Source organism: Excalfactoria chinensis, chromosome 1 (assembly GCF_039878825.1).
Source record: "Excalfactoria chinensis isolate bCotChi1 chromosome 1, bCotChi1.hap2, whole genome shotgun sequence".
In the NCBI taxonomy this organism is placed as follows: Eukaryota; Metazoa; Chordata; class Aves; order Galliformes; family Phasianidae; genus Excalfactoria; species Excalfactoria chinensis.
In genome coordinates this window covers 93,418,188-93,562,366 of record NC_092825.1, presented here as the reverse complement: position 1 = coordinate 93,562,366, position 144,179 = coordinate 93,418,188, and the positions used below count along the sequence as shown (strand labels likewise).

Below are 144,179 nucleotides of genomic sequence, written 5' to 3'. Positions count from 1 at the left end.
AAAACAAAATTAAGTTAGTGAAACAGGACCTTCCCCTCATGAACCCATGTTGGTTATGACCAGTGACCTCACTGTCCTGAGGTGTTTTTCAATAATTCCCAGCATAATTTTCTCCCTAATTTTTGCAGGTGCTGAAGTGAGACTGACAGGCCTCTAATTACCAGGATCTTTTTTCTTGACCTTCTTGAAAATTGGATCATTTACCACTTGACTGGGACCTCTCCAGAGTCCCAAGAGCCTTGAAAAATAGTTGAGAGAATTCTTGTGATGATGTCAGCCAGTTGAGTAGCCTTAGTACATAGGGCCTCATAAACTTATCTGCATCCAAACAGTGGATGTGAGCACAGTGAGGTGGTGGGTAGCACATTTCTTCAGTGGTTAGAGCAACAGTAGGTCACCCTCACTGGTGTAGATTTTTTACAAGCGTGGCATCCAGGCTCTTGTTTATCACTTGTGAAAATGCATAACTAATGATGATGAGTGTACTGAATAGTAGTGTTTTATAGCTGAGAATGTGCTGTATCAAATAACACTGTTTTGCCCTTTGCATCCATTGTAGTTTCCATAGAAATAAACAGGAGGCGTTACTTTTGGGGCAATCTATGTATTTGATTAAACTATTGATACATACAAAAGGAGTGTATAAGTCTAAAGAAGAAGAGCAATTTTAACTCAGTAAGCAGGAGCGGACCTGAAAGCTGTAGGGTATTTCCTTCCCTCCTCCTGAGATGCACCAGTACTCTGGCTTTGATTTTGAATTCTCAGCGTACTGGCACACTTGCGCATGAGAGTGAACTCTTCCCTATCTGTTTCAAGGGATGAAACACACACACTGTCCATGGCACAGTATCTCTCATGCATGTGCTGGGGACCCCAGAGTTCAGATCCAGGTGAGTAGTACTTTGCAATAGGAGTGGATTTATGAAAACAACAAGTAGTGCTGTGGATCCATTACCTCATGGCATGTGCTCTGAGGGCTTCTGTTTCACGCTAGCTCCATCAAACTGATCTCCCGCATGTGCATGTGGGCAGCTGGGTGATCTGTTAATCTGAATTAAAGCACTAGATTTTGGTACACTATGCTTACAGTAGCAAGTTGTTGCTGCAGCACAGCCTCCCCCAGAATGGTCCCCCAGCAATGTTGTCTGTTTTGTAACATGTTGTGGAATGGTGGGAAAGCAAGGCTTAGCAGGGCACCAGGGGGGAAAAGACAGCTGAGGAGCACAGCCAGAGCTAGCAAAGGTTGGTAGTGACCCACATCTGCCCAGGCAGACTCACCTCTGCAGCTACCAAGTCTGTGTTTTCCTACTGCTAAGTCTTCTGTGCTGATGACAACACTGAGTTGCTTCTGTATACACTTTTTTCCACTTTGAAGTTGCTTGAGGCCCTCTTTGTGCTGAGTTTAGCTTTTAGGTTGGATTATGGCAATGGATTTCACAATGTTAATTTCAATGAGATTTATTTTTTATTTTATTTTATTTTATTTTATTTTATTTTATTTTATTTTATTTTGTTTGTTTAAGTATTTATTTGTGGGTTTTTTGGTTTTTTGGTTTTTTTTTGCCTGCTTTTTCGTTCTCGTTCTGTTATTGCAAGTGTAAGATCTTCACAGGCTGCAGTTTGGGCATGTTAATAAAACTCTTTCATACTGTACAGCTTTCAGGTAGAAATCATAAAAATCATAAATGGGTTATGGCAGCAACCAGGCGAGGATGTGATATGCAGTCTTGTGCTTGTCTTACAAGTGTTGCTGTCTGATCTGTGCTGGTGTGCAGTGTTTTCTCCTCTCTGCTTAGCTGCTGTGGCACAGGTTACTTGGATGTACCATAAATAGACACGCAGGCAGGGCTTTTACTTAATCTGATAATCAGAATGGGCCTCTAGTTCACTAAGTTCAAGTTATAGGCACATGTTAGTGGAAACAGCTACTTTGGGTTGCTGCAAATAAAGACAGAAGAGCAAATTGCATTTTGTTAGCATTTGCAAACATACCAGGGTTTTTTGCTGAGAGCAAGAGGAGGAAGACAAGATTAAACCAGTCCTAGGGCAGGGCATGGAATGGAACCAGCCTTGCACTTGAAGGTTGAGACCCAATTTTTGTGTCTGCAGGGATGGGGTAGCCCACAGCATGCAGCCAGGAGTACTCTTCTGTTTTCAGCATCAAGTAGAAGTGCTCCTTCTCCACCTATATGGGAAGAAAACACAAAACATGCAAAAAGAACTCCTCTGACCCCAAAGCCAATCTGGTGCACAAACTGCACCATGGCATGCCCTATGGTGCCACGTGGGCAGTAGAGGAGCCTGAAAACTGTCCCATGCAATCCCTCAGCTGTGTTCATGGCCAGACTGATGTCAGCAGAGGTGAAGCAGAAGGTGATGTAATTCTAATAGCATCTGAAGTAGCTTTACTCTGACTGGAATGCGCAGTTCTTACTGTGAGTGGAGAAAACTGCATGTACTTAAGTTGAGAAATTTCTGCATGAAATTGAAGCCTGAATTCCTATCACCTGTACTGGGTATGAACAGAAAAATAAAGTTGATTTTTTTTTTTTTTTTTTTTTTTTTTTGAGGGTTTTGACAAATTTGAGAGGCCACCAAACCTTTGTCTCCTTGAGCTTGAACGGGAACAAACAATTCCTTCAATGGCAGCTGGAGTCCCAGATAGTTCTGTGGAAGTGTACTGTGCAATGCTGCTTGAATTCTTTATATGTGATTTAAAAGTTGCCTCTTCTTTCTTGAAGAAAATAATATAGACTATTGCAGAGAGATGTCTAATGGCAAAGGAGAGTTAGTGGTCTGAAACTGAGTGTTTGGCGTGGTGAACTTTGGAAAAATAATTTGCTAGCAAATAGATATTTTGACTAAGATAATTTTCTTACTGCATTTATACTCCTTGTCAAGTTTCTCTAAGGGGTGATTAATCTGTCAGTTCACAGGTGGTTTTAGAAACCTGAGTGACTGTGACTGCAGGGAGGTATATTTTGCAGTAGTTAGACTGCAAGAGGGAGGAAGAAGGAAAGGAAGCACTGGATAGGAAAGAAACAAGAGAAGATGGAGCCCATGAAAATGGTCTGAAAACAGCTAAAAGAAAAGAAAGAGAAGACTTTTACAATGGGAAACTTTACTTGGATGGAGATATGTAGGGTAGACTGGCAAGGGGAAAAGAAGCAAAAGTAATAGGTAAAGCAAGTGGAAGAAAAAAGTGGGAAGATGGAATAAAAGAGTTTATAAAGATAGTTGGAATTGTTAATCTATTAGATGAGCTATTAAAATATCATTTATTCTTAACTCCTACATTTGAATCTACATTCTTAAAGTAATTGGTAAGGGAGTTAATATTCATTTTTTGGATGTGATTCAGTTGGATTTGACTGCTGTATATCTGTCAAAATACTCCAATATAGATCTTCTGCTGTTGTGTTGGCCCTTTATTGAGTCTGCACCCTGCAGGAGAGCAGCAACTGGTCATAAGGAAAAGAAGCTATTTGGAAATCAAAGTGTTCACAAAATAGAAACATTTTAGAGTTCACTGTCGAAGAAAATGCTGATTTCAAAATGGAGATAGAATAGGATAGGATATAAGCACACTGTGTTTCAGTGTGCTTATATTTTAGGTACGATATGCATGAAGCATATGTAAAATGTAATTAAAATTATTCTTGCTAGCAGGCTGATGATAAGTCATCTCCATTAAAGGAGAAGAATTAGGAGGGGAAAACCCCATCACCGTTATTCAGATGTATGCTCTTTCTTCAGCTGAAGAGAAATCACTGGGTAGGGCTATGAAACTCACTTGCTTGCTATAATTACTTCATTAGTATTGTTTCCACTTCTGTTTGATTTATTTGTTACATAGCAGTATTTGCTAAATAGTTTCTGTAACCAATTACTTGTTGTAGGAATGTGATACTCAAAACTAAAGCTACAAGTAAAATGACCCAGATTAGTTACAGGCTATGTTATGATCCTTGATTGGATTACTAGAAAATAGATTCTGATAAGAAAAGAAAATCTCCCAACTCTGTTTCTTCTACTAAATGGTCCTGTTACTGATGAAGACCTCCATGCACTGAAAGCGCATGTGCAGTGAGAGAAGTGTTCCTAAAGCAACTGCATACTGAAATGTGAAATGGCTCTTTGTTTGCACGGTCTGTTTGTGTCCCGATTCAGGAATGTGCCTTCATCAGCCTTCTCACTTTCTAATGCACTTGTGGGCGTGAAGTACTTGCAGCAGGGTAGGATTATGCACTGAAGTTGAGTGCACATCTATTGCTAGGACATTTTCCTTCTTTGTATATATTAATAGCAAAATAGTAACAAAGACTGAGACTAAAGACTCAGGTCAGCATCAGCTGATGTAGCTATGGCTCCTTCAAACCCTTGCAGTGTGCAATCTCAATGAAGTTTGAGAAGTTGTCTTATATCCCTTGTAGTTATATATACAAGTAGTTATATATACAGGCCTTGAGCCCCACTCCCACACAGCTAAATGAGATGGCTCTGGTAGGTAGCGGCTCTCCAAAAAGTGTTTTCCCAAACACTTGTCTTTTTTGGCAATTGGGTTTTTTTTAAAAAGTGTAATAGGTGTGTGAGCGTATGATAAAATTGCCAAAGCATTTTGCTTTGCTTCTTCTACTGGTTTTGTTGTACATGCTCACTAATGGCTCCTTTTTCTTGAAGGACTGTTAAGAAATTTTATCTTTGGCCAGTGCCTGACTTTGTCTTTTTTTTTTTTTTTTTTTTTCCCCACGCTAGAATACAATGAGAAATCTCTTTTGAAGGGTTGAGTAGCCAGGTCACATTTCTGTGACCTTTTCTTCTGTTAGTGTTGACTCAAAATGTGGATCTGACATGAAAATGAAAATAGCTTGTCAAGATTTACAGTGGCGTGCAAGGTCTTGGAAATGGGTAAATGTGAGTCAGAAAGAGAGGTTCACATTGACTTAAGGGATTTTTCTTTCTCATTGTATGTGATAAAAAGGTGCTGCGGAGCAAGGTATTTTTCTAAAGACACAAACTGTGCTTCCTCTGACAATTCTTTCACTAGATGATGGGAAATACTCTCAGCAAAGAGGAGCTAGCCCTAAACGGACAGTGGGTCAAATCTGTAAGCTTCCTGCTTTGATTGAATACTCAAGGAGCTGTCTGGGGCACTCTTGCCAGGCTAGGAGCAAGCGGGCACTTCTAGTGGGGTTTGTTCCTTATCTGCTGGGGAGTCAGCAGGGGAGGCAACCCAGGTCAATATGACATGACACTGAAACATCATGGGCAGCTGTAAGCAGTATGCGATAAACATTAAATCACTCAACCAAAAGGGAGAATTAGCTGTTTCCTTCTCTCTCATGGGCATGATTAGGTCCTTTTGGTGCCATCCAGATGAATACTGCAGCTGTACTGCATGCAGGGAAACATGCTGTTTTGTGCACCTATATGAAAGGGGCAGTTGATGGATAAGGGTTGGTATAGGTGTCATATGTAGACAAAGCTGATGTGTTTGGTTGCTGTTTGACAGCTTTCCTGAGTGTGTCCTGGATGTGGCGGCTCTGAAGTTGTTTTTTTAATTATATACACTTCTTTTTTCTTTACATAATCTATAAATCTATACACTCAAAAATTCACCTGTTTTTCCTTATGTATCCATATCCTCATGATCTTTGCTGGATTTGCTGCAATATTAGTTGAGGTTTTTACATGGTTTTCTGACCCCAGTATGGATAATGTGTTGTTGAAATCACCTTTCCTAATAATGCTGTTACTTCTGTCGCATAAAATGCAGGATATACTCTCTGATGCCCTGAGTGTCAGACTCTTTCAAAGAAAGTTGTCCTCTATATTCAGCAACATATTTGACTCAGCTTATTGCTACATGCCAGAATTTTCTACACCTAATCAATGACTAAAGCCCTTATCTCCTTCCTTTTTTTTAATCCCTGCTGCTCGTCACATATGCATCATATCTATTAAGCTACCGCCCTCGCCTTGATGTAGGGGCCTTGAAATCTGCACATGACAAACTCATTAACACATTAAAACACATTAAAAACTACTTCAGCTACCCTCCAAGGTCCAGTCAAGCAAGGGACATCCTTGTAGGAATAGCCGTGAGTGCGCAGATCACACTACTGGACATAATGGCCCAATGTTCTGAGCACAGAAGCTGATGAAATTATTGCTGGAATGGAAAATACAAGACTCAGAGGAGCTGAGTGTGGGACGTGTGTCTGCACGTCCTCCATTGGGTATGGTTTACAAACTTGTACTCTTTCTTACCTCGTTTGTTAAACTTCTGTATTTTAAGCACTCCGGATTTGTTTGTATCTTTGCCCTGGGATTAGGTATGAAAAATGGGAAAACTCTTGATGCAATTAGGTTTACTGAAAGATCTGTGTCCATGTTCAACAGCATCTTTATTGACAGAGCGCACAGTAGCTGCAAGTAGAATAGGCCAGAAAATATAGGAACATTTAAATAGAAGTCAAAAGGATATAGACTGGGAGTGCAAGAGGCACTAGTAGTGTGTAGATAGTAGCGCTGAACTTAAATGATGATGTTTTTCTAGATGAGGTCATCATCTAATACGCCCTCCCCATTACGCCAGTGAGTGAGTGTATGGCCATGTGTGAATTCTGATGAAATATTTGTCAGTCAGGGGATGTTTCTTATGTTTACTCCTACAAGTACGGAGGCTAAATCACTTGTGTCAGGATGATATGAGTAAACTGAAGGTCACTTTCAGCATGCTTTAGCATGCCTGGGAGGCACTGCTGATAAGGAAAAAGACAAAAAGGACAAAAGTAAAATTAACTTTTAATTTCCCACCAAAACTATGACAGTCAGAAACAAGGAGATGAGTGAAATCTCTTGCAACATTCAGCACAGAACTGTATATTAAACATCTTATCTGATTCAGCCCATCACTGAGGCAGAGTATGTAATGCTGTTTGTACAAGTATAAAAATGTATGGATCTTAACATGTAACTCAGAAAAACTTTAGTGACACCTCCTTAGATGAATACATAAATCAGATCTATTCATTTCCTTTTGAGAATGCTTTGGTGGCTGCTTACAAAGAAGAGTTATGTACGGGAGTTGGACTCGATGATCTCTAAGGTCCCTTCCAACTCACACGATACTATGATACTATGATATGATATGATGATTCATGCTGATAGAAGGTATTACTTAGCAGAATTTAGCAGCAATTTTCTCATTCTCACATAATAGGCTCTTTTACATGTTATATCTATTTCAGTTATGTAGTTTTGCTGCTCTGTATGACTCCCAGGTGTATATCTGGAAAGCTTGGTTTTATCTGTTTTAAGTGAGAGCACTGACCCAAACCCCCACCTGCCAACGTGCTGGTATTAGATAGGCTGCCTGAACCAGCCTCCAAAATGGATGGACCACTTCTAACCAGGGTGGCTAAAGCCAACTGCATCCCAGAGCCCTCCCATCCTCCCTTATTACTGGAGGAGGACCAAGTGACAAGTGCTTCTGGCCATCCATAGTGGGTAGGTGCATAGCATACCTATCTGCACCCACCATGAATGCAATGGATGTAATGGTACGAGGGGCAGGGGGGAGGGTGGTAGGGGTGTTTGTTTGGGTTGTTTTTGTTTGGATTTTTGTTTGTTTGTTTGTTTGAGAAATGATTAATGTGTCCCCTGAAAATAACTGGAAATAATGGTATTTATATGTATGGGATGAATCCACCCTCTTCCTTTTATAAATACATTTGCTAAATATGGATATGAACAAAGGCTCTCAAACTTCAGTAATACGTGTTACCACTAATGACATTGATCTGAGGCTTAAAAAAAAACACAAGACTGTATTTTTCTGCTGTGAGTTATGGAAAGCTTATTCACTTACTTTGAGGTTTACCAAAGAACATGTTTGTGTTCAGAATCTATCCCTCTAGAAAATTAAGTCTTCTGTTTATCCACTGAATAACATAGATGGAAAATGAATTTAATTCTCCCCTGGCAGTCTTTTGGTTTAGTTTGCCTTGGTCTGGTCCTGAGTCCACTTTGCCTTTGAGAGCCTCTGGCTTCTTGGATTGTAGTTTTTTTGTAGAGAAGCATGCACAGATACAATAGTGTGGTGGTGGTCTCCATAATGTAGGTGAGGAATGGCAAGAGACTCACTGAACTGATATGGCAAACTTTGTTAACACTTATTTGAACAGCCTGTGAGCCCTATAGTCACCCTGTTTTATGATCTTGAATTATGAGCTGTTTGAAAATACATAGTATTTTCTGCTTAAATAGTTTTATGTCTGTTTATTCCTTAATTGAAACAGTGCGTACATACCTGCAAGTACCTTTCATGTGAAAGCCATTATTAAATACTGGTAATGCAAAGGTGTCTTAAAAATGTATTTTATTGTGTTACAGGGTGCTTGTTGAGAATCTCTCCATTAAACAATTAAGTCTCTATGGCTTTTGGCAGTAACCAGTATAGGTTCTGTTTTGTCAGCAACAAATGGCGTGCTGCCTGCCAATTACGGGAAGATCTTGCCTTGAGATGCAGGGGTCAGCCTATGTCTGACAGCACTCTGAGCTTCACACACACGCTTTAAAACTTGGTCTCCTGAGGGGTGCCTCTTTGTGCAGAAGGTGCTCGGGACACCCAAGCCTTTGCTTGGGTATGAATGGGAGTACTCGGAACAATCAAGTACCTGCTTCGTCCTAAGATCATGGATCTTATGTAAAAGGATAAAGACAAGTGCTCATATAAACCCAACTGCTGAATTTACTCCCTCTTAAAGGATCATAGAGAAATTTACGTTGGATAGGATACCAAGAGATCTGCAGCACAACCTTCAGCTCAAAGTAGGGCCAGCTGTGAGATCAGACCAAGCTACTCAAGGCTTCATCCAGAAAGCTTTTGAAAGTCTTCAGAGACAGAGACCTCACAGCTTCACTGTGTGACCTTATCCCCTGACAACCTGTCCTTGTGGGCTAAAGTGCTCCTTACATCCAAGCTTAATTTCTCTTGTTTCAATTTACAGCCACTGTGTCCCATTACTGCTGAGAGAGTGTGGCTCCAACCCCTTATTACTGCTCTGCTGGTATGGATGGACAAGCAGGTAGCCATCAGGCCTCTCACAGCCATCCCTCTCCTGCGCTGAGCAAGTCCCAGCCCATCAGCCTCCCCTCAGGGCACTGTCCTGGCTAGGAAATACCACTCTGTTATGCTGCAGCTAAAGCCACCTCTTCTACCTTCCCTGCTACAGCACATGTTTAGTACAGTTGCTTACCCTCAACACTGTGTGCCCACAATTGTTGCGATGGGAGGAGGTCAGAAGGAAAGTATAAAAAAAAAAAAAGGACTACTGTAGTAGAACACCTGTGCCAGCAGAGACGGCTCCTGCAGCTGAGTGGTGTGGAGAACTGGGTGTCCTAGCTTGGGAGCAGAAAGTGCACAGCCTGGCTCTGAAGCCCGAAGTAAGAAATCATTGTTCAAAGCAAACAAGAACTGTGTGCACGCAGTATAGGAATACAAGTGCGAGATGTAAAGCACCCTCTGCATCATTGTGCTGGGATAGCACAGGAAAGTGCTCTCAGCATATATTAAAGAGCCAATGAAAGGTATAGTGAGTCTCAGCACCACTTGTTCATCCCTTGAACTCTGCTAGAACGCTCTCTAGGTAGGACAGTAACTTCAATGTACCATCATTTCAGCTCTGGTAGAAATACAGAAACTTCCTTAGGGGCTAATCATTGGCAGGTATGGCTAATATAAGTTCTGGAAAGCAAAAACTCCTGGTTTCAGTTGAAAAGTACTTGAGTTCTTTAGTAGTTGCAAAAATTAGATGCTCCCAGAGCGTTTTGATCTCATATTATTGATTTTGTTGTCATCATTGCTGTTTAGTGGAGCAAACAGTCTTCTCCCTCCCTGTCTATTCTCTTTGTGTACAGAGTACTGGATATGCTGTTACCTTCACACCTAAACTGCTGTAATGCCGTTATCTCCCGTTCTACCATGGAATACAGTGTTAGAAAATGTTTGTATTCCATGTCCATGGCACTCTTTTCCCCCCTTCTCCTTCATCCATTTTTCCCCCTTTCACTCTTTTCCCTTCACTGCTCTCTCTCTCTTTATTTATTTTTCTTTTTCCCTGGAAAAAAAAAAAAAAAAGGGCAGGATTGAGTGAGGTAATTTGGGGGGAAAAAAATATCCTTCTATGGAAGTTTCCTGAAAGGAGCACTGGGGGCTTTGTTTGGTATTTAGGTTCTGAAAACACATGGAAATTATTTGAACTTTAGCTTTTTCCTGGCCCTAAAACCTAGAGGAGTCAGTTTTACACTTTTATCTGTCAACCATGGAAAGATGAGACCAGACAGCCAATTAGCAATGATGCGTATCTGTTGACTAGACATCATGGGACAAAACTATAGGTTGTCTGAAATAGCACAATTCAGTCTGAAATTGCATAATTCCACTGCCTGCCTTCAGTCTTTGTCTGCACTAGATAGGGATACTGCCTCATTAGTGTATACAATGGACATGTGGGGATAATTACAAGTAGCTTTTGTTTGGGAAAAGAAGACAACTACAGAAACAGAAGCCAAGGCTCTCGCTGTCCACAGGCAACAGTCCCATAGGAACTGCAAGAGGCCTTCCCAGAACTATCAAGGAATCCTACTGCTGATCACGCCGTAGCTGAGTGCTCTCCCCTCATGTCTCAGCATTCTCTCCTGTGTACATTCTGAAAATCATCTTTCTCAGAAAAACACCTTAGAAATATGGAAGGATGGAGACTTCATGTAGAAATAATCGTTTGAAAATTCAGCTGCTCTCCATTTTTATTATGAGTTAGTTGTTAACTCTATACACACAGATAAAGACTAAAAAGACATTTATCTGGTTTTTGCCACCATCGGCTTTTCAACACAAGGGTTGGGCTACTTTAGCTATAAATTCACCCTAAAATTGCTTCAGAAAATCAGAGATCTTAAATAAAAATGCTGGAATTAGAGAAATGCTGGAATCGTAGCAGATGTTTGGGAGCTGCTGCTTTCCAGCATTCCTCTGAGGACCAGTGAGTCCAAATAACAATGGGAATTGCTTGAATAGAGGACCGCCATTATGCATTTAATTTACATCTTAATGTGTTGTTGTTTTTCCTGCTCAAGTAAACAGCTTCTCAGGGTGCACCTGTATAATGAATTTCCACGGGAATAGCCTTTTGTGATTTTCTTTCTTGCTATGTAAACATTAGAGGATCTTCCAGAGATCAGGCTTAGATTAAAACAGATGTGGAGAACGGGGAGGACTGTAGTGGGACTTTAAGCAGGAGTTAGGAGCTTAGGGACCAGACCTCTCCTTTTCTTGGTCTTAAAAAATACACAGATATTTTGTGTGACATGTGAAGGGTTCGGCTGGTGCATGTATACTCATCTGTTGGCTGGGCAATGACAGCTCAGTAGTGTCACACAGTGATGTGTGTGTGTGAGTGAGCAAGCAAGCCTTGTGTGTATACCCAGCACCACATATCTATCACAGTTCCACCAGGGCTGTATATGAGTCTTCCAGCAGTATACAGACATTCAGACAGCCTTCAGCACCGGGCAGAAAATTGTCTACAGCTCTGGATCCATCAGTGAAATATATGCCAACTGTACTACACCATGCCTATAAGCCTCTGCTCAACTGCTCTGCACTAAACTTGTGAAGTCCTAGGAAAAATCAAGTGAATATGCCTTGTATATGCCAGTGGTGATGACCTTTCCAGCTAACACTGGCTACAGGTCTAACTGACCTTGGCAGCACAAGAGGGTCCTTTTTTGACATGGCTGAACTGTTCTTGAACAATTTATCCAGCGTGCTTGGTACAAACAGTCTTTTCTTCAGTACCAAGCATGCATGTCTTATCTTTCCACCTATTCTTTCTTTTTTTTTTTTTTTTAAGAATCTTAGCCATTGTGAAGCAGGCAAGGAAAAACGTGTTCTCTGTTTATATTGTTTGTTCTCCTCAGTCTCTGCTATTCGATCGTGGACAATAACATTTCATGAATGCTTGTTTTTACTTATTTGTTGCTCAGATGATTTTAAAGGAGACTCTTCTTCTCCGGCACTTAGTCTCAGGGCCTGATCCTGTGATAGAGATGCTGATGGGCCATTTGCAATTGACTGAACCGGGTTTAAACAACATCTAATGTTGTCTTGTGAGTACAAGAAAAAAATGCTTGCTGTTCTATTAAAACGGCAGTGCAGTACATGAAAGAAGACAGGATTGAAGGAGAATGCCTAATAAGAGACCTCCCTTCCTCTGTTTTATCTTCTGAGAAAATCCTTTGATGAATACTAGGGAGAGAAGAGATTTTCAAGTGCCCAGAATGAAGAATCCAGGCAGGTCTGCATCCTCTTTGTGTAGGGGTCTGTAGTGTCCATGGGGTTTGTTTGTTTGTTATTGTTTCCTCCAATAGAAGAGGCAAATAATCACAGGAGTTTCAGGTTCAAGGTGAAGATCAGTGAAGTATCAGTGATAGTCTCTAAAACAGGTATACTCACCTGAATCAGTTGAGACCAGTGCAGACAGTGACAAATGCCAGTATGTTTACTTGTAAGCTTTTCTTTTTATTTAAAAAAAAAAAAAAAAAAAAAAAAAAAGGAAATATTGTGAAGGTACTGCACACAAAGAATATCTCTGGGGAAGAAATATATGGTTATGAATGTTAAGGGAGAGAATCAACTCATACATGCTCCAAGCTGCTCTCTGTTGCCTTGGCTATTCTCTTGTTTGGGGTTCTTTCCTATCACTTCACTGTTTCACAGATGGTTGGGGGTGACTCAGAGGCATATATCCTTTTCTTTCTCTCCCTCTCATTTGTTTTGTTTTGTTTTGTTTTGTTTTGTTTTGTTTTGTTTCAGCAGCCATCAGACATTACATTACAAGAGCTTTTAGACCTGTAGTGCTTCCTTTTATTTTCTGTCCTTGCTGCTATTTTGAAGTTTTATGTATATTCTCGGTAAGAGAAATAGAAGGTGCATGTATTGTAGACAATAATTTAACCATGCCATTTTAGGCCACATCTAACAACGTGTAAAACAATATATAATGCTAGTTTCAATAAGGATTTCCGTGGAAGACATCTATTTCTAGTGCAGAACATGAATCTCAGAAGAAATTTACCTGTACAGTCCTATTAGGATGTCCTTGTTTAAAAATCTGGAAAGTAAAGCATAATGCAAATGGAATCAGTTATGTTATGAATAATGTAGGCTATCCATTATTCTTTGTTAAAAGTTGAACGTGCTTCCCAAACCTATCTAGATACATGCCTGTTATGTGATCCCCATTGCAATGACTGCTATGGAAGACAACATTGTGTAGCAAAAAGAGAGACTAGGGGGGATTATGCTTGGCTGGAGCACAGAGCAAAAAAGTGTCTGAATTATACCAAAGTGCTTCTGTGTCTTCACATTGATCACCCCCTTCACAAAATACGGCTGCCCAGTGCAGGTGGAGAGGCACAAGGCTTTTGTGTGCCCGTGCTCTGCTTCCCACAGCTGGACTTATAAATGCATGGCCCTGAGGAGATCTGAACTTGTGTCTCTGAGGACAGAGCTGGTTCACAGTTACTACAAGCCTATGCCTCTCCATTGTTTCGTTATAAAACAGTCCCTTTGGCTGAGGTCCTGCAAAGATTTATACACATTCTTGATTCTGTACACTGGGAATAACAAGCAATGTGCAGTTGTAAGACACTGCAGACTTTGCTTGTGAAAATTAGTGCAAAGATAAAATAGATTTAAATGTGTAGCTAATTATGCAGCCTTCTTATGCAGAGGCTGTGTGAAGGGAAGGGGAGCAGAAACTTTTTCTGCTGCTAAAGCAGAGTTTGAAAATTCTTCTGCAGTAAGACGTCATTTTGAAACTGGTGTCAGGATCTGGTTTTGAATAAATTTCACTGCAAAATAGATTTGATTATAAAGGTTTCTAGATCTTAGCTTCTCAGTGGTTAGATGTTGAAACCTCAAGCAAACAGACAAAACAACAGCAACAAGACCCCAACACATTATTCCTTTGTGAATTACTGAGTTCTTCCTTTCCCACTCGGCCTGGTCCAGTTCCACTACCTCCCTGTAAGTCTTATGTTGTAGAATCAGACCTTCTGGATCTCTAGAGAAAGTAATCTTTTAAGCAATCTAGGAGCCAGGGAAGGGATTAGAGAAAGCATGCTTCGGCATGGCTAGCACTTCCTTTTGCAGTATGTGCTCTACTGCATAGGGTACCCACTGAGACCTTGCTGAGATTGTCCTTAGAGGGGAGGAGAAAGATCTCAGTGAGGTGCTTGAAGTTGCATGTGACTGGGAGGCTGCACGGGAATTAAGAGGTGTACCTGAGTATACCTGGGTTATGCTTCAGAATGGACCTAAACATTCTTGCTTTCTAGTTTCTGGGAAGGGGATTTCCATTGTGCATGTATAAGTAGTAAAACTAGGTCGAGAATGAAAAAGCAAATGTCCCACGTTCCTTTTTGGTTGCATCCTTGCTTTTCTCAGCATCACTTCATTCACACACAGTATGTCCTTTAAGCCCTTTTTTCAGAGGGGCAGGTGGAGGTGAAGATATGAGAAGGGAGTTTCCCAGGCTGCTAAAAGAGGCTGCTAACCTCAGTCTTGAGCACTGAAGAGCTTCTGCTGTTAGGCTGTAATCTTTTGTTTCAATGATACAAACTCTCCGTTACTTAATTGGGCAAAGCTCCCATTGAGTTATGCATGGTTAACAACTCTGGAATCTGTCTCTGTGCAGTTGTGATGAGCATTTCAGCTCAGCCCAGCCAACACTGATCACCCCAGCTGTTGATTCTCAGAATTTCCCAGCTACTGTCATTGCGCGCTATTTGGGGAGGGAAATTTCTCTTTGAGCAGCTGCAAAATGTACTACACATACTGAAAGGCAGAGCCATCAGCTGGCAAGCGGGAATGAGCATTAGACAGAAGGCAGAGCACAAACCTCTCTCTCTTTTCCAGCCCATCTGCAGCAGCATCATTGTCAAGAAAGTTTGTGTTTGGGATTCCTTCCCCCAACCTCTTCCCCTTCCCCGCCCTCCCCCCCCCCCCCCCCTTTTTTTTTTAATGAGTTTGAGTTGTTTTTGCAGTTGCCTTTGGGTATTTGTACCACGCAAAAGGTACTGGTATTTGGAATGAGAAAGACCTTCTGTAGATCTGTCTTGATGGTGACAGAAGGTTTGGTTGTGTTTGGGTTTGTTTTTTCTTCATTCCTAATGGAGCCAACAGACCTGATTTCAAACAGTGTTTAGCATCTTGCGACGTTAGAGGTGGAGATAGGTGGCAGTGCATCATGGGCTTCTGTTGTGAAGTATGCTCCCCTCTAAGCTACAGCAGGGTTAGAAGAGCACTGAGCTGTGCATATGCAATGGAAAGGGGCTGTCTAAAACTATGTTCTCCAGGGAGGCTGGAGGTTTCACCTGATGCCCACTGTGCATGGCTTTCTAATTGTTGCATTCATTTGCAAATCTGTATGTCAGACATGTGCAGCACACTGTACTGCTGCTACACCGTTACCATATGCAAGAGTCATTTGGTGCAGACAACAGGCGTTGGTCAGTATGGTCTTTTTAAAACAAACACTGATCTGCTTATCTAATGAGCACTAGCCATTTTTTATTACACTGAACTCAAAGAACAGTATCCTTTCAGAAATCAAAATAGTTGAGCTATAAGACAGGAAAAATTAGATGCTGCTCAGACTCTTATTAAAAAACCTTATATGTCCTAGCTAGCCTTTGAAATAAAAGAAACAAACAAACAAAACAACAACAAAAGGCCTGCAGGCATCTTGTTAAACTAGGGAGAGGCAATTAATGAACTAGGTGTGAAGATGAACTGTGATGTTTATGAGAGACAGATTATGAAAAGGGTGTTCAAATTACAGAATCCATAATACCTGGCAGAGAGTTTAGGGGTTTTAATTTCATACTCTTGGTTCATTTCTTAAAGAATACATGCGCATAATGAGGAGGAGAAGCTTCTCCTTGTGTAGCACTCTCTCAGTATCTTCTTTTTTTGTGTAAATATGAATTGCTTCTGCAGGAAAATGTACACACTCAGTAATTGGATTTTATCACAGAATTATTAAAGTTATGGCAGATGTAATGCTTACACATTTTGCTTGGTCATTACATCCTCATTGTATACCTCCTTAATGGTCATTCCATATAATAGGGCTTGGGGTTCAGAGGAGCCAATACTCCATCTGCTCTTCTGTGTTGTTGGTGACATGCTACTATCCCGTTCTCTATCTGTGCCTGAGGATTGCCTTTTGAGAACCATCAGCCTCATGCTGATTGAAATTACTCTGGGTTAAACATCATTCAGGGAAGGAACATGGATCCTGCCACCCTTTCTATGGACCACAGTGTATTTATGTTCTTAAAAGACAGAAGTATCCATTGCTGGTGCATCTGCTTTCTGGTCCTCAAAGGTGTAATGAAAGGGCATGACAAACATGTATGAATGGTATGTATAAAAGGCTGACAATATTTTGGGGCCAGAAGGAGATGTAAATAAATGGGTTTCTACAGGGCAGATACATACTTGATTTGCTGGGTGCAGGGGGGATACGGCTAAGGAAGTAATGCCCCCTGGGGATTTTGTTTGTTTGTTTGTTTGTTTGTTTGTTGAAAGAAACGTAAAGTTGTTATTTTGGCTTAGTTATCTGAATTTCAAGAGTTGTGCACCATCTGAAGAGTAACTTATTAGAAAAACAAGGAATACTTTTCCTTTGCTTGAAATCAGTCTCCCCAAATATCCAGCTGTTGTGTAAGTAGAGCCAAAAAGAGCAGATGTGGGAAGAAAAGAAACTGGAGAATGAATCATAAAATAGATTATCCCATACTTGGAAACATGCTTCTCACATCTGCTTTTATCTGCTCGATATGCAGCCATCACCAATTTAGATTATACTTCCTGATACTCTGGGTGGATAGAGGTAAGTTCAGGCACACTTTGGGATGGTCTGATCTCATCTGTGATACCTTTATTTTTATATATATACAGATGCTTTTATTTTTATGCGCATACACCTCTGAAGCTGGTCCCCCCTGTGATGCCCTGAAATGTTAAATCAGGCAAAGCAGGATTACTTTAGCACACAAACTGCTACCTCACCTCAGAGACTGCGTGGCTCTGCTCTGTCTGTTCTGTAAGGTACAGTGCCACTTTTACTGGGTAGTAAAGAAGAAAGGGAGGGACAAGCAAATTACAGCAGTGCAGCCACTGGTGCTTTGTAGCTTTTATGGGGCTGCTGTGCCTGGCTGCAAAGGGACTCTTTGCTGCATTTCATTTTACAGCATCCACTTTGCGTCCCACTTTACTGCAGAATTTTAAGGAGTGTTATTCTGTTATCAGTGTTGTTCATGAATTGCAGTTTTAATTGATGTAGACCTCATGTGGGGAGAAGAGCTTCTGATGTCTGTGTACATCACTGTTATAATTTTTGGTGCTTTTCTGTAGTAAATCTACTTACACTTCTGACAGTGCAGTTGGAAAAACTGAACAAACTGACTATATTGTAGATTCACACCGGTCTTTCAAAAAGCAAATACATATACATTTCCAAGGGAACACTCCAGTAATTGTTAACTTTTACTGGTAGCCGAAATGGCTCTGAGCTTTAATTATATTAATGCTTTATTATGTATGGAGTCTAGTCTTTGATATCCAGGACATTCCTGGCAGCTAATGGTAGCTCAAAAAATTCGGGATCTGTCCCTGTATAATTAACTTCTCTACTTCCCAAAAATGAAAAGAAATAATTGGTTTTACCTTATTTACCCTCTTGGAACACTTAAAACAAACAAACATGCAAAAAAACAACCCCCCTTAAAACCCTCCTACAGCTCAGTAGGAGGCATAATACAGATTTGCTTCATGTAGTAACCCCTTTGATTTCTTTTTCTTTCATGTGTGGAACTGTCGTTTATAATTCTGGTATTTATTTGCACGTCTCTGAGAGCAGTGTTTACTCCCAGGAATTGTTTTGTGATGGCTGATTGCCCCAAATCAAGGATGGCTGGATAACCTTGCCTTTAGCTAAAATAGCTTGGTGTGTTTTTTTCCGCAGACAAAACACACTTATTGATAGAATATAAAAATTAAATGTATTTCTCCCTGCATAGGAAATAAAATGAGATCTGACCTTCAATAACAATTTGTAACATAGCATTCCCTAGCTTGTTCAGAAATCTGATTCTTTGGTTGAAACGGAAACTAAAAATTCATTTGCTTCTAGTTTTTCCCTACTTACAGCATTCTTAGGGACCTAGCAGAGTAACATTAACTTGGAGGACAAAGACCTGATAAAAAACTTGGCTTCCAGTTTACTCACCCAAAACTGCAGATTTCCCCAGGCATGTTGATAAAAGTGACAGCTGCCAGAGATGTGGCCACTTGTCATACATTACTTACTGTCATATACATTACTTAATCATCCTCTGGGATATCCTACACTTATACCAAAGACTGTTATAAGCCAAACGCTTGGATAGGAACCTCCATAAAGCCTCTGGAGACCATAAAAAACGGGGAGATTTTGCTGTTGGATCCTTCTCTAATTTCGTCATGCACATGTGAGTTCCTTGCAGATGTGTTAAATTACCACGTCAGCCTGGTTACTTCCATATTCTACAACTGTTCTTTTATATAAAAAGTGAATGCTGATGTATCACAAAAAACATCCTTCTGTTCAGCTGAGTTTTTGTGCTGTTTGGGAATCTAACAAGTGTGGGAAAAATGTAGTGCTATAAACTGTAACAGCTGATATCCTATGAGTTTGTGCTGAATATGTGCATTTTCTTGAGTCTTAGAAATTAACACTGTATATTTATGTCTTGTCTTTCTTCTGCTCTATCATCAATAAATGTACAGAAGTTGGTCAGGCACAATATTGTTGTAACTGCTATCATTCTGTGAAAACTTCACTGAGATTGCCCTGGAAATGTGAAAGTTATTTAGCAGTGTGGACAAATGGAACTAAGCAGGTGCTTCAATGCCTTTGTATAAACCAGCTTCCATAGGAAGTTGGACCAACTTGCAAAGTCAGCTTCCTTCAACTACTTCAGCTATATATGCCAGACTAGGTACCCCGTGCCTCCATTTGTCAATGGGGGGAAGAAGCAAGATCACTCTTTTTATGTCCAGATTTTATTGGATGTAACTCCGAGTCACTGCTCTGTGTCCAGGAGATCACTGAATTAATTTCAGTCTTGGATAGCAGATTGATTTGGTTGAGATTTGTTTTCTTCCCTGTTATTTTAAGAACCCAGAAGAATTCAAGAAATATTTTTTTGATAGTATTAGCTATGATATGTCAGGAAACAAAAAATAAATATAGTGTATTGACAGGCTTCCCATCCTTCTTTTCCACCCGCCAGTAAAACTCAGGGCATTTGAGTTGCTGTGTATCAATTTTTAATATATATATACTTTTTTTTCAAAGTGTTGAACTTTCATTGTGGTCAGTATCACTGTAGAAAATATCACTGATAGAATTAGAAATGCAGTGTTTCCTTTTGAAACCTTAAAATATGTATGCTGTTGGAATTCGGAGAACTTGAAAACATTCCACAGGCAAGAATATGGGCACAATTCTGCCATTCTGGGCAGAACTCTTTGGATCTGTATTTTTCTAATGACCAGTGGGAAAGTATGTATTTTATATATATGTATATTATATACAATATAATATCTATCTATCTATCTATCTATCTATCTATCTATCTATCTATCTATCTATATCTTGATGGTTCCAGTCTCTCTGTGAAACATCTCAGGGGATGAGAGCTGTGCACACTGAGTGGTTGTCCCATTTCTCTTCCTGGAAGGTTGTATCTGGGGGTCCCAAGAATTTGGGCTATTGGAATTAATGACACTGACAGTCATTAATCTCATTATCTTTTATATTGACAGTAACTATATACATGTAACTTAAATCTTTAGAGTACTTATGACCAGGGCTAAAGGAGCTGGGGATTTCTTTTTGGTTTCTTTTCTTTTTGGTACTATCCTGCTGTATGCATTAGCTGAATTTCATCCCACTCGGATTACTCCTTCTTTAAAACTGGAAAGCTGGTCTGAGAATCTTCTGGTCTGAATTTTCATCTCTTGTATTCAAACTTCTTTCCAGGTAGCAGTTCCTAGTTGTCCTGACCCCTGGTGCACCTGGAATGTGCTTGTCTCTGCTCTGCAGGCACAGGGAACAGCTGACAACTGCTCCCAGACTCCCATGGTGCTCCCTGAAACCTGCCATGATGAATAGCCCAAGTTTCTGCTTGTGGTGACCTTAGGCAACTCTGGGTTCTTTTGGATTTTAGAGCTGCTTAGGGAGCCTCTGGGTCCTCTCTGTGATGCTCTGCTTTAGGCAGTAGCTGATCCATCACCATGTTGCCATTAGTTCAGACCTGTGGAACTGCATCTACATGACAGACTCAGGCAGGTCAGTCTTGCTTGGGTGTAGGGATCCAAGTTGTTTGACCAGTGCAGACACAGCTGGAACTTTGTACTGCAGCAGTGTGCTGGTAATTGTTTATTTACAGTGGAAAGCAGAGGGCAGGGGACTTTCCTTGCTGAAAGTAATTATCTGGAGAACAGGTGTTGATGCTGTGACTGAACTGTCCAGGTGCATTGTCTGCACAACAAATGGGTGCTTGTTTCTGGGGGCTGGTTAGCTCCACTATCCCACCTCTCCTCATGTGCAAGAGCACACCCAGCCATTGCTGGGCTGGGAGCTTTAATCAGCATCAGTTAACTCAGGAGCATGAGGTACCATTCCAGTTTCCATCTAGTTGTTTTGGTTATCCCCAGTGCTTGAATGCTGGAGATGAGAAATACATGGAGCTTTGCAAAGCATCTCCTGGAATATCTTTCTCACCAGACCTAAGCCTTTCAGATGTTTTCCACTGCATTCCTGTCTACTGATCATTCCTGTGAAAGCTTCATCCCTCAATCAGTTAAAACCTTTTCCTGGCTTCATGTGTGCCTAACCTCAAATATGTCCTAGTCTAGTACAGGCTAAAGTATGTGTGTATCAACTTACAGCTGCACGTGTACCCTTTCCTGGGAAGCTGAGGAAAGTTCTCTAGAATGGGGATCTCGATGAGGAAAAATAATAAATTAAAGAACAATAGGAAACTTCACTGAGGAGGATAACTAACTGTCCTAGTTAATGACCTCTCTGAGAAGCTTATCAAGCAAATACTAAATAGTCTTTGAACTTGCCCTTAACACGGGAATTGATATAGGACTCATCAGTGCTGCAGAATTACAGTATACTTCAGGGAATTGTTTATCACTGTGATCCTCAAAAATAGTATGACTGGAATGGTTAGAGGCAAATACCAGCCATTTTGTCCTGGCATGGGCTGGGTTTTCAAACACTTCTGAGGAGATGAAAGCTATATTCTATTTTGTTTTATGGATGTTACCCTTCCTGCTATCTGTATCTTCCCGCTTATCTTTAAGCATCTTGGAGAGAATATTTGCATTTAGATTTTTGTAAAGATCATTTTCTGTGTTTCCTTCTCTCTTTTCTCTTTTTTGTTTTTTCTTTTGGCTGCATAGCTAAGGTATACCCAAAATGATGTACTTCATGGCCTGGTTGAGGCCTTGAGGCCTCTTTGGCTCCAGGTTTTTTTCATGTACTTTACTGAATTCCATAGGCTAAGCTCTTAACTTTGGTCTCAGTCTTCTTAGAAACTGACCTCAACTGCATATTCCACATGTAACTGAATAGTAATGAAAAGAATATTTCACTCTTATAACTTGTCTTTGCTTTCAGAGGATCTCAGAAGTTAATTCACTGATTGCTGAATCCTTCCGCATCTGGAGTGACACTGCTGCTAAACGATATGCGGAGGCGAAATACTGCTATGCCTGAAGTTCACACTTACATGTGTGAGACACATCATCGCTTCATGCATCATGGCTAGACCATTCCAGCATAAAAATAGAAGGAAAAAGAGAAACTAATTGCAAGAGGCAGCATCAGGAGAGGTGGCGTCCTCCTTTCTGAAAATGGAGAATTTTAAGTTCTCCCTCCTTCTGTGTGATTACTCATTTGGAGAACAGGTGTTTGCTACGAGCTGGGCAGCCTTCCAGCTGTGTGACATTACTGACATGCCCTAATCATCACCCAGATCTGCCTACGCTTTCTGCCTACATGCTTGAAATGCTCGTTTTGTCAGTTTTTGCATCAACAGGAGGCTGGGGTCTGTGTGAAAATGAGATGAGTGCACTACTATATCAAACAAGGCTTGCCATTTTCTTCATTCAGAAGGCTTTCAGTTGAGTTAGCAATGCCAACAAGGGGCTCCCTAGACTCAGGGATCAAGTTGCAACGTGAAGGTATTTTTTTATTGAGCAGTCCTGGGTTAAATCATCTTCGGCAGCTAAAATAAGACTCATATCTTTTTTCAAAAAGGTGGGTTTCTGAGTGCCTGAGTTCTGGTGAGTGACTCAGGGGGAGATTCCACAGATAATCTTAACATTTCTGTGTGGTCTTGTGAAATGATATCTGTAACCCCTTCCCCCTCCAAGGGGTCAGTACATCATCACGTCTTAGTCCAAGGGTTTTTGGAAGGGTTACAAAAATAACTGCATTACGCTCACTGAAACGTGACTGACTCACTTGGAAATAAAACCTATGCTAAGAAACCATAAGAAACAGATGAGCTATGGCTGCCCCAGATTTTTGGATGTTCTTTTTGGTCTCCCTTTGCACTTCAAAAGCATTATGTAATTGTCAGAATGAATCAATGAGTTACGCGTATACGGAGAAAGCTAGAACAGAAAGGTTAGGAGCTTGGGAGCAAAACTAAAAGATGAATAGAATTTTTTTCTTCTCTTTTTTTTTTTTATTATTTTTTTTTTCTGTTAGTCCTGCAGTAGATGTACTTGACAGTGTTATGCCTTGTTCTCTTCCCTCTTGTTTCCAGAGAAGGGGGAGTCTCCTGGTCCCCAGCACAACACCAGGAGCTAGGGCAGGCTCTCCTTGGAGCAAGGGTACTGGGGTCACAGTTCAGTTGAGACTCAAGGGCCTTGGGTCTGTGGCACGAGAGCAGCAACATACAGTAATGCAGGGAAAAACAGTGATGAATATTAAACTCTGGCAATTGGTTGTGCTTTCAGTGTTCCTTTGAAAAATAAGGATTGAAAGAGTACCTAAAGACTGGCATATTTAGGTTTTGGTTTCCTTTTAAGTATCATTTTTATGTATTTTGGTGGCACAGGAGCTGCTTCTGAGAGCTCAAATATTGCTTGGACAATCGGTGCTCACAGAAAAAGGGCTTCATATTTCCTTAAGGAACAAGACTACCTGCCTAGCTGGGAAACTGATTAATTGTTGCTTGTCTGTAGTTGTAGAGTTATGGCCTGCTGGCTTTTCATGTTAGCTCCTCTGCCTTGCCACTCCTACAAGGCCATGAATGTGAGAGGAGGATACTTGAGTTTATCAGTATGAGGCTGATACAGAGTGAAATGCATGTATACAAATGTACTTCTCCTTTTTAAACTGGTCTGCATCCACAAATAAACATATTACAGTAAAGCATGGGGGTAGATCTCTTTATTTGGTTTTTATAGACAACAGTAGTCATGAAAAGCAGATCACTTTCCAAAAGGACTGCTTTGCCAAATGTGAAATTTCTATATACACGCCAGTGCGAATCCAAAGCTGATATCCTCACAGGGATGGAACAAAATATTTGTCGTCTAATGGAGATGTTTATACTCTGTTCCCACAGTAGCTGCTCAATATGTGACTCTGCTGATATGCATTCAAGTTCTCTTTAGCTAAGGTATATGCTGTATGAGAATATGACACAGGATGAGGAAAACTTTTTTTAAACATTGTCTTCACATTAGATGATCTCATTATAAAAGGAAAAGAAAGAACCTTATGGCATTATATTAGTTATGTGAAAAGACCCTTCAGAACACTATCTGGTTCTACTCCTCTTTATATGCAGGTCCTGTATTTGCTGTTTTCTTTTTCTTACTCAGAAAAATCCCCTTCTCTTTATTTCTTATCTAGGCTATGCCCCACATAGGCTAGGCTGTGGTCCTGGCTGTGCTTTATGGTGACATCCAGATGATGATCCCACTGCAGAGTTCAAACTTCCTCAGCTCATAGATATTCTTGGGGACTGATGAAGGCTGTGGGAGCAGGGTGGAGAACCGTCCTCCTCCCCTTGCAGCCACTGGCACTGAAGGAAAGCCTCAGTTTTGTTCTTGTGCAGCAAAGCAGGACTGATGGAAACACATGCAGACTTTGTAATGAGACTGCAAATCCTTCAGGCAGATCTGGGAACCAGAGGAGAAACAGGGCCAAAAGGAGAGTGAAGGGATGTAGGAAGCTCTTCCTTCCACAATCTTTTTCTTCCTGGGCATTCACAGGATCTTTGTGCCTGGTGAGCAGAAACTGAAGTAGATGTGGACATCTCATTCTCATTCTTTGGCTGGAGATGAGCAAGATTTATTTCCAGCCTGATTTGAGGGCAGGTTTACCCAGAAATGGTAGTGAGCTGAAATAAACTTCACGCTCCCTCCAAGCTACCATACATTAACTCTGCAAATATATCCACAAGGCCAGGAGGGCAGGTGTGGGCCTGCAGCCTTTCCCAGTCATGTGAAAGTCATATGTGCTCTAAAACCACATTCCACTTTATAAAAATTCTTTTTTTTTTTTTTTAATTTTTTTTTTTTTTCCTTTATTTTCCTTGCAGTAGGTGAGGATAGGACTGTAAAGAGACATATTAACACCAGACACAGGATCCTCACAAAGTGTCCCCCACTCTGAACTTAGGTCCTGCTCTTTATTTTCCTATCAATATTTTCTTCTGCATGTCCTTCTTAGCCTGCTCTCCTTACAGCCCAGCTGGTACTATTCATAATTGGCAGGCCATTCGGGGCTTAGGCAAAAATAGATAGAAATTAAAACATGACTGACTGACCACTCTCTCCCCTGCCTTGCACCTTCTGTAGATCATTCCATGTGTGGAAAATGAGTAGGAAATTATATCATTTGGAGCTGGTAAGGATTTATGTATGCTTTGCAGGGATGTAAATGAGCAGAGAGTATGTGGCTGGAACTCTAGAAACAGAACCAATGGTTTCTGTTAGGATTTGTGCGATGGTTTAAAGCTTTCTGCTTTTTGTATGTTTTGTTCATTTAAATTATTTATAATGTTAATAATGCATCAATCTTCTATCACAGTAGGACACTATCATGAAAGTTAAAAATTAGGTATGTTATTACTCCACCTGCTAACAAAAGGAGACTGATTATTCTAGATAGTGATATCCGGAAAGTATACTAATAATTTTAGGTAGTGACTCACTCAGAGAGTGAACTGGAACTGAAAAAGCAGAGGGGGTGTCAGGCTATTATGATCTCTGTGACAGCAGTTGTGGAAACCTTAACAGTCATTTAAAAATGAAGAAGGCTCTAAAACCATAAAATAAACAGCTTACAACAGTCCCTACCTGTAACAAGACTGATTAATAAAATGCTCGTGAAATGCTGATTATTAAGATGAAAGTGTGATAATTAATCTGTTTAATTATCATCCAGCTTTCAGAACTGACCTTACAGCCATTACCTCTATTTAGAAAGGATGATGGTCAAAGAGAAGGCTGCCATAGAGACCCACCCACCCATCCTTACTGCACAGATGAATACTGTGAGGGATAAACCCCAGATCCAGTACTGTACCTGAGGGAGAGTCTAATAGGGTCCTACTGAATACACAGATGACATGCTTCAGGTTAACTTGATATAACTTGTCTCTCCTCTGAAAAATGGAAAGTTCTGAGAAATGTTCAGCATGATTTTTTTTTAAATCTGTTTTATGTATTGTGAGGTGTTCAGATGTCTGTACCTAGCTAAAGGAGCAAGCCATTCCTTTTCTAGCAGGAGGCTGACAAAGGAGTCCATGTTAAATACTCTAGATTGCCATCCTGTACAGGGTCAAAGCTCCCCTAAGTCTACACTTTGGTAGCACTTCTGCACCAATGGCTTTTCTTAGAACTGACATCCAATTTCTCTTAAAATGTCTTTAGGTCCAGCTGACCCAGGAGAAAGAAGTCTTAAGAATTCGTCCTTCATCCAACTATTGCAAAAACAAAGTGAAGAACTCAACCCCTGCAAGTAAATTACTGGGTTTGGTATAAATGTCTGCAGACATTACACTCAAAAAGCAACTGAAAGAGGTGTGGCCAGACTTGTTCTGATTCTCCCCTCCCTTCTCCTAAGAATTATGGCTTAGAAAAGGATTTGTGGGATGGGCTTTGAATGGCTGTTATCAGAGCTTTCTGTCTTCACGCACACACTTTCTCATGCATGCTTACTGACATATTTGTTAGACTCGCTGCGTAATTGCTGTTCTGTACTGCATGGAGACCTTGATCTGCCACTGAAGCAACTACAGTTCCTGTGTTGAAAGTAGAAGCTTCTTTTTGAAGACTGACATAAAAGATCCTATTTTGCAGAAGGTAATGGATTTCAAAGCCATAAGGAAAGCTGTCAGTAGGATCAGGCTGAATATGGCCCTAAGGCACGCACATATCTTTTTCTTTCCTTTTAACTAATTATTACCGACTAAAGCTTCTCAAAACTTGGAATGTTAGGAATATCCTCGAAGTGGATTTGCTGGCAGGGGCTGGTGTAAAGGATCAAAGATGGGTAATAGATTCATTACTGCATGGACCAGCATCAAAGAACTGAGAGACATGTTGTGATGCAGAAATCGGCAACGATGTTTTGATTTGTTGTATAATCTACTTTGAATGCCTGTCAGAGGTCTGCTGTGACTGGTTTTGTTGAGCAGTGCTTACTGCATAGTTGACTGTTTTATCATGAAGTTGAAGGTATATGTTTTATGTTTGGCTTATTTTGAACTGAAAGCCCATTTTAACATGGAGTTAGCTTCATAGTCTTTGTTGCAAAGGAGGATGGAAGTTTGAGGATGTGTGCACTTTCAATAGCAAATGAGGGTTCAGTGTGTTTGACAGTAATTCTTTTTACTTGTTTGGAGAGTGTACTGAGTATGATAGATTATTGGACTGAAACAAAGGATAAAGAAGGAATTAGTGTCTGGTGGGGCTCTGTTGTTAAGTTGATGACTGACTTGTTTTGGGACTTGGCTTCCTTTCAGTGTTTCTGATGATGGGGAAACAGTTTTAAATAGTTTCTCTCTAGGTTTGTGCTTAGCGTTCAAGCACGCAGCAATGTTTTGAAAGGCAGCTGTAATCCAAGCACTTAATAGGATAAACTAGAATGGAGCTGGTACAACCTGAAGAACTCTCACAAAGGAGAGAGGGAGGTGTGTGAGAAAATGGATGAACAAGAGAAAATGCAACAAAATGATTCCTATGTGTTCCTCGTCACCGTGTTCTTCTGCCTTTTCTACCTTTTAAGTTGGTTGCCCTTGGTCCTGGTAAACTTACTGGCTTGGTTCCTGCTTTTCCTGCATGCTAGAATGCCTGCAAAAACTATGTTAAGGGCGTGAGAGATGGGGAAAATATCTTCATATTTTTTGGTAGGGGGTGAATACCTGAAGTGACTCCAAGTAAAACACCTTGTAGACTCATCAGTTCACTGCCACACCTGAACTAATTAGCCTCATTCAGATTGTTTTATTTACTGTGAGGAAGTCACCAGAAATTTTAATCTCTGTGTGGGAAAATGTTTAAATTATTCAAGCAACGCTTTTCTTGGAGTTATTGTCATCTATTCTGTACGTAATGTCAAGAGCAGACTGATAATTGTAATTTTTGTTAACTGTTTGTACACTCACTTTTTATACATTAAACAATTTATGGTGTTTTACCACAGTCTTATAAATAGGAAAGAGCGGCCTAAAGGCAGAAGAGAGATGCTGATTACAGAATGATAGAAATACAGATTTAAAGCAGCCACAGTAGGGCAGAAAATTCAAACATGAAAAAGTGCATCCCTTTTATTACAACCTGAGTCTTAATTACATAAGCTAAGTCTTTTATTACATCCCAGGTTTAATTGCAGAAAACAGGGGGTGGGAAACCTAAGACTTCACAGCCATATTTGTCAGAAGCTCTGGAATGAGGTTCCTGTTGGGGGAGAAAGTAGGAAGCAAGCTCTCATGAAGAACATGTAAGAGAGACCAGGATATTCTGCCTTGACTGAGAAGAGAAGAGGATCTCCTACCAGACAGGACCAGGCAGCAGCACATCAGTGAGAGCAGGCCAGAGCTGACTGTTAAGTATGATCTGATGGGGTGCTTTTCTGATTTCTCATTTTGTTTATTTCTTTACTTTCATCAAAGACTAAGTACGATTTGGTTTTCTATAATTCTGCCTGATAAATGTAGCCTTCAAATAATCTGGCTGAATTATATGTAAGAGGATGAAGCCTGCTAGACTATGACTGGCCTTTTTATATTTTTATAATGGAATTTTTATTTTTGGGGGTGGATTGGTAGCACTGGATGGCAAGTTTACAGAAGGAATGTTTTTTTTGTAGGTGTCAGCAGTGCAAAGGGAGAATAGTCATGAATATGCATTGTAACAGTGTCCGAGGCAAAAATCTCTTCTGTTTTTGGTTGGATTTTTCTACCAGTTTGTGGGCCCTGGGAACTCTTACCTTTTTTGGCTTCAGAGCCCCTTATTCCATCCCTGACCAATCCTGGCTTGTATGCCTACAAGCAGTGCTCATCTGCCGGTGGGAATTCATGGTCGAGTAGTCTTAGGCCTTGAGAAAGAACATGAGGTCTTAGTAATTAAAAAACCCAGTTTTTCAAAGCTTTAATCATGTAGGATTTTGAATTTACAGGGCATGGGATAACAAAAGGGCGCAGAGTACAGCTCCTCTCTTCTGAATATTCTTAAATAACATCAGTATTTCTCTTTTATGTATGGGATCTCTCTCCTGTACAAGGCTTTCTCCACAAACTGGCTCTTGCAGGCAGCACCTTTTTGCTATGATTTCTCCTCACTCTCCCCACACTGGCCACTGAGGGACACATCATCCTGCTAGAGTATAAGGCTTATGATCAGCCATGCTAGTTTCATGTGCTGAATCCTGGCCTTCACTTGTGTTGTCCAAGCTTATTTTCTTTGCCTCTAAATCCACTGGATTGCACAGCTAGCATGAACTGAATCTGTTCTTGTGTGTTCACTAGGTCTGAATAATGAACGCATCCCTTTTCCCTCTCAACATAGTATGAATTTAAAAAAAAAAAAAAAAAAGAGGGCTTAAATTCACATTAACTGAGAGTAGATTCCTTAGAATTTCAAGGATAAGGTTGTTGTGTCTGTTGTAGGTTTTGTGCTTGTGTGTGAGTTCTGGATTTTTTCCTCTAACAGTCTTCATTTTATATTTTGAATTCTTGCTTCAAACATAGCAATTGTGTAGAATTTCTGAATAATGTCATTAAGCATTTTGTTTGATTAGCAATATTTTCTAATTACATTCTTTAAAATCCTTGGCTGTTTTGTTGGAAGTTCAAGTATCTATATCTCACAAAAAGGACTGAGCTGTAGAGGTGATTAGACTTACCTCTTCATACTCCTTTTAAAAAGCATCAGGGCCCATGTTCAGGGAAGAACAGGAGAAAGTCAGGAGGTAGACTTCATTCCTAGGCCTAGCTGATTGGGCCACTCTGCTGTTGTGCCTATGAAATGGATTTGGAAAACTTCAAAGAACTGCAGAATGGCTGGCTTGGGAAGGAACCTTTGGAGGCCATCTAGTTCAGCCTCCTTGTTCATTGTTCAAGCAGGGACACCTAATGCAGGCTTCTCAGAGCTATGCCCAGGCAGCTCTTGAATATCATCAAGGAGGAGACTCCACAATATCCACCTCACCTGCACTGTAAAGCACTTCCTGATGATGTTCAGAGGAAACCTCCTGTTCCAGTTTGTGCCTGTTGCCTCTTGTCCTGGCACTGGGTGCCACTGAAAAGAATTCTCTTTGCACCCTCTCATCAGACTTCATTCCATATGCCAAAGCTTCCTTTGGATGCTTTCCATCTGCTGCTTCCAATGCAATTTTTATAGAGGTTATTTGTGGTCTCCTTTTGTAGCACCTTGTATAAGGAAGTCCAGAAGGTCACAGGGAGAGACCAATGAGTGACTCAGAAAAACAGTGTATGTGGAAATGGAAGAAAATCTCAACCTTGTGGTTTGCCATGGACTCAATTCCCAGCTGCCAGGAGTATTAGATGACTGTCCATGTTACTCCATTCCCAGCTGAGCTAATGAGGCCAAAAGCTTGCTTGCTTTATTCCCAACTGTCAGTTAAGAAAACAGTTTGTCTCTTCCATCTACTAGTCATCACTGCCATCTACTCCAATTCAGAGGATAGCTGGATTCTCTACCTGTACAGCACCAAAGTTCAGTTATTGGTGTATTATGGATAAGGAAAACGAGAGATCCTTCTGTGTACATATTACACAGTTTCCACTTCTTCATTACAAAATGTATTTGCAGCTGCAGCATGGTGAAACCTAGGTGCTTCTCTCATATTTGAAGGCTTCTGCTTTTTTTTTTTTTTTTTTTTTTTAATGGAATGTATCATTTTACCCTCAGTACAATAGTCTGCTGGAAATAGTAAAAAGCCATCTGGTATTCACCTTGTGAAAAAGGTATGGAGTGAACTTCTGTGTCCTCCCAGACTGGGACACAAAGCAAGACTGGCTGACACATTTGAGAAACAAGGCAGTGTTTCCATGTCTCTGTCTCCTTTGCATAATCTGTAATATCTGAATTAAGTTTCTTGACATATTAACACTTTGAAGCTGAGCCTAATATGCTGTGTTGTATAATACATTATGCATGACTTGGGCATCAGTTGTGCTGGATCTTCAGCAGCTACAGACTTGAGAATGTCTCTTTCAGTGACAAAAGTCTTAAATAACACTGAAATCAAATTCTGTTGGCATCATTTTATTTTGTATTCCTTGTCCCATTACAACTGCTTTTACTTACAGACTCATGTTCAAGCCATCTAACTTCCTCTTCTCTCCTCCATGTACTTGTCATAAAGTACCCGTTCCACATCTTTCATATTACAAATATTCCCATGGTGCTGCATGGTAATTTTAGTTTGTAACATCAGAAGTGTTAGGATTATGTTAGCTTTGCTGAGCCTGAGCACTATGATATGAAAAAGAACAATGATGAGCATTAACACTTACAATAACAATGTACTACGAAGAAGAGCGAGAAGCAAAAAGAGGCAAACAAACCATGCCATGTGTTATTTTTTTTCTTCTCCTATATTCATATTTCATGCTTCTAAACACAGCTAAGATATAACTTTTTTAATGTATCTGATGTAGCCTTGTAAACTATACATTAGTCTGATGTTGGATACGGTATGTATATAGGCAAACATTCAGTCAGAGTTTCATTGTTCTTAATATAACTCATCTTAAGCCCGATTACTTTGTTTTAAAATTAGAATCTCAGAACATATTAATTATGGAGGCATCCCCAGACAACATGGTTGTCTATGGGGGATTTCTGCCCTTAACTCTGATTAGTGTTAATAGGAGCCATCCATGTAAACTCCTAAAGGACCAGAAAGATAAATCATTTTCTGCTAGTTATATTTTTATTTTGGGGTGTAGAACAATACAGTGTGTGATCTGGAAGTGATTTGGTAGAGGACTCGATAATGCTAGTCTGAAACCTTTCCTGGCTGAGGCAGATTCTGGCTCCAATAAAACACTGTATATTTTTAAGGTTACATGTAAAGTGACTTGTTGCTGTTAGTTTGTTTTTATTTTTTTACCTCAATTATGACATTAGGGCATATCTTTTTTTTCTGGAAGTACTGGGAAAGGGACTGCTGGCATTACACAAATAACATCTACATGACCTGGTGTTTGCGCTAATTAACCACTTGTTAGGATTCTCCCGCCTCAGATTTACTCAGGAAGACCATCTACCTTGCAATGAGCAACAGGAACAATTATCAGAGAGAGAGGTTGCTTATGCTAGAAGTTAGATAAACTTGAAAGTTACTGGACTTCTGTTGACTGAGGCTTCTGGGATGGAGTGTAGCTAAGCATGCAATAATTAAAATAGTTTCTTAGTGATGTAGAATTTATGGCATCTTTTGATAATTCATCTCAGTAGCTAATTATACTTAAAACACTGCTTTTTATCTCCAGATTGAACTTGCAAATATTGGATTCTGTTGCATGTCTGCCCACTAATTTATAGTCTTCTGAAATATCTTCTTGTCTAGTCCCTTAAAGATTATAATCTTCTCTTTGAAGCAAAATACATTTTGTTCAATGTCTTGTTGAAAGGAGACTTCTCTTTTTCCAGAGCTAAATCATTCTTGTTGCTCTTCTCTGCACTCCTTCCAAGTTTGTTTATTTATTTATTTTAATTAAAGGTATTGTAGTTTCCTAAAGGCCTATCTGCTTTGTTCACAGAGATGTTATGTTTTGCTTGACTTCAATCAGATTCATGTCTGTGACTGTCCCCAGCCATGTAAATGGCACACATCTTTGTTCTTGCCCTCACAAAGGTCCAGTGTCCTTGATGAAGGGATGCAGAAAGCAGGCAAGCATTAGCCACAATCTACCAAAGGGCTTTATTGTTTAATATCATTCAGAAACTGTACCCAGAAGTAAAGTAGGATCTGTTCCAAATGTTCATGTCTATTCATAGCAGCAGCTAAACCTCATGATCATCATGGTAGACCCATGTGATGGGAGGGCAGCATTGCAGGGGTGAGGCGAGAAGGAGTGTACGATGTAAATGAGGGCACCTTAAGAGACAAGTCTGAAACAGCAAAAAAGAGAGGAGACTAGTCTGAAACAGCAAAACAATAAGGCATAACATTCTTGTAGTTATGCCAACTGCTCTTCAGCTGCAGAAAGGCTAGTGGTACTGCTATCAAGAACAGTACCAACACAAGACAAGTAATTCTGTCAAATTTTGTCAGTCCACTCTGCAAAGTATGCAGATCAAACTCTAGGATTAGATGAGTGATGATGCTTTCAAATTGCTGAACTTAAGTTTGTGGATAAACAAGGGGATCTAAATAGGCAGTCATGGGCTTTGCACAAGGAAGCTCAGAAACTGCACAATCCCAGTTCCAGTTTCATGAAAGAAAACAGTTCAAATTCTCATGACTCAATTCATTCTTTTCCCTCCTGTCTTTCTACAGTAATTGAAAGTTTCTTTTTTTGTATCATTCTGTTAACAAAAAGGAAGGAAAGCTGGGTGGGGTGGGGAATATGAAAGGAAAAAAAGGGGAAGAAAAGCCAACCACAGAGGAATGGAAAATAATTCACATCGAAAAGGTGGTGCTGATGAAAAATAGGAATAGTGTTACTGTGATCCCTCCGTCTGTGAATAAATTCTTTCAAACAGGCTGTAACAAATGCTTCTTTGCAGGAAAAGGCAGTGTAATTCTAGTATTTGTTTTACTTGAGTTGTATTTGAAAAGTTCTTCAGAAAACCTTTATTTTCTTCATCTTCTTTCCACACCATATTATTGTGACAGAAAAGATACAGCATTGCATTGGCTGTATCTTCTAATATATTTCTCTTTCTAGGTAAGGTGCATATGTACATCTTCTGCTTTTACTTGAGGCACAAAGTATAGTACTTTGCCCCTCTACTGAGGTCTTCGCTTCTGTTTCTGTTCCTGATCAAAGTTTTATGTCAGTGCAGGCTAACAAATGAGTGGCACACAAGTGGAAGGCACACGTGGCCTTGGATAACTTCTGTATGGATGTGCCGTGCTGTTTGTATGTTAGCATACTTATGGTACCACACACACGGGCCATGCATGGATACCGCTCCAAAGTAAAAGCATTACCAAAAAATTTTACAACTTCAAATCTGCTGCAGCAGACCTTTGAGATCCCATAACGCCTTCTTAAAGTAAGGCTAGTCTCTGTGAGAGGGTAGACACTTTCCTACTACAATTTTATTTTTATCTTATTTGTTAAATAAAATAAAATGTTGCTATAGGCTGAATGTCTTTGGTATCATCTCAAGAAGTGATTTCTGTAAAGGCAGGCCCCAGAATATTGCCTGCATTCTGTAATTGCCTCTGCTTATTACAACTGAGTCATTCAGAAGAGCGTGCACAACGAATGTCCACGGTATTCAGAAGGTGCACAAAGTCTAACGTTTGTTGTTTGTGCTTTTTAATAGTTAATGTAGATCTATCAAACTGGGTGGTGGGCTTTTGGCAGCGAGAGTGGGAGGAACCCCACGCCGCGCTTTAAAGCTTCACTAACAAAGAACTTTACTCAAGGAGGAGATGTTAATAAGTAATGAAACAAAGGCTCTGTTATAGAGATTAAATGTGCATGTGTCCAAGTACAAAGTTCATGTGGCAAAGTGCAGCTGTTGCTCCGCTCATGGCCCTTCACAGCCTCCGGACCTTGGGTTCAGAGTCTGCCTGCCTTCCTGTCACAGGGCTGGCTGGGGCACGGCCCGGACGAAGTTCGAAGTTCAGTGTCTGGAGGCCTGCTGGCTCTGTCTGCTCACTGTCTGGCACCGCCGAGATGAGCAACGGTTGTTTTAAGATTAAAAGCACAGTCAACAAAAACTTCCCATTCTTGTTCGGATGTGTCGGATTTCATTAAAGAAGGAACATTTTGGGAAGGAGTGGCTGGACTGTTTAAAAAATAATGTGCTGTACAATAAACTGACCTAAACAAAACCCACCAAAGGAATGTTAGTAGAAGGAGGCATACAGGAAGAAGTGCCTGTTTTCATTCTTCTTCCTCCCAAGATTTCTTTACGTGAGGTACAATGAAGCAAAACATCTAATTCTCTGTAGGTAAGGAGACAAAACGGAACCCTTTTTAAAGAGTTTTTTTTGTTTAAATTTAAAAAGGGAATCTGTTGATTCACGGGTTTCCTTCACATCATGGTAACTGTGTTGCATTCTGGGGGTGAAGAGAGCATGGTAACCAGACTTACTCTGCTTTCAAATCCTCCCATGCCCCCCCTTTTATTTTTCTCCTCCTCCAAAGCCTTTAGGTGGGGCTAACCCAACTTTCTCATTCAGAAGGACTAGATAGGCTCACTTAAAAAACACACCTGTGCAGTTTTCTTCACGGATCATAGAATGCCTTGGGTTGAAAGGGAGTTCAGCCCCAACCCCTGCCATGGGCAGGGCTGCCCCCCACCAGCTGAGGCTGTCCAGGGCCCCATCCAACCTGGCCTTGAGCACCTCCAGGGATGGGGCATCACAGCTTCTATGGGCAGCTGTGCCAGTGCCTCACTGCTCTCTAAGTAAAGGATTTTCTCCTAATATCTAATCTGAGCCTCCCCTCCTTGGGCTTAAAACCATTCCCCCTTGTCCTATCACTATTGATTTATCTGAAAAATTGATTTCTCCACTGTTAATAATCTCCTTTTTTAAATACTGGAAGGCTGCAATGAGGTCTCCCCGGAGCCTTCTCTTCTTCAGGCTGAGCAAGACCAACTTCCTCAGTCTGACTCCATAGGAGACGTTTTTGATGAGCTGTGATCGTATCAAAGTCTCTTCTACTCAAGCACATTCTGAGTGAGAGTGGAAACCTCAGCGCCGACACCTGAGAGCAAAGGTTGATACAAATACTCCTGAAGGAATTTATATTTCATGCAATGCTGTAGCTGTTTTGCAGATGGAGAAAAGTCTTCTATCTGCTGCCATATCCTCTCTCAAGGAAAAGATGGGAAACCATGGGTGGTAAACCGTGTCACTGGTGCTCAGTGCCCATGGCATGCTGCAGGCCTGAGCAGACTGCTGCTGTCTCACTGCCCCGAAAGGAACATGGATATTCAGAAAGCTTTCTCTGACAACAGAGGTTAGCCCAGTCTGCATCATAGCTTCTGTTTCTCTGGGTTCAGTAGATGTAACCGTTGAGAGTCACAATTAAAACCAGGACACAAAGAAAGACCTGAGTAGCCAGAAACATTAGTTCTGCACTAAAAAACTTATGTTTAGATATTAAAAAGTTTTTACTTTCCTGCAAATGTTCAGGAGTCTATCAAATGCCACAGGACAGAGGAGTCAGGTCTAACCTTCCTCTTTTGAGCAATTAATTGAGGTTAATCAGAGGCAAAACATTTTCTGATAATTAGGAGCCCGTGATGCTACAGATAACACTCCAGACTGAGTGCTGCAAGGTTTCAGATGGGCATATGAGCTTAATGGTGATATTACCTCCATTCCTGGACCTTCCTCCAACATTTGGTAGTATTTTTGGCAAGAAAGGATATGTAGAAGGAGAAACAACAGGAAATGTACCTCTGCTGTTCTGTTCCTATCCTGGGATAAGGAAACTTAGCGTTTGTTTGTTTTTTTTTCCTATTACTTTGTTGTCTCCATACAAACTGAGATCTGAGACTCATAGTAAGTAGGGACTCTTGTGGTGCATATCCGTAATTAGTTTTGTCTGCACTGATACATATCCTTGACATAGCAGCACCTGTGAGTAATGATTTCTGTGGCTGCTACTGCCAAATTTTCACCCTATTCCATTTGTCACATCTTTGGCATCTCTTTGCTAGACTTATTATACCTGGCCTTGAAGACTGTTTACTAAGAAACTCTGACTAGTGTCGCTACTCTCCCCAGCACTATAAACTACTGCAAACATGAAAGGCGAGGAGGAGATGGTGAAATTAACAGGTGTAAAGCACGTATATTGCTCACGGCACTATTAGAAGTCCCTTAGATGACACAGTTCTGCTAGATGGTAACTGCAAATTTAATCCTTGGCGGCTTGCCTCTTCCTAAAAGATGGCCTTATCAGGCTATTACCTACTGTGGAGTGAGTTTCAGTTTTTTTTCTTGGCATTGGCCTCATTTTATTAAAAATATATTTATAAGAGAAGGTATAGGGGGAGGATGAGAGGAGTTTGTATAGCCCTCCAGTTAGTAAGGCTGCATTGACTAGGGCAGTAGGCTGAAGTTTAGGTAACGTAAGTCCAAATTGGGCTAAGTAAAACTTCAATGGGGTTTGCAAGGTAGCAACTATGCTGTTTGTTGGCTCTTCTGAAGTAGATGGGTGAATGTTTGTGCTTTCTCCTCTCACCACACCACCTCCCAGTTTTCATGACAGTGCTCATGTCAGTTGGTCTGAAAGAAAGGCTTGAGTTAGAGATAAAATAATGAAGAGGAAAATGATTTGCTGCTTGTTTGTTTTAGTTTGGTTGGTTTTTATTTTGGCCTACTTCTATCTGCTTGTGTTTAAAATTATTTATTTACCTTCTCAGCATATAGGTAGTTTGAGAATCATTCCATCTATTGCAGGTCTGAACCAGGAACCAGACCCTGGAGTAGGACTTTGCCGGTACTGGTTGGCTGCAGATCTACTGGAAACTTAGCACTGACAGAGAGCTAGTAGGTAAGTAGAAATCAGAATTTACTCAAGGGACTGAGGCACTTAGCAGATAGGATTACTTTTGCCACTTGCACATCTCCAAAGAAAAATACTCCATGTAAATGGTGTGTACATGCAAATATGATTTTTTTTTTCTATTTTGAAACTTAGTTGCAGTAAGAACACGTGCCTGTCAACTGCTTTATTTACAGTTTACACACTCTCTTGCCCCTTTCCCAGCCCTTCAAGTAAGACTGTCAGAAAAGCCCACCTTCAATTTAGCTTCCCTCTTCTCATTTAAATTCAGATGTCTTAACAAAATAAAGAGGAATTTCCTTTGGCATGAATACTGGTAGAAAACAAACAAGATTAGTGCAAAATAGGATTGGCGCAACTGCCCTTGGGGTGCCATGTTCTATTTGCTTCAAATTTGTTGTTGCTCCTGTTCTTGCTCTCCTCTTCAGAAATATTCCTTTCTGCATGTCTTCTGCTATCAATCTTGTCTGCACTCTACACTGGCGTGGTGGAGAATGAGGGCTTGTCTGCAGCTGAAGTTTTACTGCTTTATTTTGCTGGCATAGTGAAGGCAAACCCTTCTCCCCCTCCCCCCCCCTCTTCACTCCTTTCCCAGTGGAGGTTGTGTTAAGTAAGGGCAGCAAGGGGCTACTTGTACACATACTTACGATGCTTTGTAAAGCAAACTGATGTCTATTGTACCATATTTATGCAGTACGACTGTTTATGCATTAAGACTTTCAGTGATGTTAACTACTTAATTTAATATAAATACATGTATATAGAGGATTTTTTAGAAAGCTATTGTCAAGAGAAATACTTGAGTATTTCACTGCTTAATACATTGGTGACAGTGAAGCTAAGAATGGAGAGCACATTTTTACAAAATCAGAAGAGCAAATTAAAATTAAGACGCTCTTATAAGTGTACATAAATTAACTGTGTAAGAACTTTAACAAACTTCTTCAAGAAATTGTTCAATAGCCCTTCCATTCAGGCTGCATTTTTCACTGTTCAGAACCTCATGTTCTTGTGCTTCAGCCCAATTGCACAGCCTATTCTATGTAAAACAATGACTGAAATATTTCCTTAGAAAAAAATCCAAAACAAAATAATCAAATTTGTCTACAACCTGTTAACTAAGGCGTGATATTGGCAAGAGTTGCAAATCTCTTCATTTCTTGTCAATATTTCTTTTCCCTTATTCTTCCTTTCTTTCTCAGTGTTGCACTCTGGGATCGATCCTTTGCTCCCCGGAGTGCTCTCTGCTCAACTGTCAGCATAGTGTTGACCTGTGAAGAATATTCCAACTTTTTAGACATAACTGAAAATTTATGTGCTAAGTTCAACTCGATATATTACATGACATATCCACAGCAGTGCAGACGCCATCATGGAGACAGAGAGACTAAGTGTCTGTCTTGCCAAATATCTCAGCAGTCCTAGGACAGAATAAGCTTCCTAATGCACGGACTATATGACAACGAGATATGCTGACTATTTGATGTATGTGTGTACAGAGTTCCTATTAAAACCCCTGCCTCAGAATGAAAGTTTGATACAGCTGGATATGTACTGTGTTTCTGACATCCGTTAGAGATGGAAGGGAGAGCACTGTGTGCTGGGTGACTTATAACACAACTTGAACTAACTAGCTAGCTAGCCTTTGTGCATTTACACAGATTATAATGTTTTTTATATATTTATTGCATTTCAAAACTTTGTAATGTTTCTTATGCTGAATGAAGAAAATACTCTTTGGAAATGAACTATAGCCGATTCGATCTGGCTGAGAGTCTTACAGGTGAGCATTACAGAAGCACTGCAGCGTATTCAGAATCATTGCTTTGGCTAAAATAGCATTTGCTGAAACACACACATAATAATCTCTAAGAATATATGATGGATTTAAAAATGTGTCTGATTTTTTATTCATATTCATTTTGTAGAACTAATTTAAATAGTAATTAAATTGTTTTGGTTTACCTGGTTTCAGTTATTGGGTGAAGAAGTGGAGTGAGGAGAAAATAATGTCTTAACTTTAGTGTTAAGATGTATCTTTTTACTTAAAATCTAAACAAAGCAGATAATGCCTTGAATTAAATATAAGCCAATTGATTTGTCATGGATTTCATCTGAGCTTTAGGTCAATGAGACTTTGATTTCTTTTTCAAAATAGCAGATCAATTTATGTGAAGGATACGCTGTAGGTTTGAATTTTAGTTTCAGTTCTCTATATTGAATATACTTTCTGTGTGGATGATGGTAGTTTGGAGTAGCAGTGATGTAGGGCTTGCTTACCTTGGCTGGCTGTCACCAGCTGTGGCACAGCTCTTTACTGGCCAGGGGCACACCCGTAGAATAGAGCAAAAAAAAACTGGAACAGCAGCAACTCAAATTAGCCTGTCATAATCTCTCTTGTAGTAAAATTATGCAGGCAAAAATGCTTTAATTCCTGTGTTTCTTCATTTCTGTTTCTTTGTGTGGAATTCAGCAAGTGTTTCTAGGTACGGTAGATTTGACTTGTTGTAGGCTTGACTCTTCATGTAGTAAAAGTAGTTTTCACATGAAGAAGATAAAAACAATGCAGCTTAAGCATCTTGTCTCTAATTGTCATTAGATTTTGCTTTTCTGTATTTACATACCACTTTTTCTCCCTAATTTGCTATTGACTTTAGTGGCAAGGAGCTAACGGAAAGAAAGTGGCTCTGAAAAAGCTATCCAGTGTTTCTCATGCATCAGTTCAGCTTCTGAGCTGGAAAGCCATTCCAATAATCCAGATTTTAGCCAAGGCAACAGGGCAAAACTCCTTCCATTGGGAAGTAGGGAGAAAAAAGGAAGTCATGGGACTTTTAATGATCCAGCAGAGATGATAGGACCTTGGCATATGAAAAACCCTCATGTAGTAAATCAAAGCAGGCTGTCCTGAGTGTAGTAATATTTTTATGCTAATAAATTAGTGTCATATGTGATTTGTCAATAAGATGTAGAATACACTATCAAGGAAGTCAGACAATATTTTTCTTTCATGTAGAAAAATAGGATGAGGTCATAGCAAAATCCTTAACATTTTTTGAAGATAGTTGCTGTTTGTCTGATTCGCAGCATTCTTTCATTCATTTAATTTCTTATCTTTCTTATATAAATAAAGCAGAAGTAACATTTTAGAATAGTTTAACGACAACTTTTTCGGCAAGGAGCTGTGCTGCTGCAGAGGGGAACACATCATTTCAGAGGCATGGAGCCCTTCTGAAGCAGTGGCTCCAAAATTCAAGAGAAGGCTCATGACTCATTCTACCCTTTCTTCTCAGAGAGATATGCTTCCCAGCTGCCACTTTTGATTTCTCATGTAGGAGTGCTTGAATTTTGGGTGGGATGGAATTTAAACTTGGGCCTAGGATGTTGTACTATAAGGCTCAGGACAGCCGTGGATCACTCTGCTACTTGGTTGGTTGGTTGGGGCCATGACAGCGACCTCCTCCCATAGTCCCTCCTATGTGTACAGGCCATAGTCCTTCATTCTGATATGTATGCCATCCCTCACAAAAGCTATTGTACAGTAACTTGTACTCCCGCACACCAGCCCCTCCAACTCCAAGTCGTTCTTCATTTGACTGTTTCATCTGTAGCCATACTTCAGCCCCTTAAATCTAGAAAATGCTGCATACTGCCCAGGAGCAGATGAAACATGTGCCGTTTCCCCTCAACCTGATGCAGTCCAACATGACAGAGACTTGTTTCTTTTCCCAACTTCTTTTGTTTCCCAATCCACTTTGTTCCACAAAGAACGTGCAGCTTCTCCAGAGACGACAGCACTCTTGAGGCACAGAGGCATTCAGGGCCTGGATTTTTTCTTGTCCTTGTGTGAACTGTGCGAGGATGGAGAGCTGCCCACATGCATGTGCTAGCAGTCCAGTAGTGTAAAGGTCTCTGACTCAGCAGGATGAAGGCACTAGCCCAAGGTAAAGAAAACTTTTCACTGGGGAAATTCAAAGGGGCAGGATTTATTCTTTATCTGTTAATCTGTACTGTTCATGTTGGGTCCTATAGTGTACAACTTTCCTATGCTGCTGCTCCACACATACAGAATCACAGATGGAGGTCCAGTCTGACAATTTGGCATCACTATCTGCAGTGACAGCCTTAGGAAGGTCAAAGGCTTATAAAAACTCAGAAGATCCATACTAGTGCAACATTATTTTAATTCATTCCTGCTTTTAAGAGATTCCAAAGATGCATATGAGTAATTAATTTAACAGTGGTATGCATATATAACGCTCCTAAAACTTGCTGGCTCAGCAGCAGCAGAAAACAGTAGCCTTCTATTATTATCTGTCCAACAGGTATAATATAGAGAGAAGTGTTTCTGTGCCTCTCGACACCCAGTCAGTTTGGGTGGGTAGAAAGCTGGTCTGTTTGCTTTATTTTTCCTGGAAAGAAGTTCTGCAGTTGCAAGTGTCTTGTTATGGGAAGATACTCTTCTGTTGACACTTGTTTAACTGTCCATTTGGATTTTCTTATAGATATTGGTAAGGTACATAAATATTAACCTGTTTTTTTTTTTTTTTTTTAATCCTGAAAGGTTTTTAAACTTCTCCACCTCACTCTCAGGCCAATTGTACCCCCTCTCCAAATCATAAGGGCCAAACTGGTTTAACCTAAAATCTGTTATAAGAAATTGTGATGCAGATAGAAGGACTTTTATATGGACTCAGCATCTGCAAGAGAAAGTCCACTGCAGCAGGCTGTCAGATTTGTGAGAACCAAGGGAAAATGTTCTCACTAGCTCACTGTGCCTGCTGGCTAATGCAAACTGTGCATCCATCAGCACTGGGCTGGTAGACGGCCGACCCATTTGCAGCATGATTAATGCAGATACATACTGCATGTACCATTCACACAGACACATCAGCTGCCTCGTCATCACATTATCCTCTGTATTTGAACTTGGATAAAACCTTCTTCTGTAGCTGTACATCAGGTCCCCAGCAGTTGTGATGTTTTCAAGGAATTAGCCAGTGTATGACCACCAGTGACTCAGAAATAGGTCTCTGAGGCAGAGCCTGACCACATCCTTTCACACATTGTACTGTACATTTTCAGAACCATCTCTGCATTGTGCCCTGTGATTGTACTTCTCATAGGTTTCTAATTTCTGTCCGTGATTCCTGGCCGATGCTTATTCCTGTCTCTGGCTGCTGACCCTTGGTTTGACTTTCTGGTTCCTGGTTTTTGGCCATGAATGTTCGGCTCCTTTCCCAGTTCTGGACACGAGCCCTAACCTTTGGGCTGAATAGCCCATGCTCTAGTCTGTAATCCTAGAAGGCCACCAGGTCATCTGTAGTAGACTGTACTCTATTCTATAACAAATTAAATGTAAAATACTCGATCTGTTAACTTTTTAGGCCATCTTTTTTTTTTTTTTTTTTGCAGTTATGGCTACTTATTTTTAACCTGGTCCTCCGTTGGTATTTTACTAGATTGGTAAATATGACTTCTTTTTTTTCTGATGTTAATAGCCATTCTTCCTTCAGGGAGAATATAATCATATATCTGTCAATAGAGTGAGTGAACAGAACCATCAGCAAGTATACAAATGCCAGATTGGTGGCTACAAATCTGATAAGATCCAAAAAAAAAGGCAGTAGTGTCAGCGTATTGTGAACTTCTGTTTTGTTTTGTACATGAAATATTATAAACCTTATTGATAATACACTTAGTCCTCTTCTGGAAGTTCATAATGTCATTTCATCATACACAACATAAGAGTTTGAGCATAAACTCAAATGCATAACGTTTGTTATAGCCTTGTCCAAGACCAAAGAGGGAGAACTGAAGTCTGTAATGTATGTCAGCGTTCAGGTGGGAGAAGGGTCAAGTAGCTCTGACAAGAGAATTAATGGATCATGAATGCCAAGCTGGGTTCTAATGTGAACTTACGCTTACGGCTTGGCCAGCTAGAAGGTAGCATGGATTAGGCAGCAGAATGGATCCAAGTGAAAACACAACTGCTTTTGTAGATGCTAAATATGTTGTACACATCTTGGGAGGACTGCATAACATAGGCATACATATATATACACAGTATCAACAGAAAACAACAATTACAAGGTCTGTGTGGCTCATCAGGGATAGAAAATTCCATGTTGATGCAGAGTTTTGCTCTGAAAAGTATTGGTAGGTATCTAAACTCAAAGTAATACCTGATCCATCTGCCCTGCTACTGTTTCAATGTATGTGACAGCTGCCAATCTCAGAAAAATATTTGCTGTTATGCTTTAGCCGAAAAACAAGTTACAATCCCATGTTCATCACTGGCTCTAGCATTTTTCTAGTGTAGAAATATGGTGTTTCCTTAATTTTAGAGCTTAAATCAAGATCTTTGGATTTAGAGATGTTCAGATAAATTTTTTTATTCAACTACACAAATGTTCTTGCTTAATGTATCTTCTGTTCTTTGACAAGAAGAAATATACCTTATGAGGGTAATTGTCATGGATGTATACATGTATGTATTTACTGAAGCAGGCTAGCTTAAGTAAGGGATAGTGGGATGTTTGTGGAATTCAGCTAACAGTGACTCACTGGGACTCTGGTTAGTGTAAGAGAAGAGAATGTTGGGAAAAAGCAAGTGCAGTCTATTGCTTTGGTGTGTTTATTCCAAATCCGTTATGTTCATTAGCATGATTTTATATGCTTTGTTACTCTGTCAGTACAGAGTAAGGAATCTGGTGAAATAAAACAAGTTCTTCAATCTGTTGTTCAGTTAAAATTTGTCACTGTAAAAGCTAGAGCAGAACATTAGGGCATAGCTCTTATTTAAACTGAGAATTTTTTACTCGGTGTAAAGCTCCTTAATGGAACTGCCTGTGAACTGGTGTGACATTCACTGTGTGTAATGACATCAGTTTTATTGTTTTTTTCTAATGAATTAAAAATGGAAAGTACTTCCAGTACTTCTTGGTAAGTACCAAGAAGTCGGGTCCCTCGGTATTGCAGAGGTCCTTCCTTCATTAGAGGCAGGTAATTTCCCTTACTCATACCGGCTGCCATTTAAAATCCCACCAACTACTTAAATAGCAAGATATTAATGAGGGATGCTACTGGAATGTCAACTCTTAATTTGATAGTGTTTGATTCATCTGTTTCAAAATCGCAGAGAGTGAAGCTTCCATTATCTTACATCAGAGAGGATTTTTATAGGCAAGAAGATCTAATTCTTGCCTGGTTTCCCTTGATAGCCAATTGCCTTCCTTAAATCTTCACCATTTACTTCTAGGTTAGTTCCCTGGCTTCTCTTTAAATACTTTCTCTGATTCCTTGATATTCATACACTGCAGTTAGTTATATATAGACTCTTCTCATACTACCCCCATCCACTTAGCTGGTGAGTAGCCAAGTAATACATATTTAGCACTTTTAATTTTACCTCATAAATCAATCATTTTAGCTCCAAAATCAGCTACTTCTTTTTCTCTTAAAAGCATCATTCAACACAAAGAGTCCATTATGTATGCCTGTGAATAGTATATTAATTGTGCGGTTTCAATTATAAACAATGTGACATAATTAACTTCATAATATTGCTCACTTTGAAAATTGTACAACTACGATTTCTATAATGGTAGCTACAAGATGACAGCATTAATCTTAGCACTGTTGCTCTGAATAGTCGCCAGTAAAGCAAAGGCTTCTTGACTCTGCAATTACAATAGAGAGAAGGTGTATTCCTTTTGCAGATTTATTGCTTTAAGTAATTTTTCAACACTTTTCACCTTGTTTTCGATTGCTGTGCACCGGCTGTATAAGGAAAGGTTACTTTGGGGAGTAGCTTCATTAATATAAAGAGATACTACTATTTTTTTTTCTTTTTCTTAAAAATAATAATAATATATATTATATTCTCTATCAGTTTTTCTTTAAATTACCTCCCTACTGATTTTGCTCTTTTGCAAATGCTGTTCCTTTTCTTCTGGGAGGAAGATAGAGCTGGTGTGAATAGCAGGGTGTATAAGGAAAGAGAATTCAAGTCAGAACCAAAAGGGAAAATGTGAATACGTTGATTATTATGTGTTTCAAATTAGAAGACTGAGCAGACAGAGGTCCAGATTCCATACGTACACACTGTGCCAGAGCTCTGCTAGAGAAACTGGTAGGGAAAGAGCCAAAAAAAGGTATTGCTCTAATTTCCAATCTGCAAAAGTGAGGTGCAGACAGACAAAGCTCTTTTCCCGGTATTACAGAAGTCTGCAGGAGAAGCATGAGTTTAAGCTCCTGCCTCCCAGCTGAAGCCGATCTACAAGACTGTATTTATTCTATAATCTGTTTTTATGCTCTTATCTATTTAATCTCCCTCTCGCACCAGTTTTTATAAGTATGTCTCCACAGAGAACCTCCAGCACAAGAAATATTTCTGCAGATGAACCCTGATGTTTTATAGTAACGCTGTATAATCACTGCGTGGGAGGTACTCGGAGTTAAAATAGTGCAAAATGTCGTTAGGGGTAAATCGCTTCAGTGCAGGGAAGTCAGGTTAGCTATCTGCTTATTGCTGCCTTTTCATCCTTCGCTGTCAGCAGCAGTGGCTCTTTCAGCATTACATAATGTTACATATGTTGAGCCAGATTGCGGGCTTCTGCCGGGGGAGCAGCAAGCACTGCCCCCTCAGTGGGAGTCAGAGGAAAGCCCTCAGGAGTCCCGCTTGGGATTTTCCAATGTTGCTCTATGGGCACGAGGAACTTTGGCCTGCGCCCTGTGCCTAGATGCACACTTGCACCACCTCCTCCCGTAGTGTGCCTCTGCTCTCCATTTTTCCCTTTATTCCTTTCTGAATAGAGGGGATCAGTTTTGTCTGCTGGCTGGCAGGAGGGGATGCATGAACAGCACCGTGCCCTGCAGACATCCCTAACATTTGCTGCGGAAAAATGCACCGTGGGGGATGTTATTCCATGGCTTACAGCTGCAGTAAGGAAATACACTAAAATTAAAGGCCAGGCGTGGGATTGATGGATTTAGTCCTGTGCGACTCACTCACTCTGTCAGTGCAGCGTACCAGTTACTTCACGGGTTATTTGTTTAAGCTGAAGATTCCACTTCTGCTTAATTGCGCTGTATGTGCACCTCAAAAATGGCTGCAGTTCCAAATTTATAAAACAGAATTATACAGAATATAGGCCTATCAATTTTACAGTCTAGTTTCTGATTAGATTTTACAGCACCTCTGACGAACTGCATAGATTTTCCCCATTAAAAATGATGACAATTCAGTTCTGTCATTTTAAGTGGAATTAAATCCAGCATTGCCAAGTATGATAATATCCTAAAAAAAAAAAAAAAAAAAAAAAAAACAACAAAAAACCAACCCACTTACAAAAAGAAAACCTTGCAAGACGTTATTTGTGTAAAGGAAAACTTTGCTCCTCAAGGTAGTGCAACTGTTACCTGTCACTGCAGTCAAGAAACTGTGGACTGCAGAAACAGTCCATTTAAGCTATGCAAGTGAAATAATCTTTTCTAGCACAGCTGCGTGATGTGTCTATTGGCAATCAAAAAGCCTATGATAACTAGTTCAGAAAGTAGTTACATTAAATATTAAGCTCTTTACGATGTTTATGCGTCGTTTTAGAAGACACTAAAGTGTTTTATTTTAGATGGAAAAAAAATGCAAACACTGAAACATCCCATTCTTCACTTTTTTTTTTTTGTTTATTTGTTTGTTTGTTTGTATTGTTTTTAGATGTGAACTTAAAAATGGAACATGGAAATGCCCCAGTATGAAACTAACATTTCCATTTTCCTTACTGTGAATTTTAAACTTGAGGGGAAGGGTCTTATTGCGATTTAAAGCAAAGTCAAAATGTGAAAATAGACATAAAATGACATTCCTGCTGGAGGCATGGCTTTATTTGCATTTGAAGATGCAAATGTAATATGTATTATAAATGTATATAATAAATATATTTGCATTTGAAGATGCAAGGTATGTATTCTTTTTCGTTCCTATTTGCTATAGTAATCCTGTTGAATTCTCTTGAAAAGAATGGCATGTTTCCCACTGACTTTCTTAGTGACAGGACTGGGCCTTGATGCAGTACCTCTTGTCATAGCAGCAAAACTTGTTGCCAATAGACTGTCTCAAGGGAGGAGATTTCCAGTAACTGCTCCCTGAGAACTATTCTAAAAATGCATCTTTTTCTGTCCAGCCACCAGGATAATGATATACTCCATCCCTAAAGAGAGGGGCACTGACTGAACTGCATTGATGGCACCAGAGGTCCCTTCTGGCTTGTTCACTAAACAGAACTGGCAACTGACTCTGAAGATAAAAGTTCTTGACGTTTTTCCAAGCTGGTGGAATGGAGCTGAGTGACACTTAGAAATAAATAAAGGAGGGAATAGAATGATCTTGAATGACAGAGGAGCTTTTATGCGAGGCTTTCATGGAGGAGACGCTGGATGTAGCGTGCCAGACTTGAGTCTAAGGGATTTGCTGGATATTGTGCATTTTTGCTACCAGTGGTAAGAAATATGAATGAAAACAAGAGGAAAAAATTCCACATGACTTCTTTATATCCACATAAATCATTAAATAGATAACTTTTTTTTTTCCCTTTAAATGACTGCCTGCGCACTGCCAGTCTCTTTGGAAATCTGTTAGAAGAACGTTCTCTCTCCTGATAGGAAAACGTACTTCATGCAAAACATTTGTCATTTGTCTGTTATTATAATTCATGATCTTATCCTTCATTCTCTTACTTCTTTAAGCAAACAGTAATAGTACTTTTAACCTGAGACTTCAAAGGTAAAAATATTGTGAAGGGGTCCACATTCTTTTCCTTCTCGTCTCTGATCTCAGCCAAAGCCTTTGAACATCAAAGCTGCTCAAAGTTTGGGGCAAGTTCTTAAGGATTAGGTTACTAGAAAGAAATTCATTGAATTTTTATGTTCGTATTCAATGTGGATCAGAACAAATATTAATATTCAAGAACAGTTTAATTTAATCACTTACAACAATTAAAACAAGTTGCTGCTTCATCTTTTTGCTCAGTACAAGGAAGCCCACTCATTCCATTGTATTGCTGTGAAAAATCCTCGACTTCTACCATTCAGAAATTGCTTGAAATTTTTTCTAACCTAGGAACTGAAAAGCAATTAGAAGTTTAAAATAAAAACCCCAAACAAAGAATGTTGCCATTTTAATTACAGCATCACGCTGTAATATGAGGCTAGCACTTTAAAAAAAAAAAAGAAAGGATCTTGTACTCTCAGTCTATTACCACTAAGCAATTCTCGTCTTCGCATTAATTTTTGTAGGTTGTCATCTAAATTAAATACTTCTCAGCTCTGTCAGTTTATCTCTATACATATTCTCATTACAGAAGTCACTAGAGCCAAAGTATTTTAATCTTCAGTATAATCCCTGTAGGACCATATTCTTAGCTACAACTTTAGGGGCTCTACAGTTGGTCTTTTTAGAAGGAGCGCTCCTCTGTGCAGTGAATGTTTCCCTTTTAAGGACTTTATATACACACGTAACTTTTGCAGCCTGTTCTGAATAAAAGAGAAAACAATCTTCATTTTCAGTTTCTAGGCAGTGATAAGTTCTTCTTTTCCCTAATACTCATCTCCTAGTTTCTGTGTTCTCAGGAAATGTTCTGACAACACTGTTTGGGTAGGTTTATTTTTGTGGTCATTTAAAGGCAAGTCCTGGGGACAGAACTCTTCAATGATTTCATTAAAAAAAAAAAAAAAAAAAAAAAAAAAGCATAGGAAAATATGGGTTGTAAAACTAAATCACATTAGTTCTGAAACTAAATCCCTCTTCAGATCAGAGCAGATATATTTGAGTGCACAAACTTCAGTGCTTACAAAAATCAGCAGTCAAGTATTCAGCAGATATGTATGCCATCAGTGGGTTAGCAACTCTGCCATGCAACCACTTCTACCTTAGGTTTTGGTATGTTTTCTTATGGAGTGTTTTCACTAACTGCAGTAACACCATTCCAGAAGTAAAGCTCTGAATAAGGCTGACTGATCAAATAGGTTGCTAGGACTACTGTTGTTTTTCTGGGGTGGCTTCTGTGGTTGGTTGCTTTGGTTTGATTTTGATTTATTTGTGAATAGTCCAGACTCCTACAAATAACTGAGAAACAAACAAACAAACAAACAAAAACCCCCAAAACCATCAGAATTAAATGCCTCCTTAGCAGTTGACAAGCTGACAGCCAAAACACCTTAACAATCAAGAACTCATCAGAATACAACACAAATCTGATGTGGCTATAGCATATTCAGACTACGCTATAAACTGCCTCTGTTGGTCCTGTTGCTCTGATCACCCTGCTGGAAGGCTCTGCTGGATCACTCATTTGGGCTTCCTTCAAAAGAAACTCAGAGCCTGCAAAAAAATAATACATAAAACTGGGTTTCCTTTCAATATGTGGAATATAGCCAGGGGGCACAAACGTCTGGATCTGGGAGCTGAAAAGGTTTCCTGAATCTGCAAGTTTAGATATGCCAGCTCTTTCTGAAAAAATATGCAGATAGTAGAGGCTTAGGATGCCCTCTTGTAAGAGGTAATGAGCAGAAGCCCACCACCTAGCATTCATGTAATGGCTCCAAGAACATGAGTAGATGCTACATGTCTTTACATCTAATTTCTTCTGGAGCCAGTGACAAAGCTTCTGTTAACTTACCTTGGTAGGATCAGCATCATGATGAGTATCTCTTGATAATATATCAAAGTTCATGGAAAACTTGGTAGGGCAACAGCAGATTCAGCTTAAATAGATTTTGTGGTGTACTAGAAGCTACTGTGAGAGAGCAGCAGAGATGAAGCATGCATTAATTTGTACATAACACTGCACTGGGAAGAGAACTTGCCTTGCAAGATGATATTTGATAATTGGTCTCATTGACAGATCAATAAGCTAGGCATTAAAATAATCTAGTCTAGGGAACATAAAAGCATGAATGAGTAGTAAGCAAAGCACATTTATTTTGACTAATAATAGGAATCCTTAATCTTTTGACTGCAGTTCTAAAAGAATTGCTTGCAATCGAAACCTACATAAGGTTTTTAACCAGTGAAGCTGGGTTGAATTTTAAAGAAGGGTTAGAAGTTCAAGTGAATTTAGGTGGATGGCAAGAGTCAGCCATGAACAGCTCTGTTTTCTTTGATTGTGACTGAAGAAAACTGATGCCCATAGAAGCTTCTGTAGCCTCTAGCTTGTCAATATGGTAATAGTGTAGTCTGAAATTGCTGGTTGGTTGACAAATAGATCTGTGTCTTGTCGGCATAGAAATGAAAACCAGCATCAAGCCAATGAATAATCCTGCATACAGGCAGCTTTGGAATGCTGAATATGAACAGGGCCAAAATGGAGCCCTACAGAGTAGAAGAAAAAAATGCTGTAGAAGGACACAAATTACCCTTGAAAATATAATGCAGGTAACTGTTGGATAAATATGATTTAAGCCAATTTAGAACTGTGCCAAAAAGGAAGATAAAGTCCCTCAGGCATTCAAGAAGAACATTAAGATCTAGCAAAATGAGAATAGCTGTAGAATGAGAACCTGTCTTTAGGAGAAGGTTACGTCTCATTGCTGTGTTGCTGAAAATTTTAAATACAGAAAATAAAGAATTTTATTCTGTACTCACTGAAGCCAATGACAAATCTTTTACTTGTGCTGGTGATGCTCTGTTATGGTGATGTGAAATGAGACAGTAATTCATTGAAGATCTTTATGTTTTGTGTTGTGCGTGGACATAACTCTTTCTACACTATGGTAAACAAATGTGTGTCACTTAACCTCTGAAGAGATAGCAACAAAGTAGACTGCAGTAATTGTGTGAAACATACTGCAAAATTGATTATTATTATTTTTTTTAATTTGGGAAAACATTCCATAGGTTCTTTTTTAATTTCTGGTTTACAGATTTTTTTACTGGCAGCATCCTAGCAGAACTGGAAAATGTTAATGAACACGTTCACTGGTATTTCAACTTACAGTAGAAAGACAGAGGAAAGAACAAAGGGAATCTTTCAACACAACCTTTAACAGAGTAGCTGTACAATAAAAACAAAGGTTGAATGACCTCCTTTTGTTCGTGATACAGACCAGGCGAAACTTACCCTTCAATTTAACTTAAAAATAATGAGAATTTTTTTATTCATGTGAAGGTGGGATCTAGGAAAAATCTGGAGAGTTGTGGAAAACAATTGCATGTTTTCTTTTCATTATTTACACTGCATTTTACTCATAAATCCAAGTCCTGGATATGACTGGAATCATGGTAGTCTCCGCCACAGGGAAAGAGACTTTCTGTAGGGACTATTAAGGGTTATTTCATAGTATTATTATTTTTTTTTCTGGATTTTCCTTTCTTCAGTATAAAACAAACAAATAAATTCCATTTACAATCGAAGGAATAACTCTGGAAATCATATGAAGTATTTGTGTCAGAACAAGCAAAAAAGCACTAAGAATTCACCTTATTTTTTTGCATCACTTACTAAAATAATTTATTAGCTTTCTTAAAGCATCCGTATGAGCAGTCAGATAGCATGAGCAGCATATTACAAAGAGCTGGAACACAAAATGACTTTGGAGAGCTGAAGAAATGTCTATGGATTTAATTAATTTATCCTATATCAACCTAGCAAATTTAACTGTTAAGTAGTTGTTAAATAATTGTGAAGCATTTGTGTTTTCAAGAGCTGAAATCTGCCCTAGGCAATCCACACACATACCCTTCTTTTCTTCTGAATACACTTTTGAACTAACATTCTTCTTCATTTCTGCTAGGTAGATGATACTGCTGACCAGTAAAACATTTAAAAGGTACTAGAGATAAAGAATACAACATATTTTTTGTGGTGCCTATAGGGCGTCATCCATATATTCAGTCTTCTACTAGGAAAATAAGCAATAGTGCTGAAGAATGGTGGATTGAGAGTTTAGGTGTCACTGACAGAGAAAATATTTTAGTGAGGGGAGTAATTTTAAATAGCATTTCCCGCAAAAACATTAATCTACTTGTGTTTTGTATGAGATGAAAGTATTCTGCTTATACAAAAATAATAAGAAAAATGAGGCACAGCATCAGACGAGACACAAATCAACTTGAAAACACTTGAAATATGTATTCTTCTTGCTGCTTGATCACTTGTTTCTTCAGAGATATATCTAGCAGGCTGGGCTGGAAGGAAGGAGCAGGAATTCTTAGGAGCACAGATTCCTCTTTCCTCTGTAATATGAGCTTCCATGTTCCTGCTCTTTGAAGCACTGAATCAAGAACAGAATTAAGTCTTCTTACACAAACTGTACAGTGGATTATAATTACAATAATACCAAAGGACTACAAGTGTTGCTTCCCAGTCCAAATACACATGAAACGACACAAATTTTTCACAAAATATAATTATCTCCATTTAACATTTTACATTTAAAAAGTTGTTTTGGTCATTGTACTGCAACAAAGGTGCAATCACTTCAAAAGCAGAATTATTCACATATGCTACCTGCTATTTATATACAGAAGTATCCTGTGATTTTACCCCTTCATTATCAAAGCAAGAGTAATCTTAAGAAGCCAAATATTTAAAATACATAGGAAAGTAGGAAAAGAAATTTCTCACATCTCTAGTGCTATTTGGTTTACAGTGAGCTGAATCACCCCTATCCCTCTGCTAGCTTTACATCACATGTGAAATATTAGTAAGATGATCAGCAGCATCAAAACTGGATTTGTGTATCTAACATCTAGTGAAACTAATGTCTCTTAGTGAAACCTTCATATTTGTATGTAAATAAAACACTGCAAAATTTGATCAGCTATGAAAGCAGTGCTGTAATTTGATAAACTAATTTCACATAATAAATAAAAGTGAGAAACTTACTTGTGCTTATATGGCCCAGTGAATGGAATTTGTTAAGTTTCTGGATACACAGTTTAATGGATTTTCCCATTAGGCACTGGCAGATAAAAAGAACCAGTAATCAATTATCGCTAAATCTGTGATATTAGGTAGCTGTGAGGCAATTTTCTTTACACACTTTAATCCTTAGAATTAGGACAATATTTTAGAGTTACCTTTTAGGTACCTAATTCCGAATTACAGAAACTATTTTATTTTTTTCAGAATCCTAGAGTCTTAATCATTACTTTTCTGAAGGCTTTTAGGAGCGATGTGAGAAAATGTCGGGTAGTTGTTCACATCTTTTCTCTTACCATCATATTTTTGTGCATTTCTGAAAAGCGTTAAGTAAAGGTCTTTTTGTTTTTTGTTTTTTTTTTTTTGAAAATTTCATTTCATTATAAAATAAGTGTATGATAAAGGCCTTCTGTACACTTGGGTTCCAGTAATCCTTCCTTCGTTTACCCCTCCAACTCTCAGATTTAAAATAAATAAGTAAATAAAAATAACCAGCAACTTAGAACAGAAAAAGCTCTACAGAAAAATATATGGTAGTACTTTGGCATTTAGAGTTCTGCCGGTGTACTGTTTCATCAGCAAAAGTTTCATTCTTTTAATTCATTCTAAAGTAAGAAGTATGTGATTGAACAGTCTGAAGCAACATCCCATGTGCCATTTCAGAAATGTCCACCACATCCATACAGGGTGGTCAGCTGGGCGAGGCAGGCACAACTGCAGAGGCAGCTCTCTAAAACTACCTGAAAGGAGGTTGTAGAATGGTGGGGGTCAGCTTCTTCTCCCAGATAACACTGATAGGTTGAGAGAGGTAATGGCTTTAAGTTGCTCTAGTGCAGGTTCAGGTTGGATGTTAGGAAAAATTTCTTCCCTGATTGGTGAGGCACTGGAACAGGCTGCCCAGGGAGGTGGTGGCATCACTGTCCCTGGAAGTGTTCAAGAAGCATGTAGATGTAACACTGAGTGACATGGTTTAGAGGGCATGATGGTTTTGGGTTGACAGTTGGACTGGGTGATCTTCTCCAACCTTAAAGATTCTAAGGTGTGCAAGATGGTGCTGAGTGCCTGAGCTCAGGCTGCTGTACCCCACCTGTCTTTCCCTTGTCTACAAAGTAAAATGAAAGCAGTTACCTAACCATTAGAACAGAGGGAAAGTATCTTCTCTGTCGTAACCAAAATCAGATAAAATAAATCTGGATTTTCTTGTTAAATAAAATGAATTATATCTTGTTTTTCTTATAAATAGAGAAAAAGAAACAGAAGTGAAAACTTTGATTTATTTGCTTAAGCATGTGTTCCAAGTTAGTGGTTAGGTCAAACCACAGCTTCAGTTTATTAAAACAAATTCTAGTCTATACTGTTGTGTTTTCATTAAAGGTCCTCTTGTTCCTAAGCTAGTATATGAGCGAGTGAGTATATTTGATATAAAAACTCAAGAAACACAGTTAAGTTTACTGACTCAGTTCTACTTGAGTCAGAGCACATAAGATCACATATATCAAAGAAAATTAGAATTGCAAAGTGCAATTAAAATCTTAATCTGTTGTAATAAATAAATAAATAAATAAAATTGCTCAGTACCTGTGTTACCATTAAGGGCAAACACAAGCCACTTTAACTTCTCCTTTTTTGCTGCTTCCTAATGGTCACTTGTAGAATGTTATTCCCTTGCAGTATCAGTGTGGTGCTGACTGCCAGTTCTCCAAGTGTATAGTTTGCATGTACTCTTAGTTTTATCTTAGAACATATTGTTTCAACAACATGGCTTGTGTCATCATGAGAACTGCAGCAAAGGGTTATCCAGATTTTATGATAGCTGGCCAGAAAAATGGTGCTGTGAAACAACGCTGTACTGACAGTAGCTTCTAAACACTGAGTTTAAAAGAGGGCGAGATCCTAAAGTTCTTATTCAATTTGTTCTTGTTGACATTAGGAACATCTTGGTCAAAGAAAAGAGAGAAAAGCAGGAAAATATACACTCTGAAAGGAATAAACACGCTTAGAGTGGTTCCAGCTACAAGCATTTTCTTCTCAAATATTACCCGTGCAATGTCAATGACCCACAAGTAGTAACAGTATTTTCACACTGGCTCTTAGATCTGCTTTCCCGGTACTTCCTGGTGTCATCTTGGAAGCGGTAACTGGAAGCTACTTGTTCTCAGGACATACCTTCACACTATTAGTAACGACACTGACTCATCAGAGTAGCATTCTCAAAAGTGCAGTTTTCATTGTGCGTGTGGGATGAAATTGCAGAAAATTCACAAGTACAGGATGTGTTCTTCTGGGTAAAAGCACATGCCTTTAGGTCTGGTAAAATATGAACAATCGGTGTATGGCAGTCATATCAACTTAGTATATACCACTTTGACACTTCCAGGAAAGGTGTTACAGAGGCTGAAAGCAGTGTTTGTTTCCTGTCAGAAAATATCAGACCCAAAGTGTTAGTTCCTGTTTATGGCCCCAAAATGCACACACGCACCAGAAATGCATATGGGGAAGTAAGCCTAGCCCTAGTTCATGCCTCCAAACAGATACAAGACACTAGAGGCATGGCCGAAACTTACCAGATGCTGCAAGCATATGATTCCGCAATGAGAGCTTATATGGTACAGCTGTCCTTAAACGTTTTGGTAATTGAAAAGACTCTAGCATCTGGTCCCTTGCTTATTACTCTTAGATCAAATGGCCACAATCTGAAGTCTACTTTTAATAAGTGCAGGAAAAAAAGAACTTGAGATGCTAAGAATAACTAAGTCAAATGGTCTGCTTTGAAATGCTTGTAAACATATGACTAAACTCTGTGATGTAAAACAAAAACAAAAACAAAAAAAAACAGAAACAGAAAACAACTCCGGTAGGAAATTAAATAAATGTACGTAAGCATACTAATATCTTTGTCGTGTTAAATGTGGATAGATAAAGTATTGTTTTGTGGTACGTACTTTTGATTTATGTGAAGAGTACATTACTTTTCCCAGCTCGACCCCCAGTGATTGCAGACTTGTGGATGCTATAAACAAAACGAGGCACACCCTATGGTACACCCCACAGAAATCATCACTGTATCGCAGGTTTTCCTCAGATAACAACAGCAGTGTTCCAGTTGATTTCAGTTTGTCCTAGACAGTACCACAGAAAAAAGGGAGACTTTTTCCACTTTCCCACTTCTCATTTATGTATGAACGCTATTCACACAGAGGAGGAAGTTACAATTGCTATTTAATTAGGGAAACCTCCTTTGAGTTCAATTACTGAATAAATAAGAATCATAGCCATTCTTTTATTTTGTGTGCCTATGCAAGCTCTGGAATATTAGGTGATTTAATCCTCTGTGAAGGGACCTTCTGGGTCCGTGGGTAATCTGACATACTACATGAATTGAATTAGGCTGAGTCAAGGATGGAATCTCATTATTGTCTGTGTAAGGCTGACGAACTATTTCAGAGTAAGACTTGGTCTGTAAATGAATTTCTGTAAAGCTAGCTAGCTTTCCAACCGTGTCCCAAGCCTTTCATATCGTGATTGGATGCCATAAAGCAAGGCTTTAATTATTTTGATTGAAAAAGGTACTTTCAGAGCTGTTAGTTCTTTGAGAGGCTGAGAAAAGGAAAATCAAAACAAGAACACCGGTAGCTCACCCAAGCTCTTCAAAGCACTTTCTGTAATTTAAAAATAGGTTAGCATTACCATAAAAATGTTTGGGAATCATGTAGTGGCGTTTTCATTTTTCTTTTTGCAAATAACATGTTTCTTGTTGCTGCATGGCACGGACCTACGTGCTTTATTTTATCAAAACAAAGCTTCATTACTGGAACTGTAGCTTTGCTCAGCATTTTAAATGCACTGTTGTAACCGTCAAAGCGATAGAATAAAAAGTTGGGGGTAATCAACTATTTATTTGACAGTCACGTGGATTATTTTTGGTACTGCACAAGTGCAATAGCTACAATTCGCTTTGGTTTTGATAGAACTCAGAGATCAGAAACATGCATTTCAGTCTTGAGATGTCCAGTTAGCAATCGGAAAGAGTGAACACATTTGTATGTGTGCATGATTGTAGACATTTATATATGTAAGCAGTCCGCTGATATTACCAAATGCGAATTTATGCTTCACAAAGGGTGGTAAGAGCTCTACAGAAACTGCTCGCAATTTTGGGAAATGAGTTCTAATGGAATATGTATTTCTTCCAACGCCGATCCAAAAGCAGTATGTGTTCTCCTGTCATAACTGCCCTTCTGTTTACAGAGAACCTTCTAGCACAGAATTCCACTCAAAGATAATGATCCTTTTTCTGATGTCTCTAACAGAGTCAAGTTTTTGGCCCCGCCCCAGCTAGTAGGTAGGCAGATGCATCAGTAGATGCACATCTTTGATGCTTGGAGAGTGAGCGGGTGCTTAAGTTTGGTAGAAGACTGCACAGGCAGAACCAACACAAACACAATGGTACTTTCAAAGCTCTGAGAGACTGATTCCACTGCATGCGGCCGTATTGCCTTTTCTTGTACAGAGTATTTATTTCCTAACCCGTTTGAATCCTTATAAGTCAGGTAAATAAGAGCAAGGGGCACAACTGAGTGCGACAGGAATATTAACTGTTGGTGGTAACCTGCTAAATTCATGCGTTACAATGTTTAATACAACCACGGTTCATTGAAATGTATAGAAACTTAATTCCTCAGCTACCTTTATTTCATCTACTCAAAAGTATCTTCAATATTTCACATGGACATTTTTTTCTGTTGCTTGTTCAAGATGCTTCCTTTTGTAGGTCTCTCGTCTGTGCAACGTTCCCTAAGGTTAAGAATGAAAGAGGTCTCTACTACAGACATTCTTGATTGAAACAGCAGCTAAATTGCTGCAGTAATGAGAAAATTTCCTTTCCCCAAGATAATTCAGCCGCTTAACAGTGAAACATTTTTTGAGATAAAGATTTTTAGAGGAATAAAAAATGAAAGATCATTTCTTTACAAACAGAATTTCTTAATGAGGCTCCCGTGGAAAGGAACAGCAGAACTAGTTGTTTTACTGGCAGCATGGTCGGGTGATATGGTGAGACATTCTCCCAGAGAAAAAGAGGCCGTTGTGTATTAAATGTGACACACAGTAGCTTTAGCAAACGCTGCTGCTTTTCTGAAAAAAAAAGAAAAAAAAAAGTGGTTAAAAACACATGATGATGAAGTTAACCTAAATCTTTCATTGGCTTAAAAAAATAGGTCAAGTAATACATTACTAGCTCTGCTGTAAGCGCATACACAATCCGTGCATTCCAAAGGAAAGGGGGTTTTCTCCACATTCCTACATGCACTTCAGCCACGGTATCTGTGAGCTCAAGCATTTGGCTTTTCACAAACAGGACTCCCGTTTGCTTTCCTTAAGCAGAAACTCATACATTCTTTTGTGATATCAGCCTGCTACTAAACCATGCTTGGGTACGCCACTTATTATACATGAGTTTCAGAACCAAAATATTGGCATACGTTAGTACAGATATCATCGCGCAGCGTAGAACTGATTTGTAAACAAATGTTTCTCCTTCTTGCGATCCTTAACTTCTAGGAGAAGTGTCACGAAGTGTTCTGCACACTGTTTGAGAAATGCTTTACACAGCGTCACGGCTCTCTTTAAACACAGGCTCTGCTCTGTCCATGGATGATGTGGCTGAGGTCACGCACTTTCTGTAGTTTTCCTAAGCAGACAGTCTGGTGTGTATCTACTGACTCTTCGACTCTTCTTTGATGGGAAAGGAGTCTACAGAAAACCTTGACCACTAACAGACTCATAAGGCACTTTCTCATAGCACAGGTTGCCTTCAGTCCTGCGTGGATGCCCCGAGCCAAGATGGAGGACTGTCTCTCTTTGGAGGCCCTGTCCCATGTTGTTCTCCCGTCGCTTACTGGGGCGTGGGTCACCTCCATGTTTTCACAGGCTGCCGCACCCCTCATTCTCAACACCTGGCAACAGAGGAGAGGCTGCTTCCATCTGCCTGAAGCCCCTGGCAGCAGAGAAGTGCAGGCCGTGGACTGAGGTGCGCGCTTGGAGCTGCGAGGGCCAAGCCGGGGGTCAGCGGGGCCGGGGGCAGGAGAGGAAAAAAAGTTTTTCATTAGAAGGTCTGAAACAGAAGCTCTAAAGCGGTAACCACAGGAAACCTCCCCACGCTTAATGAGCGGGGGGGGGGGGAAGAGAAAGAAAAAAAAGCTGTTATTTCGAAGCTGTTTTTATTAAATATAGGTCCTGCGGTGAGTTCGCTCCCGGGGCTTCGCGAGCTGCCCCGCAGCGGGAGGGCGGCTGACGGCCACCTGCCCGCCCCAGCGTCCGGGAGCGAGAAGGGTTAAGGAACTTGGCGGAGGAGATGAATGGCGAAGGGGGAGGAGGGAGGAGGAGGGGCCGGGCTGCGCCGCGCCGGGCGAGGTGGAAGGCGGGGAGGATCGCGGCTGCGGGTTAGGCTTTGAAAGTCAGCCTCACAGGCATTGCAGCAGAGCCCCGAATCGCGGAGGGGAGCGGCGCAGAGCTCGGCTCGCTGTGTACGTGTTGCGGGGAGAGGGCGCGGGGAGGCTCGGTGCGTCTTCTAGTCGGGGACGGGGGGGCTCCGAGCTCGGAGCCGCCGCACTCCGCGCTGCCGGAGCCCCGCTCGCCGCGGTGAGGCGAGGCCGGCGGGTGAGCGCGGCGGGCGGGGACGGGCCGCGCGGGGCGGCGCGGCGCTGCGCTGCCGGGCGGCGGCGGGGAACAATGCCGGGGTGAGCCGGGCGCGGGGTGGTCGCGGCGGGGAGCGCTTCCGGTGGGGCGGGCTGGAAGTTACCCGGCCGCGGGGCTCGGCGAGCCGGAGGGGCGGAAAAGTTAGCGGCGTTTAGCGCGGGGCCGGCCGCAGCGCCGCTCTCCGCTCCTTCTCCCCTCGGCGTGGATTATTTCGGGAGTCGCGGCTGGCTGCGCAGCGCCCGCGGGGTCGGGAGGCGCCGCCCGGGGCAGCGCCGGGACGCGGCCTCGCTGCCCGGCCGCCCGATGGCCGCCGCCTCCCGGCACCGTGGTGAGGCCGCGCTGCCCCCGCTGCCCCGGTACGGCCGCTGCGCGCTCCACCTCCACCTGCGGGCGCGCAGCTCCCTGCCCGCCGCCCCGGGGCTGCGTGCTCAGCGCCGGCGCTCTCGCGGCCCCGCGGGGACGTCGCCGTTCCCCTTTCCAGACCAAAGGTTACCGTGCGGGCGTGCGTTGTTGTCCCCGAAGCCCTTTAAAGGTGATTTCTCCCTGCGGAACGCGCTGTTGGAGACTGCTCTGTGTAAGTGTCAGCGGGTAATTAACTTGGAACGGAGCGAAAGCTAGGGAAACGTGGTGTCGGAGCGTGGACGGAATATGAGAAAGCTTCCTCAGTGCACACAGCCTTGTGTCTGTGCCGCATGTCTGTTTATTATAGGCTCTCAATTTAAGAAGAGTTAAGCTAAAATGCTTGACACGTGTTGAAGATGTTGGAAGGGAAAATAATAATAATAATAAAGCAGCGCGATTCCCGTCTTTGGCGGTGCGGTGATGTTGGAGAAGGTGACGTGGAAGTTGTTCTCTTCTGCCTCATCTGTCTGCAATCCAGGAGCTGGGCTGCCCTGGGTTTCCTTCGGAGGGAGCTGGGCGCAGCGCTGGGTGCTCGCTGCCGCTGAGCGGAATTTAACTGAGTCATGGCACGGTGCGTGTTCAGAGGTGCTGTACCGCTCGGTTTAACGGAGAGGGCAGATGTGGTCTGCGAGACGCAGGGAGGCTCCTTGGAGAGCTGAGGCGTTCCGAGGGGAGCAGCAGACCCACACCGACCTGAGGAACGCTGCCAGAGGCCCTGTGATACGGGCTTACCCGGCTAGGAGCGCTTGTGGCTTAGAGCTGATCCGATGGCATCTGAGTAATTGCTGCTCCGCGGGTAGCAGGAGCAGGCTTCTCGGAGAGCAGGAGTTCTCAGTCAGAGCTGCGTTCGAGCAGGTCTCTGGCTCGTGCTGTTGGGACAGCTGTCTTCCCGAGCTTGTGGCTGAGGAGGTCTGCCCTGTTGCGTTATCAGCACTTGTATGGCCTGAGATAGCCTCCAGAATAAGGCAGCGGGGGCTTTTTTGTGTGTGTGCTTTAAATCTGTAGATAAATGGGTGTATGTTTTTGTCAGCAGGAAGGAAGAAGTAACAAGTAGGTACTTGTTAGCCTTAGCTGCGTGTTTTAGGCAGGGCTGGAAGCTGACCTCCTGTTGGACTGCCCTGAAGCTCTGAGCTATCTAACCAGGGAGATCCTGGCGGTGGCTTTTTTGTTTACCATGTGCGTGCACGGAGTAAAGGAGCTGTCAAATGCCAAACTGTGCTGCATTATTATTATTTACTTAAATAACTTAAGTGTGTGTCCCCTCCTTCCCCCTTCCAAGTGGTTATGGGATAAAAAAAAAAATCAAATGAGACATGCCTTCCTATTTGCTCCACGTTTCTGCTTCTAAAGCCACAGGTATGCTAAACACAGCTGGAGAGCAGAAATAACCAATGTTTATTATAGTCATAGAAAATACGTTGATAAAGAGTTGAAAGTGAACTGATGTTTTTTAATTGTAAACAGGTGACTGATAAGCGTTGGTGATATCACCTTTGATGGTCGATAGTCTGCTGTGCGTAGGATGAGTTCTGTAACATGAAAGACATTGAAGACTTTATATTTTTTAAGACTAATTCACTAAAGGTTGTGGAGCTCAGATGTGGGTTAGCCTACTGGTAGGTATTTGCTTGTAGCTGTTACTTAACGTTGGATTGTTTTTTAAGTCATTGATAAAAGCTTGTTTGCTTGTGTTAAAGCTTATAGCTTGTTTTTTTTTCCCCTCCTTTTTCTTTTTCCCTGTATTTGAACATTGGCAAAAGGTTTCTGCAGTGCCAGCTGTATTATTGTTAGCCAGGAGAGCACTGTTAATTTTACTGGTGACAGTGCAGGACACACTAAAAGATAAACTATGCCTTGCATTGTGTGGAGCACATGTATAAACTTGCCCAGGGCAAAGCTGGGGAGTTGCATTTCCCGCAGTCAGCTGTCTTACTCAACCCTTGTGCTCCACACCTCATTGCAGGGCTATCATGGAGAGGGCTCTAAGACTGTAATGTCTCGTTAATTTTAGAATAGCTCTTACGGACTGGCCTGAACCTTAGAATCAATTGGTCTGTGCTTTCATTTCTGGATGTGAACATATAAGGAATGCAGAGAGTTACTGAGGAGAACACTGAGTGTGGGAACCCCAACCCTCAGAGCAGGGTTTGGACACATGGGAGTGGTGGCCAGTTGGCCACACATGGGGACCTGAGGGACTCTTCCCAGCCACTTGGTGACAGGCTGAGTGCTTGACCAGGTTACAGGTGATAGGTGGGATAAATATCGTATGGATGTAAAAACAGGATAAATACTCCTTGGGGAAGAGAAGTGTGAATTTTGAAGTATAGATCATTACTGCTCAGCAGGGGTTTAATGACAGGCAAGTGGAAAGAAAGATAATGTAGGTAGGGAATGAAGTCTAAACAGGAGGGAAATTTGCAGGAGAATATGCAGAAATGGATTTAAAAAAATAAATAAATAAACTTGTCAATCTTTCTGAACCATCTTAAACCAGAGATAAAAGGGTAATGTTAATAGCATTTGTGGTTTGCTCTCATCCTGCTAACAGGCCAGCTGATAAGAGCACTAACCACCTATGTTGGTTTGCCCACAGCACGTGTGAGGGAAGTATTTTAAGTGTGATGCGTCTTTTGGGCATTATGGCGTTAGGGCTTTAATAGTTAGATTAGAAAATGATGTGCTGATGATGGTGAGCAGTGTTTTAAGTGGACATCTGTGATCACACAAACTTTCTTGAGTTCTTTAGCGGGATGATATGCCTGAAGGGAAATTGGAAGATTTCTTTTTTGCTAGAGATATATGCGTACATTTCAGTGTTTCTGGATTGTTTGTTTCAAATACACTTAGGAATGTGACTAGACCTATATACCATTTGGAAGACTTAATTTTTATAATTTGTTTGGCTATCTGTTGCAGGTCCCTTGACTTGATGGTTAAAAGCAAATGGGAGCTGAGTCTCCTGCATATCTGCACATGGAATGGGAAGCAGCAGTTGTTAGCCATCTTATTTTGAGTCAGATTCTCTCCTGATGTGCTCTTGTACTGAAATTGTTACTGGAACTCACTACTCCTTACTTACCTGCCTGGAGAGGAGTTCTGTTTTCACACAGTTCATTTCTAAATATCATTGTCTTTAGTAGAGAACAACCTAGCTTATGGGCAAAATCACATTAAAAGTAACATATTATCTGTTAGTTATGGTTTGGTAAGAGGTTGAGTATACCATGCAGAAAACCAGTGTTGAGAGAGTACTTTGGATGGCATGTTCTTTCTGTTCGTGAGAAGGTAACACAGTAGATCAAATAGATGCTAGACGTGAAATGTATTTGAGCCTTGACTGCACCTGTTGTTCAGAAACAAAGAAGAGAATATATAATTGGCCCCAGAAGAACATTTAATGAATTTCTGTCTTGTGTGGCACAAGAAGTATGTAACAATGCAGGAAAACAGTATTTCTGTCCTTTGGGCCTATCCCAGGTGGTTGTCCTGTACTGATTATTAATGTAATTGCATATCACACTTTCCACAACTTACGGTGTTCTTGGTTGTTACTCTATGCCCTATTATAAAGTATGCAGTCCAAGTCATCCAATAGTTAAATTTTTGGGAATGATATTCTAGCAAAGCGTTTCTCAAATGTCATTGAAGGAATGACATTTTCCCCCAGAAATAACAAATTCTTTTGCTTTTTTTTTTTTTCTCTGAACACTTACCAACTTTGTAGTAAGGTGGAACAGTACAAAAAGATTGCTTAATGCTGTCCTAAAGGATATTCTGTGTATACATTGAACCTTGATGGCAATACTGTGATGCTCTTGTTTCTGTTTTGTTTCTAATTTATTTATTTACTTATTTATTTGTCTTGTTCTTCATTAGGTATAAATCATTTTTCTCCTAGAAAAAAAGAGTACTTACATGAAACCACTTGTCAGTGGCGAAAAGCAATTTTTCCCCCCCTACATCTGTGGTATAGAACAAATACTGAAGTGGCCTATTCTTCTGAAGGGGATTTGAGAATATGGGAAAAATACATATATTACTTCTTTCTACTCTAGGGAAGTTCTGCTCATACTTCTGTTTGTTTTGAATGCATTGATAGCTTAATACTTTTTTTTTTTTTCCTAATTTGATCAGTATTTTGTAGCTTGCTACTGCGCTCTGGTGCAAGTTGGCTTATTTTGTGATGTATTTAGGAAAAGAATCTGAAATAGTCTCTGTTTGTAGTATTTCAGGGTATTTACTTTTCAGCGTAATGGATCCACTGCTTTTGTTAGATCTTGACGTTGGTTGTAGCCCAGCATGCTTCTGTTACCTTTCACTGACCTGGTATCTTTGAATAGGTCTTCTTTTTTGGATGATGACCTTTCTATCAACACCTGTATCTTTTTTCCCAGGTAGCACATCACAGTGGCCAGTTAGATGTTGTCTCTAAGCTGGCTTTAGCCCAAGTGGCTTTGTAGAACAGGGCAGTGCTGTGAGCTGCTTGTGAAACTCTTATCTCCCTCTCTATCCCACAGCCCTGGTAGCCACTTGCGGGAGTCCTCCATGCTGGAGAAGTTTGACATTTAAAAGTTTTGTGTATTTTTGTCTGTGGACTTTGTGAGAACAGAGGCTAATGGTGAGGAAAAGAGAGCTCTTCCCTGTGCCTAAGGAGCGAAGGAGAAAGCTTGAAACTGGGAAGAGTTCTGTTTTTGTTTTGTTTGTATTTGATTATAGTGAAATTTGACTCATTACGCTTGTTGAATATGCTTCGCAGGGTGGTAAATTGGTGACAGAGAATTTAATGTGAGCATTGTTCTTGTGACAAGCCTCATTTAAGGTTAAGTAGTACAAATAGCAATGACCTGGCCTACCCATAAGTTTTTTATCTTTTAGCACAAGTTACAGGCAGTGGAGAAATACTGAGAAAAACATTTAAGGTGGTACCTGTGGTGGTTAACAGGTTCGAAGGTGAATATTCTGTAGTATTTCATTCCTAAATGTTAAAAGAAAGTTATGCATTTTTACTTGCTTTAGTTTTTTCTAACAAATTTTGGGAGGCTGCATTCCACTGTTGTACTGTGTTTTCACCTTCTTCTGTTAAAGGATTCTTAAAATGTTGGATTGAGACATGCACAGGTGTGAGTATGAAGTTGTTGCTGCTATGTAGAAAGAAGGACATTCATGTTGCAGCTTTTTCTTTTGAGTGAAGTGAATTAAAACAGAAGTGTGTCTTTTGAATCAAAACTGAGCAGACTTGCTTCTTGCAGAAATAACCTCCAGCTACCTAGAAGGTACAAGTCCAGGGAAGGCAGGTTATATTTGATTTGCTAATGCTTCTGTCTGGAAGACTTCGATTGCTGATGTTGGGAACTGTGTTTTCCTTTTGAGATAGAAATATCTAAAATGAAGCATCACCTTCCTATTACACTACTAATAAGGCCAGTACAGATTAGAAGAAAAGAAATCGGTATGTGGGATTTTCCTAAGGTAACTTTTGCTTTTCCTTTCAGATAAAGCATGGAATTGCTGAGGGAGAAACTTAGTGCATCCTTGGACTCCTGAAGGAAGAGCCTTCCTTATGGGACCATTTTCAAGGTAAATAATTTGCTTCAATTATTATTTTTTTTTCTTTGTTTGGTTTAAGTTTCCTCTTTCTCTTGTCAGTTTATCATGCAACTTTCTACCTTGTATGGGTCTTCTAGGGTTGCAGTACTAGATGGTAGATTTTTCAAGTTAATCCTTCTGTTTTAATAACAGATTTTCTTTCTTTATTTATTTTAAATATGTGTGCCATTGAAAGAGAAATAATCAGTTTTAGTAGCATTTTAACTTGTTATATGGAATTTGCTGGTAAGTCCTGAAGATTTAGCCTACTTGTTTAGGAGGTAGCTGCTGAATAGAGAAGAACCTGGTTTACACCTAGTCTCAGACTGAAAGAGAAGATTAGATAAAACTTACAGTGTTACAATGTTTCATTTTCTAAATAAAACAGATCCAAACTGAGCTTCTGTAGCAAGGGACTGTTACAGTAAAACTATTAGATATTGTGTTACAGTGGCTTGTAGACATTTAACACTGCTGTCATTTTGTTTGGATGTACTCCCTTGATTCCTATTTTCTAAATCCTATTTTCCTTTGATACTGGAGAATAATTCCCCAAGTGTTGTCCAGTGATTGCTTATGTACATGCACTTTGGTCTGTGAGTAATTTTATTCACTTGAGTAGCCCCTCCGTCCTCAGTGGGCCTACAAGCATGCCTAAGAACTTGAGAATGCTGATGAGCATAAAGAATACAATTTGGGCATGTAATGGTTGACAAGCAATTGTTTTGTGTCTGGCCTCTCTTAGGACTCATTTGCATTGCCTCCAGTGGGAACTTTTGGGAACATTAGAAAGGGAAGGTCTAGAATGCTGGAGGCAGTCATATCAATTTCCAGCCTGCAAAATTTCTAGGGTATCCACTGTAATTACACAGATGGCAGATAGAAGGATGTATTTTCCTTTTAATAAATTTATGTGTTTCTTTACTTCCTTTTGTATGTAGAATTGGCCAATGTTCTGCAATTTGACTGTCTGTAACACAGTGAAATATAGCAGAATCCTCAGAAAATGTATTTTATACCGGGAAGCTTTGAGTTTTTGCAAAAATCACTGTTTTGGAAGTAAAGGGAAATAAAAAAAAGATCCCTTCCCCCCCCCAGGTTTCCTATTTGACTCCTCAAAACAATCTAACAATGTTACTGTGCTTCTCAGTTGTCTGAGAAATCGCATTCATGTGAAAGTCAATTGCATTTCTTGCTGATCTGAGAATTAGTAAGATAGGTGCTTTAGAATTAGAACAAAATTAATAACAATTTGTGACTTAACTGTTGTTGTGGTCAGCAGTTGATAGCTTAGGCAGCTCTGCTAAAGTTTCCTAGAGAGTGGCTTTTGTGTCAACAAGGTTTTTGAAGTGTTCCAAGTCTTCAAAAATAGTTCTGAGTACTTGAAAGCTTTATTTCAAATTCTTACCTGTGTTTAAACCTGATTGCATTCAGAGTTGCCAAAGTGTGTGCTCTAAGTAAGGGTTTTATACTCATGTGTCAGCTTGTCAGTAAGGTGGTTAAGCCAAAGATTTGAGAAAGGATTTGTTTCCTTGTACACATGACTGGTAACCTTTCAGAGTTCGCATTCATTTTTCCATTTCTAACCAGCATAATGAAACAGTTATTGTTGTATGTGCTGTGTGTTTGGGGGAAGGGAGTGAGTGGGTGTGGAGTGTCCATGGGTTCATTTATTGTTTATAAACATTGCTCATGGAATACCTGTCTTGATACACAGCTCTGCATTATGTGCCATTATAAGCAGCTTTAACGTGGAGGGTTGTAGTTATCTTGACTGAATATTCGTTTTTATTACTAAAACTGGATTTCATAAGTCATAACTTCTTGTGTTTCTTGTAAAAGTCATAATTGTAGGTCACTTGGATTCCTCCAGAAAGGTACTGCTTTGCAAATGTAAAGGTGCTGTATTATTTTTTAGAAGAAAGCGTTGCAGGATGGGATGGTAGTTGTATTGTCTGAAGCAGAGTGTACGTAAAAGAAAAAGCTGTAGTGCTGAGCTAAAATTTATGAACCATGTCCTTATTTTAAGTTTATGTAGATCTATAAATGTATTTTTGCATTAGAGGTCAAGAGATGCAACTCATGAAATGATACAGATGAGAATTAAGAACTAGAGTAATTGAAATTATGCTGTCAGAAGAACAAGGTGGTGACTCAGTGGTAGGGAAGCTGGCAGAAGCGGCCTTTAATTGAAGAAGAATTGGTCGCTGTAAACCAATTACACATTATTTTTAATGATAGGTTTCAGAGAACAGCAAATGAGTGTAGTGTGATCTTGACTGATAGTGTGTTCTTGTCTTAAAAGAAAAAAAAGCCTGAGGATATGAAGTTACAAAGAAAAGTTTTGCTTTCCCCTGTAAACAGGGGAAGGCAGAGTATGGAAGTGAAAGAGGGTCTGCCTTTGCTGTGAAGCATTTGGGCATGTTTTACCTTTGGAAATTAACATAAGCATTGCTTCCATTTTGTCAGGCTAGTGAATTTGGTAAAGGAACGGGTAACTTGAGAGGCAGAGGTGTTCTTCGTTCTCTCTGTAACTTGGCAATTCTGTATTTTACAGCAAACTTTTTAGTTGAACATATTTGAACTCGTACTAGATAGGGTTAATAGGCTAGAACAAAAGGTCAGAGCATAAGGCATTAGGCTTAATTAAGGGAGAGCAGGAGTGGCAGGAGTATGTGACAGTTAAATGGGCTTCCCACAGACTAATGTCTGTTACAGTGCAACCATGCCTCAACTTAAGTGGGTTATTTTGTGCGAAGGGCAGCAGTGATTAGCAGTTTGACATGCCAGACGTTTCTGGCCAATCCCATCTGTTTTGGAGGTTAAAAAAGCACACCTTTATGAGCTGATAGATTGATTTGTGTGCCTGTCTGGTAAAGATTAGAAGTCCAAGGCCAGTGCTGTAAATGCCAGTTATAGAATATTGTGCTTTCTTAGTTGTTCTTTGTTTAAACTATCAACTATTTAGTAATAGGGATAACAGCTATAAAAGTGACCGTACAATAAGAAGAACTGCAGGGATTCTGAACCAGAAAGGTCTGAGTGGAATGCTTCCTCTTCGGGTCTGTTATCAATTCTGTTCTTTAAGCCTTGGTCATTTTGTAATGGAGCTTGGAGGGGGAATCTGTCTTCATGTGTTTCTACATAAGGTTCACAGCTTTTCTTTAAAGTGATGGTTATAATGTATTTTTCCAGAAGTTGCCTGCTTTAGTACTAGCAGTTTTTCAGTTCCTAGCACAGTTGGAGAAAAGAGGATTTAAGTGCTTTAGAGGATTCAGCGTTTATACCTCACTTTGTTACATCCTGTTTCCTTCCCATTCCGTTACTGAACTGTGATGGTATAAGCCTATTTTTTTTCTGTTGCTGTTGGTTGTTTTTTTTTCTCCTCTGTTGCTATCATTCTCTGGGTAGTAGGATGGTTGGTATTTTGTTTGTTTTCCTGATTGTCCAGTGAGGTTGCCTTATAAGCTTTAAGTAAAATAGATGGCACAGGAAGTCTTGACTGTTTCTTGTCATCTTTATGACTTTGTAAAGTCAAAGTTACATCACTATTAATATGAGACTATTAATAAATCGTTGATGCAATAAAACCGTTTTTGATAACGTTCAAGGTTCATACATAGCTGAAGGTGATTATCCTATTTTAAAATCAAGTAGAGGTTAGACAGTGTTGTAAGATAATGTCTATGGCCCCAAATGATAGCATCATTTCCAGTGGAGAGTCTTTCTCACTTGAAGTAAATATGTGATTTTTTTGAATTGTTAACTTTAAGTGCACTTTATGGTAGCTTGCTGATTAAATGCTGATTCTCTGAGAAGCAGTGATATATAGTGTACTTTTTAAGAACTAAAGCTCTCATTTTAAAGAGCTGTTGATTAAGCTTTCCCCCCGTTCTCCATTCAGGCAATGACACTTGTACCTAAGCTACTTAGAAATAAAACTGCATGGAAATAAGATTTGGCATCTTATCTTTATATTCCTACATTAACTACAAACTAGCCACTTGTCCAAAACTTTTTTCCAACTTGCAAACACCTTTTCCTTTCTCTTAGGTTGTAGTCACCTTTTGGTCTGTTTGTGACTTACAAAAAACTCGTCTTCACTTTATCTACCTTTCTAAGAGCTGCCTTAGTATTTCTTTTTGTTCTTGTGAAAGTCTCTTGTTTGAAAAGCCTAGGGATAAGAAGTATTTTCAGTGTCCTCTACGATGAGGAAAAGGCATTGTCATTACCTTGCAGTTTATTTAGCAACGTGGAGCTGGAATGGGCATACACAGCTTCATGTTCTCTATGGAATAATATCTATTTAAATGATTTGGATCTAATACATATTTACATGGAAAAACATCTTGCCCTTCTCTGTGGAGAGAGAAGGTGAACAAGCATAAATTTTATAATACTCATTGCTTCCCTTGCACTAAATCATACTTAAATTGCAGAAGGCTGTTGGCTTTAGAGCGGTATAAAAAGTGCTTGGCTAGTAAAGTGAGTGTTCAGGGAGATTTACCTAATTTAATACTAAGAAAATGTCAGCTGCTGTGCATTGATATGCGATTGCCTAAATCCAGAAGCCTTGCTTCAGATTTCCATGTATGCATATTTGTAACATTTTCCTGTTCATAACACAAAATAGAACACTGAAATGACCCATTAGTGCAGCGTACATGCATACTATATTTTGGCTAATTGCAGTGTTATTGACAATACCTGACCCATCGTGTAGTGTTTTGGGATTGAAGGTAGATGCTGTGGCTGCTGTTTTGCTCTTTCAGGGGTAGAATGTACTTTATCAAGTTTCTTGTAATGATCATTATTAAAATCTTTGTAATTGCTGCCCTTTTATATTTAGCAATTCCTGCTCTAATTGTAGCTCATGCTCTGTAAGAAAGGTTGTCAGATAACATGATGAAGATTGTATTTGGGACTGGAACACAGGATATTTTCTCTCTCCGTATCTTATGTCTGGTTTTGCTGATGAGAGTGGAAGTTCAAGCAGTCGTTTTCATTGAGCTTAGGCTTCTCTCCAAATACGCTCAGTTCGTGAAGTACAGTAACATGAAGTCATCATGGTGGCTTCTCATCTTTGATAAATTTATGCAAAACCATTGGTGTTTATTGATTACAACTGTACACTTTACCAAATATTCTGTAGTTGTCGGTGAGTCATCTCTTATATTGTGCCTTTCAGTTAAAATACTATAAAATATTTGCGTGAAATATTCATACCACATAAAAACAATTTTAAGCTATCCATTGTCTTCAGCTTTGAATTGTCTTAAAAAAACAAACGAACAAACAAAGCTGTTCTCAGTCGTGAGTGTTCCAGATAACTCATCACAGCCCTCTCCCTTTATTTTTTTTCCCTCTCTTGTCATATAACTGATGAAAAGGCAGGTACTTGGTTGGTATCCCTGGCTGGGATAGACTGCAGACTGTGTAGGAAGGATGCTACACCACATTTGCATGAACTGGCCTACTATGGATTTCCCCTTATTTTAGATTTTCATACTCTTTGACCTTGTAGTTGTTGACTTTGGTCTGGAACAATTTCAAAGTCATGTAAATGAATGTAATTAAGGTATTGCTTATCATCTTGGAGGGTTCACAGAGAGGCTTATTGGCTAGAAAGGTTTGTTTACTTAATGTGGAAGGTTAATATAAGGTTAAATTTTACTCAGTAAAATGGCTTCATAATGTTTTTATTTAGCAGCTGAAGAAAATAGTGCTTGAAAAGGCAAATAATAGTTTTATCTGACCTCCATATGTCTTCTGTAGCTTGCATTATTGGGAAAATTTATCTTCATTGCTTAGTATTATTGCAGTCTTCCTTTCTCTTCATTCTGTGAAGGGAATGTCTCAAGCTTATTTGTCAGCCCTTATGTAGGAAAGGAACTACGTTATGGGAAGAACTACAGAAATATTTGACAATAATTGCTATAAGTAGACTGTCCCCTTCCACTTAAGTTTTCTGTTTCCCATCCCCCCTCTTACAAGAATGGGATTTATGCTTTGTCCTTCATGAACTTCTCTTGTATTATTCCTACTGCTGCCAAAATAAAGGTGAAAAGCAGTATAAAACAAGGAGAGAAGAACGTCAAATTAGTGGTTTCTGCCTTCTGCTCTGCAGAGAATGGTGCTTAGGCCTATATTCTTGTCTGTACTCCTCAGCTTCATTTGAATAGACTTGCTTTGCTTATCACTTACAAAAATAGAGTTTGCCTGAGTGTTGCTTTTTTTCCATTCAGTTTAGAGTAAGTACTTCTGTGGAGTTAACAAAAAGGTTACATGGCAAGCATCACGTATGAAACTCTTTTCTGATACTTTTTTCATCTCCTGCTTATGGCCTTTTTTTCTAGCTGGAAAAGCTTATATGCTTGAGGTGGTTGATGGCAGAACATGCTTGGGTGCCGCAGACCTGTACTGCACTGAGTTCAGGAAGGAAAGATGAAGCTGTGTGAAAACTGGAAAGACCTCTTTCAGCATAATTCTTTCTGGAATCATTTAGGCAGCGAGAGCTGCTGGCTTGTCTGCTTTATTTTTGTAGAGAACTTCCGTCATTTCTTCCTCCTGTAACAAAAGTAGTACCTAGGCTACTTGCTGCTGAGACTCCGAGCTTTTTTCTTCTTACTAGAATGCTGTGTGCTAGATTATGCAACAATGAGAGTAATGTCCTTTAAAGGCTGATCAATGCAATGAATGTCGTAACTGACTATACTTCTAGCTTGTGGGGATACCCTATAACTCATGCCCAAGAGTTCTAGTCCTCGCTTCCAAAACATGCATATAGTAGCTTGAATTTATTTATCTTTATTTTTCAATTAATATTAACAGTCATAAACTAAAATGATCTTAAGTTGCTTTCAAAAGACAAATATGTGAAGATGTCTTTTGTATTTGGAAGAAGGAGTATAAGAAACTAAAATTCAAGGTTGGATCTTGAATAATGATCTAACTGAAGTGTGTGAGAGGAGAACAAACAAGCTAAGTGAAATGCTCCACCTTCTTAAGTTAAAAGGAATCATTGATTTCAATAAGGTTAACATCTCACCTGAATTCTAGAGCTCCCTGCATAATGGGCAAGAGATAAATGGGTATGGGGTGGGAAGGCAAAAAAAAAAACAACTGAAAAATGTTCCTTATTTGTTAGTTCAGGTACTATTTATGGAATATAAAGCAGGGGTTCATATACTTTGATCTTTTTGCTTAGGAACAGGTTTGCTCTTGGTATGTTAGCTAACTTTTCAACAGTAGACACATAAGAGTGCAAAACTTTTTGAAGAAGAATAATTCTTTGCTGCTGGGAGGTTAAGATGATTTCTTGGGCATCAGTCCTGGACCTCTCAGTTCTTGGCTACCTTAAGTTTTATTCAAGGTAAACACCGGACAGATGCTAGTAAACTCTGGTGATACAATTTTGTAACCACTCTGTACTCTCTCAAGTAGGTTCAGCTGTAGAGATGAAAAGATAACAAGGTTGTGCAGAATCAGGTTTGCTGTGTTTACATAACACTGATTCAGCTTTGGATTGCAACATAAAACATGCAAGTTTGGTGTCTTTTTTTACATAACTCTTGAAAGTAGCCATCTTAAGCTCTTATTCACCAACCTTTTCTTCTAGTAAAGTCTTTTGACATGTTCAAGGTCCTCATTACACATGTAAACATAGGCTGATTTTTCACCTGAGGAGGATAGGTGGTCAGTTTCCCGTACTACTTTTTCTGTACATTAAGACTTATTGCTAGTCATTTGCTACTGTGAGTTCTCATAAGAAGTATATATTTGCTATGCTTCTCAGACTTTTCCAGCACCACCTAATTTTCTGTTTTACATGACCTAGTTCTGGTTTTGTTTTCAAAGTATTTTAGTATGCAGTAGAGATGAACGATATTTGGACATGGCTTGCTGACTGGGTGGTTTGGTTTATGCTGTGATAAAGTTCTGATATTTTCAGAGCCTTGTCTAGGCAAATGCTAGCTGTATTTTCTTTTTGCAAAACTGAAGCATTAAAGCAGCTTTTAAGGTATATTTACTGATGATCATACAATTTCTGTGGCTATTACCTTATGACTTTGCTGTTTTTCTTTCTTTTTGAGGAAAATCGGTCCTTGCTTCTCACGATAGCGGGAGCACAAACAATCAGATTTCCCTTGTTGTGACCTTTTGGGATTATTGTAGAGCATTATGTAGAGTCTAGCTACTGTAGAGGAATAACTGCATAGATCAGTACAGGTTCAGGGATGACCTGCTGGAGAGATTCTCTGTGGGGAAGGACTTGGATGTCCTGGTGGACAACAGGTTGGACATGAGTCAACAGAGTGCCTTTGTGGCCAAGAAGGTTAGTAGTATCCTGGAATGTGTTTAAAAAGAGTGTGACAAGAAGGCTGAGGTAAATGATCCTCCCCCTCTAACCTGCCCTGCTGGGGCCACATTTAGAGTACTGTGTCCAGTTCTGGGCTCCCCAGTTCAGAAAAGACAGGGATCTCCTAGAAGGAGTCCAGAGGGGTGCCATAAAGATGGTAAGGGGCCTGGAGCATCTCCTGTATGAGGGATGGCTGAGTAACCTGCATCTGTACATGCTGGGGAAAAGGAAGCTCAGAGGGGTCTGATAAATGCTTACAAGTATTTGAAGGCAGGTGGGAGGCAAGCAGATGAGGCCAGGTTCTTCTTGGTGGTATGTAGCAACAGGACAAGGGGTAATGGCCTAAAACTTGAACGTAGGGAGTTCCATACAAATAGGAGGAAGAACTTCTTTACAGTGAGAGTGATGGAGCACTGGAACAGGCTATCTGGATAGGCTGTGGAGTCTTCTTCTGTGGAGATATTCAAGACCCATCAGGATGCCTACCTTTGTGACCTATTGTAGGGAATCTGCTTTAGCTGGGGAGTCGGACTTAATGATTTTTTGAGGTTGATTCTGACCATGCTTAAGTAGATGTACAGCCTCAGATACTGGTAACTCTTTGGGTAATATTGTATGAATTTAACATGTAAGCATGCTAGTAGTCTTTTTTCTGTCCTCCTTACATCATTGTATGGGAGAGAAAACACACATAGATCTACCATCTGATACAGTTCTTGTTAGTTTACTCTTTGGTGCTGTGGCAGACAGACTTAGTTATTCTCTCTTTTCAGCTATAGTGGCATGGCAAAATTGAGTTTGCTGTTATCTCCTCACCTGCTGAGGACACTTTCCCATCTGGTTTCAAGAGCATCTGCAGAGTTCTGAGTACTCTGTTGAAATGTCCCGGATTGCAGAAAGAACAATGGTTTTATTTTGTCTTTCAATTGTGTACTTTAATTTGAAGAAATACTAAAATAGAGAGGAAAAATCATAATCATGTATTTCGGAAGGCAGTGATTTTGGAGTCAGATCTGAGATTTTACTCTAGTTTTGCCAAAGGAATTTTTGTAAAATCAGGAATCTGTCTTGTAGCAACCATTCTGTGTAAAATTCAAACCTGCACTGTTAAATAAATGACTCTACTAATTTGCTATTGTATGGAAAGATGTGTTATCATTATCAAAGTAAATTTATCTACTCATTAAATTTGTCTAGAGATGCTGATAGCACATTCACTGGGAAGTGGTTTGAAAGACTGTAGTTTCTTTGTTGCTGAAATGTAACATATATATATATACACATATATATATATGTATGTCTTAACATATTAACGACTCACTGTAATGCTCATCCTTAGTTAAGAGCAGCGTCCCTTAAGTACTTCCATTCTATATGTGTGTTTATGGTATAGAAGCATCTCTTATAGTAGTAGAAGAGAGATGGGAGTGGGGACTTAGGGATTAAGTTACATTAAATAAATCTACATGCAAAAATGGGAATTTCCAAAGATTTTGCAAAGGAATATGTGAAGTTGAGCTTTGTGTGTATATGCCTTGCACTTTCTGTGCATGCTTACTGAATTTAAGAAGTGCTTTCTGAATTTCTCTGTTTTAGTCATCCTGATAGGCCCTGAAGAGTCTTAGTGTTTGGGCTCTCTGCTCACAGTAAGGTGATGCTAGACTGTGCAAAAACAGAATAAAACCTTGACCTGTCCCCTTGTGAATTGCTGGGATTTAGCTGGCTGCCACACATTAGGAGACTGAGCAAAGGCCACCCAGATTTGAAGATATTTTGCCTTTGGCAGAGAACTTGGTCTTGCTCAGGTTCTTGATTTCTATCATCAATCTTTAGCCTATGCAGCTGTCTAAACTGTTATCTGCAGTAGGAGTTTGTGTATGCAGCATCTGTTCAATATTCCGTGGTCCAGAGTTTTACTCTGAAGACTATAGGAGACCTATCATAAAGACACACTGTGGCTGTCTTTATGTGAATGAAAGAGCAGAAAACGGTTATTTCCAAATCAAAAAGCCCCTTCAGAAGTATTGATAGGTTATTAATATCTTATTGGCTGCAATTACCACAGATAAGGGAAGGATCTACTCTAGTTAGCAAGATGTTTCTCCAGTGGCCACCAGCCTTGTTCCCTGAAATATAGTAAGACTGTAGCGATGCTTGTTAGCTTACACTGAGAAATGTGTACTTAGGGCAAGTGCTTTTAGGGTTGGCTGTCTGAATGCATTATTCCTTACCTGAGCCTGAGAGAGCACGTACAGTATAGAATTGAGGGGAATGAAGTACGTAATGAAGCAAACTTAGACTGTTAATTGTATATGCTAGATAAGAAGCTTGCATTTATACGGGATGGTCTTTTTGTCTTACTGAGCTTCCAGTAGTTCACAGGATTGCATGGGCTGTAATTGCCAAGTACTAATTGCTTGACTAATAAATTACTTCCTTCAAATACTGTTTTTTGTTTGTTTGTTTTCCTTGGAGAAGTGCATTTTAACACCTATTTTCTTAAGATTTTGATTAAAATAATACAGATGTTGTTGAATTTGCTGTGGTCTTCCAATTTTTCATCTGTTTGGGTCTACAGGTAATCATCAGACTGTATACTAAATACTAGCTTAGCATCTGTTGCTTGAGCTATTATATCACAGCGCTGGCGAGAGGCTTTGTAATAGTATAAGTGGATGCTTAACCCATGTTGGGTTTGCAAGGAGCTTCACAAACTACAGTCAGGGTTTAATACAGTTATCTACCGTGCTAAGTATTTTTTTCTGTCACTTGAATGTGTTTTGAAAAACAACAAAACACATTGATTCAGCAGTGTTTAAATGCAAACAAAGATATCGATTCCGATTTGGAAACCTGCTATGAGTTAGAATACAGTTCTGTATTTTAATCTTTAATAAAGGAAGAAAAAAATAAAGTTTGTTCCTTTTTTATCTCTGCATCTTAAAAATCTGTCCTAAGCTGTAAGAATGTGTAAGGTGAACTGCTTGGCTGCTTTCTGTTAAAATGGTAGCTTAAAAATATGTTAATGGCAAGGACCCATGGAGTTGTTTTTCTTCCTTACATGAACTCATTATGAACAACAATTGGAAGAGTATGTGGAAGGGTAAGTTTGTTTAATTTGAGGGTGGTTCCAGTATCAGACCTTCTTGCCATTGGCCATCAGTTAACTCTGGAACTGTGCATTTGAATTAGCTTTGCTTGTTCGTATTAGTGTGGTGTATTCCTAAAATTAGTACTGCTCCTAATCAGTCTTCCCTCGAAGACCAAAAGAACATGATCTGAGAACTCTTCGGTATCAGATGAATGTTTCAGGCTTTTAAACACACTTTCTTATTAATAATTTAGAGTGACCTGGTCTTGTTCTCCTGTCAGTACAAAGATGACTTGCTTTTTCTGGTCATCCTTCCTTTCCAGCTTGGCATAAGACAAGTGCATAGAGACAGAAGTAACAACAAATGGAGATAGAGAACTATAGGTGAGTGGTGTTGGTTTGTTAGCAGTAGTAGTGTTTCATCCAACCTCTTTGTAAGTGTTCTGTAACTTGCTGTTTTTGAGGCATGTACAGCCAGCAGTCTCACAGCCTTCTGATTCAGGACAAAAAACCAAACAAACTCCAAAACCCATCTACTTAAGGGAGGTTCCATTTCAGAGAAATAAACTCTTTGTGACTTCTGTGTGAAACTACAAGGTAGCCTATTCTTGAGGCTGCACTTGACTGCTGCTATAAAACTGTTTGGGAAGTAGGCAGCTGCCTGTCTGCAAGGGGGACATGGGTGGCAAGAACACACTTGGGCAGTTCTTCAGCAGCTGCATTGGCTTCCTTTTGCCTTCTGGGTGCAATTCAAGGTTTTGGCCTTGATCGCTTTCGGGCCATAGTGTGATTTGAGCTCTGGCTGAGAGGCTGCCTCCTTTTTTGAAACAACATAACAATTAATGTCAACTGGGATGCTTGACCTAGATCATCCTAGTTTTTAATGTCAAGTAGCCGTTGGCAGGAAGTTCTCTGAGAAGGACTTGTGACCATGGAATGTATTCCCAACCTGATCTGATGGAATCAGTTTGCTGAGGGGGCTCAGTGCCAGGCATATCATATTTCTTTGCCTGTGGAGATGAGGGATTGTTCAGTGCTACTCCCATTTTCCTTTTCCAGTGAAGAAAGACAGGTTCATACTGATTTATAGTCTCTACGCTTTGACTTTCCACTTAAGCCATATAGGAAGACACACTAAGCATATTTCAGAGAAAACCCAGCATCCTTATGTATATTCACAAAAGGGCTTTTTCCGTGAATTTTCTTGAATGTTCTGTGTGGAAGCAAAAGTTGCTTCCTCACAGAGAACAGAGTAAAAGTGACTCTGACTTAAATTTAGGTACATGTTTCTTTTTCTTCAGCTTTGTAGAAGATGCTACAGTTCACTGCCAGTCACAGAAAGCTTCCTTCCTGATGGGGAAGGAGATTGGTCAAAGAATTAGAACCATCACTAAATTCTCTAGGATTAAAGAGCCCCCTTCCCTCCCCCCCCACACACTTCCCAAGCCTCACTACTGAATGGATGGTAATTGGTCTACCTTGCCCTCTGAGAGGCTGTTTGGTACTTATTAATAGCTGTGCAATTTCTAAAGCAGTAGGTCAATGTAGTGAAGAAAAATATTAAGGAACAAGTAATATTGAGAAGGGCTGGGTGTCTTATATGACAGCTACTATGGCAGAATATGAGTGAGTTCTTGGATTATAAATGTATTGGTAACTTTGGTCTGGAAAAATTCTCATACAACTAGAGTGAAGCATAGGTCAAATGCTCTGTAGCTGATCAAGATAAGTGTTTCTAAAGGAATTACAGAGATGTAGAAGAGATAAATTTGACCTTAAAACTTTGAGTTCAAGGACCTGGAACCAATTTTTGATAGTATATGTAGTACCACACTATACTCAGGTGAGAGATTGTGTAGTCTTACAGATCAATAGAATTGAACTTGAATATCTGCTTCAGACATGATAGAAAAAAAATATGACCAGGTTCTGTGTGTGGGTTTGTTTGTTTGTTTGTTTTTATTTCTTTTTTTGGATGTTTGTTTTCTGTCTTTTTTCCAGTCTAGTTTCTAGGGAGTTTTTGGAACAATGTCTAGGAGAAGAAATGGGAGGAATCATAAAATGGTTTAAGTTGGAAGGGACCTTGAAGATCAGCTAGTTTCTGCCCCCCTGCTGTGGGAAGGGTTGCTGCCAACTAGATTGTGTTGTCCAGGGCCTCATCCAATCTGTCCTCCCACAATGGGACATCTAAAACTTCCCTGTGCAGCCAACCTTTTCCAGTACCTCGCCACTCTCTGAGTAAAGAATTTCTTCCTAACATTTAACCTAAATTTCCTCTATTTTAATTGAAAGCCTTTTTCTCTTGTTCTCTCTAAGAAATCAGTGTAAAAAATCAGTCTTCATTCTGTTTGTAAGCTCAGCTCAAGCAGTGGAAGACTGTAATGAGGTCTTTCCAGAGCCTTTTCCAGTCTAAACGAGGTTAGCTCCCTCAACCTTTCCTCATTAAAAACAGGTGCTCCAGCCCTCCGATCATCCTTGTGGCCCTCCTTGGGACCCGCTCCGTGTCTTTCTTGTGTTTAGGGCCACAGACCTGAATGCAGTACTTCAGATGGGGCCTCACTAGGGCAGAGTAGAGGAGGATGAGCACATCTCTTTCCTTGCTGGCCACCCCACTTTTGATGCAGCCCAGGACAGAATTTCCCTCCCAGGCTACAAGCGCATGCTGCTGGCTCATGTTCATCAATTTGTCTACCAGGACTCCCAGGCCCTTCTTGACAGGGCTGCTCTCAGTAAGTTCTTCCAGTCTGTACTCATATCTGGGAGTGCAATACCTTGCCCTTGGCCTTGTTGAACCTCCTCAGGTTCCTGTAGGACCACTTTTCAAGCTTGTCTGGGTCATTCTGGATGGCATTCCTGCGTTCTATTGTATCAGCTGTAACACTTAGGTTAGTGTTATCTGCAGACTTGCACTAAGTTTGTGTAATTGATAAAGATGTTAAAGAGCACCAGACCCATGACTGACTGCTTGTGACTGACTTCCACCTGGACGTCACCACAGCCCTCTGGCTGCAGCCATCCAATCAATTCTTCATCCACCAAACAGTCTAAACTTCAAATCCTTATCTTTTCAATTTAGAAATAAGGATGTGGTGCAGGACCATGTCAAATGCATTGCTCAAGTCCAAGTACACAATATCAATTGCCCTTCCTTTGTTCACTGATGCTGTCACTCTGTCATAGAAGACCACCATGCTGGTCAGATGCAATCCACCCTTGGTAAAGCTGTGCTGACTGTCTCTGATCACCTCCTCATCTCACATGTGCCTTACTGTATTTTCCAGGAGGATTTGCTCTGTGATGTGAATAAAAGAAATTAGAAATGCAGAAATGAGCTTTTTCTAGAAAAGATTAGGAAATAGAGAAGTAGAATTAGAGAACTTGAAAATGTTTCTACTTGTAGGTCTTGATGATCCAAATAAACATGAAGGTTGTATTATAAGGAAAACTAACTGGTAACGTAGATGATCAAATTGTTCAGGTGGCTTGATCAAAAATCCACTGAATACTTTCTGTTTTCTATAGATTTTTAAATACATATCTATATTTTTTAAAGTAGAACAAAAGGAAAAAATGACTGAAGAGAGGTCTTAAATGGGAAAACTAAAAGGAAATAGACTAGAAGAAATTATAAATAAACCTGCTAATAAATATCATTCAATTAAAAGCATTTACAGAGGACTGGTGTTACCCACTAGAAGGTACTTACTGTATTGAGTGGAGAACTATGAGAACCTACATTATTAGTTATTTTGTTCCTCATTCTTAAATGGAAATGGAGATGATTATGGTGGAACTGTGACATACCATGGGATTTATTTCTACTGTCTTAAAGATATCTGTATTCTGAGAGGAAAGCTATGGAGAAGACCCTATATACGTTCAGTGGAAAAGAATGGAAACTGTGTAGAACTTCTAATAGACAGCAGGCAGAAGTGGGAACTTCTGGGGTGTGATTCATTTGACCTCCTTTAGCTACATCCTGTAGGATGACTCCAGTAGAAGAGTCTGGACCTGTTCAGATACTGACACCTACACTGTAAACATCTTTATTTGGTTGAGTGAATTCTGGCTTGGCATCTACATCTGAGGATGGAGGGACAAGGGTGTTCTGTTATTACGGCTTGTGGTTAAATGTCAAATGCCCTCCATCCTAGTTGAGTAAAGACTCAACACCTTTTCTGAGTGGAAGTTGGTGTTCTGAAGCCTCCAAAGATCTACCCAGGTAGGTCTGAAATTCATGCTGAAACACTTCAGGAGCACTGTCCTTGTGCTGTTCCTTCAGTTTTCCCAGAGAAGGGTAGTGGGGGGCAGTAGAAGCAAGCATGCTCTTCTTGAGTTGATGTGTATGGACACCAGCAGTGGATTTTGCTACAGGATTGAGTTTTGCAGAATAACTTACATGAAATGAGTGTGTGTGGTTTGCACAGCTCTGGAGCAGGAAACAGCTTCCAAGAGCTGGAAGTTGCAACCTGTTGAAGGGTCCTCATCTAGCAGCAACTGATTTATAGGTCTGTGTGCATAGGTGTGATGGGTGGTCAGACTGTAAACTCTACAGGAGCATTATTACTTGAGAGTAGAGCGTATGTACTGGTGACGAGCTTAGAATTTACCTGTAAGTTGCCAAGCATGTTTGGTGGGCTGTGAAATTAAATGACTTATTTAAGCTGGTTCCTAGGTGAATGTAGTTTTGCACTGTGTATTTAAGTAGGGTTCCATAAAACACAATAACTCCTGTTTTGCTGTTGATGGAAATGGGTAATTTGACTCAAGTTTTGGACTATAAGCAATATACAGATGTTACGTTTCTATCACTTGTTACTATCACATCTTTGCAAATCTCCTTCAGTAACTTCAGGGCTTTTGAGATTCTTGTTTGTTATTGTGCTGCTGAGTACCTAATCTTTATTTTACTTACAAACTGTATTTATTTTTTTAATCTTGAATTTTTGTGAAAAGTATTCAAGTTAATTTTTTCAGGCAACTTTTGGCAGGGAAGTGCAATCAAAACAATTGTTTTCATTCAAGTTTTATTAAAATCCAGTGCAGTAGAGTAATCCTTTAAGAAAAAGAGCACTAATGTTGGCATTACGGCTTCTGTGAATGATTTTACTCAAGTATGTTTTAAAAGGTAGCCTTGTTGTTTGCAGTAAAAATGAAGAGACTCAGATCATTCTAATTATTACACCTATTTTCTTGGAGTGCTTATTGTCTTCGTGTACGTTCATTTTATAATGTATGCATCTGGTAATGAAAATAATAATTAAATTCTTTCACAATGAAACTGACTGGGGGAAGGGTGGGGATAGAGAAAGCTCAAGTAATACTTGCAGGCAGATTCATACCCAGTAAAGCTGGCCAATTCACTAATAAGGCTGACTCTTCACCTGACGTATTTTTAAGCCTAAAGTTACATTTTCAGTTGGTGGCTCTCATTTTCTAATCAGTGCTCTGTATTTGGAAATACTTCTTTTGGTCTGTTTTCTGCTCCCTTCCCCCCCAACTCCTTCCTGCTTCTTCTTCCCACTCTCATGTCTTCTGCCCCATATTCATGTTTGCTTTCTGACCTTCAGCTATCAAGGAATCTCTCTTATACTGGGGCTGTAAGCAATCCTGATTTGAAACTGGTTGAAGATGCTTTTGCTGAGAAGTTTGGAGACGTTTGAGGAAATGGCTCTGTTACTCCAGAAAGCGAACAGGGTGGTAAGCTGTTTTGTGGGACAGAAATCTGATCAAGTCTTTCAGTGCTGGGAAAGGTGGGGATGTAATCTAGAGCTCAGTAGCAAAATCAGCATGGTGTGGATTGAGATCTTCCTGTGTGGCTGAGGGCGTACGTGCTGACTGAAATGTGGGGAATAACGCAACAGTCATCTTGCAGCATGGCTGATAGAAAATATTTAGATTAAACTGATTTACTTCTTTCTTTCTTAATCTCCCTGTTCTCTGTTTTGCTCTTGCTTACATTTTCACTTATTTGGAATGATGTCCTTTCTTCATGTTCTTTTGGTAATATATATATATATATATAAATTTTTTTCTGACTCTTTGCCTTATCTTTTAAACCTGTTACTTTTTGTTTTGCCCCTGTTTGGTTACTGTTAAGTCAAGTAGTACATTAACATTACTTTCAAGGTGCATTCAGACAGGTCTTTGGTTTAAATTCAAACTTACTGTGACAGTATCGAATGTTCTGAGAGGAGAGTATAGAACAAACTACTGACGCCACCCAAGATCAGCATAGCATAGCCCTTGAGGACTGTATTTGTGTTGTTTTACAGGCCCAGATTAAATCTGAAATAGTGTCACTGTTTTGAACTGTGTAACAGTTGTTCTTGTGTAACCCTTGGGAGGAGAAAGGACTTGGGACAACTGTCTGTCTGTCACAGACCTGACTGAGCTTGTGGGTTTCAGCTGCATGGAGTGCCCTTTTTGGGAGGCTTTGCTATGGAAGCTATGCTTGGATCCCTGTGCAGCCTATGTAAAATCTGATTTGGGAGAAGGCTGGTTTGATCCACGTATGGGTGCTGCACGTTTGGTTTACTTCTTGATGTGGTGTCAGATTTTTCTTTTTTGAGTTTAATCGTTGTGTTGCTTTAATAAAATGTATGCACAACCTACTTTATTAAAGAGCAGGTGGTGTACAGTATTAAAGACCTCAAAGATGCACTGAAAAGATGGCATGTTAAGGTTTCCCTGTTTTTTGAAGCTGCTGCTTTGTTGTTAATTTGGAAACTAATTTTGGTCTTTCCTGAACTCAATTAAACATTTGCTTCAGTCATCACTTGTAGTGGCTTATTCCATTACCCGTAGCCTTAAATACTTTGGCAAGACTTTTTCTTGTATTTTCAATTACTTGCTTTATATAACTCTTAACAACCTGTAAGCCTTTTCAAAGTGTCCTCTTTTCGGATGAGAAACAAACCCTGAATCTTTTGATCTCCTGTTAGGAGTTTTCTGAGGTCATATATGATGGTTTTTACCTGTTGTTGCCACTTGTACCCTCCTTCAGATCAGAAATGACAATGCAGTTTTCTCTGGCTTGTGCCACAAGAGCTGTATCCCTAAGGTTGCTTTTTTTTGAACATTAGCATGGGTTATTTATCTGGAAGGCAAAGGGAGTTTGTCTTACCAGAAACTTATCTAAAAAAATAACCAAAAAAGGCAAAAAAACCCCCTTTCAAACCAACAACAAAAACCCAAAGTATCTGCAATAGCCAAGCTTGGCATGGCAGGATCTGAGGGGTTGCACCTGTGTATGCCTTCCACAAAAATTTTCTATGGGAGGCAGAGTATTACTGGCACATGAAGTTCATTGTGAATACATCAAGCTACGTTCTGTAAGTACCTGTTTTTTTCTGAAGTGAGTCATATTTTGAGTATAAGTAGAAGACTGTCTATTCAGCGTGAAGACCACATTTAATTAAACTTCTGTGGATGTAAACAAAGTATTAAGCAGAATTTGCTGCAAGTGCTAAGATCTGAATTACAGTGGAACTTTGATTAATGCATCGAAACACTTGTTGTTGGAGTGTGATCCTTCTGAGCCTGCTTGACATACAGCCTTGAACTGGAGATAATCACTATGGGATGATGCATAAACTTTAAGGATTTAAATAATTCCTTTTCCATATTGGTGTGTTTTTGTTTGTTGTAAATAGCAACAGTAATGCGACTTGTTGATCTCATTTGCTGAGGAGGATAATTTGCTACAAGTATTCAGGTGTGTTAGAACTATGGTACATACCATCTGATTAAAGGGAAAAATATAATTTCTGAGGACACTATCAAGCTCAACCTTTATAGGTTGTAAGCCTTAACTTACCTTGTTAAGGTTACCTTAAGTATGGAAATGCTTGGTCCCACATGCTTTCTTTCAGTAAATTCAGGGAAAAGAGCAGTAACAGAGGACAAGGTACGCATGTGTCGGCTTTGTGCAATTAGTAAAGAAGAAAGAGGCCACCCACTTCTACTATGTGCCGTGATTGTATAGCAGTAGACCCAGCAACCAGGCTTCAATTACTATTAGGTTGGTGCTATGATTTTTGTGAGCCCATTACTCTACTGCTGAATCTCTTACTGCCTGTGTGATGGGGGCCTTAAGTGTGTAAGGAAAGATGAAAACTGATCAGAGATTTTGGCTCCTTGCAGTGTTTCATGTGGGAGTTGTTAGTGTGGCCTATATGATGCATGCCTGTTAATATAATCAGTAATTCTTTGCTGGAGAGTGATGTTATGTGATATGTATCATGCTAGGGGCTGTTAGAAAGTATGACTTTAAAAGTTGCTCGTATCTAAAGTGATGCAGGAAATAAATCTTAAAGCAAGTAGCAGAGAAAAGTTTTCTTGATGGGTGGATTAAAGGATTTTGTATGTAATCTGAACCATTATGAAAGACTAGTAAATCCTGTTTGCATGTGGGTCTGTAACTTTTAATGAGTAGTTAAGTTTAAGGATGCATTTGGTGTGGGTTTTTTGTCTGTTCTGTTTGTTTTTGTGTGTTTGTTTTCCCCTGCATCACTGGTACTCTGACTTTCAGAACAAGTTATATTCCTGCAGGACACCTGGTACGGTTCATTGAAAGGAAACACTGGCCAAAGGTTTTAAGTCCCAAAAGCACCCTTCATTCATCTTAGTATTTCCTGTGATGATTGTAGATGGCTTTCCTTCTTGTAGATCTCAGATTTCCTCTTGAGTTTATGGGCTAAGCTTTGCAAGTTTTGCATGTCTCTTACTTCTGCCCTTGTAACTGGTCAATCTACTGGCTTCAATGCTAGTTAAAGTGGACAGATTTCTTCTGCTCAGGTTTAGTTGATGCTGTGTGTACTTCTGTGCTTATTGATCCATGTGTTTGTTGTAAGGCTTGGTGGAGAATTTCATAGACTAAATCATTTTTCTGTGTTTTTAATTTTGAAACCTTTTGATTTAAAAAGAATAGTAAAACCGTGACTAGAGGCTTGCATGAATGTTATTAGCAATCCTAGTCCTTATATTTTGGAAAAGGTTTGCTTCTTTTTCAGTAGGACAAAAATAATGGAGTGCTTCTACTTGTGTTTTTAACAAAGAAGAATCTGCTGAAGAGCTTACAGTGACCTGGTTGAAATAGTCAGAACTGCGGTAAAACCAGTTCTACAGCATCGAGTTTTGTTTTTCATTTTGAAAGAATCAAAGATAAATGTCTTGCACGTTAAGAAGATGAGTTATCATAAACACATACATGGGTAACATGGCAGCGGTCCAAGAGCATTAGTGTGCACAACCTGATGTGGTGGCAGCTAGCAATCACTCAGTGAATCTTAGTCAATGTGGAGAGTGCTCCTCAGGGGACTGTATCCTTTTCTGAAAGGAATCCCACCGCCATCCTTACTGCTGACACATGAGGCATTTAGTGCCTGCTGGGATTGATGTGAAAATGGTTAATCTGGAGAATGAGTGCCCAGTGCTCAAGAAAACAAAACCTGTTGTGGAGTGTCTGGACCACAGATAATGGTGTCTGTAGATGGGTGGATAGCTATGTAAGAACAGAGAACATGTGTGTTGTAACAAACATTGTTAGGAAATACGGTCACGCTGACATAGGACTGGCCATGTTAATAGATACACTTGTTAATGTATGTGAACTTTGCTACGTGAGTTATTGCATGGTAACTTAGATGCTTTTTTGGATGGAGTAGAGGCTGCAGGGTTTTCGTCAGCACTAGGATGAGAAAAAGGATGTGAGAGTAATTCTTCTAACTATTGCTTGCTTCTTTAACTCCTTCTCATATGTATGTAGCCACATGGGAAGGTCTGCAGGCCAGGTCATTTTTTCCACTGGATTGGGTATGGTCTGCAAGCTACAGTTGAGGCATTCCAGTTTGGTTTACAAAATAAGTAGAGGTTTTACTTGAGTTTCTGAACTTGCTTTGAAGCATACAGATGCTTGTTACACCTTAAAGACTAGGTTCCAAAAGCCTTTTGGAAGATCTTGCCTTCTTTTTCCATCATTATCTATTTACTCCTTTTGCTTAGGGCAGGAGTAAGATTTCCTGCTTCCTTGCATTATTACGTGCTTCTTGCAAGTGTTCAGGCTTTTACTTTATTATTCTTTGGAGACTCTTTCATAAAGAAATGAACCTTAATGTCAGGTGGCAGTGAGCATGAACATTGCAGAGCCAAATTGCTCCTGCTGTGCGAGCTTCGTAGGAAGAGAATCAAGGGAAAGAAATTTTCCATGAGGTTCTTTCAGATGTTTTGTCTGTGCTCTGTATTCCAATGATGAATGTGGCAGATCAGAGGAGAGTGCTGCTTCATGAGCACGGGAGGTCCTCTGGGAGAATCCAAGGAGTGTAACCACAGTATAGAGCCACCTGTGTAGGCACACACAGTGTAAATTTTTTTTGGTGATGTTAGCCTTTTGTGGGCTACTGTAGTGTTTTGCTCTTGCAATTTTGCTCTAGTGAGCTAATAAATTGGCTCATATATATATATTTAAATTGGTTAATATTTCAGTACTTTTCTTTATGCTTGTTGCTATTACCCAACATGAAGTACAGAGTAGGGATCTACAGTTTTCTGTCAGTTCTCCCATAGTATGGTTTCCCATTAACTGTTGAAAATTGAAACAACCTGTAGGACAGTTGATAGTTGTTATACTATTTTTATAAAAGGTGCAAGTGTAATAAACAAAATACTCCATCTCCTTCGTCCTTTTAAATATTAGTTTCAGCTTATGTTTTCCCAGTATGGCATCTTCTGCTCATCCATGATTTCTCAGTAAATAGTACCTCTCATCTTTCTGCTGCACAGGTAATAACGTAACAATGCTTTTTCCATTTCTGTGGTCTTCATGTAGATTTCTAATAGCTCAAACCGCTTTTGTGACGTTAATGCAAGATTGAAAAGCTAGAAAGAATACTTCTAAGTTGTTTGTTTGAGGAAAACCATTCTTCTCACAGCACTTTCATTTAGTAAATAAATCTGTGGTTTTGTGTAGCTTTATGCCACTTGAAGAGTGTTTTTCATATCTGTTTGGCATGCAGATGTATTGTTAGTCATCCATATCTGAAAATAATTGAAAAGCCACGAAGGTCTTGTAAGTGTTTTGAAATCTTCGATGCGTTTAAAAAAGGAAAGGAAAAAACTTCAGAGAGCTTCATATTTCTGATTGTTTAAATGAATTACCCCTGGGGGTTGTATCACTCTTGAAATACTAGGAATCGGGGAAACTTGAATAGGCTGTTTCTTGTTTTGGAAAAGGGAATAAAAACAAAAACAACAGAGTTAATTTTGCAGTATGAGGTAAATACTGAACACTGTGTCTTCTGGAAAAGCAGAGGACTTCAGTGTGGTCTGTGTTTTCCTGAGCTAGTAGTTTTGCAGACCTGCTGTAGTGTAAGATTTTGCAAAGAGTATGGAGCTGTCATTCATTTGTTGATGCAATGTGTTTTGTTTTAGGGATTATGTATGCTGTAACACAAACAAAGGGCCTTGTTTCTATTTAGATCAGACTAGCCTTCTCAGAGAATGGTTGTTTTTTTTTGGGGGGGGGGGTGCGGAGGGAGAATGGGAGGTCTAGTAAAGTGCAGTAAAGTGAGAGTCTCTGGCTGAGTGTAAGGCAAAGAAGCTAAAACCTAAATTAAGAATTTTGTAAAGCTAAAAAAAAGAATAGTAAGTGAATGCATCTGCTGCATGGATTTTCTATGCTTTTACTAGCTGGGGAGCAGAAACTTGAGGCCCTGTATAACCTAGACATTTGTATCATTGAAGATGAAAATGAAACATATTGGGGAAAAAGAAATGCAATTGGCAGCTGAATACTCCAATGAACTTGATAACCGGGAACCACTGCTGACTCACCTTGGCTTCAGCTGTTCTGTTCAACACCTGGCAACAGTATTGCAGTGTGATCATTGCTGGGACTGTGCAAGTGTGATTCATTCTTTTGTTGTGTTTGTCTGGTTGTCAGCTGCTTTTCTTAAAATGATGTGGAGTACCAGTGGAAGTATGCATGTCTAACTCAGATGGGCATATGTGGCAGTAAAGTATATCATATACAAGAGAACATTGCCAGACACATCTGTTTGTTTGTTTGCTTTTTGTAGCTGGGTGTATTTTATGTTTTTTACTTCTAATATTTGAGATTTGAGATGGAGAGGAGTATTTAAACAAGACTATTTGAAGGCGAGTATTTAATGTAGTGTGTCAGTGACAATAGAAAGCGATATCTGAAAAACAGAATACAACATTTCTTACCCTATGTGCGCAATGTTTCTTTAGCAGTCAAGTCCTGGGGAAAAAAAAAAAAAAAAAAAAAAAAAAAGTAACAACCAACCCTCACAATAAAAAAAAAAACACGAAATAAGTGTCAATTCTGCTCCCTCTCCCGCCTCCTGTATCCTGCACTCTGAAGTATAAGAAAGAAAAAATGACAGAGAAGACTTGAATAAATTAGCTGGGTGAAAGATAAGGCATGGAACCGGGTTATCGTTCTTAACTGTTAAGAAATGTAACATAGGGGAGCAGTTACCTTGAGTGAGAGCTACTTTCCACCTTACTTCCCTTGCTTTTGATTAGAAACTTAGAAAAGATTGTGTCTGTCAGAGCAGGGAAGAGGAACCAGAGGACATGATTCTGCACTGGTTGCCTTCAAATACTAAGAGTGAGAAGGGTGGCCAAGACTTTTGAGGTGGTAGGAGTTGAACCTAATTTTATATTAGACCTTTCAGATATGGGTGGTGGCTACAGAGACTGAAGGCTAAATTAGAACCTGTTTTTAATCGGGTAGCCAAGTAAAATTATTCACAAACAATTGATAAAGGCAACTTTACACTATTTAAAGATGTTTCCAGACATCACTTTGCTCTTGAATACACTTTGAAAATAAATAAATAAATAAAAATCTTTTTCTCTGCAGACATCCAAAAAGCTGTGCATGTGAATGCTAAAAATGACCTTGAGCTGGAGAACTCAAAGGTTATTGGTGGTTTTGTACTGAATAAAATGAACCGGCACAGCAATGTGAAAAACCTGCATTGAAGTCCAGGTCCCTGATTTAGCAAGACATATATATATTGTACCTGTTCTTCTGTGAATACCCATTCTTGATCAGTGTACAAGTTAAATTCTAAAATAAACAGAACTAATGAATGTATGTAATATGAAGTGTTGGTGATATTCTTTGATGGGTATCTGAGATTTCTGCAGTAGGAGATGGAGCTCCTGAAATGAACAGTACTATCTGCGTGAGTTGTTACCCTTCTTGTGCTGAAGTGCACCTTGTGGACAGGAGTCCTCAGATCTGGATTTGGAAGGTAGTGCTTTTGGCAAAACACCTTTTATTTATTTATTTATTTATTTATTTATTTATTTATTTCTTGCTGTGAATGTTGGAAGTTGTTGGGAGAACTGAATTAAAGCTCTGGTTTTGCTAGCTGGGGAGAGAGTGGTGGGCAAACTTAATGTAGGGGATTGAATAGATGTTAAATGAGGACTTGGTAGAACCAGGTAATTTTCGTTCTACTGACATAAACACTGATGATCTATTAAGACCTTTTCTTTCCCTGTGGATTTGGAAGGAATTGAAACACTTGATTCCTTTAATCCGTAATATTCAGCACTTCTTGTCCTTAACTGCTACTTTTAAGCAGTAGTCATACTGTTATACAGTAGGAAGCTAAGAATATAACTAGTATATATTTACTAGAATAAGGAAGTTATAATCAGTGTATTAGTCTCAAGTATACTTTGTAAAGTTTCTCTGCCTTCACTTCTTTATATGTTTTCCACGACTTTAATTATAATGAGTAGAACTTAATTAGGTGTAACTTATGCTTCATAATAGTGCTTGTGTGCATTTTCAGGCACATTTTAATATCTGATTCTAAGATCTGGCCATACTTATGTTTTATTTGTTATTTCAGTACTTGGTTTGTGTCTGTTGATGCTTCTATTTTAATGATGGCACACTTTTTCTATATTGGTACTTCTTAATAGTACTAGCACTGTAATAACCAATTTATCCCATTTTCTGTTTACTCAGGTTACTTAAATATAAGTCGTGCAAATTACCTAATTTGCACTTAACAACAGCAGGAGACATGTGACTTTTCTCCATCACAGTGTATTGAAGTATGATAATGAGAATCATAGCTTACAAATTCTGTCTCTAGTAGACCCTTGTGTACTGTGCCAGACCTTGGGCTGCTTCTGATACTGCAAGGAACACAGGTCAACAACACTGCATGGCATGTTTTTGGGGCAGTTTTACAACTGTTCCTTATTAATAGCGATACCAATGTTTCCATGTCATCTTTGCGTTAGCAGGAATGGTTTTATTTAATAATAGCTGTTTGGTGATAAAATATCTGCTTGTATGAAACCCTGCCATCTTTCTTTTCTGTTTATTTTGGTGCTCGGAGATACGGTACCTACAGAATAACTGTCTTATGCTTAAGGAATATTAATGTTTAGTCAGAATCAGCAGTTAGAAAATGGTAAGATTAAGGCTGTATGTACAACCTGTACTCAGATTGGGTTTTAAAATGCTGTCCTAGTCCATTACTGAGTTTGCATGGCTACATCTGTGTAAGGAGCCAAGTGGATAGCATTACTTCAGAGAACAATATACCTCTGTGAAGTTACTGACCATGAGAAATTGTAGCCACAAAGACCATTTTTATCAGTAGGTTAGAAGTGTATGACTGTCCACCTTTGTAGCTGTAACAGGGTTATAAGTGCTATTTTTTCCACATGCAATTGTACACATTACTGCTCTAACTCTTGAGTTGTGGTTGGATGCTCAGTAACCACACTTGCTAACTTTTGTGTGAAGTTCTTAAGACTGTCTGATTTATGAAGTTTTTGCTGGACTGTTGTGGCTGTGGAAGAAATATGCTAATTTGTATTTTGGGGTTTGGGTTTCTGCTTTTGGCAGAGCCACACAATCTGTCCAATACTTGGCAACAACTATGACCTGGCTTGGAACCTTTCATTCCATCTTTCAGTCACCCTGTTCATCTGGAGCATTGCAACATTGCAAACTTTGTTTTTTGTTTTGGGAGTTTTCACACCTGATGTTTGGAAAACCCATCATATGGCTTTGTGTTGCTACATGTTGGAGAAAACTTAAGAAACCACTGATGTTGCATGTTCAGCTGTGCATGCCGTAGAAGCATTTCTTAGTATTTTCTGCAAAATAAACTACCTTAAGTAGGTCTTACCAAATCCCTTTTCCTAGTAACAATGAGGTAAATCGGAAAGTTTTCTAGGAAATAGTTTAGGACCCAATAATGGAAAAAAAATAAAAATAAAAATAAAAATAAAAATAAAAATAAAAAATTGTGAAATAGGCTAAATGACCAAAGTGGTTTGTTTTTTTTTTGTTTGTTTGTTTTAATTTAACTACAACTGGCTGCCTGTATGGTGTTCTGTTATTCAAAGGACACAAAAAGGATACATTTGTGTAGAACAGTCAATATGCCACATGTGTGGATCTGATCAATCAATGTTTGCCAGAGGTCCCAGAATGGATGAGAAGGCATGCATGGTTCCCATTCCCATGTGGCTGTGAACCAGGGGCAGTCTGGGTCCTTCCCACAAGGCAAGCCTTGAGAACATTCTGAGTAGTGGCAGAGGTTACTCTGACATGAAAACACTGTGGGAACACCGTGGCTCTCTGTCTAAGCATAATAAACACATTAGAAACCTTGGTAGGGCTATGGAAAGCTTCTGCGTTGTAGAAGTTCCTCCTCTGCTGATATAGAAGGTACCGTCACTGGCACTGCTTGAAAACTAATGCTTAAAACAGCTAGTTGTTTAACGTGGTGAATATTTTGTGAGAAGAGCTGTGGTTCTCAGGAATGGTGATGTGAATTGGTTGCAGGAGTAGGTGGAGGATAGTGTTATAACAATTGTCACATAACTGCCAAAGCTGTTCCTTCCTCAGCAAGCTTAAATATTTAGATCTTGTGTAATAGAGCATAATACTTTAAATACCCACTATACAAAAGCAGTCTAACTTGAGCTGCTAACATTCAACCAGAAAAGAATTAGAACACCCTCTGCTGGTATGAATGGCTCTGCTTTCCAGTTCTCCTCAAGGACTTCAGGCATTTATCAGGCGTTTACCCTAGAAATAGTAACAGACAGTTTAAACTGTGCTGCTGCCTACTTTTTATTAACCTGAGATTATTTTTGACTCACTTGTATTTGTTGTTTTCCTCAGAAATTTGATAGTTTGTATAATATCCCTGCTAAAGCAGATGTGAGGAATGAGAATCTGTACTGTATGCTAAGTAGGAATACAGAAAGTTGTTGTTCTTTGGGAGATGTTTCTTATTGGAGTTGCAGGTTCTGTGTGGGAGCATGTTTTTGAGAAAGCATCCATGTGTTAACTGTGTTGATAGTCCTGTCTGAACGACTCCTCCAAATGCACTGGGCAAGCTTGTGTTTTCATGGAGCAACTATGTGTTCCTAGGCCCTTTCTTAGTGGTTATCTCTGTGCTTCTGCTCAAGCTTTTAGAAAGCCTCTGTGTCACTTGTCAAGTGATGAGCACTCAAGAGGAAAGAGGCTGGCTGACTTTCTTTCTTTTGTTCCCCTTACACTCATGTTCTCAAACTCTTGCTAGTCCTGACACGTGCTAATATCTTTCCTTGCCAGCTCAGGGTGTCTGAGAAGGAGATCACAGGGTAAGATGAAGAGTGGACACTTCATAAATTCTTCCCATAAAACACATCTTACACATGCCCAAACAGTCTTCTGTAGCTCTGTGGGTGCTGCTGCAGACACCCCAAAGCAGCCCTTTGCCCCAGCATTTCCTGAGGGCCCAAAGCTGTGTGGGGCTTCTTGGGGCCATTCGGACAGCTTGCAGTGGCATTGAGCTGTGGAGAGAGAGGGGCAGCCGCTACCAGAAAGCCTGCTCAGTATTAATAACAGCACCGTTCTTAGTAAATGGTTGCTTACATAATTTTGTTATGAAAGAATGCTGCTGGTTGAACCGTTGAATCTCCGCCACATGTGAAAGCAGCATCCCTTCAGCACTGCCTGCTGCGAGAGAAGGGTTAAGAGCAGACAACATCCAGTCAAAGACCTTGTTTTTAATTTTGCCTCTCACACAGGCACAGATCCGGCTAAGAGCAGCCCAGATTAGTTCGGAAAAACCTTTGAAGAGATTTAAGATGTCCTTCAGCCAGTTTGAAGGTTTTTGTCTTGCAAATCCAGTACAAGGGCGCCTGCAGGCATCTCGACCCTTGCTGTGCTGCTGATGCAGCTCAAGGTCACGCTAACCCGCCCTGTGACATTCAACAACAACAAAAAAATTATGCGGTGAAACTGCTTCAGCGTTCAGCCAACCAACAACTTCCTCAGCTCCTCACTAAAGGAAGAAGGGGGTATATATATATATATATATATATATATTTTTTTTTTTTTTTTTTTTTTTTTTTTTTTTTCTGGCTTCGTAGATTTTTGCTGCAGGAAATAATCCAGGATTTCTGGTGTGTGTGATGACAAGGTCATTTCTTAATTAGAACACATGTAAAGAACAAAGCTAAATGGCTTCAAAACAGCTTTGTAGTTGATGGAGAGGATTTAAATTATTTAAAGAGATAGTCACCCAAGTATGATGGAAACGGAATTCTAAACACATTAACTCTTTCAGCGCTCCGCAGCTTCCATATGATACTGAAAAGAAAATGTCAGATTTGATGAGCAACGCTGCAACTGCTGATAAATGAACATTTTTTTGCATCTATTTATAGTTGAGATTGTGTTACGCTCTCCCTTATCTGAGTTGGGAAAACCAGATATTTATTCATGACTTAGTTATGGTAAAATATTCTGCACTGGCCAAGGATTGAGAGGTAGCCATAGGAAGCTGCTTCCTAGAGATCAGAGTTTTCATTTCTAGCATGCTTTATGTTTTAGTGACTGTACTGGTGAATACGTGCCTGACTTGCAGAGCGAGCACGCACTTGGTATTGCTTCCGAAACACTACTGGAAGAAATTTGGACTATATTAGAAAGGTGGATTTGGGTTTGGAAGGAGAGAATCAACTAAATGGCAACTTCATGTGGTTTCAGAGTATCAGTAGCCGTTTGGAAAGCTTGGCCGTGGGAGGGATCTTGGGATTTGAATTTCGTTTCTTACATTTGTTTGACTCAGAGCACCTAAATGTGAAGGCACTGGTTGAGCTATAGGTGTTTGCCTTTTAACTGTTGATCCCCATAGTCCAGTCCTCCCTCGTTAATCCCTGATGTGACGTCAGGGTCTGCGCTGTGAGCTTCCCGTGCCTGTGGTCAGCTGCTCCGCATGGCGCCCCCTGCAGGAAGGGCGGCCAGCAGCAATCCCCGCGCTGGGGGAGCGCAGCCTGCCCGGCGCTGCAGGGCCGCACAGCAGCAATAGCAGCACGGAGTAGGTAAGGGTTTTGCTGGCAGATTGAATGCGGGCTGTGTTTGCACTCAGAGATGCTGCTGCGTAATGAGTCAGACACCTGAAATGTGGAGGAATAAGTCGTCTTTCTCTAGCCAAAAGTTACACGCACCAATCTGCAAGTTAGCTGTTTCAAGTGTAAATGGCATCAAGTATACCAAGGTTTTGCCTCTTGTTCTTTTGTTGGTTTTGTGGATTATTTATTTATTTATTTTCCCTGGCTAAATCTTGTGCAGCTGGAGCATGAGGTGCAGTAAATGTCAAATGTCAGGCTGAAACGGAGTATGCTTTCTGCAGACGGATTGCCCTGGCTCCTGGAGCCTCCTTAGAAGGGGGAAGCTGCACATGGCAGCACAGGCAGGGAGAGCAGGCATTGCAACTTCTGTCCTCTCTGGGCTGCTGCTTCTCTCTGTCTGCACTTCCCATCTCTTGTGGGAGGGAAACGGTGGAGGATAACAGGCTCCACACAAGAAAAATGGATGGGACAAGACGGATGTGCTGTGTGAAGTCTGTACGCCCTTGCCCTTGCCTGGGGTGTGCTGTGCCCTTAATATTATGGGAGACCTAAGCTCACCTGCTAGTAATTTCTAATTTACTGTCCTAATTCATCGATTTGTTATCACTAATTGTACTTCATTTACTTCTGTGTAGTTTCCAGTACCTAAAGGGTTGAAAGGTTGCTGTAATTGGCACCCGCAGCTGCTCTTTCTTTTGACAGGGGATAATTTTGCAGCCTATGCTTTGTGTGACAGCTGCCTAATTGGGCATTCTCCCCTTGTAGCAAGCCTGCCTCCTCCAGCCTCCCTGCTGACAAATGGTGGTGGATTATAGATGAGGACACGCTGACCCGTTCGACCTTGCTGAGACAGCGGGGAGGGGCCTCCTGCTACTTGAGGGAAGCTTTGGGTCATTTAAAGGACAAGGTCATGAGCCAGGTGGGGAAATGACATGATATCACATGACAATAGCCTGATGACACGGTCAGTATGTCAAGGACAAACTCATCAGTATCGATTATGCTGCTTTTTCATAGCGTATCTGTGAAGCCATTGATATTTCAAAACTATTTTGCTAATTTATTCTAGGTAAAGTGCCAAACGCTATTTTCAGGGTTATTTTTAGGAGTATTTGTACAGTATTTTCTTCTAAGTACTGATCACATACAAAAGCAGTGTTACTAAAACCCTGTCAGTAATAACTTAGAGGGTTCAATTTGATGGCTTTTATAAAATGTGCAACTGCAGGCACTATAAGAAAAATACCAAGAAGGAAGAAAATCTCGGCTTTTAAATTTCAGCGTTTCAGTTCCTACTTGGCAGGTATATGTAATGATCTTTGTGATAACGTGTGTTCACTTGTACGTGGCTGACTGGAACATGGGGAAAGTCTTTAAATAAAAAGAACCAAAGAGAAAAGCGAAATAGAAATTGGGTGTTTAAAGCACAACTCTTCCACTGGCTCAGGAGTGCTACAGTGAAGATAATACTTAGCCTATTTTAAGCGCTAATACAGTATCCTGCTATGCCAGCCAATAAAAACCTGCTAAGTGGGTTTTAGAAAATATGTTGTGAATACAAGTGACAATATTTTGAGAGCATCTTCACGTTGTGTTTCGATGCTAATAAACTTGAAGGTAAATGAACAGCTTGTTTGACATTTGCATGTTAGACAATAATAAAATGCTTTCTTCAGGAGTAATTAGGCTGCTGGGTTGGTTATGTTAAGAGGTGAAGATAAATACAGTGGAGAAGAAAACTCCCTTGAAGTTGTTGAACTTTAATGGTACCGTTCTATTTTAGCCCTTGCCCAGCAGTCTGTGTTGCACACATGCCTGTGCAGCACACATGCACACACACATGCAGCAGCACATAGGCACGTACGGATACACGCAGCAGGAGCAGAGTTTCTGAAACAGATTGCTAAGTATAGAGGAAGTGTTCACTTCAGCACACGGTTTGCCTTTCTGTGAAATCTGATTTGGTGCTGGATGCTGTTGTGTCTGAATCTCGTCAGTTCACCAGGATGTGATTTTACTCCCCTGAGGTGAAAAGCCGTCAGTGGTAAAGTGTGATAAATTAGTTCACACAAATAGATGCGCGTGCGTGTGTGCGTGTTTAATTCTGACCTTGCTGTGCATGTGTTTAGCTGCTCTCAGTGCCCGAGTCAAGCTTGGTGGAGGTTTAATCCCGTGCCCTTGTACACGTATACTTGATTAGTAGTTGTGGTTATCTCAGCAGAAGACATTCCGCCCTCCTCCTTGTATTGGTCGGGACCCGGGCATTGGGGAGTCAAGTCGAAGGAGAAAGAAAAGAGATTTTTGCATTAGTATTCTATGAAAGCCTTACTGTCTGCAGAACAAATTGATTGCTACAGCGTACCTGTGCTTGGCACCACTGCTGTGAAAGAAAGGTATGGTTGTAATCTGTTTTATTGTATTACATATTGTGACACTCCAGGAATGCTTAACATTCAGCTCTTCTGTGGCACGTGCTAGAAGTCTAAGTAAAGAAAAATATGTGCATGAATGAAAAGTATGTGAGCCTGTCATATCTGCAGCTTTGTTTACTACTAAGAACTCAGTAGCCCCTGCTAACGAGGCAAATTTATGGTATATGCCAATGGCAACGTAAGAAGATTGGCAATGGAGTTCTCTGTTTTATTTTCAGTTATAGCTGTGTCAGTAGTGGCAACGTGACTATACAGATAAAATTCCAGTTAATGCTTTAAGGTGTGTGTGTGTGGGGGGGAAAAGGGCTTGGTTTAACTTTTATTAAGATGATAAATGAGAAATATATTTGAACACTGATGTGTTTGCCTCTTTAAATGAAAATAGCTTTTTTTTTCCCCACTAGATTTTTTTATCAGCTGCACTGGTCCTGCATCTGGGGGCTGGGAGGGAGGAAGGTGGCATGTGAGGGAATGTACAAAGGCAGGAAAATCTTAGATGTGCTGGTGCGATAAGCAGAACTGGAACGTAGCTGAGAAAAGTATTAGAGTATTTGAGCCTTCACTTCTCCCACCACACACCCCAACCGTGTAAACATGCACCCATTTTTTTTTAGCAAGAAAGCCAGTGCTATTCATTTTCTCAACTCCATTGCAGACTTCACACAATTGATTCCCTGGTTTTATAGATGCTTAGCTGATCTCAGTTGTGTTTGCAAAGTATGAAGTGCGCTGTTAATAAGATTCAGGCTGTTCCACAGAGGGCTGTGATTAGAGCTTCATTCTTGGCATCACTAAGTTGTGTTTGTGATTATTTGGATGTTTGTTTGTGGTCATTCCAAAACATCTGAAGTATCTGCTCTGGTCATGTAGATGTTTCCAACTAATCAAGTTCAGGACAGGTGGCAGACTTGTTCCGGACATTCAAATCTGGATGCAGAACTAACCTAATAACTTGATGAGAAAATGAAAATCTATCTTTCCCAGTGTGTTGTCACTATACATAAACCATGGAGGTATCTGTGACATTCTCTCTCTGTTCATTGTCCTGGCAGGTGACAAGTAAACGGGTTCCTTTAAGGAAATGAAAGACTTGGAAAATGCTGTATGCTGAAGAGCAGTCATGCACTATAATAGTTACTTCCGTCTTATGGCCTTGCAGGCTTAAGATTAACACTTTATAGGTGCGTGGTATATTTATGGGTTATTTGCTTGAGCTTACATTTTACACCTCGCAGGGAGTGTGAATACAGCCTTATGTATGTAAGTCATTTATCATCTAGGTCCTTTGACAGCTAAGGAAATCTCTGAGAATCCCAGATGCTATGCTGTGATTGTTTGTACTCAAATGACTAATTTAATTAAAACTAATTAGTCAAAACTTATTTATTCACAGCAAATATTTTGTGAGTGAGCTGTTTTTCCCCCAGAGTTCTTTTGGAAAGCCATATAAGTGCCTGTTGTTAACAAATGGTGATAGAAATGGCTACACAACTTCCACAGCAGATCGTAAAATAAAGGGAATGGGTCATTTTAAACAAAATTTTGAAAGTTAATAACAGTGTTGCTGTAGAAACAGCTAAATTGCACCTGAAATTCTGCATTCACTTCTTGCAGACTAACCATTCAGTGGAAAGTTCTGAAGGAAGTGTTAAACACAGAGCAATGCAGCATTTCGATGCAATTAACTTTTGTTCATAAATAATTCAACCTGTGACTTTAAACTAAGGATTGAAGGAAAACAAAATGACGTGATGAAATCCAAGTCCTTGAAAACATTTTTACCAGCCTGAGACTGTTTTGAGACTTCCTATAAATCCTCTTTATTTATTTATTTATTTATTTATTTTTAGTAGATCCAGTCATGTGTGTTATGGTTGTAACTCTTCCCCTACCCTGTAATTTTCCCCCCATCATTCGTCTATCAGTGGTGATGTGAAGTAGATTCTTTAGTTTGCAGATAAAAGTGGGAAGAGTGTGTTTTTGATAATCTCAGTTGTCCTAGTGTTGTGGAGTGTGTCAGCATGGGTAGCATGTGATTAGTCTGAGTTCATTTTCTTAAAGGGGAAGTAGAAAGCTGTTTGCAGAACGAGAGCATACACTGCCAGCTTTACTGAATCAACATGCTTGAAAACAGTAAAACCTGCATGATGATTTTGGAATACGGTGTGCCCTGGAGTGGTCTGCTCTATTAGAATACCACTCTTACGATGGAGGCAGGCAGTTGATTCCACCACTGATTGACTATGTAGCGCAGTCTTTCCTCTGGAGATATTTAAACAAGTTTTGAGCAGGAGTTGATGCTTGAGCGTGTTGTTGGGTGGGGCAGATTTTAGTAGATGGTTTGGGTTTAGGTGCTTTTTGAACAGTAGCTGTGCCTTCCCTGAGCCTGTGAAGTGCCAGTTGCCCACATCCACCCCCTGTCCTTCTGTTAGCATGCTTTTTGCGTTGGTAAAGAAGAGGAATTTGAGATGTTGCATAACTTTTCTAAGTAAATAGATCGTGTGTGTGCAGATATCAAAGACAGTCTTAGTCAGTGCTGTAGCTACCAGATTCCTCTTAATGCTGAAGGCAGTTGTGTAATTAACAGCCTTGTGTACTGAACTGAGACCGCTGCTAAGCCTCTTGAGGGAATCATTTTGTCCCTAAAAATTAAGTGTTGCTGACTTCCCATTAAAGTGATGGGGGAGGATTTTTATAAGCCTTAATAAAATGAATCTGAACATTATTTTTCCTGACTACTGGACAAAGCATCTGCAGTAGTGGATGTGGTTTGAGTGATTGATTGAAATGGAATCATTAATAAAAGGGTTGCTTCCAGGGGCAACTGTGCTAAGGTAGGAAAGTGAAAAGCTGTGCTTAAAAACACTTTTGTGTGTTTTTAAGATGTTCTCTTGATGTAATTGTTGAAAACGTTGTGACTTGTTCCTATTACTAGTACGAATACCCTATTGGGGTAACAGTAAATGGTTTAGATTAGATGAGGTGATGAATATTCTTTGATCCATCTTTTCTCTTGGAAAACTTTGAGCTTGTTAAACAAGTTCCAAACACTTAACTTAGTTTTTATTGTATTTTTTCACCCTCTTTGATTGAATCTTTGCTTCTGAAGCATCAACCTAATTAATTAATAATTAACTAATTAACTGCTTATGAGTAGATACGGGATTTGGAATACTGCTACTCTTCCCAGCCTTTGCATGTTTTGCAAACCCTACGGCAGTCATTCAAGGTGTTTTCTCTCTCTCATGCAAAGGGGAGCTACAATGGATATCTGAAAATTCTACAAGTGAATTTCCATGGTAACCATGTTTGGGTTTTTTAAGTGATATTAGCCAACTTAGAAACTTTTTGTATGAGTAGAACTTCAAGAGCAATTTAAAATGCATGTTCTTTGAAGCCAGTCTTGTTAGCTCCGAGATGGAATTTGAGATTATAAGAACTACGGGGAGAAATATTTAATATTAGTTATTAAGGGGTGAATATTCTTCCTATCCTTTTGACTCTTTTTAAATGGAAGGCAAATTCATTTTGCCAGACTGAAGTTCTAGTCACTCGTGCAGTGTCCACAGGAACCTCAATCAAGTTTGGCATGATTCAGTGTTCCAGAACCTGGGCAACACTGAGAAGTTCTGTAACTCTTAAGAAAGACACCTGAATGAATTTGCTTGCTCTGTCAGCTTCACTCACCTCTCCTTTGCAGCTCTACAGCATGGACTGCCAGAGTTGTGTTTGTTTACTTGTACATGTAAATGAATGCACAACCTGTTTCTAATCCGAGAAATCCAATGCTGAATGCACTGCAGCTGAATTAGGCCAACAAAAAGCAAACTGTGGCAGCTTGCTAACGCAGGGAAATACAAATGGATCTGTTGGGGAAGGAAGTGCTTAAAGATTTGTATACACATTTATATATACTTCATTTTGAAAGGGCCTTGCTTCTGGATAAAAAGGACTTACTGCTCCTGGGTTATCAGCTGCTTCTGCGGTCCTTCTAGCTTCAATAAACTCAGCAGACATTGGCCACAGTAGACAGATCTCTGAAAAAGAGGAGAAAACTTGTGGAATGTGCATTGCTGTTTGTTAGGTGTTCTGTTTTGGTCAGAAAGAGGTGTGTTTTCTTGCACTCTAATAGTACCCATAAGCTTCCAACATGGTTTAGAGCCATAGAGTGCGCTTGATGAGAGATTCTGGTGCACAGTGGAGGAGTAAAATTACTATAGTCTGTGTGTAGCAGCAGCCTAGTATCAGATGTTTAGATGTCAGATGATTGAAATAGGTCTTTGGCAACTGAGATGCTTCTTACTTGTCATTAGTTTGCTTTTTGTGAGTGGGCTTTTTATATCTTACACGTAGGTAATATAGAATTGAATTTTTTTAGTTCACTGAAGTCATGGATAGTTTGGGATTATTTACAGCATGAGCCTGGAAAACAAAATAGGTAGTTCATGAGAATTTGTTTTATGGTTGGGAATGGTGCCTAATGTTTGCAGCTTGATGGTGGGGTATAGTAAGGCTCTTTGTTTTTTAAATAGAGCTCCTAAATTGTGGTTAGATTAAAGGAAAAGCTACTGCTCAGGATGCTCAGCTTCAGGCACTTTCTTCTCAGATTTTATTTATTTATTTATTTATTTTGCCAGTACTGTCATTTTGAGAAAGAGAAAATCATTTCGTGGAAGGGTAGTTCAAATGCACACTTTCCATAATTTGCAAGCATGGACTCTTGCAGAATTACAGCTGACACTACAATCAGTGGAGGGAAAATGTCTCCTATTAACAGTTCCGTGTTTCTAAGAACACTTCTAGTGCACTCCAAGGCTTATGGAGTCACTATGTCAAGGGGTTCTTATAGCATCCAGCTAGCTGTGATGGAGTGCAAGACAATTTGTAATTAAAAATGACTGAGCTTTACTGTGCACAAATTAAACTCAAGATCAAATTTTCCATTCAAACAAAGAAAGATGTTTAATGAGAAGTTTTAGTGGCTCTACCTGGAAAAGGAAAGATCTTACTTGAATATCCTTACCAAGTAGTTGAAAGTTTGTGCAAAACTGTTGTAAATACTACTATCTTTCTCATGATTGATCTGTAAGGAATATGGATAGAACTTGATCTTGAAAAATATCTATTTGCTTTAAGGTAATCAAAGGCAGATAAGCTGATTAATTGGAGGGGAAAAAAATGTATGTTGCATTAAGATATATTAGCAAAAAGGCATATGTTGTTTGTGCTCCTTTAAACTGTTACATCAGACCGTTGACAAAACCAATTTGCTTTCAACATTCATTTTGCTTCTCATACGTAAAAGTAAATTAGAGTTCAGTTTATTTAAAATTTTCATTTTGGAATTCCTTTGGTGTTATAGTCTGAATTCCTGGATATATAAGATGTTTTACAATAGTAATTATGCTATACACTGTATCCCAGCAAGTGTCAAGCACAGACAAACCTGCTCCCATAAACCTGGCGGAATATAAAGAATGCAAGTGGAATTAGCATCCCAGTAGGTTATTCTTGGTAAGCCAAACTGTTCACCTTTAGAAAAGTGCTACAACTGAAATCTTGGTTTGTATGATTTAAAGATAAGAGCAGAGGGGCTTTGGAAGGAAGTAAGGCTAAGTTTTGTTTGCAGTGAAACAGAAATCAGACCTAGTAAACCCAATCTCCCTAATTTGATGACTGGGAGGAGAAAGTATGCTTTAAAAAAAGAAAGAAATAAATACAGAGCACGTGCAGAAATAAGCCTGCTGTTTGGGTTCACAAGGCTATCTCATTAAGGCAGCTGAGACAGAAGGCTTTCTTTGTTTCATTGAACTAGGTCTTGAGTTTATGTTTAACTATTCCCTGGGACAGGTACTTTCTCTGCTTTAAAGTTCCTCTTCAGAAATTTCCGTGTTCATGTTGGCTTTGGCACTGGTCTCTATTGTGATTAAATAACCAACTGTTGTCATCTTGATAATCAGTTTTTCTAGGAGCAATGTTTCCTTCCCCTGTGCTGGTCTTTCTGGTCAGTCTTCCGTGTGTGCTCACAGGAATGAATACAGCTTGCAACAGGGTAGAGATATATTCGTTGTACCAGCCGAGGATGGGAAAGAGCTTTTCTTAACGTTTTACAAGCAGCAGCACAAGAGAAGGGGAGCCCTTTTGTGGTGTATTTTAGCCTTTCTGCACCCCCTTTCCCATATTGTTTGGGGTGTTGTTTTTTTTCTTCATCCAAGGGGAATAGAAAATGCATTTATTTTGGATGCCAATTCAATGGCTTCTTCAAATTGTTGGCCAGCAGAACTCACATTATTGATATGCTTAGCATCTGACAGGTACAGAAACGTAGGACAAACAGAGATGGCCGTGATTTTCTGACGAAAGGCAAGCAGCATACATAACCTCTGGTTTGTTGGAGCTACTTCAGTGGAATTTGGTTAATTTTTATTATAATGACTTGTGAAGTGCAAGCCTTGAGAGTGCAGCTGTTTTGGTTTATTTTCATCTGGGGAGCAGTGCAAAAACATAATGGATTTCCTGTGCGAGAGGTGCCTGAGTAAACAGTTTGTACAAACATGAGCATGGAAGAGGGACATGATAAGCAGTTTGTCTATGTGCGCAGAAATGAAGGGGTTACTAATGTCTGTAGAACTCGAATGAGAAATTTTAGACCACATCTAGTGCAAGAGAAGAACATTTGAACTTGGAAGTGAAGGCCTATATGGGCAGCGTCTTGAAGGAAATGATTACAGTAACGGCTGTGCTCTGTGTAGTGCAGAATGGTGGTTTGTTGTTTTTATGTAGGGGGGAGGGATGATGACTAAATGAAGGTAACTGTTAAGGAGAAAGGAGAGAACAAGTAACATCTTAGAAAAGCAGTGTGCAATGTCAGCCTTGTCATGAGTAAGTGGACAGCAGTAATATCAGAATAATTATATTACCTGATTACTTCTTTTTTTCTAGGACAGGTTAAGAAAACCCATCACCTCTGTTTTGGCGTGTTACCCCTTACCAGCTTTTTCAACGCTTACACAGTGATCAAGCTCTGATATTATCAGAAACTAACTCCACAAGTATGACCAATTTTAGGGGAGAACTAAGTCTAGTCTCTTGAAACATCTTTTACTTCTAAAGGAAGACTTGTTTTTATGAGCTAATAGGAAAGTCATCCGTTAACTCCCTGTTAAATTTGTTCTCCGTTTTCTGTTTCTACATTCTGATTTAATGTATTTATTTTTGGCAGGGTGGAGTGAAAAGCAGATTCATAGAGCTCCAGCACTGATGCTTTCAAGGTATGAGTTTCTGACTGCGAACTTGCAAACAAACTTACTACGCTGCATATTTATTTATTTATTTATTTATTTATTTATTTTTGCTTCACATCTAAACCATGCTATCTTTGGTCCTTATCCTTCCTAAGAATTCTGAGTCAGATTATAGTTTATTTCACATGCCTGGAAAATTTTTGGTCTGAGATTGTTAGGTTGGCATCTGCTGTAAGCATCCCAAGAAGCTGAAGATATGATCAACTGACTACTGGAACTTCTGACCTTCTCTTGATAAACAGATTTTAAATTGTATTTGGTTGTTTCATAAGAGTAGGGGCATTTCCCCTCCCTAAGCTATTCCCTACTACTTTTCTTCTGTTGCCCTTTTTGACTTGTATCTCTGCTGATCCACTGTCATTTGCTTCTGTGTTAATTTGGTATTTGTGAGTCACCTATCAGTTCATTTAGGTTGTGCAGGTATGTGTGAGCTTGAACTTGTGTTGAAAGATACCACATTGATGTTATCTTAAGTTCTTTGGTATCATTCACTGGCCAAGTTTAGCAACAGAGGAAGAATGAAAACCTCTAGCTTTATGGCTTTATTCTTTTAACCACTCTAAAAACAAAACAACATACAATATTTAGTAAGAATATGTGCAGCCAATGGAACTTATCTTTTATCTTCTGGTCACTGACAGTGCCTTACTATATACTGATTCGGAAAACACTGGAGTTGCTTATTGATGGTATATTGAGCCGGGAAATGATTCTGTCAAGGAAAGATGGCTTTATATAATACAAAGGACATGGGTTGTGACCCATCAGCTGTGCTCCAATCTCTACCAGGGCAGACTAAGATGAAAATAATATCTAGCCTGATTAGCTAAATTGACAGAGTGGTGGTTTTGTATGCTGTTAAATAATGACTTTATACTATACAGTACATAGGAGACTTCAAGTTGCATGAACTGTCTTTATTTACTGTGTTTTGACATAGAGTTCCCTTTTTTTTTTTTTTTTTTTTTAAATGACAGTTTCCTTCTCTCTGTACTTTACCAGTAGGCATTAAGTAAAACAGCCTAAAATTATAATTACAATTCTGGGTTATTCCTGTATTGTTCCCCACTCCCTATGCAATGCTAGAAAGGTTTACAGAAAGGAATCAACCATCTTCCCCATATTGCCTTTATTACTGCTAGCTTAAGTTGTTAGATTTCCAGCATGTGGCAAGACAGATCACCTGCTATGGCAGTTGTGTGTTGAGGAACTGGCAAGCTGGAATAATCATTCTGGTCTAGTTTAGAATAGGAAATCTTGTTCTATGCCCTGAGTAATAACTGATTATGTTACAAATTGCATTCAAATCTTGAATGTGACAATGCTTTCATTAAGTTGTAGAGCTCCAACTTGACGAGTCAGGCCTCTAATACTGGTGATCTATTACTGTTTTTCAGTATGAAGTGTGTCCATTTATCATGTGCCTAATTCTGCAATATAAAGATGTGTTGCATAGAATTTGATGCCTGTAGTGCAGGGATCTGTATGTGTGCATGATTTCTCCATCGTTTTGTTATCCTATTAAAATCCATGGTTCTGATTTGTCAGTAAAAATAAGTTTATGAAAAGAAAAAAAGACTTGAGTTACTGTTTCACCATTTGTCTAAATGTTATTTCAACTTTAAAAAAGATATCTAGATTTGAAATTTCACATAAACATGAAAACGGACTTTTTTTGTTTTTAAACTGACATAAAAATAGTGTCTTTATGGATTTAGGCAGAGCAGCCAGCCAGTGCTTCAAGATCATCAGCTTCTGTGGACTACTTAACTGAGCTGATCAGAAAGAAGCACTCTCTTCACTGTGCTAGCTGACATTTTGGTTTTGTTGTTCTACTGGCTAACTGTTCATTCATTGTAGTTAGTCATTACCCCCTTTTAAAAGGCAGCACTCACCAAATAGCTTGCATTTACATCTTTAGGCTCTCTTTGCTGAGAGCTTTGCCTCTGCCCATTAGAGTCTTCTGAAGGGAAATAAAATAGAATTTTATTTCAGACATGAAATGTCTGTGTTGTCACGGTAAGCAAAAAAGACTAAATCATCCACTGCCCATTGATAGTAGTTTACTTATATCCCTTTGACTTGAAAAGCATGCAGTTTGATCCCAAATTCAGAAGTAGCTGAAGCCCCCTGCTCCTGTGGGGACTGTGGGGGGTGAACCCGTATTTAGCAGGAGGAGATTAAGAAAAATAGAGCTGCTGACCTGTTTTAGTTCAGATTAATCTTCATAAAAAAAATCAAGTGGAAAGTTGGTAATATAAGAAAAGGCCTGCTGTGATATTGCAACTGACTTATTTACAAGCTCGATTGAAGTAGAAATACTTTTTGTGCATCAGACTTCTTTGGTGTGCATTAGACTTCAAATAGGCTTGATTTAAAACATTTTTTAACTATACCATGTACAAACAGGTATGTTTCTATGAGTGATTTTGGATGTAAGATACCTTGTACATTTTCGTGTGTGTTTGGTTCGCAGAGAAAGTGTCATTAACTTGCAGATGGTGGGTGAGCCTCTGATGTTCTTAATCTTGAATCATAATCGTTGCTTGACATTTGTACATATGTGTATTCTTTTTCCCCTTCCTCACACTTGAGTACAGTGGGAAGCTTTCTTAGCATTTTTTAGTGTTGGAAAGCAAGAATTTGCATTTTAGCATACCTTCTTCCATGTTGCTCAAAGGGGTTAAAAAAGGGTTAGCAGAATGTTATTGCCCTAAGGTCTAAAATTTAACTCAGTTTGATCTTAAACAGAGACTGTTTTAGGATATCACGGGTCAGTGTTGAAACCTCTAAACTGTTGTGCTGAGAAGCTTGCATACCAGCTTCAGGAGTGGTTTGTGTCTGGCTGTAGTAACTCAGGTGATACTGTGGCACGAAAGAGTGGCAATCTAATCCGTGTAAAGAATGTTATTGAAAAGGAGCCTTCTTAAGCTGACACTGTTTTTCTGTCCTATTCCTTTAAGCCTCTTCATTAGTGACTGAGCCAACCCAATCAAATGGCTAATGTCATATTTGTACAGAAAGTAGATGGAGAATAGAAATCATTAAATGTGTTAAAATAGAAACATGGTGAAGATGGATGTGTGATGACAATGTTTTACTGCCATGTCTGAGATTCCCATGTAGAAGTTAAGCAGTTTATCCCTAAATGAGTTCCAATAAAAGCTTTATACCAACATGAACAGACCTATTCATAGGCATAGCGCTATCTAAATATAATCTGCTCCCAGTCATGTCTAGACTAACATCAGAGCTGTGCTGGATAAGCCATACTGTTCTTCAGGTTACTAGAAGGAGCGCCTTATCTTTGTGATGGTGATGCAGGTTTGAATGTTGTCTGACTGTGTGTTGCTCAGTACACCTTTTTTTTTTCCTCCTGTTTGTGTCAGAAGGTGTCTGTTGCACATGACCAGCAAGATAAATATTTTTCAGCACATGCTTCAAGCTTGGAGAATGTATTAGTGGGTGAGTGGATGGATAGGTCAGTATATGACTTCTTCCGTTTCTAACTGTTCTCACTCAGCTTCTGAGTTTTAATGTTTCTTTTAACTGTTGCTGTAGTGTTTAACCTGTTCATTTGCACTGTATTCAGTATTACCTGCCTAACTTCTTTTGTTAATGTAAACAAGCGGAGATCAGCTGTTCTTAAAGGTGGGGAGTACTTAAACCTAGGATGCACCAATGTAAAGAAAGCATAGTGGTATTTCTGGTAAGTATATTAAGAGGGGGGGAAAAAAACAACAAACAAGCATCACCAGGAGCTTTGATCAAATGCCAGCTCTTACATCAGTCCTCTTTGTAATCTTTCTTGCTGATCTGTGACCTTGACCTTGTGTTTGTGTTTGTATGTCAAATCTATTTTAGGGATGGACAAACTAAGTTCAGTTTAGTAGGATTTATACTTCAGCTTCATAGGTCGCCTCGGTATAATATAAAAATACTTTAATTGTTCTATTTGTGTGTATAAATTATGCATACGTGTAGATGGGTAATATGCAATTTTGAAATTTTTCTTAAAGGCATCTTCATCTGACCACTAAAGTCTTCTTTGTTCAAGAGATGGTCTGTCTGGTTTTCTTCTTAGGGAATCTCAACAGCTAGCAGTGCTTCTGTTGTTTGCTTTGGACTGAAGTGTGGTTTGACTTGAAAAAGTAGGCTGTGTCCTTTGTCCTACATGCTTCTCCAGTAGTCAGACCTCTCCACATGGAGAATGGTGAAGCAATTGCTCAGCGGTGGCATTATGGTGGTTCCTTTGGTGACACTGAGTCCCTTAGTCCTACTTGCCCATTAGGAGCTTTCTGTAGGAGTGCTTGTGTTAGTGGAAGGAAGGTGATGAGCAAGCAGCTGAAAGTCCATGGAGTCATGTGCTTTGGCAGCAGCTTCACTCTTAAATTAAGCAAATTTCTGTAGAACCATGTTTTTAAATACATCTAAATGTGCAGCTTCTGAACCAGCCTGTTTTATTTATTACTGGATTTAATCACGGTGGCTGAGATTGACTTTTTCCTACAGAATGATGAGACTTGCTAGCAGCCAGTTAATGATTTGCTGGTGCTACAAGCATTCAACAGGGTTCTTGGGCACAGGTGTAATTTTAGAGGTATGGTAACATGGAAGAGAAGCTGGTTCTGTAACTAGCATTGCAGGCATATGACTTTATAAAGACTTAATGAAGTTGTTGGTTTAACATGCACTTTGAAAGGTGGTCCCAAGTTAGCTGATGCTTACATTTAAGATGATGGGGTTTTTTAATTAAAAAAAAAAAAAACAACAACAAAAAACACTTTTTTTATTAACTTCTTTTCTGTTGGCTATGTTCTTGTATGTAGAAAAACACATACTTTGTTCAAAATGGATTGCACGTCTATATTGTGTTGTGTAGTTTTAATATGGGTATACATATACACATATGCGTAACTGTTTTTTGTCTGGTAATGATAGTCATTTCTTGTTATTTTGCAATTACTTGCTTTATATAGCTCTCGTTTAGGTCTGTCTTTCACGTGTTAGTTAAACCTCTTTTCTACAATTTCATAACAGCATGGCATCTTTCTGCTTAAAATGGTTGTCATTGTTTTTTAACATAAAATTTGAGAAATTATTTCAAGCTGTTTCCCTTTGTATCAAAGGGTAGTTAACCATTTCCCCTTGCCAATGTTCTGCTATTCTTACAGTGGCTTTTCAGCAGCTATACGAAGTAATAGTTTTCATTGTTTTTTAGCTAAGACAGTATTTTAGTTGTTCCAGTTTGACTTGAGGCTTAGGTCAATGTAACTCGTGGCCTAGGCTGAGTTGCAGCACAATTCCTAAGGTCTGAGAGTGTTGTTAACTAATCATCTCTATACATCTGTATGACTTAAAAGGCTTTCAGTATTTTAGTTGGAAATCAATATGAGTATTTTCAGATAAACTCTGGCACAGTTTAAAGATGAGGAATTTCTGTGACATTCTTCACAGAATAGTGTTAGCTTTTTCTCCCCAAGTTTCACTTAAACTTGTTCTTATGTTATAAAGTCATTTCTGTTGATGCTATTGCTACTTAGGAGAAAAAAAAAATCAATTTTGTAATTGTAATTGAACTAGAAAAAACCTTCTAGTTAATGCAGGCTTTTCCTTTTCCACTTAGCTGAAATTATATGAGCCTTTTTATGTGTCCTTAGCCTTTGGAAACATGACCTACAAAAGGCTCAAGTCTCATTAAAACAGAAACAATATTGTCCTTTCAGTTAAATGAAAAAAATATATATCATATATGTGTATATATATATGAGATTCATTTTCATTTATATATATCTCAAATATCTATAAATCTATCTATATATCTCAAATATATATTTATATTTGAGATTATACATAGGTCATTTTGGAAGTACTGCCTCCTTTTATTACTGTGGAAATTACAACAGATACAAAGAGCACAGTAACAGTATTTGAGCAAATTCTCAGCTACAAAACACTATTTTTCATCATTTTTTCAACATTTTTCAATATTTTTCAAGACCATCAACCATGCATTTTCACCAGTGATAAGCAGGAGCCTGTATGCAATACATGGGAGGGGGAAATCTCTTCCAGCAGAGTTGACTCACTGCTTTACAGCAGCTGTGATGGTGGTGTTGGTTGGAAAATGTGGCCTATACAATAAATTTTTCATCAGCCCCAAGATGTGGAAGACAGAAGTCACCAAATCTAGACCATGCAATTGGTGTGGTGGGACAGAGTAGCCAAGACTGGCAATGTGCTCCCCAGTCTTCAAACAGATAGGGGGCCTGGCATTTTTGTGTTGCAGGAGAATGGTTATCTTCTTCTCTGGCCTGACTCTGGAAGTTCAAGCCTTCAGCTTAGACAGTGTTCCAATGCAATGGTCAGAATTGGTTTGTCTGGGTTTCAGGATATTGAGTAGAATCCCCCCTTTCCTATCGCAACAGGCAGCACACATCCTTTTACCCACTGAATCTTGAACTTTTTTTTTCAGTGGGGAATTCACCTGTTGTTACTCAGTGGACTGCCATTTTAACTTCAGCTCGTAGTGGTGACATCATATCTTCTTACCAGTAATGATGCAATCTATGAAACTATCATCTTCAACCTCATATTGGTTCAGTAGGTCCTGACAAACGTCCTTATGGTGTTCTTTCTGTTTCTCTGTGAGAAACAATGGGACCCAATGCATGTAAAATTAATAGTATTCAAATGTTGCCACCATTGTTTTCAATGCATTGAATCCAGTATTCAGCTTTGTACACAGTTCCCTGGTCGTAATATGCTTATGTGCATGATTGAGCTGATTATGCTGTGCCAGCTGTGCATGGCCATCCAGAACATGGCTTGTCTTTCACATTGCTATCACCACTGCTGAAATGTACCACCTCCAGTCTGTTGCGTGACAATACAGTGTACTGAAATATTGTCAGGAAGGTTGAGTCTCTATCACCATACCACCATCTGCCTCTGGCATCATAGGCCAGCATAATAAAATTGGAGGCATTACTTTTGGAGCAGTCCTGTGCATATATAATTGAATACTGTGTGAGTGTGATCCTATATCTTACTATGGAACTACTGTGTGGGTGGTTGTTGTTTTTTACTGTTAGATGAAACCTATTCTGCAGAAAGTTTAGAATATATTTCATTTATAGTCATCCATGAGACACTTGGTCCCAAGTGGAACAGATCTCTTACATTCAATAATAACTGACTTGCTTTCAGTCAGGCACAGCTTGGCCTTTGTGCAACCAGTTATTGTTTAAATAACATAAAAATGACTGAAGACAAATTACTGAATACATACAGTGAATACATACAGTTACTCCACCAAAACCAAGAAATATGCCTTTGTATGGTGAAATGGTTGTGCTGTCAGTTACCTCCAACACCAAGACGGTCTGTAATGTGTGGAAGTGCATTATCTACATGCAATAATCACAAGGCAAAACCACGATTGTCCTGAAGTCACTGTATATTAATCACTGTATATTAGTCAGATTGCATTCTTGGGGAGCTGACACTGTTCAGAGCAAAATCAGTTGTTTGTTAAGGGGAGCTGGTGAAATAAAAGTCTGGTTGTTAGTAATTATGAAGTAAGCGATATACAAAGATTGTGAAGATGTGTCCTCTGTCCACTCTGCTGTATCTATCAGTATATTTTATTAAATATCTGTATCCCGAAAATAGCTCTTGATGCATTTTTTCTTTTTTTTTGAGCATGTTTGCTTTTGGTATCCTCGGTATTTGTTGAGAAACAACTTACAAGGCAGTCCTAAATGTTGAATATTCAGTTCTTTCACAAGTGGCATTTAGAAATTGATATTCCTATTACTAGAGCTGGCAAGAGTGCATGTTTTTGAATGAAAGTGGATTGTGATCAAGAAATGAACTCAAAGGTACCTTTTGCATAGCACTTAATGAAATAAAAAGAACTGCTCCTCCAATAGTATTTATGATAAGAAGTATATGTGTTTGGGTCTCTGTGGAGGAATTGACTGAAGTTTACATGAAACACTCAGTTACAGGTGTAAATCAAAAATGACATGGCTATCTGTAAGCTGTGGGGTAGCCAACAGTGCTTAGGTGGAGAAGGCACATGAGGCCCAAGGAGCAGAATGATGCTGAGCTTGGATGTCTGAATCCCTTGCTTCACACCTGTTAGGAGCAATGTATAAACAGCCACCCCTTTCATGTACAACTCAGAGACCACAGTTGACATCTGCACTCGTTAGTATTTACATTTTAGCAGGCCTTAAAACAAAAGCCAGAGTAATCCTGAATAGTAAATAGCCTGCCAGCACAGTTCAGTTATTTTTCTCCATTCAGTTGTTGGTTTGCTAACGGATGTATTTTTTTCCCTGAGGAATCAGCATTTCTTGTCTGCTGTGGCGTTAGTTCTATGTTTGCACCAATTTTATATGATTTAGGTCTTTGCAGTTTGTGTGCTTTAATAAAATGATCTCTCTTTTCATCCCTTCAAGTTACTGTGTCAACTGTTAGAAGATCAATAATCTGCAGAACTTACCAAAACCTGACTGTTTAAGCAGCTACAATCATCTGAAGGATTGTCTGGCCTGATTTGGCTTTCTTCCTTTCAACTCAAACCTTAAAATTTCTGCTAATGACAGAAAGTATGGTTAGGCATTATACAGCTTAACATAGCAACCGGCAAAAAAGAGCATCGCCAGCAGGTTGAGGGAGGTGATCCTGTCCCTCAACTCTGTGCTGCTGGAAACTTACCTGGAGTACTGTGTCCAGATGCTGGGTTGCTGGTATGACGGAGACGGAGACCTGTTGGAACATGTTCAGAGGAGGGCCACAAAAATGATCCAAGGGATGGAACTACAAGGACAGGCTGAGAGAGCTGGGGCTGTTCAGCCTGGGGAAGAGAAGGCTCCCAAGCAACCTGATAGCAGCCTTTCAGTATCTAAAGGTAGACTGTGGTAAAGAAGGGGACATACTCTTTATCAGGGTCTGTTGTGACAGGAGATGGAGAAATGATTTCAAACTGAAAGAGGGGAGATTTAGGTTGGTATAAGAAAGGAACATTTTACAAATAATGGTGGTAAGACGGTGGAACAGGTTCTCCAGAGGGGTGGTGGATGCTTCATTCCTGGAGATATCCAAGGTCAGACTGGACAGGGCTCTGAGAAACTTGATGTAGCTGTAGGGGTCCCTGTTCATTGCAGGGATTTGGACTAGATGGCCTTTAAAGATCCCTTCTAACTCAAACGATTTTATGAAGCTATGAAAAGGCCCTCCTGCCCTATCATTACCCAAAGAGGGTATTTTAAAGGGTGAATTGTGATTCTGCATGCAGCAGGACTGTGGCAGCATGGTGAGGAGCATCCTGGTCCTGGCTACCAGGGCTCTACTTCTTGCAGTATCTTGGAGTCCCTGGAAAAGTCAGGCAGCAACCTTTCAACCTGCAACATGATCCACATCGTGCCCTCTCCTGCTTCTGCTTTTTAAAAGCATTAGGCTATCCTTTCCATGTTTAAAATCTCTTAGTGTAAGTAGGCCCCATCAACAAGTGAACAGTATGCCAAGCTGTTGGGAAGGAGCTGGTGTTTGCTTTCTCAAAGTGATATCCCGTGATCATGGGGAAAGTGTTTGGTTTCCATGAATTTATTATTAGAAAAAAGAAAGAGGAAAAAAAGGCATATTGATTCATAAATTCTCTAGTGAGAATGCAACTGTGCAAGTATTCACCTGTTGCTGAACTTTGCTCTATAATTTAATTATTTTTGCTCTTTTCTCTCTCTCTTTTTTTAAATAAAAGGGAAAGGAAAACTTCAAAATGCCTTTGTGGACTAAATAAAATCTGTGAAGAGGTCTCAGCTGCTCCATTCATCCCAGTAGATTTCTGATATAAAGCAGGGATTTAGCAAAACACTTAATACTCGCTTCTCTTAAAGTACATGCTTAAGTGCCTTTGAAGTACCTTCACATTTGTGCTGCTGTATGCATTTGGTGCAGTGGGTTGTTGAATCGTGCCTCCTTCACTGCTTGTAACCTTAGCAAAAAGTCAACAGAAGTGCTTGTACCACCACTCTGAATGAATCCTTCCTGTCTTCAGAAGACCAAGGAATGGAGTTCAGAACAAAATAAATAATTGTGTGACAGCCATTTTTTCCTTTATGCTCTTGTGTTTAGTCTACTGAAAAATTCTGCTGCAATATCCATTCTTAGTGCATTGAGGAATCTTTGCGTAGAACTTGATTTCATTGTGCTCTGCAGCATCTCACTACAGACAGCTTGTGAGGCTGCAGAATCATTTGAAATCCTGTTTTAGGTGCTTGTTCAGTGCTGTTATTGAAGCTGTTAAGCAACTTACAGCCTTTAATATATTTCTTCTCAGTCACATTTTTGAAGTTTGCATCTGTTATTACTCCATCTGTGAAAATAGGGTACAGAAAAGTAAAACCAGAAGTCATTCTGCCTGACAGGCCAGAGAAACCTTCAAAATGCCTTGAAAGCCTGAATCAAATCTGTGAAGAGGCCTCAGCTGCTGCATTCATCTCAAGAGATTTCTGATACAAAGCAGGGATTTAGCAATATACTGTACCTAAGCTATGTATGTATATACATATATGTCAGCAAAAAGTTATTGGCTCAGATGTTGTTGTTTTAACCTAGAAGGGTTTGTTCTCTGATTTAATTATCTTTTGTGGCAGTAATTCTTCATGTTAACCAAAGGATCTTAGAGTTTATTGTTATCTTGCCACTGAAATCTTTGCAACTGCCAAGCGTATCTGTAGTTTGCAAACAAAGAAGAACTCTTGATAGCTGCAAAAGTAGAATTAATATTCTGGACATCCATGATTTCTACAGTTCAGTGTATGTTTTAATATTCTCTTATCTTCCTCACTCTGCCTACAGATTCTCCCTGAGCACTGTTTAAAAGGATGTAGGACTGATTTCCCATGGTATGCTCCACTTTCGGAGTGTCTCCCCAGGTTACAGCATTTGTGTTGTGAGTCCTGCTGCTGCTTTAGTTCTGTCTTGGTAAACATGACTTAATGAGCTGTGATCGGTGTGTGGTTGTGTTGGTTCTGAAAATAGCTTCTGCAAAACAAGCGTTTTGTTTATTTGTAGAATACGAGAACCTGTGAAGAAAGAGTCGAAGCAACAAAATATGTCTCACGCACAGTAGTTGCCTGGTCAAGAAAGCATATCAAATTTAATTTATCAATCCTTTCACTATAGTTAAACACAATTCTGGAGATTCAGACACATTAGACACATAAAATCCCCCTTTTTTCTTTCTATCTTGTTTGTTTGTTTGTTTGTTTGTTTGCATTCTACTTTTATTTCCTCATTTCAGATAATTTCTGGAATCATATTTAATGCACATTTCCAGGGAAATTCTTTGGTTTAGTCTATATGTTTTGAAAAGGTTACTGAATGATTGTGTCTAGCTAAACATTAATTCCCAGAGCTGATTCTGATTCCACATGACCATGCTTGAGATCAGAGAGTGTTGGAGATAAGCACGCCAAGTCCAAAACTTGCTGGAAATGCATAGTTGTGAGACTGTTTTCAAACCATTTAGTTTAGTTCCAGGCTTCTTATACAAGTAAGGTATAGGTTTAGAGATTCTTTTTTGGAAATGTGATTTCTGTTCTTGACAAATGACTTCATATTTGTATGTTGCACATAAGGTCTGGCAGGGATTTTTAATGCTGTAATAATCATTGTGTTACTAGATCACAACATCCTCTTTGAAAGAGATGGTGATGTCCTTTTCCTCATGTTACGTGCCTTTCTTATTTCATTCTCTTCAGTGAAAGCTCCCTTGCATCAATCAGACTTCTGTAGAATCATGAATGTTTCCTTGCCCTTGAGGAATTTCAAACATGCTTGCAAACAAACAAACCAAAAATACCATGAAAGTAGGAAGTCGCTGTTTAGAGTACCTGAATGTAAACTGTACTGGCTACAAGTGTCATCTCTTGCAACAGTCTTTTTGAGTACCAGAGGAACTGACATAAATGCATTGCCTTTTTAAAAGTTCATTTTATTTTTTTTAATTACTTGTAGCTATGAATAGTAATATCTTGCCGAATACCAGCTTATAACACAGGACACATTGGCTTGGGGCTTTAGCTTAAAGATGACCTTACAATGTGTGATAGTGAAAAAAATGCAATTTTATGTTCTTAAGCACAAAGCAGGGTATCAAGTGCTAATTACTCCTGTTTAAGAACAGTGTGCTGTGAGCTTAATTGTCTTTTGAAATGTGAAAATGTACATGCAGATAAACTGTTTATTTTTGGAAGCTGGAGAACTTCATTTTCTGGATAAAAGTGTATTTCCAAATATTTGAGAAAATAAGCTTATCTGTATAGACATTGCACTTGCTGGATGCTTGACGTATGCATAAGAAGCATCACATATGAACTATATTTTTTTTCGAGGACTTGCTGTCTGTTATATTTAAACCATTTGGGATTGAACCTTTGCAAAAGTCGATGCAGTGACACACGGGATTTTGGAGGAACAGTGAGATCATAGGTAATTTGTGAGAGAAATACTGACTCCCAAGTATGAGCTGACAACTTTCAATTCATTGTTTAGTTACACGGGTATACTCATTTACAGTACACTGTGTTGCTGGTGTTTTAGTTCTCTGCGTTTTTTTGTCTGTTTACTTGCTTGTTTTGAATAGTTTGTGGAACTTTCCTAAATGACTTGAAGTCTAGTAAGAATGTCTTCTTATGGGAATGTATATAAGGTGTTAGCATTGGGGTTGTGTAGCTGTTGTTCTGATTCTAAACTTATTTCATATCTGATATTTTTCTAACTTGTAGTTGCCTGTAGCTTTTGAATTTAAAAGAAAAAAAGAAAAAAAAAAAGTCTCTGAGAAATCAATCATAAAGCATTCGTTCACTTTCAGGATGCACGGCTTTCACCTTTGTATATCCTTCTGAAAACTTGTGTTTACAGATTTAAGTATGCTTTTAGTCTGTGAAAGAAAATTGCAGAGCTAGGTATGTTGAAAGGCACTTAGCTCTGTGTTCATATTGAGTATTTATGCCTATGTAGTACTGCAAGAGAAAAGATGTAGGCGTGTGTGGTATAATGATCTCAGTACTGAACTGTGTGAACTGTTCATGCTGTCATTGACCATTGTAAAACTAAGAGATACATCTAGCGTAAAAGCTGTTGTGTTTTTTAAAACTACACGTTACAGCATACTGCCTTATCCAAGTAAGTACTGAGTAGAGTTGATCAACAAGAATGACTTCAAAAACATAAAGGCTTCAAAGAAGGGCCTGCTTTTTCACCAGTTTACATTGAATACGTGGAAAGATTGTACAAGTAAATATCTTTCAGTGAAGATCTAGCAGGAATGTGTTAATAATTGCCTTTTTTTCCACTCCTATTCCCTGACTCTTCTAATTATGGTAGTTGGAAGAACATAAATATGCTCGTATGTGTTGCTGCTTATTCAGGTATTTGACAAATTCAACATGAACCTGAACGTTGACTTTTAGATGCATTTTTTTTTTTCTCCATTAATTTTCTGTCATAGTGATGCTGTTCATGCCTTGTGTGTTCACATGCTAACATAAAAATATGATGGAACTGTGAGGTAGAATCCAGAGTAAATTTTTCTGAGCAATATTTAGATTTTTCTTTAATGGTTACTAGTTCTTAGTTGGAGTTTTAGAGCAGAGAGACTCAATGATCACTTCTAGTAGCTACTCTTAGGATAGTTCACTTTAGCATAGATTTTACATAATGCTTTCTGTCTCAGAATGATTTTCACAAAGTTCTTGAGATTAGGTGCTATAGACTCACTGCATTACTCAATCATTAATTTCTTCTAGAGTGTGATTAACGCTTGTACATCTTGGATCTCTCTAGAACTGTATGTGGGGGGAAAAAAATCTCTTATGCAGTTTATTTAAATCTTACCTAAATTATTTTTCTTGACCGCTGTTTTTTGTTGTTTTGTTTTGTTTTTTTTCCACTTAGGTATTCTATGTTCTTGATGGAGATGGAAAAAGATGAAAACCAAACTAGCTTCCTGGAGAAAACTGAAGAAAGCAAATACGTAATGGAATTTTACTGCCTTAGAAGTGTGTTTTGAGTGCTCTTCCTCGACATCCATCGTAAATATTCTGTATTTCAACACAGGGACATGATTGGAAATCTGGTTTATCAATCAAGATACACTGGAAGAAACCTGCCTGGAATGTGACTGTGTTGCTTCTGAAAGTTTGTGAGAACACGCTATAGACATCTATCTATTATTTATTAACTCTGCATCTCAATTCAGCTGCAGCAAACTGGTCTTTGAAGTGAATAGAAACAGAGCCCTTTTGGATACTTTTATTGAACATGACTCATGGAGAAGAGCTTGGCTCTGAGATGCACCAGGATTCTGCTGTTCTAACTTACCTAGAGGGATTACTAATGCATCAAGCAGCAGGAGGCTCAGGTACTACAGTTGACAAAAAGTCTGCTGGGCATAGTGGAGAGGATCAAAACTTTAATATTTCTGGAAATATATTTCCCAGCTGTCAAAGTAATGGTCCAGTTCTTAACACAAGTACATATCAGGGATCTGGCATGTTGCACCTCAAAAAAGCAAGGCTGTTGCAGTCTTCTGAAGATTGGAATGCAGCAAAGAGAAGGCGGTTGTCTGATTCCATTGTGGATTTAGATGGAAAAAAGGAAGCTTTGTTAGCTGGCATGGTTGAAAATGTGCCTAAAGGCAAACAGGATAGCACATTACTTGCCTCTTTGCTTCAGTCATTCAGCTCTAGGCTTCAGAGTGTTGCTCTGTCACAGCAGATTAGACAGAGCCTTAAGGAGCAAGGCTATTCCCTTAGCCATGATTCTTTACAGGTGGAGAAAGATTTACGGTGCTATGGTGTTGCATCCAGTCACCTGAAGACTCTATTGAAGAAGAGCAAAGCAAAGGATCAGAAGTTGGACAACAGCCTGCCTGATATAACAAAGAACCTGCCCAAAGAGAGGTTTATAGAATCTCCTCATGCAGTGCAGAGCGGACCTAAAGTAATAAATGAACCGCTGTCATGTGCTGCAAGATTACAAGCTGTGGCAAGCATGGTAGAGAAACGATCTAGTCCTGCTGCTTCACCGAAGCCCAGCGTAGCATGCAGCCAACTAGCTTTACTCCTTTCAAGTGAAGCTCACTTGCAGCAGTACTCCAGGGAACATGCTTTAAAAGCACAAAATGCAAATCAAATAGCAAGTGAGAGACTTGCAGCTATGGCCAGATTACAAGAAAGTGCTCAAAAAGATATTGGCCAGTTCAGTTTAGCAAAAGGAATGACAAGCCATCTCAACGGTCAAGCAGGATCATCAACCAAAATGGTATCTAGCAAAAGCAATATGGCACCGTTTCAGAGTTCGGTGGGAATCACACATTCACCACCCAAAAATGTTGGATTCAAAAGTACCTTGGAAAGGAATAATGTGAAAACCTCTCCCAGCAACAGTTTGCTCTTACACCTCCTGAAAAGCCAGAATACCACCAAACAATTAAAAGGCCACGAACAGAGTGAGAGAGCCAGCATTTTTGAAGAGAGTAGCACACCAACAACTATTGATGAGTATTCAGACAACAATCCTAGTTTTACAGATGACAGCAGTGATGACGAAAGCTCCCATTCTAACTGTCTTCCTATAGACTTATCTTTTAAACAGAGGACAGACAAACCAGATACAGGTCCACCAGCGTCACTGGATAACCTGACTCAGTCCTTGCTTCATAGCTGGGATCCAAAAGTTTCCTGTCCAGAGAGCAAGGAAGACAAAGACACTCCAAAAGCGTCTAAGCTGAACCCCCATCAAAAAGTAACACTACTTCAGCTGTTACTCGGGCATAAGAGTGAAGAAAAGGTAGACAAAAGTAATGAGCCTCAGGGACCACACAGTGCTGCTGATGTGGCAAAATTCACTGTACAAACTGGTAAAAGGACTCCTGTTACTGACAGTCCCAATTCAAATCGAATGACTCCACTGAACACTCCGCCTTTGCTTGCTTCTGCAAAAGCAGACTCTCCTATAAATCTCTCTCACCCATCATTAGCCATCAAGCGTAGCTCACCACCATATGCCTGCAGCATCCAGCCAGACAGGCTGGTGAATCCTGCATCTAAACATTTGATAGACCTTTCAAAAAGCAAAGAAATTCAAGGAGCTAAGCTGAGCAGAAATGACAGTCCACAAAACTCTTCGGCTTTCAGCGCCAGCAAGCTGTTGCAGAATCTTGCTCAGTGTGGTATGCAGACTTCCATGTCAAGTGAAGAACAAAGATCCGGCAAACATCTGCTTGTGGGGAACGCAGATAAACCTGTAGGCTTGATTGATAGATTGAACAGCCCTCTGCTTACAAATAAATTAAGTACACATGAAGAAAATAACAAAATATTAAGTTGTCAGTCTGTACCCACTGAACAAGGACTTCCAGGTTCGGAAATAGAAAATCTCCTTGAAAGGCGAACTGTCCTTCAGCTGCTTCTGGGAACTCCCAATAAAGGTAAAAATGAACAGAAAGAAAGGGTGCTTTTAAGAGATGAAAGTTCTCAGGAACAGACAGACAAGGCTTTGAATGAGCAAATATTGACGGTGAAAATAAAAACTGAACCGTCTGAAGAATCAAATGTCCCTTATAATTCAAATGCACAACAAATAAGAGAGTGCAAGGGTAACAAATTTCAAGGATTTGTTCATTCGCTACAGAGAAACACAGCTGCTTCTCCAGCATCTGAGGAGATGAAGTCTGAGCCTCTTTCACCTCAAGATTTTTCTTTTTCCAAAAATGGCCTCCTAAGTAGATTGCTGAGACAGAATCAGGATAGTTACCCTGCAGATGAGCTGGACAGAACTCACCAAAACAATGAGCCGGCACACCTGGAAACAAAGAGTCTTTGCACAGTACCGAAGAAAAGGAAGCTTCATGCTGAGCCTTTGGAAAGTCCGTTAAAAAAGATGAAAACTAATGTGTCTCATGCTGCAAACAATCACGTTTCTCCTACAGAGGCACTGTATGGGCCTTTGCTAAACCAGCAAGAACTGAAATTTGGCAGAAGTGATTCAGAATTTAAATATGCTGTAAGTCATGGTTCAAATAATGAAAGCGATAATAGGAGTTGGTCTAGAGATAGTAAAGGCTTTAACGTGTTGAAACAGCTGCTTCTCTCAGAAAACTGTGAGAGAGACCTGTCGCAACATAGGAATAACTTACTAACTGAGGGCAAGAAAAAAGGAAACAAAAGCAATGCAACAATTAATAAACCCGAATTCAGCATTTCTTCAGTAAATGCATTAATGGGAAGTCCTGTGCAACAGAGCAATTGTGTAGATCACAGAACATTTCAGTATCCAGTAAAAAGTCCTGCCAGTTCCCCCTTCCCTGAACATTTGGGGAGACTCGAACCTGACCAGTTTAGCATGTGCCCCATGCCCAGTGAGAAAGGTCCCATTAGATGGGTGATCACAGGTATGGACAAGAACGATTATGAAAAAGACTCTCCGAGACTGACCAAAACCAATCCAATCTTGTACTACATGTTACAGAAAGGCGGCAACTCTGTTAGTAGCCAAGAAGCACACGACAAAGAAATTTGGAATGAACCATCGTTTACTGATAGTTCAACTCGCGTCACAATCAAAGAGGAGTTAACATCTGACGGAGAGCTTAAAACTCCTTTTAGTAACTTAAGAAGCCCTTACAACAGCCATGTGGGAAATAAGACATCTCATCAACATGGTGTGAATGGAGAAGTGCATGGACTTCTGGAAAAAGTGCTAACAATCAAAAAAGAGCCAGAATAAACTACAGCCTCACCAAGGAGTTTACAATCTGTGCTTTTCAGTCTTTGTTTAAAAAAAAAAAAAAGAAAAAGAAAAAAAAAAAAAAACATTTAAAAAAAGAGTATGAACTTGACTACTGTATAAATTGAGCATGATTTTAGAAAAGCATGGTCTAACTGAAACATGTTTTCATTTGATAAACCTTTTATTTTTATGGTGATGTTATTTAAAATACATGTAGATAAAATTTGCTTTACTGTAGACTGTCACAACGAAATTAGAAAGGTTGTAATTTGTACGAGACATTTCTGTATGCATCAAATTAAGTTATGAGTACTCTTTGATCAGAGTCTTATTTGGATTTGCAAGTCTTTGGTATAACATAAAGTGTAAGCGTACAGCCTAGGTGGTGGTAATGCTGCGTTTCCTCCCTCTCCTGTAAAATAACCCTTATTTTTTTTTGGAAGCCTGAGCATAGAGACGGTGTACTTTTCTTGGAATGTTTAATATGCTTTGTGAAATTTTATGAATAACTTTAAAGAAATGGAGCAGTCCGTCCAAGGCATTAACTCATCACGCTGGAAAAACCCGTGTCAGTGTTAATAATTGATATGCACTGAAATGTAATTTTTAGTGCTTCCAAAATTTTTATTGTTATTTTTAAATCTTGCTTGTGGTCCTGACAGAATAGTGGTGTAAAACCTGTTTTTCTTCCTTGCCCTGCTTTTGACGAAGGCCTTCCTCAGAATCCTTTGCCATAGTTATGAGTTCCTAGCTACAGTTAAGGGTTTTTTCTAGGTTTTTATATAAAAAGCAGATTTTCATATATCGCGCAAGTATCACATCAGTCTTCTGTCAGTACATTCCTCTCACTTCCCTCCTTGAGAAGGGAAAGTCAGAATGCCTCTTGGAGTACTGCATTTCATCAAGCATAGCACATAGATCTGGTGAGGAAAATGGTAGAAAGTTTGTGAACCAGATAGACTTTGTTGCTTCCTGCACAAGAGAATGCCAGCTGTGCTCAAGCAGCACATCAGACTTCCACTCAAGTACAGGATAGAATTTTTCATTAAAAACATGTTGGCCTCTTCCTACGGCTAGGGGAGAGAATCCATATTCTGCCAATATTTATTACTCTCTGAACAGCTGATGCATGGTTCAGTGCACTGCCTGTTCTCTGCAGAAAATCTGGTTTCAGAATAATTTCTCAGGTTGCACTGAGGATAAAATTGTGGTTTTGTCATGTTTTGTAATGGATAGTGGGATATGTCTCAGAAATCCTCCTCTGCCCTTTTCCTCAATCCCCACCTGTGCTGTGATTTGTAACATCTGGCAATATCAGTCTGTGATGGGAGTAACTGAAAATTGTGGTCAGAGCTGAGACACCTTAGAAGAATTGCTGACTGGGCGAGCGCCAAGCAGCACTGTTAATGCTGTCAGTGTTAACTCCATTTGGAGCCCTTACTACTCATGGGGAGAGGAAGAGGACGAAATCTGATTCCTCTAAATTATGCACATTAATAGTTTGACTGGACTTTTTACTTCCCTGAAAAAATGTTCTCTGTTGTTTTTAATATCATTTCTAATTCCCTGTGTTATCAGAAAACAGCTTAGCAGTCAGTTTGCACAGATAATGAAAGCCACACTTGTGTTTTAATATTGACCATTTTCTCCACGGAGAGCTGATGACATGATGAAACTGCTATTTCTTCTTTTCAGCTCATGTTTGCAGATGGGGCATTTTGCTCTTTTCCTTTCTGCCTTTGTTGCAGAGACCTTTTCCCAAGCCTTCTGGCTCACTTAGGCAGAGAGAGCAAGCTGTTGTCCCCTTCTCATCCTCTGCCCACCACCTGGGGTCCCTTCTTTCTATTGCAGTCCCTACTGAAAGGGACTTCTCTCTGCCGACTGGAAAATGCACCACAATTCTGTTGAACCCTCCTGTGGATACCTTCTTTTAGGGAACACAAATGTTTGGCAGTATCCAATGTAAAGCATTACCCCTGGTTTATATGAGAAGTAACAGAGCAACTTAAAGATATATTTTTATGTTATTTGGGTGAAGCATAATATATTAATGGGCTGTAGAAAGAGGATTTATATTTTAAAACCTTCACGCAAATCTAATATCATTTTAAATGTCATTGTCTGAGGTATAATATAGAAATAAATTTTGTCTTTAATATTTGCATTTATAAGTGGCCCAGTGACTATTCAAATGTCTCCTAGAGTAATCGTTAATGAGATAAAGTATATTTTGCATTGACAGTGGAAATGAATTTTTTGTATGAGTCAACCCAACAGAAATATTTAAAAAGATGGTATTTGTTCCATCCGTTAAATGTCTCTTAAAGTCTTAATTGATTATTTTTCTTGAAACAACGTGTAAATACCTAGGAAATATATACAATATAGAATAATAGATGGTCCCCAGAGTAAATACAGGGCTATAATTTACTTGAAGGGCTCCTCAGAAAAATGCGGCTTCGGTGGATGTGAATGAATGTGTTTTGTCATTAAAACAAAGTTCTGATGAAAAGTAGGAGGAAAAAGTCTAACTAACCATAATGAAAAGTAATGCTGGAGTCTAGGAGTGTGATTACCTATGTATTTATTCTATGGTAGTCTATTGTTGTAATATATGCTTTTGAACATTTAGTTTTTAAAGTTTTATAAAACGTTTAAGTTAAAATGTTAAGTTTGACCAGTTAACGATTTAGGTTTCTTTTAACTGGAGTTAATGGAAGAGTATTGCAATTCTCACGGATGTCAGTAGATTATAACACCCAAGAACTTAATTTCAGGTCATGAAGTTCATAGAAGAATCTTGCCTACTGTGGACAGCATAAAGATGAGGCCCTTGAGAGGAAAGAGCCCGCTAATGCTGCTCTCCAGTCAGCTGCTGAGAGGGCACCAGTCTTTTATGCTCAGTTCTCCAGTGCCACCACTGTAACTGCTCCTAGGGAAGAGAGTTCTTTTTCAAAATCTGCCCCATCCACACTTACAGCCTTCAGACCTGAGGACTGAAGACTTTTCCATCATTTTTTGTCTTATAGCATGGGATGGGTGAGTAAAAAGGACCATTGTCATCCTTGGGCTGTTTTCCCTCACAGTTGTTCCACCAAAAAAGGGTGATCTGGGAGTTGACTTTGCTACACCAGCAGAAGGACCAGTAAGGTTTGACCGCGTTTTTCCAGGCAACACAAAAGATCCTTGATTTCCCCCAGCCCTCATGGGATGTGTGAGAAACCAAGGTCATCTGCTGAGTAATGCTCAGTGATCTCAGCAACACCAATTTCCTTGGTTCAGTAGATACGTACTGCCAGGATATGCGTTTCAGCTGTCCCCAAAATGCTCCCGCAGCCTGTGAGAGTGGAGGCTTCAAAGACAGGTCTGCCAGCTCAGGAGGGTGATATTAAGGCTAGGACTTCAGACTGTGGGCTTGAAGAGGATCAGGGCCGTGTCCAACACAGGCAGCAGCAGCTGCGTAGGTGAGAGGTGCAGGACTGTTAGGTGCAGTCATATGAGCTCAGCTTCGGGGGGAGGGAGGAGATGACACAGCATCTGGAAATGGGTGAGACTGCTGGGGGAAAGCAGCCTCCACCTCATGGAGCAATGAAAAAGCGAGTTAGGAGTGTGTATGTTACTTAAAGTCGTAGCTGCATCCCCTGGGGACTTTTAACAGAGTCGACTTTAACCTCCCATAACTCAGAGCAGCTGCAGCGGCAGCAGCTGGGTTGCCAAGTGCCCTGTGCCTTGCTTGAGGTTGGACCTACAGGCCGCTTCATCCGCTGTGTTAGTGCAGTACTCAGGCTAGGCAGATTTGGGGTTTGACCTGTAATTGCCACACAGATATGCCTTTTGATTCCAGAGGGAAGTGTAAGTGATCGAGAGAACCAGATTTCCAACATCTCCGCTGCCAAACATGAGGAAATGACAGGAAGGTGACACACAACCACACAATCAGAGCCGTGTTGCTAGAGGGCTTCTGCACTGATACCGCTTAACCTGTCAGCGCAGTTTGAGAAGTTTATAACCGCTGTAAGATCAAAAGGGAATTCAGCCATAACTTTCACTTTTCTTAGCCATTCGCTCTTAGTAATGTTTTTAAATTTTTAATTTACAAATCTTTTTAAATGAAAGAAATGAGTGGTTTAAATTTACCCTATTAAGTGTTGGTGAAAGTATTACAGCTCTCATTGACGTCAGTGACATGATATTACCAGTTTGTTCTCTGCCACATCTTACAGAGGAGTAAACTGGTAAGTATATATTATATATATTTATATATAATGTAAATAGATTGACTTGTTACACCTATAATATGTTGAAATCGGTTTTTAAAAAGGTGATGTAAATAGTGGTTTCCTTAATGAAAAATACATATTTTGTATTGTTCTAATGCAAAGGAAAAAAAAAACAAACACAAAACAAAAGAAAACATTTTAATCTTTTTTTTTTTTTTTTTTTGTTATGTATATTCCATGTATAAGTGTAAATACGATCACATAGGTTTAAAAACTTTTGCATGTATGTATACAGTTGCAAGTCTGGAAGAATGTATAGAAAAATACTTTTATTTAAAGTTGTGATTACCTGCTGCATGAAAAGTGCATGGGGGACCCTGTGCATCTGTGCGTTGGCAAAAAAAAAAAATGTCTTAACAAGTCAGGTCAGTTCAAAACACAACAGTATTCCACTTCTGGACATGACTTCTGCTGTGGTATTTTAGCTTTGTGAAAGAATGTGCTTCAAATCAAAAGGGTCTGGGGAAAAAAACAAACAAACAAACCACCAACAACAAACAACTGCAAACTTACTTTTAAAACGTGAAGTATTCATACAACTGTCATCAGTCATGTATGTTGGGATTCCATTCTGCGTTACCACGATATTGTACCGGGACTATTCCGTTGCTGTAAAACAAAGGAATATTGATTTTCATTGCCACACATATAAGAATTTGGGATTTTACCACGACCGATTTTATCGTGATGTGTTTTCAGTAATTTATCTAACTGGTCTCATATATTTTTTTCTTTTTTATTAGAAGTTAATTTCCTCATGTGATGTCACAAAACTGTACATACTGCAGTGTGAAGTTTTTTTAAAATCTTTCAGTGTTTACTTCCTGCAGAAGATTTGAATAAATGAGAAACAAAAATGCATTGTCTCAATGGTTTTCACATCTGCTTTATTTCACGGGTCGTGTTGTTGTCGGAGTGCTGCTGAAATCAGCAACCAGAAGTCGGAAGCCTTTCAATGAGGATTATCATGTGAAAATGAGTTTAAGCAAATGTTGAAACTTCTTCAGATTGCCTGGGTGGGGCAGAAAAGGTGCGCTTTCCGATTAAAATCTGCTTTGGCCCACATCACAGAAAGAACGTTTCGGTTGCGTTAAGCATCGGATCTTAAGCAAATGTAGAAGAACGAATTTAATTTGTCTGTGAAGACTGTAGGAAGATTCAACACTGCACTTGTGTCATATACTGCTGCTTTTAAGTTGGGTTATGACACCAGCACAGCTGGTAGGTTGCAACATTGGTGTGAATGGTGCTTCTCCAGAGAACTTTTATTTGAGGATATATAGGCATGCTGTCCAGAACTGTATAGTTGCAAGCAAGCGGTTGGGTCATTGCTTTATTAGATAACAGTTACAGAAATTTTCATGGATCATCCTTTGCTTTCCCATCTCTTCAGACAGATAAGTATCCATTGGGTTCTTCAGGAGCTTTCTGGCAAGTATAAATCATAATCTAAAATCAACTGCAAAGAATTTGGGTAGGTTTTCATAAGGTATGTGGCAGTGTGTTTTGATTCATTGGTACCAGAGGTGGAATAGGATTCAGATATGGGCTGCCTTTAGGATCTGTTTGGATGTGTTGTCTTGAAGTACATGGGAAGTGACCACAGCACCAGGCCTGCTGGAGTTCAAGAAGCGTTTAGACAATGCTCTAAGACATAGGGTTGATTTTGGAAGTGGTCTTGCTTGCATCCAGGAGTTTAACTTTGTGGATCCCTCCTAACGCAGGACATACATGAACCTATGTATAATGCCACCATGGATATTCAGTTGCACTTTGGAGTGAAAAGATCCTTACACCCAGCTTCTGCTTAGCTTCTCTGTGAGTAGCCTCGCACCTGATTTCAGAGATGAATGGCTAAGCCAAAATACAGCCGCATCAAAATACAGTGTGCCTAAGGAGCCAATCTAGTCTTCTAATAGCAGTACAGCTGGGAAGTAATTTCTGAAATACACATGTCCTTGCTGGCTTGGTTCATTTAATTTTGATTCTACCAACCAAATAAAAAACAGTGGTGTGCCTTTATTTCTTGTGAAGATGCCCTTAGGGCACCTGAATATCACCTTTTTTTTCTTCTTCTTTTTTACATTTCTCTGGGTTAGTTTAGGCTCTTGTAATTTCAATATGTTTACTCATGATGTACTGTTAACACCACATACGACTTGTTTTATGTCTACCAGAACAAACAGGCCTGCGGAGCTGAACGTCTGGTATGCTAAACAGCCTTTGGAGTGATGAGAATGTTGAATGGGTGTAAATATTCCAGGAGGAACCTCACTCCAAGTGAACATTCACAACAAATGCTTAGTGGTTCATAATAAACTGCTCAAAAGTGCCTCAAACCACCACTGAACTCTTTGCAAGCAGGCCCACGGATGGTGCAGAATCTTCTTGATCTTTCTTGATGACATGTACAAAAGGTGCATGTGATGTTGGCAATGTATCACAAAATTTAGCCTCTGGATAAAGAAATGAAAGTTTTTGTTTCAGAGATTTAAAAATGTGGGGGGAAAAGGTAGCAACCTACCTGCACAGGACTTAGCAGTCCTATCTAATACTCTTCAGTGAAATTCACATTGTGGGCACCAAGGATGGGTGCTGAGGTTCAACAAGACCAAGTGCTGGGTCCTGTGCTTTGGCCACAACGACCCCAGGCAACACTGCAGGCTTGGGGTAGAGTGACTGGATGACTGTGCATGCCAATGGCATTCTGGCTTGTATCAGAAATAGTGCCGCCAGCAGGAGCAGGGGAGTGATCCTCCCTCTGTACTCAGCCCCAGTCAGGCTGCAGTTCTAGTACTATGAGAAAGACATTTGAGACCTGGGAGGGCAACAAAGCTGGTGGGGGGTCTGGAGCACAGGCCTTATGAAGAGCAGCTGAAGGAACTTGGATTCAGAGAGTCTGGCTAAGAGATTCTGGAAGAGGCCCAGGGGAGACCTTGTTGCTCTCTACAGCTACCTGAAAAGAGGTTGTGGTGAGATGGGGGGGGTCAGCCTCTTCTCCTATGGACCTAGAAGGAATAGTCTCAAGTTGTTCCATGAAAGCTTCAAGTTGGATATTATGAAAAGTTTTTTTCTCTGAAAGAGTGGCCAGGAACTGGAATGGGCTGAACAAAGAGGTGGTTAAGTTGCTGTTCCTGGAGGCGTTCAAGAAGCGTGTCAGTGTGGTACTAAAGGACGTGGTTTAGTGGGGGAAATGGTGATGGTAGGTGGATGATTGAACTGGATGATCTTGGAAGTCTTTTCCAACCTTGATCATTCTATGAGTCTATGACTCAGATGGTAGATCATATGCAGGCATGCGTGTTGTGGAAGCCTGTATCAACAGAAAAACTTTTTTGTGGTGGTAATACAAATAGACATTTACAAATAAAAGTGAAGCAAATGGTTCTTGATTGACCTTAAGCGTTATCAAGAAACATGGGATTTTTGAAACAGAAGAATACTACAAAAATATTTTTGTATAGCGCTGCTCAGCATATTAGAAATGTGTAATACACCTGTGGGAATGTCTGTAGGGACTCAATATGTGCCTCAAGCAGTGGCTAAGACATGCAGGTGATAATTGTTGATAGGATTTTATTTTCTTTTGATTATCAGAGTGACTGAGAGGGAGCATGGCACAGACTCAGGGCATAAAAAGCCTCTCTGCTGGTAAATATCAGTGCAGCTAATGAAGGAGCATATGCTGATCTGAGCTCACACAGTCCACTTGGCTTTTGCTTTTTAAGGTTTGCTCACTCTTAATGAATGAAGAGATTTTTCTCACTTTTTCCAGATTACTTTTCTGATTAAGCTACTCAGAATTTAACTGAATGCAAAATGAAGATTATTGGTTTATGACTGAGCCCTTTAGATAAGCGTGATGTCTGCCTCCACAATTAAACTCAGCATGTGCTTTTGGTGCATCTCTTCCTTTGGAGACATGGAGAAATACCTCCCCGTCCTACACTCTAAGCTAGATGAGGCTCTATTGCCCCAGCCTTTACTGAAGCTGGTGTCAGTTTTTAAGTTAAACCTTTGCATGCTAAGAAACTGAAAATTTCTGTTCAGACCTCAAAGGTAGCATAACTTATTGAAGAATCATAGAATTATTTGAGTTGGAAGGGACCTTTTAAGGCCATCTAGTCCAACTCCTCTGCAGTGACCAGGGACACCTACAGCTAGATCAGACTGCTCATAGCCCTATCCAGCCTGATGTTGGATGTTTCCAAGGACAAGGCATCCACCACCTCTCTGAGCCTTACCAACCTTATTGTGAAAAAATTCTTACTTATGTCCAATCTAAACTTCCTCACTTTTAGTTTGAAACCATTTCCCCCTGTCCTATCATTACAGCTCCCCCCTTAGATACTGAAAGGTCACTATCAGGTCACCTCAGAGCCTTCTCTTTTCCAGGCTGAACAGCCCCAACTCTCTCAACCTGACCTCATAGAGGAGGTGTTCTATGAGCATTTTGTGGCCCTCCTTTGTTGCCGTGTGCAACAGAGCAGAAAGTCCATGTCTCTCCTGTATTGAGAACTCCACATCTGGATGCAGGTGAGGTCTCATCCACAAACTTGCTCAGGGTGCACTTGATCCCACTGTCAATATCATAGATGAAGATGTTAAAGAGCACTGGTGCCAGGACTGACCTCTGAGGGGCACCACTTGTCGCTGATCTCCATCTGAACCTTGAGCCATTGACCACCACATTCTGAGTGTGATCTCAACCAGTTTCTCAACCATAAGTCTACCCATCAAATCCACATTTTTTCAGTTTGGGAGAGAAGGATGTTGCTGGATTATATGTAAAAGGCCTTAACTAAAATCCAGACAGATGACATCAATGGTTCTTCACTTGTCCACTAATGTAGTTATGCCATCATAGAAGGCCACTAGGTTGGTCAGGTAAGACCTGCTTTTGGTGAAGCCACATTGGTTATCCCGGATCACCTCCCTGTCTTTCATGTGCCTTGGTATAGCTTCCAGGAAGATCTGTTCCATGAACTTCACTGGCACAGAGGTGAGGCTGACAGGTAAGTAGTTCCTGTGGGTCATCCTTTCTTCCCTTCTTAAAAATGATTGCGTTATTGCCTTTTTCCAGGGATCTCACCTGGCTGCCGTAACTTCTCTAACATGACAACTATGTCAGACAGTTCCCTCAGGACTCTGGGATGCATCTCATCAAGATCTGTAGACTTACAGATGTTCAGGTTCCTCAGGTGGCCGTGAACCTGATCTTCTCTTATAGCAAAAGGGGAATTGCACCCCCATTTCTAACCTTCTGAACCATCCACTCGAAGACTGTGTGTAGAGCAGTTGCTAATAATGACTGAGGCAGAAAAGTTGTTGATACTTCAGCCTTCCTTTTGTCTGTTGCTACCAGCTTGTCTGTGTTGCTCACTTGGGGGGGAAGGGGCAGTGCCCTCCTGGATTTTCCTTTTCTGGTTGATGTACCTATAGAAGCCTTTCTCATTCTTCTTTACAACTTGTCAAGGCTCCACTGGAACTGGACTTGACTTTCCTCACCCCATCCCTACCAAGTTTAGCAGCATCACTATACTCCTTGTTCCTGCTTCCACTGCCTGTGTGTTTTCTTCTTGTTCTCCAGTCTGACCAGCAAGTTGCAGTTTAGCCATAGCAGATTCTTCCTTCCTTTCATGACATCCTGCACCTGGAGATGGAGAGCTCTTTTGCCCTCAGGAAAGTGTTCTTAAAGATCTGCCAGCTCTGCTCAGCTTCCTTGTTCTTGAGGACAGATTCCCAGGGGAAAGTGCAAATCAGCTGTGGGTCACCACTGGGACATGGACACCTCCATTCTGTTGCCATCACTTCTTTGTCTACACCTTCGTAGTGCCAGCAAAATACCATCTTTTTACAAGTTCTGCCAGACTGGAACCCACATCTAAGTGTCACTGCCTGTACCAAGGAGCAGAGTAAGAGGTGAACAAGCTATTTTGGAGCTGCTTGTTCTGGTGCTTGGCCAGTCATATGCCATAACTTGGGAGAAGCTTTCCCAAGAGTTTCTGAAGGAAGGAAGTTCCACCAATACTTCCATTAGAATATTGCAACTTTTTTTTTTTTTTTTCTTTCTTTTTTTTTTTTCTTCCCAAAATGTTTTACTCATATTTGGATCTGAAGAAAAAAAAAAAATAATAACCCTTGTTTTCTTTTAAATCTTACTTGCCTTACTGTTAGCTTTGCATGTGATCTGCCTTTAGTCACGCAGGAAGTCTGTGTTGCTTTACTTGCCATGTGCTTCAGCAGTGCTTGAACGTGTCTGCAGAATTGTCCTGTGTGTGTTCTGTGGCAAAGCAGCAGCTGCTTACCTCAGGAGCCACTGTTAATGCAAGGAGAAGGTGAAGAAAGAGAGGAAAGGAGAATCTTAGGTTAGCAAGCTATAATGATGTTATTCCCAAGGGCCTTTTATGTTTGAATCCCACCTCATTTTTCTCAGTGTGGTTGTAGGGAGGAAATCTTTATCAGCATCTAAAGCAAGAATTGGATAAAGCCAGGAAACAAAAGCCTCACACATCTCTTTGTGCCATAGGTAGTCAACTACTTGTAGTCCAGTTTCACCACTTACATCTTACAACATATGGAAGCTTTCTGTTTACTTCCTGGTTCAAAACACATACCTGGTCTTGCCTTATATTTTCTTGTACAGAAGTACAAAAGGCTGTTTGGTTGGTCTGAAAGTAGCCTTAAAACTCTGAAAGAAATTAGTTTAGCTAATCCCTGCATGTAGTAACTCCTTCTCTCACACTAGCAAATGTTAACTTCTGTGCTATTTTTTCCCCTTCCTCTTCCCTACTATTTTTAGTCCTTTCATCTTATTTTTAATCTATCCAGTAGCCCAGTCATCACTCGTGAATGGCAGAAGAGGCAAGGGGAAAAATATATATGTATAAATTTTTCTTTAGACAAAAGCCTGCTTTGAAATAAGCACTTGTCTAAGGTTCTACAGTATAACTATACTGAGTATTGCATCCTGCTCTCTCCTGCTGACAGCATTCATCAGGGCATTGTGTAATTCCTGTGCACTAAGAGAGGTGATGACCAGTAGCAACATCTACCCCAGTATCTTTCCTTTCCTTTAGAATGCTGCTTCCTGTGGCAGAAAGAAGCAAACTGCGAGTGAGAACGCCAGTTGGTTTTGTTGTCTTTTTTCTCCCACCAAAAATGTTGCAAATTGAGAGTTTAAAAGTGACACAGAATAAAAGGTACAAGTCCAAGGACTGGATAAGACAGAGCAGGGCTATGAAGAAAGACAGTCACTTATATTGCTGTGAACGTGTCCCCAGCACAGTCTAGCTGGCTGCCTGTGGCCTGCTCCCATGCCGCGCCACCACCTGTTCCCCAGAGGACGCAGCAGTGGTGTGGGCCGTGGTTGCTCCCTGTGGGCCAGGTGCTGCCACGTGTATGAGAGGTGACACAGAGAGCTGTGGGCTGCTGGCGGCCACTTGCTGCTCACAAAGCCTCGGCAGCTGCTGGGGGATCAAGAAGGCACTGAAATCCCCTGTTGAAAAATGTGAACAGCCCAAGAGCCATCCCAGATTTCTTCGTGGCACAGGTTAGCAGTCATTAATTTAAAAGCAAAAGGAAGAATGGTCTAGAAGCAGACAGCAGTTACCTTTCAAGCTTTCATCAAAGGTCTAAGGATTAATTCCAGTTACATAAATAGATGACTTTTCTTTTAATATCCGGTGGCTTCCGTAGATTTTTTTTTTCATTATTGTTCTCCCACATCTGCTTAGCACTTGAAAACTTCATTCACTTTGGTAAGAAAAGCATTATTGCCATCTCCTTGTCATCTTTGTTTTTCTTCTTACATAAACACTGATGCTTTGCTTACGCTAAAAAAAGACAGCTCATCGTCCCCTGTTTGATTTCAAACTACATCTGCAATGTGCCACAGGTCTGCATGTGGAATGTCTCCTGATACGACCAGCAATCTCCTGCTTGGAACAGAAGCCTCCTCTGACCCAGCTGTGTGCTGCTCATTGCCACTGGAGCGACGTGGAATACCAAGCACTGTATACATTTCTGTCTGGTTCAGTTCTTGTATCCATCTCTCAGTTTGGATCAAAGGGATATGGAGATTTTTGGCAGTGCAAACACAGGCTGCAAAAGTAGCAGCTGGCTTCCAGACATCCACTATCTTCATGTCACCATGCATAAAAAGCAAAGCTGTGCCAGGTAGCCACTCTGAGCATGTGCCCAGTTAGCCCAAAGCAAGCATGAGTGCTCTGGAGCCAAGCTGGTGCTGTTTGTTTTGATGTGGGATGTGATCACCACGCTTTGCAGGAAAACAGAGGATTCGGTATACAAGGTCAGACACTTGACAAGTATAGCAACATCTGCATCTACAGAGCAGATTAGAGCCCCATGGTCTTTGAGCAGCTGTGCTCACCATTTGGAGTTTGCTCACTTCTCCTGCTTGGTGCACTGATGGATTTTTCTGGTCTGGAAGCCAGGAGAAAAAGAATTGGATGAACAATAGTAGCTCTTGTGGGGATAAATCCAGTACCTGGAACAAGCACCCCAAACAGAAGGTAGGAAGAAAAAAGCCTCAGCTTCTTTCAAGAAAGCTGTCAGGACCAAGAAACAATTAGAGCAGTAGTTTGGTCAAAGAAGGAGCACTTGGAAAGATGTCCTATGCCTTTTTTAGATATCATGCAAATTCCTGTCATGGTAGGTGTAAGGTGGAATGATACAAAGATGGCAACAGATATTCAAAAGGTTATTCATGAAGAAAAACTCACCAATATGGATGCCTTCACTAGGAAATGCTGAGGCAACCCTCACCAGGGAGCAATCTCCAAGAGATGCTGCCTTAGTTGTGGTCAGCCCTTAAATGAGGTCTAGAGGAGGTGGAGTCAAGCTCCACCCCTTCCGGGAGCACAGGTAAATTGCTCTCACCTGTGCTCCCACAGCTGACCCGACACTTGCCTCAGCTGATTAATCAGAGGTTCAGGCTGTGATTACCAATTTCCCATACACTAGGTCTCACCTGGGATCTGGCAGGAGGTAAACGAGGCATCAAGAAGGGCCCACAAGAGTTGAGCTCTGCTGGTTACTGCTGCTTGGTATGGTGGAGCATCCACAGTGCCAGCTGAGTAGATGGTAGCACCCTGAGCCCTGAGGGAATGATGCTGGGGTTGGGCTTGCTGAAAAAGTCCAGGGTAAAATGGAGCTGCAGGGTGAGTGTTGTGGTACCAGGATGCCTTGCCATAGCTTCTGAGCAAGGATATTATAGAGTCAAAAAGATACAGCTCCTGTAAAAGCCAAAATCCCTATTCACTGTTTTCTTTTTCTGTAGCAGAAATTAATAGCTGCTGCATCACTCTTTTCTCGAGGTCAGCAGCCATCACTGCAATCTTCCTGCCATGAAGAAGGGTTACTGTGTTGCTCTTGCTACAGTACTGGGAAATGAAGAGGAGAAATAATGTAAATCAGACTGAGTCTGCACCCTGTCATGATGGGTGGCATTACCTGCCACCAATCTTACCAGAAGAGGACAGTCAGCAAACTGATGCACAACCCACAGGTTTGTGTTGCAGCTGACCGTAGGTTTTTCTTAGATTTCATGTGGACTTAGGGTCACAGAATCACAGAATCGTAGGGGTTGGAAGGGACCTCCAGAGATCATCAAGTCCAACCCCCCTGCCAAAGCAGGTTCCCTACACCAGGTCGCACAGGTAGGCATCCAGGCAAGTTTTGAATATCTCCAGAGAAGGAGACTCCACAACCCCCTGGGCAGCCTGTTCCAGTGCTCCATCACCCTCACCATAAAGAAGTTCTTGCACACATTTGTATGAAACTTCCTATGCTCCAGTTTCTGGCTGTTTCCCCTTGTCCTGTCTCCACACACTGCTGAAAAGAGTCTGGCCTTGCCACTTTTCCCCCCACACCTCAGATATTTATAGACTTGGATCGGGGTCCCCTCTCAGTCTTCTTTTCTCAAGGCTAAACAGACCCAGTTCACTTAGCCTTTCTTCACAGGGGAGATGCTCCAGGACCTTCACCATCTTTGTGCCCCTCCACTGGACTCTTTCCAAGAGATCCCTATCTTTTTTGTACTGGGGAGCCCAGAACTGGACACAGTACTCTCGTTAAGCAGACCTAAAAAGATTTTCCTTGTTTTAGGGAGACATCAGTGCTAGTGGAGTATCAGTTGTATGTGGACCTAAGATAAACAAGAGGATATCAACTGCCCTATGTCAAGTTCTGCTGTGTTAGAATGCACAGCTTGTGACTTGGCCCTATTACACAGAATACCTAAATGTGAAGATTCCAGTTGGTTGGGAAAATCCCTGGATGTGATGGAAGTTCTGTACTCTGGTAACCTGTCAGGAATGTCTTTGCAAGTGAAGGATCACAGAGCACAAGGCAAACTCTTGTCTCTTTTGCTTCCTGTCTCTGCAGCACTTATTTAAACCGCACTCTGCAACCCTGCACTTGCTTTGGTCATCTCACCCGGGATCCTGGAGTAAAACTAGGTTAAAATGTGCATGCAAGAAAATATTTTGGAAATGCAACTCAATTGCAAGGCACTAAATGAGCGAGTTTAAAAGCCAGTGAGGATAAAGAAAATGTTCAGTAACCGAGAGAGTAAGTGAGGTGGAAGCAGGGCAGCAGCAGTGATTTTTACCTGAAACCCAAGAAAGCTGACCCCAGGCTCTCGGCTGCATTGCAGATATAACCCCTAATAGGCTCGGACAAGCAAATAAGACCTTGTAGCAGTGAAAGATCCCTATTGTGATTATATCAGCTTGTGGGAGCTGGATGACTGTTTTTTCTCAGCTGGGCAACACCTTACTTAGTTTTCCCCAGCATAAAGCTCTTTCACTTAGGCTTAGTTCCAGTGCTCAAGATTTCAGTGTATTTTTAGCACACTGTTTGTTTATTATCTGCCATACATTTCTTATATCTACAGAAGGGCATGTTAAACATGAGGCCTTCTGTCTCGAACAGGTTTTGTTAAATAACACAGTCAGTGCTTTTATGCTTTTTGATTACGTAGGATGGGGAAACTTTCCTAGGAAGAATAAAAAAGAGGGGAACAATCTCTACAGCTGGCTGTGTCTCCAGCTAATCCAAGATGCTTGGATTTATTTGCAAAATAAGGAGTTTCAGTGCACAGAATTACTTCAGTCTTTCTTTCTGTGGAGAGCAATGTGAGTGAGCATGTGTCCATACATCACACGCAGAAGATGGGTAAAAGGACTCATGTAGTCAAAAGAAAAAAGAAGGGAGCTGACAATGCAAGGGCTGATATTTAAAACAGCGGGGGTATACAATGAGCATTCTTGTAGAGTGGCCATTATTTATTAAATACAGAGTGATTGGAGCCATACAAAATATAACGAGACATGCTTCAAGGAATTCACAGCCTATTACAAACTCAGAAACAACACTGAAAGCATATAAAGTACATTAAGTGCTGGTACAAGTTAGCTGTAGCGAAGGAATCTGGCTGAGGTCATTGTTGAAAAGTATTCTGAAAGGAATAAGTTCAGAGGAGGAGGGGGGAAGTCATCTGAGGTGAAATTCTTTGGAATACTGAAGTGGACCTGGCACCAGTTCCTCTGCGTGGGATGGATTTTATCCCTGACACTGGAGAAAGATGACTTCCCATCTGAAGTGGCTGTCAGGGAGAGGAGGGCAAAGGGGAAGCAGGTTGAACTGGTGAGAATGGGCGTATGGTGGGACTTGTGGGTGATTTTTGAAGGTAGCAGAAGAAAAGAGAAGGTGGAAGGGGAAGAGAGGAAAATATGCATATGTGGAAGTACAAAATAACCGAGCTTGCCTTGGAACTAGTCAAGAAACACTGTTTACAGGTGATGCTGAGATGATTCTCAGGAGTTCATTCTCAGCTCATTCTCAGCTTTCAATATCTTCTGAAATTTGATAAATTGTAAATAAAGTACAAATAGAGAAGGAAGAAGATTCATTTAATGGTAAATACACTACCCAAGTATTGGCATTCCTTATTTCTAAGGAGGGATGGTAACTTGAAACAAGAATGCTTATCTATAGTCTGTGCCATGGATGTGATTCGAAAAGGAGCCTTTCACTGTGGGGTTCCCCAGTAATCCCTTGAATATAAACATCTAGTGAACTCAGGCATAAACATGGGGAAAAAACTGAAGATTGTTGAGAGAGCAGAACAAAGAACTTCCTTTAATACATAAATAATTCTTAAATATGTGTTGCGGTGTTTGCACACCTTTGGATAACAGGTCTAATGTTCTTGGAAATGTTTCTGGTGTCCAGGCCAACACACAGCTAGGGCTGGTGTATTTGCACAGATAGGCAGGCAGGGCAGTACGCTGCTATACAGACTGGCCTTGAGGGTTTAGCAGAGAAGTGAATGTCATCTGGATCTGAAAAATGAGCAGTAGCGAGGTAAAATCAGGCAAGGCTACGTGAAGCAAGCTGACTCCAATTCCCTGGGTGATCCCTTTGTTTATACTCTGCTGCTTTTAGCTAGCAGAGAAGTGTCGTCTGGTGTGTGGGTGGTCTCTACACTGCAACCCAAGGCCAGCTTTTGCTTGGTACTGACACTGCCATCTTATCACTGCAAATGGGAAAAAAAAAAAAAAAAAAAAAAAAAAAAAAAAAAAAAAAAAAAAAAAAAAAAAAAAAAAAAAAAAAAAAAAAGAGAGAGAATGCAATTAGACTTTCTACCACTGAATTTGGAGGAATTTTCATAATTTCTGGTTGCAAGGGACAAGAAAATCACAAAATGCAGCTGATACAGCTGTTAGCAGGCTTTTAAGCCAACCATGGTTTTACACAGAGCCTGATGAAGTAGATGACCTTATTATCCATATAACTTGTGAATGGACCTATATGCATCTTCTTTCTATAGTATGGTACTGTGGCTGCTCACATACAGCAGAGCCATAAAGCTACAGGGAGCAGATGAGCCTGGCTGTTCACTACAACAGCGAAAAAAGGGAGGATTGTATTTCTTCAGGTCTTCAGGCCATATGTTTCAGGAAATAATAATTTGTTCTTTATTAAATGACCTAAGAACCCCTTCTGGCCTTGGTTTTCTGAAGCTATGAATCCTTCTCCTTTCCTTTTCACACTGAAGGTTTGTTTCTTTTGGGTATGAACTTTGGTTCTTTGCTGTAACCTAAGGTGTGTTGGCAACACCTCACCTCTGCAGACTGACCTTGCTTTCTTTTTCATGGAGAATACTGGGACTTAGACTAAATAAGTGCATTTAGATATGATGGTTGGGACTAGATGGTCTTAATGATCTTTTCCAACCTTAATGATTCCACGATCCTATACAAATTTGGGTAAATTGCATATTGTTCTCCAGGTATTATATTAATTCAGTGAAAGTAACCATCTTGACAAAAAAAAACTTGCTTTTTCCAGCTGTCTCTTATGGGCTTCTTTCATGTTTTCCAAGGATGCTCATAATCCCTATGGCCCAAAGTAGAAAAATGTAAGATGTAGAGGGACAGTCTCTAATGAGTATTCATGTTCTATGAGTAAAAGATGCAGGAATACTTGATGAAAGGAAACATTTTGAAACAATTTAGATTTAATTGTATGCCAGATGACTTTTCACCTGTTTAACATGCTAGTTAATGTAAATATATGTTCTATGTTTCTCCTAAGTGAAGTCTGTTTAGAACAACCTACACAGATCTGGAAACACGGTGCTGCACATGGGGGAAAAAAGATTGCATCTGTGGACTGCTGTCCCTGCCAGATTACAGGAGTTTATTACTCTTAGGGGAAAGCTTAATAGTCTGTTAATTGAGAAGACAGAAGATCTTTTACACTTGGCTGCACACTATTATTAGGAGCATAGCAATGAAGGGAGCAAAGCTTACCCTATATATTCAAGCAAAGTTTTGCAAAATATGTTTAACACGATAGCGATGCATTATCCATGCTATGGTAATGTGGTTCTCTTCCGAGTACAAAGGGCCTCATGGTAATAAAAGCATTGATTACAGTCAGGGTTCTGCTGGTTCTCTTCATTGCCAGATCAAGATGCAATTGCCTAAGAAACTGACATGTTTCCTTCATGTTGTGTGAGGACCAATGCTGTTAGAAGAGCTGTGGTGGTTCTTGTGCTTCTGACTTTATCCACAGGTTGTAGAGTTGTCTCTTAAGCCGTGGTAGTGTAGAATTAGGCCTAACTTGCACAAAATTAAAAATTTATCCAAAATCATGCTAAACTTTCAATCCAGACTACTAGTTTGGAGTGAACGCTGAGCTCCTTAAAGGCACAAAACAATTTGTTCCAAGGTTTTGACACTTTGTGTGCAGGCAAAACTGCTGCTGCTGTTCAGCGTGATCTAATGGTACCGTGACTCACACGTAGTAGCACTGGTACCATGACAACTCCAAATTCAGCCATGCTTGTGTATCTCAATCTCTTTCATAATTCTCTCTAAAAAATAAAACAAAATTGTACAATGTCATTCTGAATTCCTTCTGCAGATTTTAATGCCAGCTCTTAATGCTTTAGATGGAGTCAGGCATGCTTAGTGTTAAGATTTCTCTGTCTTATATTCGTATACCGAAAAAAAAAAAAACTCGTGCTATTAGCAAGAAATGGTTTTATATACTCGATTGTCATTGATTCTTATCAACAAAAACTAAAGAAGTAGGCATAAGGCCATGCTGGCAGTATGAAGTCTATGAAATTTGGGTCTCAGACACACTTATGAGCAGAGTCTTAGTGCTTGTGTGTGGCTGGGCATGGGTAGATGCTGAAGCCTGAGCACATCTGAGGTTTGTGTCATACATCGTCATGCACATTACATTGTATACATTTGTCTGCTCTTGGCTTAGGTCACTCAGCCCCCTTCTCCAGGCAACCTCTTGGAGAAAGTGTGCGCTTGAGGGGGCACTGGGTGAGCATTCGTCACCTCTGCATTTTTTAAATCTTGAGGCCTCTGAAGAAGCATTTCTTATGCACATAATTAAAAATAAAAATAAAAACGGGGCTGCTGTGCAGGAATGGTTTCCATTTGCTGTAACATTACAGCTATGCCATGAAGAGCCTTTTGCAACTGAGACACTGGAGCCAGTGAGGAGTTTTACTAGGAGGGGAATTTCAACTGAGGATAACATTAACTTCTGCTTACCACAGAATCATAGAACACCTTAGTTTGGAAGGGATCTTATAGATTATTGGGCCCCAACCCCCTGCCATGAGCCGGGTTGCCAACCTGCTCAGGACCCCATCCAACCTGGCGTTGAGCACCTCTACAGTTGGGGCATCCATAGCTTCTCTGGGCAGCCTGTGCCTGTGCCTTACTCTCCTCTAAGTACTTCTCCAAGTGTAGCTGGAAGCACAGGAGCTGGTACTGTTGTGGTAAGGTGTTAGTCTTGATTGTCAAGTTGAACACCTGGATGAGTCATTGCTGTCACTAAATTTCAAGTATTTTCTTCTGTGAAATAATGAAATGATTAAATGAACCATTTAATAATATATATAATCAAAACCATTGTTGCAAATTATTTTGGGTATAGACAGCGCTATCTAATAGCCAGGCTCCAACAGCTGGGTCTTGAAGTATTACAACAACCAGACCTCAGCCTACTGCCTCAGCATGACTGCAGGAGCTCCATAGGAGGTGGTGGGTTGGGCCTGGCCTGAGCAGCTGCAAGGCTGTGGAAAGTAATGGTTGTCAGGTGCTGGCTGCAGCATTTTTCCTGGTGCAAGGCACCAGCAGTGCATTTGGTGGTGGTATCTGAGTGCACTGGCAGATCTGTGAAATGTTCTTGTAGGACATGCGAATTCTGCTGACATCATTTTTAAGTTCCAAGGCAGGAAAAGAAACCACGTGACCCAAAATGAAGAGCAGGGACTTTTAAAACCTGCCTTTTGAATGTGGTATTTAAAAATCTGCGGCAGATCTGTTGTGTTTCGTGACTAGTAACAAGTAGTCTTGTGCCTCTTGATCCAAGTTCTGTCAACTCTGGCAAGAGCACGTGGAGTTTATTTTGAACTCACTTGGATTATGTCGAGCCATTTCACACCCTCTTGCCCTGGCACCGAATGTACCGGTACACAGCTCCAGCTGGGTCACGCTGCTGCTCTGACCAGGTCAGACATGGTGCAGACTTAAACAGGTGTCCACTATGAGAATGTGCTGCTGTCAACAGTGTGCCCTCCTCTCCTGGGATCAAGAAGGTCGCTGTGTGGCACTGCAGGAGAAGGCTTTGGAGGTCAGATCTTGCAGAGTTGACTCAGGGTTGCTCAAAAAGGTGTGAATGGGGCTAAAGAAGAGTGGTGCTGCTGAGTGTAACTCTTTTTCACAAGTGTCTTGACTAAGTCTCGCAGCCGGCTGAATCAGCACCATGTCTCGAGGTGCTGATAGGAAGAAAAACTCAAATAACGCAACTAGTATGGCATCTCTACCATGCCCAACTCTATGAACTACTGGAGAGCTGAGATAGATAGATAGCCTACGGAAGCGTGACAGCTGCTAGAGCTGCCATGGAGAAATTTGGAATA

At 40.0% G+C, this 144,179-nt stretch overlaps 1 protein-coding gene across 5 annotated transcripts; it reads left to right on the top strand.

Moving 5' to 3' along the window:
• Window positions 1-59,709: 59,709 nt before the first annotated feature.
• Window positions 59,710-125,572, top strand: NRIP1 (nuclear receptor interacting protein 1). Of its 5 annotated transcripts, XM_072341006.1 has the most exons (5): window positions 59,711-59,839; window positions 65,909-65,993; window positions 105,527-105,575; window positions 119,580-119,658; window positions 119,742-125,572. In XM_072341006.1, exon 5 carries the CDS (start codon window positions 119,946-119,948, stop codon window positions 123,411-123,413), a length of 3,468 nt encoding a protein of 1,155 aa, XP_072197107.1. In that variant the 5' UTR covers window positions 59,711-59,839; window positions 65,909-65,993; window positions 105,527-105,575; window positions 119,580-119,658; window positions 119,742-119,945; the 3' UTR covers window positions 123,414-125,572. The 5 variants fall into 5 exon arrangements, with proteins under 5 accessions (XP_072197133.1, XP_072197107.1, XP_072197122.1 ...); XM_072341021.1 differs by lacking the exon at window positions 59,711-59,839 and adding an exon at window positions 59,852-59,874 and having other exon boundaries at window positions 119,580-125,572; XM_072341012.1 differs by lacking the exon at window positions 59,711-59,839 and adding an exon at window positions 60,405-60,585 and having other exon boundaries at window positions 119,580-125,572.
• Window positions 125,573-144,179: the final 18,607 nt, after the last annotated feature.

Bases quoted from the DNA above. Each gene is read 5' to 3' on its own strand.
- NRIP1 (XM_072341032.1), top strand. From the start codon at position 119,946: ATGACTCATGGAGAAGAGCTTGGCTCTGAGATGCACCAGGATTCTGCT.